General features: G+C 42.2%; 3 protein-coding genes and 3 pseudogenes across 5 annotated transcripts; 2 read left to right on the forward strand and 4 right to left on the reverse strand.

Moving 5' to 3' along the window:
• Positions 1-5212: 5212 nt before the first annotated feature.
• On the reverse strand, positions 5213-5329 carry LOC136650798 (5S ribosomal RNA; annotated as a pseudogene).
• Positions 5330-12740: 7411 nt separating this feature from the next.
• On the reverse strand, positions 12741-12857 carry LOC136650085 (5S ribosomal RNA; annotated as a pseudogene).
• Positions 12858-19898: 7041 nt separating this feature from the next.
• Positions 19899-73584, forward strand: NPC1 (NPC intracellular cholesterol transporter 1). Of its 2 annotated transcripts, XM_066626422.1 has the most exons (25): positions 19899-20089; positions 33386-33508; positions 35060-35166; positions 36147-36322; positions 37264-37431; positions 39155-39404; positions 41867-41943; positions 42338-42708; positions 43777-44003; positions 44574-44674; positions 49075-49177; positions 50190-50379; positions 51774-51956; positions 53157-53271; positions 56037-56164; positions 56261-56401; positions 56845-56934; positions 57102-57289; positions 58456-58571; positions 59870-59999; positions 61605-61805; positions 62574-62805; positions 64732-64845; positions 65077-65239; positions 65748-73584. In XM_066626422.1, the coding sequence occupies exons 1-25, from the start codon at positions 19994-19996 to the stop codon at positions 65825-65827; spliced, it is 3870 nt and encodes a 1289-aa protein (XP_066482519.1). In that variant the 5' UTR covers positions 19899-19993; the 3' UTR covers positions 65828-73584. The 2 variants fall into 2 exon arrangements, with proteins under 2 accessions (XP_066482519.1, XP_066482520.1); XM_066626423.1 differs by lacking the exons at positions 62574-62805; positions 64732-64845; positions 65077-65239; positions 65748-73584 and adding an exon at positions 62399-62566.
• LOC136650752 (5S ribosomal RNA) lies at positions 34286-34405 on the forward strand (annotated as a pseudogene).
• Positions 66245-96919, reverse strand: RMC1 (regulator of MON1-CCZ1). Of its 2 annotated transcripts, XM_066626424.1 has the most exons (21): positions 96689-96919; positions 91992-92068; positions 89926-90010; positions 88317-88373; positions 87139-87225; positions 86200-86292; positions 85968-86108; positions 84177-84280; positions 83122-83211; positions 82908-83013; positions 80409-80520; positions 73924-73968; positions 72442-72495; positions 71945-72073; positions 71566-71672; positions 71102-71221; positions 70454-70531; positions 69180-69284; positions 68953-69021; positions 68351-68576; positions 66245-66454 (listed from the first exon to the last, which is right to left on the reverse strand). In XM_066626424.1, the coding sequence occupies exons 1-21, from the start codon at positions 96797-96799 to the stop codon at positions 66375-66377; spliced, it is 2076 nt and encodes a 691-aa protein (XP_066482521.1). In that variant the 5' UTR covers positions 96800-96919; the 3' UTR covers positions 66245-66374. The 2 variants fall into 2 exon arrangements, with proteins under 2 accessions (XP_066482521.1, XP_066482522.1); XM_066626425.1 differs by lacking the exon at positions 86200-86292.
• Positions 96920-100111: 3192 nt separating this feature from the next.
• RIOK3 (RIO kinase 3) lies at positions 100112-115705 on the reverse strand. The gene is made up of 13 exons (XM_066624164.1): positions 115578-115705; positions 111564-111685; positions 109865-110010; positions 109624-109731; positions 107963-108072; positions 107104-107247; positions 106508-106635; positions 105998-106186; positions 105042-105201; positions 104374-104454; positions 104197-104286; positions 103793-103900; positions 100112-101540 (listed from the first exon to the last, which is right to left on the reverse strand). Exons 1-13 carry the CDS (start codon positions 115650-115652, stop codon positions 101433-101435), a joined length of 1569 nt encoding a protein of 522 aa, XP_066480261.1. The 5' UTR covers positions 115653-115705; the 3' UTR covers positions 100112-101432.
• Between the last annotated feature and the right edge of the window lie 1306 nt (positions 115706-117011).

Here is a 117011-nt window from a genome sequence, read left to right on the forward strand (position 1 = left end):
TGACACACTATCTAGAACAGTAACCATCAATTGTGGGGATAAAGGAACTTGCTGTAGCTGTCTTGAAATCGGTGGGACTTGGACAATACAATGGAGAAAAGTTCAAATCCTTCCACCACCTGGAAGTGCCATGTACTACAGATTCTAATGGAGAACACAACAGCCATGTACTATATAGGCAAATAGGATGACACAACATTGAAAAACTTTTGTTCCTTGGCTTGTATGATTTGAGACTGAGATTGAGATTAAATGCTGTATCATCTCTAGCCGAGGTATCCAACAACTTGGCAGATGCACTCTGCAGAACAGAAGACACAAATGGAACCTCAACATTGAGTTCTTTCATTTTATAGATCATCACTGGGATTGTGAATCTGTTTGCCATGAGTCACAACAGCAAACACTGGGAAATCCGCAGCAGTGCTAGACACAATGCCTGGTCTGTAAGGGATACACTTCTAACCCTATGGGAAGGGACATTTGGTCCAATCTAAGCTTTTGGGCAAACCCTTTTAGAATATGGCTGCAGTGGGCTTATGCTTGCTCACTTTCAGAATGTTATTTTTAGCAACCATTACTGTGGCACAAAGGTTTGGTGAACCATGTGCTGTACTTTCTGATTTTCCCTTCATCAGTTTCTACCCAAAGTGGTGCTGAGACTGGACATTGCCTTTTCACATAAGGTGGTCTCAATATTCCACATCAGTCAAGACTTGATATTGCTTGTGTTCTTTAAAAACCCAGCTTCATAAGGAGAAAGACTTCTGCATATATTGGATGTTAAAAACAAGCCTTTTCCTTCTATGCTTTTTCTTTATCATTCTTTAATCATTCCAGATAGGCAACTGGCTATCTGCAACCAACCGCCCTGCAAGGGCAAAAATGTTTCTATCCAGTGTTTGGCTCACTGGGTGACTATCTTCCTGGCTTCCCAGTTGGCTAAGAACACATCTCAGTTGCGTAGCTAAGGGGGTGCAGGGGGTAAAAGTCACACCAGGCATCAAGCTTTAGGGCGGCAACAAGCTGAGCTTGATACCTGTGGCCAAAATTGTGAAAAAAATTGGTTTGTATGAATAATACCATCACGTTATATATCATTGGAAAGGTAGTTTAAAGCAGAATGCAAGGAAACAAACCCCATTTGAATATCTGTATTCTATCAAAAGTTATGGCCAATTAACCAGAAAACAAAAACGCAACTGCCTTATGGAACAAAAAGTGGATTTTCTTCACTGAAAACTAACCCATGAGACTGATTGTTCTGAGAGCCAATGAGATGATGTTGTGATACAGCATGGAACCACTAAGGTGTTAATACAAGTCAGCTCTCGTTTCCCTGTATCATAACACAGCTACTCATGCTAATTGGTAAAGAGGCACTTTTTCAAGTGGTGCTCCTCTTAAATTTAGCAGGGGAAGAATAACCATCCTTCTTCACCCCAACACAGTGTCTTTAACCAATAAGGGGTACACTTTTTATTTATTTACTTAATCAAATTTGATTTTGTCATGGAGGGGCTACAAAATCTTCTTTGATCCCAGGTAGCATATAGATGTTTTAGCTATGCCACTGGCTGGGGAGAGATGGCAGATCAAGTGTGTGGTGGACTGCTGGGGGAAGGAGGCAGATTTCCTCCCACTTCGCACTTTTTAAAAAGCTCGAGTGTGACGTCACTTCCATGGCATCATTCTGAGCTCTGTAGCGGGCTACATGTTCATTATCTACGCTACTGCCTCAGCTTCATTGAAAGCACCTTCAACCATTGCAGTTTTATCCTATGAAAGCTGCAATCCTATGTACACTTTCCTGGGAGTAAGCCCCACTGAACACAGTGGAACTTACTTCTGAGTAGACATGCCCAGGATTGTGCTGACAGTGAGTCTCAGAGGAGTTTTGCTCCTGGAGTTCTGCAGGGTGGTTTACACCATTGACCTTTATAAAGCACTGTGCCCTAGACACAAGGAGCTTATGTCTCATTTGGACATGTTGAACCTCTTCTCTCAATCTGCCTGCAAACCCTCCAGGTAAGGGGGAAGCTAGTTGGTCTCCAATACATGCAACTGCACAAAGACTGTGAAGCTGACGGAGTTTTCTTACCTATAATTGTAGTTCTTTGAGTAGTCATCTGTGCAAACACCTGACCCTCCTGCCTGCCCCTTCTGCAGGTCTAGCTTCCATTGTTGGATTGCTCTTCAAATGCTATAATTTTAACTTTTGGGATGGTCCTCAAAGGTACAAAGGGTTTGGGTGTTCTTTCTGCACTTGAGGCATATGGTGTGCACAGCAATTCTTCCACTTGGGAGCAGAGGCGGAATGCTCAACAGAACAGAAGCTTCTGTGGCCAGCTCTGTGCATGTGTGACTCTCCACTACATGTGTCCACACAAATGATCACTCAAAGAACTATAGAAAATATCTCTTTAGTCATCACCCTGATGACAGCCACACATGGTTTTACAATTCAATATAACATTCATGCTGCTTCCTTTGAAAGTGTTAAATTGATTGTATCCGTGTGAACAGAGTTTCATTGCCCAGGAAAATAAAATGCCCTTTACAAAGGCTGCAAGCTTGACACTGCGCTGAATTGCACTGTTCTCTTGGTAAATACAATGATCGCAGTCACTATTGTTCAAAAGAATGATTCATTTTGAGGCCTTCTTTTAACTTCAAGAGTCATTGCTACTGCAGTTGCAAAATCAAAGGCATAGTCTATATGAAGAGGAGGAAGAGAAATAGGGCTCTGATGAATTGCAAAAGCAAATGCACCTTTGCAAGTAAGATACTACTGTCTATTATGTTTAAAAATCATTTTAAAAAGAATGTTGGAAGCAGCGTGCTTTGCAGTAAGCACAAGATAAAAGAGCAATCTGACTAGATACTGATTTTGTGACTTCATGTATTTAGTGTTTTGTTTATGCATGTATTTTACAAAGAGTTGTATGGGATTAAATAAATATATGTGGAGACATAAAATGTTACATTTGTGAGATTCAGCAAAAGCACAAGTTTCTAGCTCCTTTCACTTCTTTTTACTCCAGTGTAAATTTGTGATACCAGAGCAAAAGTAAAAATAGATATTAGTGCACTGATCTGAGTAGAGGTAGTCAGGCCTAATTCCCCTGATAAGGGATTTGACCAGGGAAAGTTGGGGTGCATTTGTTGTTGAACATGCCAGATTGCAATACGTTCCCTAGTCCCCATCACTGAATAAGAAATCCATAGCACTGGTACAGAATGGTTATATGTCCCAAATTATGGCAACATGATTCCTTATAGATGACTGTTGCTTATCCAGATGGGCAACTATCCAAATTATTCTTGCTTAGTTTAAGACAGGGGTCTCCAAACTTTTTGGCCAGAGGGCCACATCAAATATCTCGCATGGTTTAGAGGGCTGAAAAAAAAATTTAAATATAAAATTTAAATAAATAAATTAGAGATGGAACTTAAATGAGTGAATGGGCTCATTCATTCATCCTCTCTGACCCTCAGGACACCCTCCAGACACAAACAGAAAGCAATTCTGGTTATGTTCAGTTGAGTGGGCCAGAGGCTTTCAGGGGCCAAGAGGTTGGCTGTGGGCTGGATAGAGGCTTGCCGCAGCTGCATCTGACCCCCAGGCCAGGGTTTGGAGACCCATGGTTTAGGAGATCTGAAGGAAACTAAATAAGAGGTGACACATTGGCAGACTATGCTAAAATAATCTTATCTATTATAACGCTGGGACTTTCTCAACATTTTTACAGTCCTTTTCATATTTAAAATTATAATAAATTTTCAGCAACTAAAATCTGACATACTCAACTGTACCATTCACACCTTTTAAAATGATAATTTTATTCACACATGCAGAGCCAGAGATCCGTTTTCAAATGTTTTTTATTTATCAGTATTACCAGCTTAGGTCTCTGATGAATGCTAGCTCATTTAAATCTAAGCCTGCATAGAGACTGGTGTCTTGTTAATAGGTTTTAAGGATACTTTGTAATTTTTTCCTGATGTGGAGATTAGCCTCTTCTGCCATAGATACATGGATAGGAAAGGTGGTACATACATAGGTTCTCTCAACTGCACACCTTTGGGAGAAAAATCACTCCTTTTAGGCCCCTACCCAAAATGTAACATACTCACTTTGTCCAACAGGAAAAAAAATTGTAGGTAGCCATATTAACAGTATATTATTAACAGTATTTATATACCACTTTTCAACTAAAGGTTCACAAAGCGGTTTACAGAGAAAAATCAAATAACTAAATGGCTCCCTGTCCCAAAAGGGCTCACAATCTAAAAAGATGCAAATGAATACCAGCAGTCAGCCACTAGAACAGACAGTGCTGGGATGAGGTGGGCCAGTTACTCTCCCCCTGCTAAAAAAAAGGAGCACCCACTTGAAAAAGTGCTTCTTACCCAATTAGCAGGGGTAATATTGGTCCCTTATTGAAATAAATCCAAAATTGTAATGCCTTTATTAGAACCAACCAAAAAGTAAAAAGTAGTAAGTATTTTATGGGTGTTCCCCTTGTGTGTCCAGGAGAGGAACCCTGGCACTGAGGAGAATCTTTTATCAACAGACCAAGAGACTCTAATTTTTGACAGGTGAAATGCCCTTCAGTACTAGTATCCTCTTCAGATGTTTGTAAACATGGACATCAACCACATATACAGAGGGCCCCAAACCATAGCAGCAAACCCTGCTCCTTGTCTCTGTTAGGTTATTTGCTGGGATTCCAAAGAACATCTCAATTCTTCATGGTTTAGAACAGTGATTTTCAACCTTTTACATCTCACGGCACACTGACAAGGCACTAAAACGGTCAAGGCCCACCACCAGGTTTTTGACAATTGACAAGGCACACCATGCTGCCAGTGGGGGCTCACATGTCCCATTGGCCCTGTTAATAAATGACCTTCCCCCAAATTCCTGTAGCACACTCGTGGCACACCAGTGTGCCATGGCACAGTGGTTGAAAATGGCTAGTTTAGAATGACAGAAGCACAGTGTTAAATCACAGGGATTTAGAATCAGTTTAGAATGACAGAAGCACAGTGTTAAATCACAGGGATGATCTCCCCATATGGACTGCATATACTGCTTCAGAAAATGAGGCAGAGCTGGTTGACACTACGCTGACAATGTGCTCCTGACATTATGAAATCTTGGAGACTCTCTGGTTGGCAACCTTCAGTCTCGAAAGACTATGGTATAAGCCTACAGCACCCGGTGTTCCCAGGTGGTCTCCCATCCAAGTACTAACCAGGCCTGACCCTGCTTAGCTTCTGAGATCAGACGAGATCAGGCATGTGCAGGGTAACAGTTGGAGACTCTCTAAGGTTTCCTAATATCTGAAGAGGGCTGTGATATGCTCCCAATTCAGTTAGCTTCAATTAACTTTCAGCCTAATTTAACATCTTAAATTTATCTCCAGTTTTGAAAATCTAAAGTCCACCTTTCTCCCCTCCCCCATCATTGCCTTGGAAGGAACCTCTGAGTTTTGCATTTGTATTGGAAACGAGACTGACTCAACCTACGGAAATTCTGTATATTTCCAGAATAAGCAGGAGGAGGGTTTCAACCATTTTTTGCTTCCTTTGTCTAAACAGCCCTCTCTGTGAATTGAAACCATTTTGCAACCTTCAGAGGCTGATTTACATCTGTATAATATCTTCCTAAACTCCATATTTTAATTTATGGCATCTTAAGGAAGACCCTTCGAAATATCTCCACTACTTCCACTATCCCTCATTTTTAACTTGCCGCTAGCCTAAGGAAATATAAAAACTTGCTGTTTATACTTCTGTATTTTTGGTTGTTCCTAATAGGCATAACCCTATTTTGGATTATGGATTTTTTTCTAAAAATGAGATGCCACTTTGTACAGGTATTACTAGGAAAAAAATATAAATATCCTTACATGTTTGTGTTAGAACAAGTACCTTGATTTTAGACATAGATAGTAGGATATTTATGCCTGATATTGGTTTAGTGGCATTTTACAAACAAAAATCTGATATAATGTCATGTTTTGATGCTAAGTAAACTGTTGGTTGCTGTGGTGGTGCAGCTAGACTTACTTAAGATAGGTCTCTGAGGCCTTAAATTACATTATGAAATCCAGAGCTATATTACTTTTGTAAAAGCCTTTAGAATGACTATGAGCAATATTCAGTTCATTCATTTTTTTTATAGCAACTTCCCTCTCATGCTTGATTTAAAAGTAGAAAAAAAAATACCCTGGTGTAACTTCCTACTTCTTGAATTCAAAACGTACTGTACCACTTGAGTACCTTCCAGGTCAGTTGTGTTTATGGTCAGGTCAGCTGTGTTTATGAAGTCACATCTGTTGTGTCATTCTCTTCAGGTATCCAAAGTGTAAAGTGACACAGAGTTGTTGTTTCTTCTTTTAAACACTGCCAAAGGACAGAATACTTTTAAAGTAGTTTGCTATTCATGTGTTTGAAGACTCTATTTATAACAGTCTAACCAAAGACTATGTATGTGTGGTTGTTTCTCAGCAATACCTAAAAGTGTAGATGGAACAGTTCTTTTACAGCAGCTCTGCATTTCCTCAGTGGATTTTTCAGGTTTGCTCTTTCTCTCTTAGCTCTGCGTAGTACAGCATACATTTACCAAAACTTTATGGACATTTTTTTTATTTCCTGAAAAACATCAGTTTCCATGCATTCATTAACATTAAAATATCATTCATCTTGCCTTTGCTTCCTTATATTCAGATGCTGCAAAACATTTTGCTTTCACTGGCAATGTACAATGTACATATGGCTCAAGACCTGATCCTATCTAGGTCTTGTGCTGCTGGCAGCACAAGGTTCTTTTCAGCTGCACAAAATATAGGCCACCCTCCTGCACTTCCAGGTGCACTGCAAATATGCAGTGCACACACCAGCAGCTTCACTGCTCTCAGTAAACTGGTTGCAGGGGTGTGTTAGGGGAGGGTCCTGGAGGCACCAGCGTGTGTCAGGATTCTATTGCTATTTTTTGAACTTGACCCCTTCTCTCCTCAGACTTATCTAGCTATATTACTGGCATAGGTCTGAGGGGACCCAAGGCCACTCAAAGGTAAGTAGAAAGTGTTTTTACTCACCTCTGGCAGGCCTCCTGATTGCCTCCCCCCACCACACACTTCATCTGCACAGCTGCATCATTGTTAATGGTGGGGGGTAGGATTGGGCTATTAGACTCTGTTTTGCAGCACTTGGCCGAAGGAACATGTGTGACTGATGGTTCAAACGGCAGGCTGAGACCCTTACTTGCAAGTACAACTGCTACTTGCAGGTAAACACTCCTACCTTGGAACCACAACCTGGCACTTTGTTCATAAGTGGATTGACCTGCAAGCACCCCGCCTGCCATTTTCTGCAATAGCCTGCCACACCTACCCACAAGTAGATCAACTTAAGCACCACTGCCTGCTTATTTCAAGAAGGAAGCTGAGATCATATCTGCTCCCCCACAGCCTACTGTTTCCGGTGCTTATCAAATAAGCAACATGAATTAATGCTTTGTGTGTGTGTGTGTGTGTGTGTGTGTGTGTGTGTGTGTTCAACAATTTTTCCAAAAGCCATCTGTTGTCTTACTTCTTCAGAGTATCCCCATTGTGGCGGCCCTGCCTTTTCAAGCACATCAAATAAATTGGAGGTGTCAAACAGCCTGAGGGAAGCAAAGCTCATTCAGTAGATGCTAAGGGGCCATCCCATAAATTTGATTTTGACAGGAGGGATATAGTAGGGCAGGTGGTTACTTTATAATAAAAGCAAATTCCAAATGTGGCTTGAATAAGGGCATTGGGTCTACCACTTAGGGTGATGTAACTCATATGGGGCTTTAGCCCCTTTGTTTGTGATTGGGCTTTCTGACCAGGTTCTCATTAAAACCCTTGATTAAGGACTAATACCCATTTTTTCCTTGGTGCTTTTTCATGATGGCCTACTTCAATCCAGCTTATGTGTAGCTATTCCCCTCCCAGTGGAGGGGAAGGATGCAACAATATTATGCCAGAATGACTTCAACTCATGACAGTCACAACTCTTATCATTGTGACCAACTCTGATCATGGAAGTAGTCCACCCAACTGAGGCCAGGTGACCTTTGACCCTAGACTGTAAAGCCACTGGATAGCCCAGTAACACTATAGCATACACACACTGGTAAAGAGCTGCTTGATTTTAAAAGCAATAAGATTAGTCTGACTGATTTTGGGGCCTCAATGTTACCAAAAGGGCTGTTTTGGTTTAGGGGAATTAGTATCCTTTTTGGAACCTCAGGATCGCAGGCTAGATAACAAGACGGCGTAATGCAGAGAAATTCCCTTTTTAGCTTAAAGAGGAGACTGGGAGAAAGATAACTTTTTAATACAAGATTAGATGTTTATTACAAAAGCACAGAGGAAAACATAATACACATTTCTTGGTTCTAGTACTTGAAAAGTGTACTTAGTTTTATGGTGGTTGCATGTGACATGTATTTGGTGCATCTGAGGAAATTAGGAAAAGGGAAATTTGTAGGGAAGGATTTTAGGGGTCCCTGGTCTGTTCTACCCAGTTGCTAACTAAAGATGGGGAGAGAAGGGGAGAAATAGGTAGGAAAGAAAGAAGGAAAGAGTTCCAGACGCATATAGTTACCTATCCTGAAAAGCAGTTGGATGGGGGGTGGAGAGTCCTATGGAGGACCCGCACAACACAGATGTGTTGTGTCCTTGGAGGGGGGAGCCCAGAGAGAGTGAGCACGAGGCGAAGCCCTCTCTTAAAAGGTTTTTTTTTGTGACCAGCCCAGATGGGCTGGACGCTGAGCTGGGGGAAAACTGCCACCCACCAGGGTGTTTGGGGTCAGGTTGTCCCTTATCAGCATATCAGCAAAATTCAGTGGGTCTAATGGCTGGCTTCCCTGGTTGGGGAAACTTACAATACGCAGTGATTGATTTAAACAATACAACCATAGGAGACACTTAAGCAACGATTTACTCTTTAGACTTTGTTGCCGGGAGTCCTCCTCCCATGCTGTGTGCATGGAGAGGTGGAGGTTGTGTAAACTTGTGACTTTACCTGAGTTTGGCCTGTGTGAGAAGTTTAAATGTGTTTGCATAAACAGTGATTGGATTAGGAGACACTTTTGCATAAAGTTCTTAAAACAAAAGGAGACACTTAAACAGTGATTGGGTTAAAACAATACAAGGAATGCAGTGACCACATGGAAGGGGGGTTGTGTAATCCATGAGTTTGTAGCTTGACCAGGTTTTTTGGAAGTTTGGCCTGTGAGAAGTTTTTGGGCCACATGGTATTTTAGTCCATAAGAACATAAAATCACAACTTAAAAGGTAAAAGGGGATTTTCACGTAACATCAAAGGCTGTGTTATACATTTTGGAATTTAGCTTAGATAACAGTATCAGGCAATGACTGGAGATATAAGCCTTGGCAGAAGTTAAACACACCTGTGTCCCCCAGAAAAACTATACTTCCATGCTGTAAGAGCAAAAGCATACATATAGAAACCAAGTGATCCCTTGATGCCAAACTGTACCCAAGGTAAAAGGGTCACAATAGTTATATAGAATTAAGCCACGGAAACAAAAATGCTTGATTTTAGAAACATCTTAAGAGACACTTAATAAAAGTTTAGAAGTTTGAAAACCTTTGCTTTGCAGAAGTTTGGTAGAGGGCCCTGGTGCTTTACTAACACATAGAAAGAGAATGCAGAGGAGATAAGATAGGCTGCTTGTACCAGGCCATCCTAACGAGGGATGAGTAAGTTCTGCCAAGAAAATATCTTATGAAGTTGGCCTTCACACCTCTCTTTGTGTTATACTGCTCTCTTTTAATGAGGTTGGTAAGAGGACATGTCAAAAATACTGTTAATTGAAATGATGGCTGTGAATAAGGTTCAAAACTGAGTAAATAATGTTACAGTGCATCCTGCTGGTTTTTGAAAACTTTTGGAAACAGTGTAAATTTGGCTAAGTTTTAAGGTGAAACCCCACCTGTATGTAGCTCACAGCCAATCAATGGTTTTACCCAGTTATTGCCCGCCAATTTTCTATCTTTCATGTAAATTGTATCTTATCTATATCCTATTAGGAATTAGCCCCATCTATGATGTCAAATTTCAGCCAATGGGAAATCTAGATTTTCAGACAAAGAGCTGTGAAATTTATAAAAAGTTCTGGACACCATCAAACTGGGTCCATGCTTTGGACATGAGTCCTGTGGACCAATTGCATGCAATTCAAATAAAGCTTGTGAACCTTCACTCCTGAAGTACCGAGTTGTTCTTGACGAGTCTTGAGTTGCTCTATCAACCTTGCAACACAAGTATTCCAATCAATACGTTCTGCTTTCTGGTGTTCCTTGAGACATACGCAATCTAAACCAATCACTTTGCTGTTCTCAGTTAAAAATATAAACTTTTCTCAATGGCAATCTAATCCGGAGTTTCCAGTTTCTGGCTGTCCTTGCTAAGCAATGATTCTTTTCTATTAGCCCACCTAGAAGTCCATTTCTCACCAGGGCACATTTCAAAATGCATGCTCATTTATTCTTCCAAAGTTGAATTTGGAACTAGGAGCCCTGTCCAATAAATTGTGAGAAAGATCCAGCCCACATATTTGCAAGATTGCTTCTTTTGTCCTTCATTTGTGGAAATAGCAACCATACCCAGCTTTTTAAAAGTGCTTTCCTTACCAAGGAGCTCTTGGTATATTTCAAACTGATCTGAAATGTGTGCCAACTCAATGTTGCCAGCTAGTCACTAGCCTAATTATAGTACTTCTCTGCAAGTGTCCTCAAAACATTAAATAAAAAAAACAAACAGGTTCATGCCAGATGTTAAATAGGGCACCAATTTCCAGTTCATTCCACCCAGCTGGATGAATAAAGCCCTAGTTGGTTGTTGTCCATAGAAGCCTTCATCAGGGAGGAAAAACACTGTGGTGGCACAATTTTTTATCTCTTAAAAAAAACAAATGGCTGTTAAATTCACCAAATAAAGTTTTCTGTGCAGGGAACAATTTTAAAAGTCTTATTTCAAATATGCATTATTCTATTGCAGTGTTTCTCAAACTGTGGGTTGTGTCCCACTAGGTGGTTTCAAAAGGGAGGGCCCACTAGGTGGGTTGAGAGCCAATTTCAGGTGGGACACCGTTCATTTCAATATTTTATTTTTAATATATTAGACTTGATGCTACCATGGTATACGATTGCATTTGGAGAAATGTTACAGACCTGTACTTTTAACAAGCTACTATGTATATGCTTTTAATAATGACAGTAAATGGGACTTAGTCCTGGATAAGTGTGGGTAGGATTGCAGCCTAGGACTGTGAAAAATGTTCCTGCTTGATGACATCACTTCCAGTCATGACATCAGTTCTGGTGGGTCCTGACAAATTCTCATTCGAAAAAGTGAGTCCCAGTGCTAAATGTGCAAGAACCACTGTTCTATTGCTTAATAATGGGTACAAGATCATCAAGTATTTAGAACAGTTCTGCTAATAGAGAAAAGAAACACAGGTGGGTTGAAAATTATTGGGTATCCTCCTCCCTTTGTGGCCATCAATCCATTCCGAAATCTGGTACAAGTACATTTACCACTGCGTTTCTGTCTTTCATACTTGCAATTCAGCATCAGGAGAGATGTTCAAAAATGCTTTAAGTAGCACACATTAATTTTGCTTTTTACTCCTCTGCTCCATCACTGGGGCAGTGAGTGAGTGGAGTAAGGATAGGTTCTGCCTGCAACTGACTGTTTTAAAAACTTAGGAGAAAAAACAGGGGCACAATCCAGCCAAATGTAAGCACTTTTGGGTCAGCGCTTTTGAGTCAGCATTGATTTCAGTGAGAGACATGGGCTTAATTCTCCCTTTTGAAATGAACATTCGTATCCTAACCAGTGCTGATGCAGCAGGGCCAGTGTGGTCATGCTGCACCCTATGCTGGAAGTGAGTAGGCTGGAGGTTGCCTCAAGATAAGGGAGCATCTGTCTCCTTGCCCCAGGGAAAGCTCCAGCAAGCACAATGGCCGGCAGAAGCCTGCTGCCTGTGCCTGCTAAACAGCTGGTGCAAGTCCAAGTTGAGCCATTTCAGGCCCAGGGAGGGGGATAGGGTATGGCAAGCACAGCTGCCACCAATCCCACCCCTGTCCAGGGATCCGGTTTTTTTATTATTATTAGCAACAACAATGAAAATAGTAACAATAACAGTAAATAAGACAAACTGCTGTTTACAGCAAGAGTACAGAAAACCTCTCTATGGCCCAAGTCAGGAGCAACAGAAAAGCATATTTCCCTGCTTTGAAATAGGGGTAATGTCAGGAGTCAATCAAGCAGTGGCATTGCTAGGGGGCATGTGGGGATGCGGGCCACACAGGGTGACGCAACCAAGGGGCTGACACCACCACTGGCCAAAATTTTTCAAATCTTGGTTTTTTTTTCAAATAATACCATCATGTTATATATCATTTGATACGTAATTTCATGCAGAATGCAATGAAACAAACCAAGTTGAAATAACTCTAGTCTATCAAAAATTATAGCCAAAAAACCAGCAGGGTGGGTCAATGGTGCATCCGTACATCCACTTCCTGGGGCAATGCCATGCCCACTGCATGGGAGGAGGTCCAGCATGGGGGTGTTGTGCTGGTCTTCCACACGGTGTGGTGCAAACCCTGACATCACAATGGTTGGCAAATGGTTGGCATCCTTCAGTCTCGAAAGACTATGGTATAAGCCTACAGCACCCGGTATTCCCAGGCGGTCTCCCATCCAAGTACTAACCAGGCCTGACCCTGCTTAGCTTCTGAGATCAGATGAGATCGGGCATCCACATTGACATCACTGCAATCAAGACAGGTACAAGTTGAGGGCCCATGCTCATCATAGGGTCTGGCCAACCCTTGAACCCTCAGTACCAGTGGCAGAGGACACGCCTAACATACCATCAAGGTGGGCAGAGGGTTTGCCACTGATGGTCTACTGTAGAGCCCAGAGCCTTCAACCAGCTGACACACATTAGCCTTGGGTTCATTCTTTCCTCATCTGTGCGCCTTCCACTTCTGCTTTTCGTTTGGAATAAATATCATGTTGTTATATAACAACATGTTTCCCACTGTAGTTAGGCAACAAATCAGAGTCTGAAATCATTATTTGATCTTGCTTTACTTAATTGTGGTTTGCACAAACCACCATTTCTCACATTTATACATAGGTATATTGGGGAACTCTGATTTTTTGCAAGTGACAAGTCAGTGTTTATAGTTGTCCACAAGGGAAGAGGAAATCCCTTATGCTGGTTTACCTCCTCTGTTGGGTCTTCACAGATCTGCTGGGATGCAGAAGGTTCCGACTTTCCTGCTGGTGCTCTGGCAGCATGCGCTGCTGAAACATTCATTACAGCTGTACAGCAACTGGCACCAGTGAAGTGCATTCTGTGGCATGGCAGCCAAATAGGATTGGGCTGTCAGTCAATAATATGTTATGTTCTCATCAGTTATGAGCCTGCTAACTGGGTTAAGCCATTTCTGTCCAATGTTGCATATATGCAACAGGGATCAAATGTGTATACATGTGTGCTGGGCAGAAATAGGTTTTTAAGCAGCAGTTTTAAGTGGTAGATTGAGTGGGGGAAGAGCAACTGTCCCTCTTCATTCCTGCATAGCATCCTTTGTAGTGGCAGTTTGCTGACAGCTCTTTTTTGTGACATTTTTACATTGTAAGTCCTGTGGGAAAAGGAACCATTTTAAAATGTATTTTGCTATGTAAACTGGTTTGTGAATTTTTTTTAAAGTGGTACTTAAATATTTTATAACAACTGCAAACTTCCCAAGTGGTGAGAAGTCCTGAGGAAGTGTTGCTTGGATTTTACTTCCTTTGGAAGAGAGATCTAAGGAGACATGTAGTGTTTTTGTAATATTTAGCTTATTTACAAATACTTGTAAACCAGTAGAGAATAGGTGGATGTGCAGGCATCATGTGCACAACTACAAGGCTACAGTTCTGTTACCTCACATCAGATCTCCAGAGAGGTGTTCCTCTACCTCAACATGTCTTCAGTTAGCCCTCAGCTATGGCTCTGTTTCTCAATCACTCTGTTCCAAACAGGAAGTTGCTTGATTTCTTTGTTCCTTCTTGCACACATACACAGCCTTAAATCAACTCCTCTCATTAACTTGGGGTAAGCTCTTTTAAGTTCTGATGACTTTCTACATTTCAGATATTCCAGAGAGCAATCTGGATATCTCCCTTTGAGGGCCAAAACAAGCATGCATTAATTGGAAGCATCTCTGTTTTCTTAAAAAGCTGCTGGGGGGGGGGGGAGGAGGAACTGGGTTCATTCCTTCCCTGCACATTCTTTTTATCCTGAAAAATCATCCAGTAATTTGCAGGGATGGGCAAGTCAAGAATGGTGTGACTCAAGTCGAGTCATAAGTCTCCATCCCCTGAGACTTGACTCAAAAACAAGTCACAATGTGGGCACTTTCCAAGTCATCAAGAGCATTTTTGTGACTCAAAATGATTTGAGTCTCGAGTTGTTCCCTTTAAAAACCCAGCCGTGGGAAAAACGGGGCTGCTGCCAGGCTGTGTGTTTGTGTCGGAGTTCTCTTTAAACACTATCCTGCTGTCCCATCCCATCTGTAAACAATATGGGACAGATTGCATGAGAGCTGGAAGAGAAGTGGCAAGAGGGAGGAGCTTCATGCGAAGCAACTGCAGGGCTTACCAGGACAATCTAATTCTTTGCAGCTCTACTCAGAAGTAGGCCCCTTTTGTGCCAGTTGTTCAATGAGGCTCCCTTCTCCCAAGTATCAACAGAGCCATGCGTTTGGAAAGCATGATTGGGAACTGCCTCCTTTCCCTCCCTGGTCTTCTCCAGCCAATCCCAAGGCAAGAACCCCCTTGGGTTCCTCCTTCTGCCCTATCTCAGTCAAAGAAAATACCAGACCATCCATTCTTCATCCAATGATCATTGGTTCATTCAGAGATGAGCAAGAGACCCTGCTCCCGCTTTCTGCCTCCTGTTCATTGCAAAAGCAAACATTAACCTTTCCCTGCCTCCTGGCTGGAACTTCCCTGCTGCTCACCTGGTCTGAATGATGGTACCATGAGGTCTTTCACGCTGCAAAAACAGTAAGGAAGTACACCCAGACAGACTCAAGTTTACGTGCCTGGGGAGGTCCCTTGACTTTAGTGTTTTGCTGAGTATTCCATTCACATGACAAGTATACACAAGTCAGCAAAAAACATGCATTTTGTGACTCATACTTGAGTTCCCATTGCTGCTGAAGCAAAATCACCACTTCAGGGACAAATCATTTCAGGATAAAAGTGCACAGGACAGATTAAGCTCCTCCTTGCCATATGCCCAAATTCCAGCCAGAACTGCCTCCTGATGCCCCTGCTTTTAAGAAAAAAAAAGGTGCTTATGGTTGGAAGCACACATTTATTTTACCATAAGACATATCTACTGACCATTAAGAAATACTAATGTCCTTTTGTCACTCTTACTGTGATCAGACATTGCTTTAAGGCAAATCTACAGTGAAAGCCCTATTCACCATAAACCCATGACAATAATCTCTGAAATCTCATAAGATTTTATGTTAGAAGCTGCCTCTACATCGGAGCTTTGAAGGTGGCATGGTACACATCCAAGCCCAACAGATCTCATATGGCCATGTTTTGAGCCCTGTTACTGTTTAGATTCATACACATCACACTTGGCCTCACCATAACTGTGGTATCAACAAAGGCCATACATTTTGCATAGCAATGGTGTCAAGAGTGATCTGGCTTTTGAACATGTCCTGACAATCTCTTGACTGCTGTCACATGCTCGCTTTGAAGACAAATTGTAAACTTCTGCTGGTCTAGGGAAGCCTAGCTGGTGACTGGTGTTAGCTGTGCTGAACATAAAACTGGAATATTCTGGAGTACTGAGCATAAAACTGAGTTGTGATAAGCATGACACTTCACTAGCTGAACTGGCTACCAGTTAATGCAAGGTGTTGATTTTGACATCAGCTGTGGCTTAACATAAATCAGATTCATAACCTCCTAGCTTGCAATGGGAACTTACTGGAGTCCTCCATGCAGAATTGTTCACACTGATTTTATTTGGATCATTAAAAGCAATAATATTTTTAAAAATTAATATAATTAATATAGAATTATTTAAAATGGGGGATTTTGGCTTTGTGTAATGGGTTGGGCTGTATAGACATTAGATTTCTTCTAGACCTAAAGCTTTTATAAAAATCAAAATGACAATCAAACTTCGTGCTTTAATGTATACAGAATAATTTTCCTTTCCAGCAATTCATATTTTCACCAGCAGATGGCTCAGCAATGAGTCACATTGCAAAACATTTTGTTTGCTATGGGAACTACTGATCGCCACATTCTCTTGTTGATTCATCCCCTTAAGACTGAGTCACATGACAAATAACCAGGTTAACCAATAGATAGAAGCCTTCCTCCTGTAGTGCTAAGAATTACAACACTAGTCAGACCATTTGACGTCAGTGGTATGCAGACAGAAAGGTTACACCCAGCTGACCAATACATTGAGCTGAATTCTAGCTGCAGCTCCAGAAGCTCCCATAACTGAACCAATAGCAGCATCACACATGGAGTTAGGACAATCCAAGTAAAGTCAAATTCCTGTGCACACTTTTCTGCAAGTAAGCCTCACTGAAATTAGTGTGGCTCCTTTGCAAGGAAAGGGAGCCACATTAATTTCACACTAATTTACAGCTTGCACAGGGGCAAGCTGTAGGTATAGTGTTATTGTTAAAAATCGTTTAGAGTTATTAAAAATAATAAAGCATTTTACAAATAATCCCTTTCAAGTTAAATCAGAATGTTTAATTCAGAGAATGCAGTAAAATGAAGTCCTCAATTGATGGAAAATATGTGCAAAACTTGATAATAGATTGCTTATCAAAATAGAACATAAATGAAATCTGCATATGCTCCTTCTTTTTCCTACACAGACTATAAAGCTCATGAAGGGGATCAGCCATGAAATGAATCATAGCAGTGTTTCTCAAACTGTGTGTCTGGACCCACTAGGTGGGCCGCAAGTCAATTTCAGGTGGGTCCCCCTTCATGTCAATATTTTATTTTTAATATATTAGACTTGATGCTACCATGGTATGTGACTGCATTTGGGGAAATGTTACAGACCTATACTTTTAACAAGCTACTATGTATATGCTTTTAACAATGCTAGTAAGTGGGACCACCGGGTAGATGGGACTCGTCAGCCTGGGAAGGCAGCTCATCTGAGAGAAGGAAAACTCTGATCCCAAACCTCCACTGCCTTGTGGCTACATCCAGTTATGGAAAAGGCTTCAGGAGTCAACCTCGAGGCAAAATCCGGAGCCAGAGTCCCTGAGGCAGTTCATGGCTGAACCCAGTCACGTTCTGGCAACTCCTGCGATGCCGCTGGAACCAACCGTATTGGCATCTGCCTTTCCATTGGACCATTTCAGTGACGTGGAGAGGGGGGATTTGCTGCATGGGTAACAGCCTATCCTCCATACCTACTTTACCCAGGCTTCGCGCACTGGAGAGGACACTCTGTTCCAGAACCACCATTCAGAGTGTGACACCATAGTCTTCCGAGACTGAAGGATGCCAACAAGTAAGTGGGACTTACTCCTGGGTATGTGTGGGTAGGATTGCAGCCTAGGATTGTTAAAAATGTTCCTGCTTGATGACATCACTTCCGGTCATGACATCACTTCTGGTGAGTCCTGACAGATTCTCATTCTAAAAAGTGGGTCCCAGTGCTAAATGTGTGAGAACCTCTGCCTCATAGGAACTGCACTTTTTATCAAAGTTTTTTTTTTCCAGGGTGCAATCCTAACCAACTTTCCATCACTGACACAGCTCTACTGCAGCCCTGTGGTAAGAGAACAAATATTCCATTACCTTGAGGAGGTCTGACTGCCAAAGGGCAGGATGCAACACATGCCCTGTTAGTTTGATTGTTTTCAGGGGTCTAGGTCTGATATGAGCTGATACCATATTTGAAACTTGGATTCTAACTCTGTCTTGCTGGATTAAGGGATAACCCCTGCTAACTGGGTAAAAGGCACTGTTTCAAGTGGGTGCTCCTCTTTTTAGCAGGGGGAGAGTAACTAGCCCACCTCACCCCAGCAGTGTCTTTTCTAGTGGCTGTCTGCTGGTGTTCTTTTGCATCTTTTTAGATTGTGAGCCCTTTTGGGACAGGGAGCCATTAGTTATTTTTTTTTCTCTGTAAACCGCTTTGTGAACTTTTAGTTGAAAAGCGGTATACAAATACTGTTAATAATAATAATAATAATAATAATATTCTCCTTTAAAAGGATAAACTAGCAATGCTGTTTCTAGCTGCCACCTTTTGTTTACAAAAAAAGGTATTTCGAAACAAACCTAAGTACAAAGTGCCTTTCCTTTAAGAAAGGATATCATCACTCTCAAGGATTTAGTCAAGGGAAGGGAGGGGGTGGTGGAGCTCTGGGACTTCTTCTCCAGCAGGAGCTATGACATCATCAACAGGAAAGCTCATGTGACATGTTGTTCAAAAGACCTTAAAAAAGCTGGGAAGAAGCAGTTGGTTCAGCAGGAGGCAAACTGCAACATTTGCCAAAGGGCACAAGTGCCAGTCTGCCCTGCCCCAGATAGGAGGGGAAGAGGGTCAAATGGAAGGAAGGAGGGGAGAAGGTATGAATGGCTCATGCTCCCCAGGAAGGGAAATAGGGCTTGTTCACTTCATTGGATGAGGGGCCCTAGGAGATACAGGCAGTGAAACTCCTGAGTAAACACGCATCGAGCTGTAATGTGCCATACATGTTTATCTGGTGTTTTTCCCATCTCACCTCTCAGTGTTGATACATATATTGCATTACATATTTACATTATTGCACTCCAAGAGTCTGGGATGGAACCACATCTTTAAGGGAAGTGTGCTCCAACAGAAAGAAAGGGCTAGAGAAAAAAACACTTCAGTGAAGGTTTTTAAAATTGATTTTTTGCTTCTAGTCACTTAAGGGTAGCAAGATTTTCCCTTGCAAAATTTACCAGGACACAATCCTATGCATGTCTACTCAGAAGTAAGTCCCACTGCGTTCTATAGGGCTTACTCCCAGGAAAGTGTGTCCTACAGGATTCCAGCCTCAGCCTTGCAGTGTGGAGTAGTAGCAACACTGGTCATAAAATTCTCCAGCCTCAGAAGAATTCCCTGGAAGGCAGAAGGGCTGAGCCATGGGAGAGAAGGGCTGGGCCTGCAAACCTCCCCAGGGAGGAAAGGCTGCAAGCCTATCTGCACTTACCTGGGAGTAAGGGCCTACTGGATAGGATTTCTGAGTAGACTTGCATAGGATTGGGCACTCAGGCTGCAAGCCTATCCACGCTTCCCTTGGAGTAAGCCTCATTGACAACAATTGGACTTACTTCTGAGTAGGCATGCATACATTGGGCTCTCAGGCTGCAAGCCTAGCCATGCTTACTTGGGAGTAAGCCCCACTGACTACAATGGGACTTACTTCCGAGTAGACGTGCCTAGGCTTGGGCTCTCACTCAGAAGCAAAAACCCTGCTGGTTTGCATGCAAAAGACTGGGGGGGGGGGAGTGCACGCGCCTGCAACTCCCAAGCGCATTTACTCCGGGAGTAAGTTGCACGGACTGCCGGAGGAGCAAAGCCGGCGGGTCTTGTGATGCAGCCGCGCCCGGGACTGGCACAACCGGTGCCGGAGAAGTCAGGCGACTTTCTGGGCAGGGACAGCGCGGGGCGAGAGAGCCAGCGGCACTGCCCCGCTCCTAGGAAAAGGCGAGCGGCTGCGCCCCGCGGAGGAGGAGCCAGTGCGTGTGGGTGGAGACAGCGGCGCCGGCGAGGAGGGGAAAAGCCAGCCAGCCAGGCAGCCGCGTCCCGGAGGCCTCCCCAGCAGTGCCAGGCCGGGCAGCCTTTGCGAGAGTCCCCTTGCAGCGCACCTCTAGGATGGCTGGGCGGCCTGTGCGGTGGAGCCCGGGCTGGGAGAGGCTCTGCGGCCTGAGCTTGGCCGTCGCCTCCCTGCTGGCGCTTCTTCCTGGCCGGGTGAGTGCGGAGGGGCCAGGCTGGGGCGCAGGGGGGAGCCTGAGCTGCTGCCACCGGTCCCAACCCTGCCCAACTTTCCAGTGCAGCCCCAGGGGTGTGGGCAACCTTGGCTGGAGGAGGGTGCAGTGCACGCCCCACTGGCATCAGTGCTGGAAAGCTGGATGGGATGGGATGGTCCCCATGTGGTCTGCAAGGTCCAAGGAAAGGCTGTGTAAGCCTCGGGGATTGCTGTGTAAGTCCAGGGATTGGTGGGTAGGTGATCTGGTCAGACCCCTAACGTTCAGTGACCCATTCCACCCAGAGCAGGCACAGTGGGTCCTGACTGCGGAAGGAGTCTCATTCATTCATAGCAGTTGAGCTCATTGTGCTGCTCAGAGCTCTCCCATCATCTACTTCTGGGTTAAAAGTGTTGCTTTGGGGCCTTCAGGCTGGGTAGGGGTAACTTATAATTGGGGATTGACACCAGTTGCTCTCTGAAAGGGGGAAAAACACTTGTTCTGAAGTGGATGTTTTTGCTCTTAGAGAGTTCTCCTACTGTTGTTGGAAAGCTCCTAAAATGAACTTGGATTGCTGATATTTTGGGGGCTTGTAGCTGTTCCAGCTGTTTGTGGTTTCCTATATTGCAGAGAAAGCTGATCCGGTGTTGAGATTATCTTTTAAAAATCATCTTAACTTGAATTTGCCTGGCTTAAGGGCAACACAATATGTAGAGCGAATAGCCTTGTTCCTAGTGCAGGTGAGACTGAGAGGACATGGGAGGTTGCAGGAACTTGTGCTGTTCAAGCCACTGTGTAGGTGTATATATGAGTAGATGGTCTGGTGAAACTTCTTTACTCATCTGCAAATCTGATGTTCTTAAGTGTACCGTAAGCTTCTGATGTGTAGACATGCCCCATACGTGTTCAGTTTGTGACATATTTAAATTGGGTCACTTGGATGCTTGTGCTATCTGTAGATTTCTCATAGCAAATGAATGCAGCGTGCTAGTAAACATAGGTACTACTATACTGGGTGGAGTTCCTCAATTATTAGTCTAGGCCGGGGTGTCAAACACATTTCATACTGAGGGTCGAATGGCATTCATGATGCCTGCTGAGGGCCAGAAGTGATGTCATTAGACAGGAAGTGATGTCATTAAAACAACTCATAACCAAAAATAAGCTCTTTTTCTTACTTAGGAATTCATTAACTACAAATGACAGAAAACAGGCAAATCTTTATCATATTTCAAGATATGGGAGAGCCCAATTTTCTTGGGGGCTGTCCTTCTAGCAGTAACACCTCAGCACTGCTCAGCAGCTGAGAGCCTGAGGGCCAGATAAAAAGCTTCTGTGGGCTGCATCCGGCCCCCCCCTTATGTTTGACACCCTTGGTCTAGGCTGTGTCCTTGTCATCTCCCCTTCTAATCGTGATGGTTTTAAAATTGATTCTCTGGAAGACTCATAGCTAGACATGAGTTATGGAAATTGGATGAGATCTTTGTTGACTTAGTTTAATGCTTCCATAAGTTCTTTTGCTGTTCTCTGTGTCTAGAATATTTGAAATAGTGACTTGACTGGGTACTGATGTTGGTTTAATAGTAACTTGTTTTCACATATTCTAGTAACAAGATATTAACTCTTGTTATGCATGTGAAGTCTTGGGCCCTTTTGATCTGTGGTGTATCTGTACCTAAAAGCTTGCAAATCTATAGTGGTTATTTGTTATGCAATAGACAAACTTGGCAACTGCAAATAAGTGTGTTCAGGATACTGAAAGGAAGTTTTATAGTGTGTTATAATCCTGTATAAGGATATACAGGTTCAGCCTATTTATACACAGATTTTTAATACATGAATTTGACTCAACACTAATGGCCACTGCAAATGAGAAGGAATGTGCTGATCCCTGGAGAAGGGGAAAAATGCATCCTTCTAAAATCAGTTTAAAAAACTGAACAGTCCTTTAACAATAGCCTCATAAATGAGAGAGAGAGAGAGAGAGAGAGAGAGAGAGGGCAGCTGGTTGACAATCAATCCTTCTCCCTCCAGTGGACCCCTCCCTTCTGCCCAGCACCCCCCCCCCAAAGAAAGGCGATCATTTTGCATTGGTGAAGGGAGGGGCTGAGTGAAGTGCTGATGGATTGTCTTCTTAATGACTCTTATCTTACATCAGGAAGGTCAGCAAGGCTGTTTTTAAATCACCAGAGCAAACAAACTTTGTTTTTTAAATTGATTTGCTATAGTGCATTTTTTTTGTTATCCTCATGAGTGCTTGGAATGGGACCTACACTAATAATGAGTCTCAACCTGTATTGAGTTGTAGCAGCTTGCAGTTCCATATCTAATACTGGGTACATTTTATAGTTATTTAAAAAAATACTGAGGCTCAAGTAGTACCTTTGCAGTGTTCATTCAGTGGAGGTGTAGAGGCACTATGATATAATTCAGGCCATTTCAACTGCAAAAACATACTTCAGCTCAGTGTCTCTTCTTTCCAAGACTCTCTTAGCCCAACAAGTGAAAAGAGCAGCAACTCATAGTTGCAGCCATATATTTCAGGATTTGGGGAAAGGTTTGGATCTTCTGGTAGCCCAAATACAGTCAGCAAAAACCTTCAGATCAGCTTTTTGGACAAGGGAAATAGTTGAGAGAGTTACATTCTACTTGCCCCCATTCCATAATATAGTGGGTAGGAATCCTGTGTATAAAACTTGTGACATCCCTGCTCCCTCTCCCAAGAATTTGACTTCTTTTAATTTGAAGCACAAAATGCATTTAATAGTACGTGCCATGCTGTACTAGGGATGGCGGAACAAGCATTTTTCAAGGAAAAGAGGTAGGGGGTACACTGAAGAATGTATGTTGCTACAGTAGGCAGTATCATGATGGTAAGTCATTGGGAAAGAGCAGTGTAGTAGGGAAACAAGAAATGCATTCAAATCCTATTGCAGTGGAAGATGTTGATATGATTGTTGGAAGACACAGTTGACCTTGTGGGTGTTCTTCCGGTGATCTTCTATCATTTAAGATAGGCAGCAGGACTTGTATCCAGGTTTCCTCCTCCAAACATCAAAATCTAACCATGCAGCCACTGCTAGGGCAGTGTTTCTCAAACTGTGGTTGGGGACCCATTAGTTGGGTTGCAAGCTAGTTTCGGGTGGGTCCCCATTCATTTCAATATTTCATTTTTAATATATTAGACTTCATACTTCCATGGTATGTGACTGCATTTGGGGAAATGTTACAGACCAGTACTTTTAACAAGCTACTATGTATGTTCTTTTGATAGTAAATGGGAGTGACTCCTGGGTAAATATGGGTAGGATTGCAGCCTAGGATTCCTAAAAATTTTCCTGCTTGATGATGTCACTTCTGGTCATGACATCACTTCTGGTGACCTCTAGGGGCCTAGGTAATTGCACCCTCCCCTTCTTTCAGCCATATAACTCAGTATTGACGGGGGGCCGGGATAGAGTGGAACTGCAGAATCTTGGTATACAAGGTTTTGGGTTTGGTTCCAAGAGAAAAAATGAGCTAAAAAATGAGATGGAGCCTGGCCTATCTGAGGCATATCAGGAACTTAGTCAATTGGTGTGTGTGGAGCACGAACCCCAAGCCTCATTCTCAGAATGCCTTTTCCAGTCTCCTTCATCCCATCTACTTGTGTTCCTCTCCCGTACTTGCTTGATTCATTGCCAGTGTTTGAAATGTGTTGAAACCTGTATGTTTCCAGAGTTCAGGCTAGGTGAGTTGAGAGGTTTGTGAGAGTGCCTTCCCTTGGCATGGTTTTTCCTAGTATGGAAAATGTTTCTAAAATTTGAGGAGTTGTTGAATATGTTGAGTGAAGAAGGGTTGTTGAATAAGTACAGTTTTTCCCCCATATTGTGGGTTGAATAGAAGGTCTTTTGCCATGAGTGTGTTAGAGGCTAGACAGGAGCTTGAGTAATGGAACCTATCTCTGGGGGCTCCTGTCTTGTTGGGGGGGGGGATACATCGTCTTTGCCCCAGGAGTAGAAGCAGAGCTGAGCTGAAGATTTGGTGGCTGGAGTTCTGCAGCCATGTCACCTGTAAAGGCATCTGGGGAAAGGCAACTTGTACTCTCTTCTGTTTGCTGCCCTATTTTAAAATGTCCATAATTCTCAAGATATGTGAGCTGAGTGATGTGGCCCCTTGCTGGAGCTAATTAACTTCTGAGGCTCAGGTTTACACATGTAGCAGATGGCGGCAGAACAGTTACAAGGTGGTAGAACAGACTGTGCCATTTCAGAAAGGGTTTGTGCTTTTTAATATTCTATCCATAGAGGGTGTTATTTTTTTTAAAAAAAAACCTTGCCCTTCTGTGTGAGTAGACAACTAGTGGAGCAGGGAGAGAACTGGGCTACAGTCTTTCTCCCTGTTAATGCAAGTTTTCCCACAGAAGAGCATTCAAAAATGGTTGCTGTATGAAATGGAAAAGTCTATTCACATCAGTGTTTTACCAACTGTCAGAATTCTGCTCTCTAAATTAGTGTGTTTATGGAGCTGCCCGGGGTGAGCTGGCTGAGTGGACAGGGAGGGTGGTCAACTGATGGAGTGGTTGCTACTGCTTGCTTTGAAGCGAGCAGTGATTCGACCCCTCCTGAAAAAGCCCTCCCTGGTCTCCACTGTACGGGACAATTACTGGCCAGTCTGCAACTTCCTGTTTCTGGGCAATGTAATTGAGTGGGTGGTGGTGTCTCAACTCCAGAGCGTCTTGGGTGAGGCAGATTATCTGGATCCTTTACAATCTGGTTTCATGCTGGGCTTTGGGATGGAAACTGCCTTGGTGGATGACCTATGCTGAGGACTGGGCAGGGGGTGTGTGTCTTTGTTGGTCCCACTGGGCCTCTCAGGGACTTTCAATACCATCGACCATGGTGTCCTTCTGGGCTATTTTGCGGTGGTTCTGCTCCTACTTTGAGAATTGGTTGAAAAGCAGTATATAAATACTGTTAATAATGGTAATAATAATAGTAATAATAATAGTTACTATTTTTATTATTAGTCCCAGATGGTGGTGCTGGGGGATGCCTGTTCGACACCCTGGTGTGGGGTGCCACAGGGTTCAGTTCTGTCTCCCATGCTATTTAACATCTACATGAAACCACTGGGAGCGGTCATCCGGGGATTTGGAGTGGGGTGTCATTAATATGCTGATGACACCTACCTCTATCTGTCCTTTCCTCCAGATTCCAGGGTGGCAGTTGCAGTCCTGGAGTGCTGTTTGGAGGTGATGAGGATCTGGATGAGGGCTAACAAGTTGAAATTAAATCTGGATAAGACAGAGGTTGTCTTGGTTCAGAAATCCTTGATGCACGTGCTGGAGTATTGGCCTGCACTGAATAGGGTTGCACTCCACCCTGAAGGAGCAGGTCCACAACTTGGGGGTCTGCCTGAACTCACAGCTGCTTCTGGATTTACAGATGGTGGCTGTGGCGGGGGGGGGGGGGCCTTTGCTCAACTTCAGCTGGTGCGCCAGCTGCAGCCATACTTGGATCTTGCAAACCTGGCCATGGTTATCCATTCCACGGTGACATTGTGGTTAGATTACTTTAATGCATGCTTTGTCATAATTCAAAAAGTGATCATTTAGGTGACTTTTGTTGGAGTTCTCAATGGATTAAACAAAGTGTTGGATTAAACACAGTATCACATAGGCACGCATTTCATTTTGGTAACCTCACTGTATGATTTATTTCATGGCTCCCAAATGCAGTGGGCCAAAAGTAATTTTGTATCAGTTTCAGTTAACCATTTCTGCCCAACGTTGCATATATGCAACAGGGATCAAATGTGTTTACCTGTGGGCCAGGTAAAAATGGGTTAAGAACATAAGAACATAAGAACAGCCCCACTGGATCAGGCCATAGGCCCATCTAGTCCAGCTTCCTGTATCTCACAGCAGCCCACCAAATGCCCCAGGGAGCACACCAGATAACAAGAGACCTCATCCTGGTGCTCTCCCCTACATCTGGCATTCTGACTTAACCCATTCCTAAAATCAGGAGGTTGCGCATACACATCATGGCTTGTACCCCATAATGGATTTTTCCTCCAGAAACTCGTCCAATCCCCTTTTAAAGGCATCTAGGCTAGACGCCAGCACCACATCCTGTGGCAAGGAGTTCCACAGACCGACCACTCGCTGAGTAAAGAAATATTTTCTTTTGTCTGTCCTAACCCGCCCAACACTCAATTTTAGTGGATGTCCCCTGGTTCTGGTATTATGTGAGAGTGTAAAGAGCATCTCCCTATCCACTCTGTCCATCCCCTGCATAATTTTATGGGTTAATGGAAAGGTTTGAGTACATGTATGTGAAATGAATGGCACATTGGAAAAGAGGTCCCTATAGTCTCCCTTACCCTCTAGTTTTGCTGCAGGGCTAGTTGTAGTACTGTGTAATAGTAATCAGTTGGTAGCTGCATCCCTGAAACAAACTTGGTGTACACTTGCCTGTTGTTTTTGTAGGCCAGTCTTGTAGGATAGTAGTTAAAATACGTATGAGATAAGAAAACACCAGCGTTGGAAAACTTTCAGACCCCTCCTACGTAAATATGGCTAAGAGACAGCATTGTTGAGCCCTTGCAAAAAGAAGCATTGTAACTCTGTAACAATAGCACCTCAGTTCTTGTCCAAAAGGCAAATGATTTCTAAAAGCATGCTGGTGTCTTCCTGGTGCTTATACTTGTTGACACATGTGCTGCTGAGAAGGGAAAAGAGACCAGATTACCACTGAGATGATCATAAAGCGTGTAAACCTTTTGTAAGCTTTAATCTTTTTAAACAAATAAACTCATAATTACCCTTCAAGAATGACTAGTGTAAATCTGATACATGATCCTACCTTTTCTATAGATATATACAGAAATATTGGGGAAATCTGGAAACAAAACAAATTACTTATCACATGGACAGTTGAGCTTGAGCCCCTCTAATCCTCTGGAAACAATGGCAGCTGTGCTTCTGTTACCTCCAGAGGATATTCTGAGGCTATGCTGGCCTTTGGAAGGCCTCTTGCCCAATCTCGTCTGATATTGGAAGCTAAGCAGGGTCAGGCCTGGTTAGTACTTGTATGGGAGACCACCTGGGAATACCGGGTGCTGTAGGCTTATACCATAGTCTTTCGAGACTGAAGGTTGCCAACCATGCCTTTGGGAGGCTTTAGAAGGTAACTTCTGGTTTATTGTAAAAACTGGAATGATGTTTAAAGGCCTTCTGAGGGTCAAAGAGGCTGTGCATGGCCTCATCAGGCCTCAGAACATCCTCTGGAGGCACCCAGAGTGCAGTTCCGGCTGCCTCTGGAAGGTCTGTGTCAGGCCGACACCATGATTTTGGGTCCAGTGGATAGTGAAATCTTCAAGTCCCAAATACAGTGGGCTGACCTGTATTAACTTGACCTGAATTAATATGATAGATGACTGCATTTGGGGGAATATTACAGATCTGTAGTAAGGGGCTACTGTGTACATGCTTTCAACTATGGATAGAATTGCAGCATTTGGGATGTTTGGGGATTTTTTTTTAAAGGGATCAGCCACTGCTTAGGAGGGTTCTTTATTTAAATAAAATTTATAATAAGTTTAAAAATTTAAATTTACTTTCTTGATTGATAAATTTTGTTTTGTTATGTGGGGGTGGTGTTGGAAATTCTCCTGCTTGATGATGTCAGTTCTGGCCATGACATCATATCCAGGTTAATGACATCACTTTTGGTGGGTCCTGACAAATTGTTGCTCCAGAAGGTAGATCCCAGTGCTAAAAGGTTTGAGAACCTCTGTACAGTACTAAAAATAGTATGCTGCATTTAGTGAATCCATAAATCTCTCCAAATGCTCTTGGGCATTATAATAGGAAGACCACAAAGCTGCTTGAAGAATATGCAAGCTTGAGTGCCTTTGTCAGCTACCTGCATAGATGAATTCCTTCTCTTTTCCCCTTTAATAGTGCATGGTTAAAAATCAGTTGCTCCAAGTGGCCAGCATGTGCTCTGTGTTTTCATATTGCTCTTTCAAAAGTGGTCCAGCAACCAGCTGCCCAGTACCTAGCTCCTGAGGCAACTGCTCAAAGCTGCAGCATAAATCCTTTTTGTATCAACCCAGGAGTAATTTCCCTTGCAGTGTTCAGATTTGGAAAAGCAAGCATCTCTTACACAAAGTTGGTAGGACACTTAGTAGAAAAAGTAGTGTCAAGTGCAAGAATGATCACTAGTTAAAGTGAGCAGCCAAGATATAAGAGGCCTCTGCAAGACCAGAAAGACTAGCAACCTAAGGGTACAATCCTAACCCAAATTTCCAGCACTGAGATAAAGGCAGTGCAGCTCCCAGGTAAGGGAGCAAACATTCCCACACTTGAAGAGGCCTCCGTGACTGCAACCCAACTGCAGGATGCAGCGCACACCCCACTGGTGCAGCTATGCCTATGCTGGAAAGTTGGTTAGGATTTGGGACAAAATCGGATGTTATCATTTGGGCATCTCTACTGCAACATACTATATATTAACTTGCTTTGGCTAGTCCGGCAGCACTTGGAAACCACATGTCTTGCACCAATTATGTTCATAATAAACATTATAGTAATAAAAATTATTGAGGAAGGATAACAGGGAAATATCTATTCTGGGTATGGCCTTGGGAGTAAGACGGTAACTACCATATACAGCCACAGAAAAAAAACCCAGGCAGGTAACAATACATGCAGCTATTATATGGTCACACTGCTCACTGATGGTCAAGAAGGAAATAAAGATACAGGTGGTGCCTTAGCATCTGTGGGGTTTCTGTTCTCCTGATGTATAGAAGTAAAGAGGGGGTATAATGGAATTGTGGTAGAACTTAGTCTCCTTTTCAACAAGAGAACAAAGTCAAGGTAAAACATATATAATCAGAATCTGTCCCTATAAACTCAGTATCTGACATGCTGTAATCCATTGAAAGTAAGTCTGAAGATAAGTTTGAGATTCCCTATGCATTCAAATTCCTATAAATAGAAAAAAACACTTCTAGAGTGTGGCTGGTCTTATGACCGTAATAAAGATTTACTACTACTACACTTCTAGAGTTAGGTTTTGTTAAGTTTATATTATCCCACATGACTTCTTAAACAGAAGTTTAATGACAAAACATCTTTCAGTTTTATATTAGGTTAAGGTTCCTACTGGTATTGTTTTCCAAAACTCAAGAACAGAAAACTTTGGAAACTCTTGAACATAGCCAGTAAACATGACTGGTACAATTGTCATTATGCATGACAGGTATAATAGTGGTTTAGAATGCCATAGGTAAGGAAACTGGCAGCTCAGCCCAATAGTTGGTGTTTATGTAACCTTCAGGGACTAAGTACTCTTTGTATATGATACTTGTAAGGATTACTGATTACTGATCAAAGACCAGTATTTAAAGTTGTATTGCAGGTGTGTGTGGGGGGAGAGGGACTGAAAGGGGAGAGCACTTGGCAGAAAGGTCAGCTAGTATGTTTGTGACTGAGACAAGATTTGAACTGTGAACTTGGCTGTTACATCAGCTCCCCAAACTTGAGACAGTGTTGCCTGACCATTCTGGTTGTGGCTTCTAGTTAAAATGTGCTGGGAGGGGAAAACAACTCTGTACTGTTGAAACAAGTATGAGGGGTGTTGATGATACTACTTCTTCTTCTGTTCCCTGAGAGAATGTGCTGACAGTCATCCAATACCCCCGGCCACATGATGCATGTGAGTGAGACAGCTTGAATTGAGAAATCTTAGCTTTGCAGAATTCTACTCCCCCCTCCACATCTTGTGCTTTAAATTAATGACTTGTTTGTTCTGTTTTCTCTCAAGTACTTGTAAACCTTTGCTTTATTTTAGTATTGGCTTTATCAGAATAAATAACGTGCTTGGCAATTATACACTGCTGCAACTGTTACCCTGCACATGCCCGATCTTGTCTGATCTCGGAAGCTAAGCTGGGTCAGGCCTGGTTAGTACTTGAATGGGAGACCGCCTGGGAATACTGGGTGCTGTAGGCTTATACCATAGTCTTTCGAGACTGAAGGTTTCCAACCAATTGTACAAGTTGTCCTAATATTCTGGAATGAAAGGTACAGAGGTGATAACTGAAGTAGTTGGCCAAACTTGTATTACCTTGTCATTTTTCTTGACTTGAGTTTGAAATATGCACTTATAGCAACTTGGTCCAAAGCCAAACAAGTTAATGTTTCTGTGTAATCAGCCATGGAGGGTAATGGCACTTGCATCCATGTAATAACCATTCTGGAAGCTTTTTTAAAAATACAGTTTTCTACTTTTGTCCCAGGGCATTTGTATTAAACAGACTTTCTAGAATCCCAGAATTAAATTGTGATAGCTTAGAGAATTACCAGAAAAAGTGTGAGACATACATGCTTATCAAATACGTGTGTTTTGTGTAATACAAGCTGAGTTAAAACTTAATTCTTTTTGCAGTCTTAAACTTTTGCACTTTGTTCTGTATGTATGTATTCCCTAAAATATTTTGTGTGTGTTGGATATTTGGCAGACGTATTATGGGGATTCAATTATATTATGAGATTCAATTTTTTGTCTGCCAAATTTAAGACTGAGATGCTAAGACCTTAAGAACAAAAATTTCACATTTTTAAAAAACTAAACTTGATTTTAAACTTGGACAGCAGAATTGGTGAACTTCAAACGTTTGGGAATATTGGTTTCAGTTCTAGCCTACTTGATTTTCATCTGATTTGTAATCTGACAGCAACATTTTGTGTACTGTACATAGTAGAAATGTGAAGGGTAGCAATTCTCCAGATATGTATATTTAACAACTCAGCAGTGCTGAATTTAATGTAGGTTAAATTTTTGCCCAGACCACAGGTATACATATTTGATCCCTGTTGCATATATGCAACATTGGGTAGAAATGGCTTGTATTGAAGGATATTTTTTTTCATTTGAGCCCTGTCAATTTAAAAATTTTCCCTAAGTCTCTCTGCTTTAGGTACTTCCTTACTTTAATGAAGAACTGGAAGGCATGCTGGGAGGGGAAGACACATGATCTAAACTCTGTATCAGTAGTGCAGCAGGGTGGAAAAAATATTTAATGCTGGAATTGAGTGGGCAACAAATTCCATGGTTTCAGTATTTTCAGATTACCCAGATCATAAAGACTTGAACCCATTTCTGCCCAGCCCACAGGTGTATACATTTGATCCCTGTTGGTATATGCAACATTGGACAGAAATGGCTTAATCAGGAAGCATGGCATAGAGACAAGTTTAAGGGGGGAAAAAATGGATCTGTATATAAAAAGGTACAAGGATACACAAATTGCATTGCACAATGATGCAATTGGATATTTCCATAAACGCATATTATCTAAAGTAGGCACCCTTCCAACAGTTTTTGTATGCAACAAGTTTTGAATTGTATTCTGACAAGTTTTGTATTGAAGTCCAACATAATGTACAGCCTCTCATTTTGTTTGGAACAATTTAATGCAGCCATTTTCAACCTTTTTCAGATCACAGCACACTGTCAAGATACTAAAATTGTCAAGGCACACTCCCAGTTTTTTATTTACATTAAATTACTACATTACAATTAAATCATTACATGTCAAAGGGCACTAACCAGGTCTACTCAGAAGTAAGTCCTATTTTGTTCAATGGGGCTTACTCTCAGGAAAGTGTGGTTAGGATTGCAGCCAAAGACTTTGGGACTTTGTGCCTGTGGGACTTACTTCTGAGTAGACATGCCTAGGATTGGGCTTGTGCTTGCACTCTTTTTTCTCAAATACATGAGCAATTGGCAGTGGCAATTGGCACTTCTCTCTCCTCCTCTCCGCCACCCACCCCCTCCCACAGGGACATTCCCCCATCTCATAATTGCCTTTAGCACTTCTCCTACTATCCCTCCCCTCACTCATCTGCACCTTCCAAAGGTCCAGAATCACTTGCCTCACATCCCCCGAATTGCCTGTTCCTGTATTTCTGAAAAAGTGTCACTAAAAGCCCAATCCTAGGCATGTCTACTCAGAAGTAAGTCCCATTATAGTCAATGGGGCTTACTCCCAGGAAAGTGTGGATAGGATTGTGGCCCAACACCCCTCTAAAAGGCAAAGGCAAGTCAGGAGGGTCCCTTTGGAAAGCTGCAGGCAACTGTGCCAAAGAAAAGGGCTTTTGTGGCTGCTGGCCTCAGCAGATTCGCTGGCTTCCTACCTGCTTGCCTGCCCCCAGCTCCCCCAGTTCTCACTCACTCGGCCCAGACCTCCTCCAGGCTCCTCTGGCTGCTCAATCAGCATGCAGGGCAGGTGACAAGGGACTTCATACCCAATCCTAGGCGTGTCTACTCAGAAGTAAGCCCCATAATAGTCTACAGGGCTTACTTCCAGGTAAATGAGTATCGCCTTGTGCCCACCTGCTGCCTACATCCTCTGGCCCCAGCACAGATTTAATGTATCTGTAAATTACTGTACCCATTTACAAAGACCCTGGTTTTGTATTATGTTTCTGGTAATTGCTTGGCTAAGAATTCTGAAGAAATTTTCTTCCTTGTCTCTTCCTTGTACGTGTATAGTATTAATATGCTGTTTCAAACTCTTGACTGATGACCTAATGGATTTGATATAGTACGTATTTGTTTACCATTAAATATCTGATTGTGTACATGACATATATATTGCAGCATTGAGGCATTAGATAATATTTTAAAATCCAGCAGTGGTGTCATGGGTTCTTGTTGGAGAATAATTTGTGTGTTTCTCTCTAATCTTTAACACTCAAGATGACAAAAAACCTGCACAACTGATTTTGCATATTCAAAGAGGATTTGAGTTTGTGTTGCTCAGTGCAGTCTCCCTTGTTGGTTTAGTAGTGAATAGAATCTTCTCTTCTTCCCTTGTCCCATACAGAAGACCAGGGTTGGATTTCCCTAATGGGGAGCTATGCGTCTGAAAATAAAATAACCAACTAGTCTGTATTTGGTAAATTCCCTTAAAATTTTCAACAAATATGAGTTGACGTTCATTGTAACAAGGTTTTGAGCTGGGGAATCCAAACTTCCCCAGTTTGACTGTTCCTTATGAGTGTGCTATGAATTCATTAGGCGGTCTGTGACAAATGACTTCCTCTCAGCCTCAGCTTCCCAGGTGCACTGGGGGGAGGGGTAATATGTGTCTTTCAGGGTTGTTTCGAGGATTCTGTCAAGGTAGTGCATGTGAAATGTTTTGCACAATTTATCTATTATATGAATGCCAAGCATTATTACAACTGAGATCTAATGACACTAGCAATTTCTTAACTGGGTTCCTAACTTCTGTTACACAGGTATTTTCTGATTCGTGTGTCTGGTATGGCCAGTGTGGAACTGCTTCTGGAGATAAAAGGTACAATTGTGAATATAATGGGACAGCACTTCCACTACCAAAGGATGGCTATGATTTGGTCCAGGTATGTCTCTTGTGAATTACAGTATTGCTGTGTGATTCTTAAGAATAGGAACTGGAGTGGAAATGAGGTAGACATCCTAAGCATACTTAAAACTTGCCTGGCATTTCACACTTTACATTTCAAAGTACTTCATGACAAGGAGGCCATAGAAGCAAACTTTTCCCTTTGCCTCCTTCCATTTCAGTTCCCCCCAAACATTGCTCCAGAAACACTGGAGAACCTTAGGGGGCTGTGGGGAAAAGAGGGAAATCCTGGAAACAGGCTGCAGACCTCTTGTGTGAGCAGAGCCTCTGCTTCTCTGCTCTGACCCCCATACTGTGTTCCAAATTGTGGCTGACTCCATTAAGCTGCCCTTTCCCTGGTGCTTCCCCCTTCTGCTCTGGAGCAGGAGGGCATGGGTTTGACTATACCTGACAAAGATGTCCAAGGTGCATCTGCTGAGTGCAGCTGAAGCTTGCTAACCAATATTGCCAAGGGTACCAGCCCATTTGTCATGGTGAGTGTGGTGACTTACAACGTGGGGCAGACTTCCACAGTTCATAAAAAACAGCTTTGAGAAGGTCACTTTGGTTTCAAAAACAGTCTGCCATGTAGGTGTCGGGGTTACAGTGGGGAGGAGATGAAGAGGGCATCTGTCTCTGTGAGCTTGCTTGCATTTTTGCTAAGCTTTGGATGCAACTGCAAAGTTTATTTCTGATTATATATAATTCAATCCTCATCGCTAGCATTTATGTGAATAGTACAACACGTTAACTCTATGCTAGTAGACTGAGCTCTGCTTGCAGCAACTGTTACCCTGCATATGCCCAATCTCGTCTGATCTTGGCAGCTAAGCAGGGTCAGGCCTGGTTAGTACTTGGATGGGAGACCGCCTGGGAATACTGGGTGCTGTAGGCTTATATCATAGTCTTTCGAGACTGAAGGTTGTCAACCCAGTGAGCTCTGCTTTTTGAACTTGGTGTGAAGTTGATACACAGCTCTTTATTTCAAGGCTTATAACATTTAAGATACAGAAGTGATTTGACTAGTATCTTGTATTTTGCATTATGTTTCAAGGAAGTATGACATGCTAACTTTATTACTCTGATTTACAGCCACTTACTTGGGAATGAGGTTATTAAAACTGGTGGAATATATTTCTAAGTCCAGGTGTTTAGAATTGTTGCACCTCAATACTTACCCAAGCCTGTGGAGCCTCACATGACGTTCCTTGGCACTCTGAAAGCCTTGTGAGGCCTCCTTTAAGCAGTACTTCCAGTATCCATCGGCAAATCAGTAGTACTGTTTAAGGGCTCTCTGGAGGCCTCAGAAGGCTTTTGGAGTGCCTGGGAAGCAGTGTGGGACTTCACCAGCCTGCAGAAAGCTCAGGAGGGCAGGCAGGGGCACAATGGTGCTGTCCCCACAGGTGTGGCGCCTGGGGCTTTTGCCCCCCAACCTTCCCCACCGAACTGTCGCTGGTTTAGAATTGTGCATGTGATTCTTGTAGCATAAAGTCTAAATTATTTTGAGTAAATTTTTCAGAAGTGATAAAATATTCAATTTTCTCTTAAGGAACTTTGCCCAAGTTTGTTTTTTGGGAATGTGAGCCTTTGTTGTGATGTTTCGCAACTTCAGACTTTGAAAGAGAACTTGGAACTTCCTCGGCAGTTTCTTTCCAGGTACATGGAGACAATGTATTGCGTTATTACTTGCAACACCTTTTGTGTACATCGTTATCTGGAGGAATCCTAAGGAAAATATACACAAGCTCCTTAAAATGGGGTCTGTCTTTGCTCAGCTACTATCTTGGGTATCATATCTAATTGATCATTTTCACTAATTATTTGATGCCTGAAATGCTGAGTAGTACTGGTATATAAATGTTAAAATATACCTGTTTCCAAACTGAATGACATTCAAGTAGATGTGTGTAAATCTGCTGTAGTGGTTTTATTCAGCTTGACCTATGGAAACACTTTCCAGTACACATAAATTATTTATATTTCTGTAGTAGAAATATGACCTACATCTGTCTTCAAAACCTGTAAGTTCATAACTCAAATTGCTTTGGTTTGGGGGGAGACACAAAAATACTAAAGTGTCTTCTGAATTTTAAGTTGCAATCCTGTGGACCCTTGGTTGGGTTCAAGCACCACTTAAACATAATATTTATATACTGCTTTTCAAAAAAAGTTCACAAAGCAGTTTATAGAGCAAAAGAATTTTTTAACGGTTCCTTGTCCCAGAAGACTTGCAAGCTTAAAGTTGCAAAAGACCACTGAAAAAGATGCTAAGCTAGAATGAGACAGTTGCTTTCCTCCTGCTAAATTTAAAAGAACCAGCACATTAAATGTTCCCGCTAGCTGGGCTTTTGACAGTCTTCTGAGTAAACATAGAATTGGGCTTTAGTTTTGTTTGATTTCCATATTGTATAGTTGGATTTCTTTTCTTCAAAATGAAAAGTTCTTGATTATGTTACTTCATGCAGTATAGCTGAACTTGCAGTTCTTAATCTGTACATTTCAGAAACATGCTACTCATTTAAGTTTGCTGCTTGAGTTAAACTGTTTCTCAAGCATATTCCCTTTTGCGATAAATGTCCTGAATATTATGCACACATGCTAGATAGAGGTGCTTGATATTGGCTGTCTCTCCTCAGGTGCCCATCATGTTCTTATAATTTAATAAACCTGTTTTGCGAGCTAACCTGCAGTCCTCGTCAGTCTGAGTTTCTGAATGTGACGCAAACACTTCCATATTATGATGTGGTTAAAAAAGAGAACAAAACCAGCATCACAGAGCTCCAGTACTACATTGGAGAAACATTCGCTAATGGTAAGCTACCCAAATAGCTGTGTAATTGCTTCATATCTCTTGTTTGCTATCTAGATCCTGTAAGAGCAGTTTTGCTTGTAAGAGCAGTGTACTGTCAATCTAAAACTGTTGAGCGGCATAGCAAAAGATGGAAGATGCGCTGAGACAATACTTATCCTTAAAAGGGAGAGAATACAGTATCCTTATTGGATAAATAAGCTCTACTATTAATCCTACTTGCAAGACTTTCTAAGAAACCCAGCTTGGTGTATTGTAGTTCATTTTTCAAAGCATGTTCTGTCTGACAACCATCTTTCCTCTCCAGTGCTGACAGGGAAATTTTTCTGCAGCCTTTTAAAAAGTCTTCCTGCTGAACCATGTATGGTCTCTTACTTGTCTCAAGCTCTAGTGAGGTCAGAGGAGTGTGCCTTGATCAGTGAGGCAATTGAACAGATACCTGCTTGATGCAGCAACTCAGTTAACAGTGTCAGTCTGCCTTGACCGTTGAGCTATTGCATCCGTCCTTGCCCAAGACAGTGGCCTCACTGTAATGTGTCTGCAGCCATAGCAAGCAGATCGCTCGTCCTGCTGTAATCCATCTGAGTGTCTTCCCCCACAGCCTTGGGGTGAATGATCTTGCCCTCCTCTCCTGCCTTTCAAGATGTGCAAAGGAGGCAGACCTCATTCAGGCAGCACAGAAATGGCATATTCCTCCTTCTGCAAAAGCCAGAGCAAAAGGTGATGGGTCCCTCCCAACATTCTCTGCAATTCAGAAAACTCTGGGGGGAGGCAGTTGCCAGTGGCAAGGTGGTGCACAGATTTGTAGAGCCCAGGTTAACCATGGACTGTGTTGTCTTTAGATATCTTGTGATAAACTCAGAATTGTTTTCCAGTGGCTGGAAAGCCTTGAGCGTGGCATTTGTGTTCTTCAGAATAATCATCTGTTTTATTCTGACTTCTAGCTATGTATAATGCCTGTAAAGATGTTGAGGCTCCATCAAGCAATGTTAAAGCTCTGGGACTGTTATGTGGAAAGGATGCTAAACAATGCAATGCAACCAACTGGATTCAGTATATGTTTAGCAAGGATAACGGTCAGACTCCTTTCAATATGATTCCAGTATTTTCAGGTAAGGAATGCCAGTAAAAATACAGGTTAAGCCTCATTATTCGCATGGGTTCAGTTCCCAGAAGTCACCTGGATGGCAAAAATCGCACTATAGCAAATCAATTTTAAAAACAAAGTGCCTTTGCTCTGGTGGTTTAAAAACAGCCTTGCTGACCTTTGTGATGTTAAGAAAGACTCATTAAGAGGACAATCCAACAATCAGTCTCTCTCCAGGCCTTTAGAAAGGATTACAAAGGTCTACAAAATTGAGGGTCAGAAAAGTTTTTCCCATACTTTATGGTGGTTTGGTATGAATTTGGGGTGCCATGGTGTAGGCTTCCTCATGAGGAAGCTGCTTGAACCATTCACTAATGAGGCTATACTATATCTCCAAAACTAGACGTGATAGGGCAAAACGGATACCATTTGTTGAATCAGCACCTCAAATATACCCAGGAATTGGTGTAACGTTTAAGGAAGCAAAATGTGTGTTGGCCTGTGTTACCTTTCTTTCAGGTGTTCAGGGAGAAGAGAGGGGGTGGCTTGGAGAGAGAATGATTGAGAGATTGTCTGCTGGCTGCCCTCTCTCTAACTATTGTAAAGGACTGTTGTCCTTTAATTTAAAGGGCCCTTCTCATCATGTTGAGATAAAAATCTCTACAACAGTAAGGAAAGCCTTGTAAAGGGGTGCATTTTTCCCCTTCTCCAGGGATAAGCATATTCCTTCTCATCTGCAGTGGTCTTTCATGTTGAGTCAAATCTGTGTATAAAAAATCAGTGTATAACAAGGTTGGACCTGTACACTTAGTTGTGAGAGCTGCTCTATAATACTGCCTGTTTGACAAAACATTGTCTCATTGACATATTTCTACTCATGTAGGAGTACTTGCATCCGTGCATTGTATGTGTGAATCTTGTATTGTAACTTTTTGGCCCTAACAATGAACTTATATTAATGATGAAGTTGCATAGGATTGTACTGTTTAACATGTTTTCTCAGAAGTAAGTCCTACTATGTTCAGTGGCTTACGCACACTTAATGGGAGAATAAGACTGCAGCCTGAGGGCCCAATCCTGAACAGTGCATGCCAGCTTACTACTGGCATGCATTGCAAACGTGCCATAAGGCATGTTTGCGGGCCCTACCACCGGGCGTGCACTGGTGGTAGCCCAGCGCTGACTGGCTCTGGGCTACTGCCGGGCAGCTACCAGAGCTCTGCCACTCAGCAGTCGCGTGGACTGCTGAGCAGTGGAGAGGTAAGTGGTGGCAGGGAGAAGGTGTTCTGGGGAGGGGGGACGCAAGGAGAGGGCAGGGGAGGAGGTGTTCCGGGTAAGGGGGAGGCGGGGAGAGCGGGGAGGAGCCGTGCAGGGGAAAGGAGCAGGAAGGGAGGGAGGGGTGAACTTTGCTCCACCAGATCCAGAGCCTCCGTGTTGGGCCTACCGCTTTTGACTTGGAGGTTCTTGATTCGCCACTGACCTTTGGGTTGGAGGTGAATCGAATAGCCCCATTGCGGGGCTACTCTCTTTACCTGGGGGAAGAGGATAAAAGTTCACTTCTCCCAAGGAGTTGCCAGTGGCTGCCTGGAGCATGCAGGATGCAGCGGCAGCCATTTTTGGCGCCGCTGCAGCCCCGTGCCCTGGGCAGCACAGGATTGGGCTGTTAGACGAGTTTGATCAGGTTGTGTTACTTCTTAAAATGTGGAGGCTAAATCTATAAACATTATTTTGTATACTTGTCTTGTTAGATGTTCCTATCCATGGAATGACTCCTATGAACAATGCTACAAAAGGCTGCAATGAATCTGTGGATGATGTCACAGGACCCTGCAGTTGTCAAGACTGCTCTATTGTCTGTGGCCCAAAACCACAACCCCCTCCACCTCCTGTACCTTGGCTTTTATTTGGTTTGGATGCTATGTATGTCATCGTGTGGATTTCCTACATGGGATTTTTGCTTCTGTTTTTTGCAGTGATTTTTGGAGTTTGGTGTTACAGGTAAATTTTTTAAAAATGTGCTTTACATGGAATATTGTGTGTTTGAACTTGTTTGCCTGCTTGTTCAGTTTACCAAATTTAAAAAAAAAAATTACTATACTGCTGACTGGAGTCATTCTTTGTTTTCACTTAACCCAGGGGTTGTTAATATGGCCCCTGAATGTGGGCCCCAGAAGCAATTTATCCAGAGCCTGTTATAATTGGGCTCTCCCAACCTGATGATTGGGTTCTGTCATATCTTGAAAATATGGATTTGCACATTTTCTCTTCTGCCATTTGCAGCTAGTGAGCTTCTACGTGAGAGCAAAGTGCTTATTTCTTGCCATCATCTGCTTAATGATGTCACTTCTGGCCAGGGTGACCAAATACAGAGGAGGACAGAGTGCCTATACCTTTAACCATTGTATAGAGAATTTTGGCAGGTGCAGCTGAACATGGAAGTGTTTCAAAAACTGCACCTGCCAAATTCCCTCTTCCATACAATGGTTAAAGGTGTAGACACAGTGTCCTCCATTGTATGTGGTCACCCTGCTTCTGGCCTTCTGCAGGCACCATGAATGCTAACTTTGGCCCTCTGTATGAAATGAGTTTGACATCCCTGACAGGCAGCTGAATCCTATAATGTCCGGAGTGCTGGGACTGTCGCAGCACCAAAATGGCTGCTGAGCTATCCTAAGTGCACTGGCTATCTGCAGGTGGCTTCTTGGGAGAAGGGGACATTCATTCCCTTCCCCCAGGTAAGGAAAGTAGCCCAGCAATGGGGCTAATTGATTCTGCAGCAGCCCTTGGAAAATGGAGTCTCCGTGTGGGGCCGTGAGACTTGACACTGGGCTCTGGATCCAGTGGAGCTGAGCTGAGCTCTGCTGATCTCCCTCCCCTGCCACGCCTCCTCCCTGCCTTCTGCCTGCCCTCCCTCCACCTCTCCCCACCCCAGAATGCTGCCTCCCCCCACATCCCCACTCACGTCTCTGCCACCTGGTGGTCTGGGTGACACAGCTTCCTATTGGCGCTAGCCCAAAGCTGGCTGGTGCTAAGGTAAGCTGGTGCACTGAGCCCAGGATTGGGCTCTTAACCTGATCCCTAGAGCATTCTGTTGTTGAAGTATTTATTCTAAAATGTAGAAGTAAATCTTCAGGGCATTGGTCATTGTAAACATATTCTGTGTATATAAAATGTATTGGACTTTGTGGTATGAGGCAAGTTCTTGCAGTGTGAGTTGGTTTCTTTTGAGATTCCCTTGTTCAGGTGTGAAGTTCAGCAAAACCCTTGCATGGATACTGCATTCTTACTTCGTCTGTACTATAACTTTATCTGTATTACTTGCTGGAGTTCTGAAACTGCAAAGGGAGCAGAAAATATGACCAAGTAAACAGCTGTTCATAGGACATCAGAAGTAGTCATGGGATTTGTCATTCTCTTAAGACGGGGGAACAGAAAACCCTCCATTATGTGTTGAACTCTCATATGATTGTAAATTTGCTTACAAATTGACTCATAGAAACCCTGCCTGCTACACAATTGCATCACCATAGTATTGTATAATGAAGCTATTGTTTGAAATGGTGCTGCATGGAAGCTGCTGGCCAGTCTGGTCTGTGTAAAAAGAATTGATATATCTGGCAGTACCCATTTTGCTGACAAGGTGGAATGAATTTTGTTGGTCAGGCTTGCAATAGAGGTTTTTATCATTGATGGGCAGGAGTATGTTGTATAACAAACTAAAATAGTTACAGTCGCTGTTCTAAGCTTGAAGGCAGTATAAATTTGGAGTCTGTGTTCACTAAAAGAGTAATGGGAGGTCCCAGTTAGACTTGCTAGTGGTACAGAATTGTCGAAACTCTGCATCTACAATAGGACTGAGTGTCTGTGGGTCTGAGATGTATTCAATGACTAACTCTTTTGTGTAAAATGAAGAATTGCAATTTTATAAAATGTCTGTGTCTTGTGTTAAACTGTCAGGTGAAGCACAATATGCCTATGTGGACTGCCTTTAGGTTTGTACTGGGCTCAAACCTCGAGTTTATAAGTGTTGTCCATAGGAGGGATTGGGGGCAGTTTATATACTCAACAGAACAAAGTGGTGGTGCATCTTCCCCAGACTGAGTCATCTTCCTTGTAGTGACAAATATGCAACACTCACTCCCTTTCCTGGAAAGATACAATCTCCAGGGAGGAGATTATAGACAGACAGCTAGTAATTCACAAAAAGTAATTCACAAAAAATAGACAGTCAAAAATAGACAGACAGCTAGTTGTAATTTGGTATTAAAACCCATTTCTGCCCAGCCCACAGGTGTACACATTTGGTGCTTGTTGCGTATATGCAGCATTGGGCAGAAATGGCTTAACCTATATAGGGCAGAGTTAACTTCTTTGTGAACTATAACTGGTTTGTCTTGAATTGCAGTACTAAAAAAAGCTAAGGATTTCTGAAGTTTTGCTGTCTTTTTTTTTTTAAACAGGAAGACGTATATTACTTCAGAGTACACAGCAATTTACAGCAATGTTACCTATTCTGTTAGTTCACGTTGGCATCCTGGTAAGTTCTAGAAAGTAATGGTAAGGTTTGACTAGTATATCTTCTCTTCCTTTATGAACAGTGATCATGAGATCTTAATTTAAATGTTTAGTGTAAAGTTAGTTACTTGAGTATGTTTTCCACATGCCCTAAAATCTTCACATAACTTTTTAGTATATCTTGAGCTGCAGATGCTTCCTTGTATGTGGGGGGCCTGTGCTGCTTGGTTACTTCATGTATGGGCTTCTTTGCATTCTGGTGTACATATAGTGAAATGTAAAACTGTCTACTATATTAACATTTTGAATCTACACTTGAGAATTTGGGAAGAACCCTACTTGATAAAGGAATTGTTGGTTTGGGAAATAAGTGACCATGAGACTGGAATATTTCACATCCTCTGTGTGTCTTTCAGGAGAAGCTTCCTGGATTGAAAGACTTGGTGAGAGGTTTGAGAATGCATTAAGAGTCACATTCGCATCATGGGGAGCATTTTGTGTTCGAAACCCAAGGCCTGTTGTTGTCTTTTCCTTGGTTTTTATTGCTATGTGCTCCTCGGGCCTTATGTATGCTAAACTAACCACAAATCCTGTAGACCTCTGGTCATCACCGAACAGCCAAGCTCGGAAAGAGAAGGAGTACTTTGACACTCGTTTTGGCCCTTTTTTCCGTACTGAACAACTTATTATTCAAGCCCCACATGCCAAACCAGATATCTACTCGCCGTACCCATCAGGAGCAGATGTTCCTTTTGGACCTCCACTTAACAAGGATATCTTGCATCAGGTAACTGACCATGTGTTTGTCTGTGTGCATGTGCCTGAAGTGGATGTAGGGGGTGCAAGATGTGTTATGGGCTTCAACTCTCATTATATCCTGCCTTTATGTTGCAATTCAAAGTGATGTACTCAAAGGCAGTCTCCTGGCCAAACCTGATTAGTGTCTGTATCATGTATCTTTAGACCAGACTTCAGGACTTTTGATTGGTGATTTATCAAATTTTTGAAGAGCCTCTGGAAAGATGTTTCAGCCAGGGCTCTTTTTCCCTGCCTCTTGCAGATTCCATCTTTGGGGGCTCTTGCAAGGTGGTATTTGAGCACAGGGGTGGACAGCTTGCCTCACAGTTGTCCCTGCAGGAAGTGAGAATTTGCTTTAATTGCTGCTGTTTCCTTGTCCTGCCTCTTTGCACCACATCCTCCCTTTCCCAAACTGTGCTTCTTCTGAAGGGCCAGACAGGTGCACAGCTATATCTTGCCCACAAGTGCATCTTGGCCCTAGCCTTTTCCACTTCTGGTAGGTCAGGCCAGAAGGAGCAGTATCATGTGGTCACCATGGCAGTGGAGCCCAGTGCTACATATCATACTGTGAAGTACCACTGGTTGAAAATTTTATTTTAAATACAAAATGCCTTCTGTCAAAGTGTGGTCTGTTTTGCGTACCTTCAAGGAGTGGCTCTCCTACTGCCAACTGCAACTCTGTCTCGGGCAGTCTTGAGGTATCACTGAAATTGCTGTGTCCAGTTAACTAAGCTGTAGGATGTTGAGGCACATCATGTAGAACTAATATACCTTTCATAATAAACTGTTCACATCTACTAAAAATACCTGACCCTGACTTCTGATGTTGGCTAAGATTATGAATGAGCTTCATGTTCATTTAATTTGGTAAAGAAAACATTTATTTGCATTTTCTTTCTGACTTCTTAAATAATTAATAGTACACATTTTTGTATCTTTAACCTGGTTTGGGCTCTGTGTCTAAATGTAAATGTTACAGGTTACATGAGCACAAGAGAAATTTCATTCTCTTTCCATGTCAAATGACATTTGGATTCTTATTTTCTCATTTTTTCAGGTGTTAGACTTGCAGAATGCTATTGAAAACATAACTGCTTTTTATCAGAATGATACTGTAACGCTGAAGGACATCTGCCTGGCTCCTCTTGCTCCCTACAATAACAATTGTACTATTTTGAGCGTGCTCAACTACTACCAGAACAGCCACTCTGTCCTAGATCATAGTGTTGGTGATGAATTTTATGTCTATGCTGACTACCACTCTCACTTCTTGTATTGCACAAGGTAAGCATTGTGGCAGTACAAATCGCGTTTGTATATGTATTTTGACAGGCTAATGTTTCACTACTTTTATTTGGGCACTAGCTGGTTTAGATGGCTTGGTTGATACAGGACTGCTTTACAGTGTTAAAGCAAAATTCACAAGGAGACTGTCTTGAAGTTGAGTTTAGCAATGCAATGTTATTTGCTTTGAAGGAAGACTTATTGGCTTTAAGTAGTAATGACTTTCAAATTTAATTGTGCTTAGGACTAAGTTATTAAGTAGCAAAAATGCAGAATCAAGGAGAGGTCCTTCCAAAAGTTTTCATGGAAAAGGGACTTCTTATAGCCTTCACCTGAGCAATATTACTAACAACTTAAATTGACAAAACTTAAAGAAAGCATTTATAGGCTTGACTATTTTGGTAGAATATTGCACTCCATGCTGTCAACAGATTCTTGTACTGCGTTTTAAAAATGGTAATTTAATGCAAAATTGTCTGACATAACATGCTGCAGGTTATATGTATAAACTCCCCCCCCCCCATATTGCCCTTGTATTTGGATAATTGGAAACGTTTCTGAATCTTGCAGGGCTCCAGCATCTCTGAATGACACAACCCAGCTTCATGACCCATGTTTGGGGACATTTGGTGGACCTGTATTTCCGTGGCTGGTGATGGGAGGATACGATGGTAGGCACAACTTATTGAAACAGGCCTAGAAGTCTTGTTCGTTCTTGGGCAGGAAAAACAAATGTTTGGAAGTTACATACATAATTCAGTTGCCTTGATAGTTGGCCTTATTGTCTGCATTAAATGGGTTAGAATTAACTGAACAAAGGGACACTCTTTCAAGTGATGCTCCTCATATATTTAGCAGGGGCAAAGAAATTGTCCCCAGCACAATGCATTTTTTAGTATCTGTTCACTGGTAGTGTTCTGCATCTGTTTAGACTGAACACTTTTTGAACTGGTAAACCTCTTTGAAATTTTTTGTTGAACTGTTGTATATAAATACCTATCATAATGTTGAAGAGAAGAGGGAGACTTGCAGTTAAGAGAAACTGCATTTTTGTGTGTGTACAACTTAGCAAGTCTTGGCAGTAATAGTAGACATGGATGGAAAATGTAACAATACTCCTTTTCTTGATCTAGACCAGGGGTCTCAAAGGTAAGGCCCGTGGCTGGATCCGGCCAGCAGAGCCATTTTGGACAGCCCCCCGGGCTTTGGGGCAGTTTGGGGCTGCCGCACCCCTGCTCTCTCCAGCTGCAGAGCTCCACTCATGGTTGGAGCGAGTTCCAAGGGCTGGAGCAGCCGCATGCAGAGTCCCCGGCCCTCGGTCCTCCCTCCGGGCACGAGCAGGGCCTGCCCGCAGCTGGAGAGAGTTCCGAGGGCTGGAGTAGCCGTGCGCGGCATCCCCGGTCGTCCCTCCAGGCGCGGGCAGGGCTCGCCCACAGCCAGAAGGGCGACTGATGGCTGGAGCATCTGCGCGCGGCGTCCTCAGCCTTCGGTCCTCTCTCCAGCCGCGGCCAGAGCTCTCCCGGGCTTCGATCGCGGCCAGAGGGGGCCTGGGAGCCGGAGCCGCTGTGCATGGCTTCCTTGGCCCTGACTAGTGGCAGGTAGGTGGACGTGGCGACTGGGAGGCTTGGCTGGCTGGTGGGCAGGGGATGCTTGGTGGTGGAATGGGGTCTGGGGTGGGGTGAGGCAGGGGATGCTTGGTGGCAGAATGGGGTCTGGGGTGGACTGAGGCAGGGGATGCTTGGTGGTAGAATGGGGTCTGGGGTGTGGTGTTGCAGAGCGAGGGGGAAGCCCTAGCTTTTTAAAAAAACAGGAAGTGATGTCACTTGTGACATCACTTCCTGTGTTCAGGTCACTTCCGGGTGCCACATTTGGAGTTCGGGCCTCAGCAGGTGCCCTGAATCCAATGTGGCCCCCAGGATGAAATGAGTTTGACACCCCTGACACCCCGTTATGAATGCTCTGTCTTTCCCCATTTTTTCCTGATTTGTCTTTTTTTTTTTTTGGACACTTGACCCCCAGTAACCCTTGTATAAGTTTAGCAGCTAAAGCTGCTGGGGCATCTTCTGGAAGCAGCCTTTGTTTAAAACTCCCTACTCTAACCCATGTGTGTTTGTAGACTGGAGAAATTCTTCCATGTCTGAAGTACTCAGCCTGCATGTACTTAGCCATTGGGTAGCCAGATCTATCCATCTAGGGGTCATTGGGTGGGATGGAATGACCCCCTTGGGTTCCAGTCTGGTAATCTGATAACATTGGATGAAAGTTATATAAAAGTGCCAGCACATAGGAAGTCTCTGGAAGTTCTCTGCCACTTCCCAAGTGACTCAATATTTGCGAGCTAGAAGAGGAGCACTCACTTGCTCACCCACAAGTGCAAGGACTGGGAATAGTTTGTGCAATATAAGTAGCTTAAGCTAGGGACCATTTAGCTAACTTGTGTTAAACCCCCCCCCCCCCCCCGTTAACTGAAGTGCATACTTCCCTGGGCTTAGAGGCTGGGGGGAGGGGAGGAAAATTGGTGGTTGATAATTTTGAGTAGCATTCCAGCGCAATCCGCTGGGTGTTGGTTACCCTATCAATTTGATGAAACCTTGTGTATTCTAGACACAGTCAGGCACGTTTCCATTGTTCTCCCTGTAGCTTTACTAACCCCCCTCCTTGTTCAATTCCTTGTTTTTGTTTAGACTTTTAACAATTCATTACATGTTGACCCTTTGTCTTCCTAGCCCATGTTCATGGGTGATTCAGTGGATTGATGCATCACTTTAATCTGTAGATGCTACTGTGGGTTTGATTTTTAATAAGACCCCCTGGAGTTTAGTGTCCTCCTCAGAGGGGTTCTCCCTGATAGCTCTTTGCCTGGCTTCTATAGGTGGCAACAGATACAAACTACCAAGGTTTTTCTCCTATTGAGCTGCTGGTCAGTAAAAGGGAAGCTGGGAGCAGGAAGAAGAATGGTCATACTAACCACTAGGTGCTACTCCCTTTGCTAAGCTAGCCTTCTCCCAAGACTTACTCTCCATTTAATATGGACACCTTTTTCTCATGAACAGAATCTGTATGATGCACATTAATGCAGAGGTCTCTATTCCAATTTTTATAAATGACTAAGATTCAGGTAGGCCTTTGCCCAGCTTCAGCTGGTATGAAAGCTGAAACCATATCTGAGTTGTTTGGTTCTGGGTTACAGTTGTCCAGTTCCCAAACTGAAATGTCCTCAGAACCCAGAAGTAAGCGGTGATGACATGAAACACATTGCACGATTATGTCACTGCCACTCCCGGCTTCGGAGGCCAAATGCAAAGTCTCAAAATAGTGGTAAGAGGGTCAGGGAGTGTGGGCTTTTCCCAGTGCGTGGTTTTCACATGCTGCAACCCTGCCTGCCGCACTGAGCATCCTGCTGCTGTTTGGAGGCTCATGCCATGGTCTCACTGCTGGATGGTGGGGGTCCCACTCTACTGAATGCCTCGCATAACCCCTGGGCATCATGATGCACACTTTGGGAACTGCTACCCTAGTGTCATCTCTTAGTGTCATCACTCTTAGACTACTTTCATGCCATCTTCACAGGGCTACCTTTGAAAGCAGTTCAGAAGTTCCTGCTAGTGCAGAATGCACCGGCCTAGTTGATCACTGGGGATTGGTGGGCCAAGCCTGCCATGTGGGTGACTTTTTAAAGCCTTATATGGCATTGGATCAAGATACCTTGAGACTTGCCTTTCCCATATAATACAGGTGCAGCCTATTTATTCACAGTTTTTTTTATCCAGGATTTGTCTTTGCACGAATGGGGTGGGGGTGGGGGAACTGAAAGTCACACACACCTTTGCCTCCTTTGCCCTGCACTGGCGTCCCGCTTCATTTTCAGGCAGCCCAAAACACTGCAAAAAGGCTCTGCCTCGCCCAGGCAGGGAAATAACCCTGGAGCCCTGGAAGAGGTTCCCCTTGCAAAGGAACAGTATTACTCCCCTGAGCCAGCAAAGAGGCTGAAGAGGGGAAGGGGGGCCCGAAAATCTCTGTAGCCAGAACACGTGCAGCAAGGTGGAGCGTGTGCGCTCTCTCTCTCTCTCACTCACACTCACACACAGGGGCAGGTGTGGTAGCAGCAGAGGGGATTGCTTTAAAAAAATCCAGGGAGTGTTTGCCAAATTCCCCCCCCCCCTTGAGATGGTGCAAAGCATGAGATATAGCCTGTATATATATCAATATAGGGATTGATAACAGCTGCCTTAGTTTCCTTCCATCCGGAAGTGTCAGGCTGCAGTGTATTTGCGTAACTCTATGGAATTTAGCACAACGTGTTTTTTGTTAATCGCACTGAGTCACTGAATGGAACTAACACACATAAATAGGCTCCACCTGTACTGCTCGTCCCCTGTAATAATTGGATAGGATACTGCCACCATCTGAAGCCAAGGGATGACAGCAAGGTGCAGGCTTTCTCTGTTGTGGCACCACATACGTGGAACCAGCTACCAGAACAACCAAGAACAGCCTCCTCTTTATATGGTTTCTGGTGAGGTTTAAAAACTTAGTTATTTTGCTTGGTATTCGAGGAAGGAGGAGGAACCTCCTAGGGACCCTTTTAATCTTCTGTTCACGTCATTGTTTTTATGTTGCTATTTTCTTACTTTTTTAATCTACTCCTGTATTTTTATCTGTGCTGTACTCTGCCTTGAGTATAGGAAAGCTGGTATAGAAATCTAAGAAAATAGCCCCTAAATTTAGGTAGTTTTATTTAATCTAATATAAGGTAGAAGGGAGTTCCTTTTCCTGACTGGTGGCAGTCTCTCTGGGTGGAGGAGGTGGACTTGGATAAGATAAGTAAGGCTGAAGTTGCCCAAACCTTGTGCCTGGAGGTAAGTTTAATTAAAATCGGTAGTGCTTGCATCTGTGTAAATTGACTTTATCACTCACAGTGCTTCTTTTGTAGTAAATTGTTGCATTCTGTGAGACAGAACTATCTGCATAGGAGAAACACTAATTTCCTATGAAGTGACTTCTTGAGGCACAGACAAGTGTCTTCTCTTCTTTAAAATAGTTTCATGTATTTTCTCTTTCTTATGCATAGATGAAAATTATAATAATGCTACCGCCCTTGTGATTACATTTCCTGTCACAAATTACCACAATGACACTGAAAAGCTGATGAAAGTTCTTGCCTGGGAATCAGAGTAAGTTCTTCTAATTGAGGCTAAATAAAAATGCCTTTTTGGGAATGAGTAGATCTCCTGTCCAAGAAAATCTTTGTTTGTTGGCATCCTTCAGTCTCGGAAGGCTATGGTATCGCGCTCTGAATTGTGTTCTGGAACAGTGTCCTCTCCAGTGCGCAAAGCCTGGGTAAAGTAGATATGGAGGATAGACTGTTACCCATGCAGCAAATCCCCCCTCTCCACGTCGCTGAAATGGTCCAATGGAAAGGCAGAAGCCAATACGGTTGGTTCCAGCGGCGTCGCAGGAGTTGCCAGAATGTGACTGTGTTCAGCCATGAACTGCTTCAGGAACTCTGGCTCCGGATTTTGCCTTGAGGTTGACTCCTGAAGCCTTTTCCATAACTGGATGTAGCCACATGGCAGTGGAGGTTTTGGATGAGAGCTTTCCTTCTCTCAGATGAGCTGCCTTCCCAGGCTAACGAGTCCCATCTACCCCTGTTTAGCTGTTGGCTGTTTAGTCATCTCTTATGACAAGTACAGCCAAACTGAGGGCCTATTCTAATCCCCAGCCCCCAGGGGGTAAGGAAAATATTTATATTGCAACTAAAGTCTATTTTTATACTGAACTTAACTCTGTTTATGAAGTGACTTCATTGTATAGTTTATGTGGGGAGCCATTCATTTAACTAGAAAATTACCAGTACTTTGTCTGACGTAACTTCTCAAGATTTTTTCCCCAACATGGAAGCTATTCCACGCATGCATGTGCCCATTCTAAAATTGCCAGCAAGAGGATTTATCTATACTTCTAAATATAGATATAGATCAAGTCTAAGAGGGTAGAAGTCTCATTTTTAAGGTGGAACACTTTAAAAATCATGTTAACTTTTAAATAATATAGTATCAGATTTCAGCCAGTGTCAGTTTTCATGAAAAATGCAATGCATAGTATAAGTACCGAAATAATTTTTTGAGAGGCTTTTTAACCTGGCAGTACCTGTGCTCTGTTGTCTTTTCCCCTGTTCCCCTTTAGGTTTATCAATTTTGTGAAAAAGTATGACAATCCGAATTTAACAATTGCCTTCTCTGCTGAACGAAGTATTGAAGATGAAATAAACCGGGAAAGCCGTGGTGATGTCAGCACTGTTTTAATTAGCTATATTGTCATGTTTGTGTACATTTCCATAGCTCTGGGACACATCAAGAGTGCAGCAAGGTTTTTGGTATGTATCTCTACAGTTTGTTGAAAGTAATTCCATAGCAAGTGAGATGTTTTAAATGGGCTGAAATATTTAACAGATACAACTGCAAAATAGCATTTTTTTTCCCGTGTGTGTGTGTGTGTGTGTGTGTGTGTGTGTGTGTGTGTGTGTGCATGTTACCTGTGGTTTTTAAGAGGCACTGTAGGTAACTACTTCTTCAATAAGAGAGAGCTTCTGACAATGACCAAGCTCTTTTCTGAAGTAAGTCAGGAGATAATCTAGTGCAGTTTCAGAAAAATGAATACTTGACTGATCTAGCAAAAGAGACCCATACACCAGTCACTTAACACATTTTATAGCAAATTTGTGTATGCTGATTGAATATAACAGCACCTCACAAATGGTGGTCACACTCTTGCTCTTTCTGGATACGCGAATTTGCAGATAGCAGATTTGCAGATAGCAAATTCGCGTATCCATGAAGAGCAAGAGTGTGACCACCATTTGTGAGGTGGGTCTCCCTGTCTGTGATCCCTGATACCTCTAGAAAGTCTCTGCTTACCAGCAAAATCCTCCCAGAGACATTGGCGCCCCAATTGGTGTGGAATGTTTGAAGGAGCTGGGCACTGTTTAGAATGACCCTGCTGCATTGAGGAGGTTCCTGTGTGTGGCAGGGACATTCATAATGGCTCCTGCGACCAGCACAGAGTGCTTTCAATGCCGGCAGCATGTAAGTCACCCCCAATCCCCTAAACCCTAGTATGGAACCTCAATGATCCATACTCATTGATTGAACCATAGGAAAATGGTTCCATATCGGCAAATCCACAACCTGGTGGGGGCTTTCAGGAACCTAACCATCACAGGTAGTGGGGGTTGACTGTACATTATACACACTGGGATGTAGGGTTTGGTTTGTATCTACATTCCAATGTGCAGCAAGTCCTCAAAGTTGTCAGTGGGTTCTTGGAAACTGCAACTTTAAGTGGAACAACTTACATCAAAACCAACTTTAGCATAGGCTAATTGATATATGTAAACAAGAGAGAAGTTCCTGTCTGGTCACAAAAAGTCAGGTAATAAAGACCGAAAACACTTATAATATTAAACACTGAAATGAATGTGAGCTTTCTGGCCCAAAGAAAACAAACAGATGTGGGGAGAATAAACAAATTCCACCCGGGCAGTTGCCCTGGCCACTGTAAAGAAAAGTGGTTTCTTTAACTTTAAAATGAAACTACTTACAACAAAACAACTTTTAAGTGAGTAGTGAAGCTTTTTCTACACCAGACTACAGCTGGATTGGGGAAACTAGTTAATAGTTTTAAGCCAGGATTACACTTGCAAAATGTATGTTTATGAATTACACTGAGAAGAATTTTAAAGTTAATGTTAAAATTTGTATCTTTTGCTAGGTGGATTCAAAAATTTCCTTAGGCATTGCGGGTATTCTAATTGTGCTGAGTTCTGTTGCATGTTCTCTGGGCATCTTCAGCTATTTTGGAGTACCCTTAACACTGATTGTGGTTGAAGTTATTCCATTTTTGGTACTGGCTGTTGGAGTAGACAACATTTTCATTATCGTTCAGACATTTCAGGTATTTTTGTGCTTTGAGTATATAAATAACTCTATTCTAATAACTAGCATGTGAACTAGCATTTTTTTCAGACTTGTGTTCAGATCTTGATGTATACAGAATGTTGACTTCATTTGGCTATACTCGATTCTAGTACTGTCTGAAACTAGGCTTTAGCAATTAAGATGCAAAAGGATTTTATTTTAAGTAATTTTGTGAGGTTCAAAGTTTCTTCTATTTGAGGTTGGTGAAAACTAAGAATGCTGTCCTTATAGAATCCTATTTAGAGAAGCAAAGTCTAAATTTAAGGCTTGCCATGTAGGGTTATGCTAGAAAATAAACTGTCTTTGTGGAAGAACATATTGATACATCTCTTAGGAATAACCTTAAATACTTGGGCATTTGACAAATACAATTTGTTGCATCTAATCAAAGTGTGGGTGAGGAAATAACAGCCACTTCAGAATTTTATTTCTCAACCTTTCAAATAAGCTCATGTGTTAGGCCGCACATTTGTTTGCCTTTTGCAGCACAATGATGGTGGGCAACTCCCTCCCACCCTTTCTAATTTACAAAAGCTTCTATGTCAGAATGGAATAGCTTGATACAGCTCTTTAATTCGAATTAATCTCTGTAAAAAAGTTCACAAAGCAGTTTATATAGCTAAATAAATAGTTCCTGGTCACAAAAAGGCACTCAATCTAAACAAGATGCATTTATTAATACAGTATTAAGAATTCTTAGTACTCTGGAAAAGAGTTCACAGGTAATCTTGTAATAATGGTTTATAGTCAAATGCATCAGCAAAGGGACTAGGAAAAGGGACAAATGAGAATCATGGTACAATCATATTCCATAATAATGCTAATAACTGTTAGCTTAGACTGAGTAGTCCTTGAGCCTCTGTAGTGTAGACAGTACTGAACAGGATGACTGTAATTTCAGTGATTTTACTTATTTTTTATTTTATCTTTCTCTGGGAAATCTCAAAACTTGTGAGAGAGAACGGAAAGTTGCTTCTTCAAGATTAGAGTAGAAAAGTATTTCTCCAAGCTGCACTTGTGATGCAGGTATATAGAATTAATGGCAGCAGTGTTTTAGAGGGGGCTTAACACCCTTGACTTCTTTTCTGCTTTTAAATGCCCTGAATAAAGATTTTTGCATCAAATTGAGGAGATCCTCATCTAGATCAGATTCCTAACCCATGAACTGCACTTTCAGAGAGATGAACGACTTCAAGGTGAAACTCTAGATAAGCAGATGGGTCGAATCCTTGGAGATGTGGCTCCTAGCATGTTCCTCTCATCGTTCTCTGAAACAGTGGCTTTTTTCTTGGGTAAGCATTCTTGCTTATGCATTTGAGGTTTTGTGTTCTTTGCCACTTCTTTGTTTGCAGTGTTCAGATTGAGAATGTCATTGTGATACAAATGCATGTTTTGCTTAAATAAAATATTGGTTCATTTTACCAAGGGATTATTTCTAACCATTTGAAGATGGTATTCCAGTGGGGAGATCTTCCACAGAATTGAAATATAATGTATTGCCATGTTCCCTAATACAATTTTGGATAGGATGCTCAATTCTGAGAACATCATATTTATTTTAAACAATTTTTGTCCCAGTTTTTTCTACAATATTCAAGGTGGCTTATAGCATTGAGGGTGCAATCCTAACCAACTTTCCAGCACTGGCATAGCTGTGCCAGTGGGGCATGTGCTGCATCTTGCAGTTGGGGGGCAGTTACGGAGGCCTCCTCAGGGTAAGGCAACATTTGTTCCCTTACCTCAGAGTTGCATTGCCCTTATGTCGGCGCTGGAAAGTTGGTTAGGCTTGTGCCCAAAAAGTGTTAATGTGATAACAAAACAGAAAATACAAAAACTAGCTTCACTTCAAGGGTCTCCAGACCATAGGAGAGAGGGCCATAGGAGAGAAGGGGCCCAGCCACCCAAAAGGTTCTGAACAAGACCATATTCATAAGGGAGAAGCAGTCAGTTGGATAATGTGATCCCAAGCTATTTAGGACTTTAAAGGTAATGGTCAGCACACTGAATCATGCCTGGAAGCAAACTGGAACCAGTGCAGCCCAAATAGCAAGCAAGATATAACTGGAATATCCTGCCCTGGTTAAAACTCTCATGGCTGCATTTTCATGAGTTAAAGGTTCTGAAGGCCTTCAAGAGCAGTCCCATATAGAGTGTATTGCTGTAATCCAGACGAGAGGTAATCAAGGAATGGGAAATAAAACCTAATCTGAGAAAGAAATGAGTATAGCTGGTGCATCAGAAAGCACCCTCAGCTGCAGTCACTGCCTGGGCATCCAGGAGCAGTCCCAAGCTAGGCACATTCTTCAAGGGGAGTGCTATTCCACCTAGAACAGATGGGGAGGCTGTTGCCAAATCAGCAGGTCTCCTGGCCAGGAATCCTTTCTTTTCCAGATTTAATTTTAGTTTGTTTGCTCACATCCAGCCACTCACTGGTTCAGGACCTCCACAGCTTACTCCTGCAGAGTATGGTAGTGAGAGACACAATCAGGTGCCATCAGTATAGTGATGATATTTTACACCAGATCCAAGTTCTGCTCCAGCAGTTCCGTGCAGTTGTTAGGAGCATGGAGGATAGGACAGAACCTTGCAAAAGGCCACAGCATAGAGCAGAAGTTTTCTAGTATCAGGTTTTGGGATCTTTCCTGGATGGATTCCAGGAAAGAGTAGTTGTTGTAAAGCAGTGAACCAATACCCATCTTAGCAAGAGGACCCCAAAGAATATCATGGTAGATGATATTGAATGCCTCTTTAGAAGTTCCAGCAGAACTGAAGAAGTGTACTTCTCCAGTTTTATTCCTGGTATAGATGATCACCCAGTGTAGCGAAAGCTGTTTGTGTCCCAAAACCAAATTGGAAAAGGGACAAGAGAACCATCTTTGTCTGGAACTCCTGGAGCCAAGCTGACACATGACTCAATTACTTTGCCCAGAAATGAAAGTTTGGAGACCAGCTGGTACAGGGTGCAATCCTAACAAACTTTCCAGCACTGGCATAGCTGTGCCAGTGGGTTATCCTGCAGTTGGGGGCGTAGTCATGGAGGTCTCTTCAAGATAAGGCAATGTTTGTTCTCTTACCTCGGAGTTGCATTGTTCTTATGTCAGTGCTGGAAACTTGGTTAGGATTGTGGCCACAGTTAGTTACCGGAGGGTTTTTTCAGCAGATAGTGCATCATTGCTGACTTCAGACTTGTTGTTTAGCTCACTCTGCAACAGATGAATTCATTACTCTCCCTGCCCACTCAAACATTACCCTTCTGGCAGATCTTATAAGCTAGGTTGGGCAAAGGTTGAACATGCAAGTGGACAGCTTGTGCTGCCAAGGATGAGATCCATATTACTGGGCTGTTCAAGCTGAAAAGAATCCAAGAGTATGGAACAAGCAGACTCCAAGAGCACCTCAGCTGGAACAATCTGAGGCATCCAAGTCACGCAGATGCAAGCACTTTTATCTGCAGAGTGCCCTGTAGATTGATCATACCATGTCTTTGAGAGATTCTCCATTGCTCCACTTGGCTTTGGATGCACTGAGCACCTCACTACTCAAAAGAGCTCTGCTGGCCTGCTCTCTACAAATGCAGCGTTGGCACAGAAATACACCTTGCTGCCATTGTTGCCACAAAGTAGTCCCTAAAATAGGTTTTAGCTCAGCTGTATTCATTGCGAGTCTTTGCCAACTTCGCTCCAGTCCTCCCACCCACTTCATAGCGAGCTTCTTACTGGGAAACTGGAGAGCTATGTTGGCTCTGGCCTGGGAAGAAAATGCTCAGGAGTGATTGTATCTGATGCTGTAGCCATTTCCTTATTTCAGAAGTCTAAAAAAGGCTACTGTAGTGATTGAAGGGTATGTTTGAAGCTATGGCTTTAGTTTAAACTTGAAATATTTTTTTTCTAGAAGATACAAATTTCTCGATTTGTATACAAGCTTCCTGCAATACTAGGGCATCCTTCTGCCATCCCTATATTTTATATTAGCTGATATTCAGAGTTTGGTGCAAATTGTCCTTAGCTTGCTGTGCAATGAGAGTTGTTGTGATGATACTTCTTTCTTACTCCTTTAGGGACTCTATCTACTATGCCTGCTGTTCGTACGTTCTCCCTCTTTGCTGCTGTAGCGGTATTAATTGACTTTCTTCTTCAAATTACCTGCTTTGTCAGTCTCTTAGGTCTAGATACTAAACGTCAAGAGGTAAGGTTACTATAATACACTTCTTTATTATTTTGCATTATAACTACTTTTGGTACCATATTGACTTTGGCATTTTGGCTGGATTTTGTTTTCCAGAAAAATCGATATGATATCTTGTGTTGTATCAAAGGGGGTGAAGAAATTAGTAGTGTTCAGCACTCTGAAAGTATCTTATTTCTGTTCTTCAAAAATATATATTCTCCATTTCTTCTTAAGGATTGGATGAGAGCAATTGTGGTATGTACACTCTTATGTTTTGAGATGGATTTAAAATATTTTCTTGTGTATAGGAAAAAAGCCGACACACATACTAACAATACTTTGTTTAAAGGCAACAATTTGCCCTGATCACTAATCTTCAGTGAATTTTCAATTTTAGGCAAACTCCCTTCTTCCTAGATTAGATTTTTCAGAATGGCAGTTACTCTGTAGCCTGAGTCAGTGCTGCTCAGTAAACTTGTTATGCTTAAATTTCATTGAGATATTTAACTGCATATGAAAACTTCATTGTTGGTTCCACCACAGGCCAATACAGAAGGATGTTACTCATATTCTAGAATTTAATACTTAATATGTTGGAGGCTCAACTTTATTTTCCTTATTATTGGTTCATAGTCCTTTTGAAGGTTTAAATAAAAACAGTTTCTGTGAATTAATTCAGTATTTTCTTTCCTATTCAGATTTCTCTATTTGTGGGTGTGCTGTCATTCAATATAGCAGTTGTCAATAAAGTTGAAATTGGCCTGGACCAGAGACTATCAATGCCAGATGTAAGTGACAGCATTACTCCCTTGCTTTTCAGACAGAAATGGATTAGTACTAGAACTATAATTCTGTCATGACTAAAAAATGGTGTATGTGTGTATGGGGTAGAGATGGCAGTACTTACAGAGATCAAGAAGTTGTAGAGGTGATTAAGACTTTTTTTTTACCCAAGGACTCCTATGTGATGGATTACTTCGACTCTCTCAGTAAATATCTGCATGCAGGTCCTCCAGTATACTTTGTGTTAAAAGATCACAACTATACGACTTTGGATGGGCAGAACTCAGTGTGTGGTGGAATGGGGTGTGACAACAACTCCCTAGTGCAGCAAGTTTTTGAAGCAGCACAGATCAGCAGCTAGTAAGTAGTTTCAGTTTTTCTACATTCAGTCTTTCTAGCAAGCAACAAATTTCTGCAAGGATAGAAAGATGTTCTTGTTTAGAAATCTAGCTTCCAGATTTTGAGTTACAGTTCATGAAGCGATTTTGGGGTACAATTCCTATTCATTCTGAATGGGTGCATTTTTCTGTTTTAGAAGTATCTGGGGTTAAACATGTACAGTGTCTGCTAAATTAGCATTATAAAAGACAAGTTAGATTAGATGTTGCTTCTACACATTGGGCTTGGTATGGTTTTTAGGGAACTGCAACCTTTCTGAAACTCAGCATGTCTGGCTCTGGTCAGTGCCCATATTAAGTATGCTGCCAAGAATTCGTGATGGAAGAAAGGCAGGATATAAGTGTAAAAACACTATAAGTCGAATTAGAGGACAGAATAATTATAAGATGTCACTGTAAGTTAATTATTTCTAAAATGCACCCCACATGGCAGAATAAAAATACAGCTCCATGGAAGGTACTTTCTTCTGTGTAAGAACCTGTGGTTACATCTCATTAAATATGCCTCCATCCATAATAATCAAAGGCCTGTTAAATGCTCATGAAGTACAAATATTTCACATTATGGTTGCACATTGCTATACAGGTTAAGCCAACTTATCTGTGAATTTTCTGTTCACGGATCTGGCTCAACGTGGGTCCCCTGGATCCACATTGAGTCAGACTTGGCCAATCTGAACCCTCCGAAGGCAACTGGAGGCCTTTCTGAAGCCTGCAGAGGCCACGGGTGGACGCATGGGGCCTCTGCGGACTTCAGAAAGCCCTCTGGAGGCGACCAGAGCATAGCTCTGGTCACCTTTGGAGGGTTTGAGGGGCCAAAAACAGTGGATTTGAGTATTTGCAATCTGTGGGGGGGGGGTGGTGGTGGTGGTCTGAGAACAACTCCCCCGTGGGTACAGAGGCCCCACATGTAAAAAGATTCATTGTGTTGTATGTGTACACCTGGGGGCCAGGCAAAAATGTGCTAATGAGACTAAATATAGAATATGGTACTTCTATTTCCAGACTAGAAAAAAAACAGTTGCTCCTTCAGGAAAACGAGATAATGCTCCTTACATAACATTTATGGAGAAAATAGCTTTTTGAATGTGTGATGTTTGTTAAAAGATGCCCCATCTCTTATTCTAGCACAAGAATTGGTTATGCTCCTTCTTCTTGGATTGATGACTACTTCGACTGGGTTAAACCACAGTCATCCTGTTGCAGAATCTATAACACAACTGGACAGTTCTGCAATGCTTCAGGTACTGCAGACTGGCTTGTATGCTCCCAGAAAATACTGTGTGAACTTGCTTTGTTGCCAGAGTCTTGTCCCAGCTTGTATTTCCTGCTTATGAGACAGGCAGGGAGTGGAACTGGAAATTCCTGGTTTTGAATTCAGTAACTGGCAGTATTGCTGCAGTTAGAGACAACTTTCTTCCAAGGATAGGGCTCCACATTCCCCCCAAGTCAGAAGAGAGAACCAGAAATTCCTCACTGTATGATCAGCTTATGTGTCAAAGGAGTATCTGGCTGAGAGGTTTCTGAAAGAGACTTGGTTGTATACTAATGTGTCTGTGTATTTCAGATATGGCTATGTAACAATTTTAAATCTGCCTTTGAGCATTGGGATGCTTGCTGTTCCAGTAATAACAATTTGATAATAAAACATAAATTAAGCTAGCTAGTTTTATTTTAGGAATACTGTGCAGTTGAGTGAATTCTGGATTGTCCTCTTATTCCTGCATTAAACACAGAAGGTGCAGTTACTTGGAACATGATAAAGGGAAGAGACCATACCTTGTACAGGATTGATTCTCAAGCAGGCGGAGACTTGGCTAGCTTTAACAAGAACACAATGTGACTGTAACCTTTCTAGATCAGCGGTTTTTAGTCTTTGGCCTTCTGTGATGTGCCTTGTTTTAGAATGCCATTCAACAACTATGTGCTACAGATTAATCTTGCATTTCTGAAAAACTAACCCTTTCCCTTTCCTCTAAGCTAAGGAAACCTCTTTTATAGTATTCCTCTTTCCTCAGGACACTTGCCCCATTTCTCTTATTTGTATGTAGCTCCTCTGCTTTGAATGCCATCTAAATGAATACTGCAGTGTTAGCTACCCCTCATCTTGGGTAGAATTTTGCCTGTTTTTCAGGAATGTGGTGGTGGTTGGTTTTTAAAGGGGTGAGGTGGGAAGGCAGCAAATGGTTCAGAACAGCCTGTTCATAATGGGGAAAAGTTTCAATTTCAAGTGGTTTGGGCAGACTGTCTTGTACAGCATTTGTTTTCTAACTTTGGACCATGCTTATTTCTATTGCAGATTGTTTATGGATTTAGTGTATAAACTCTTAAAACTCTGTAACTGTTGCTTTGGAGATGAAATGGCTTTGTAAGCATGCTACATGTTTGTAGGTGCATGGTTTTTTGGGCATAGAACTCTGGGGCTCTTTGGGAAGCATCTTGGCCATCTCTTGGGTATTGGACTATGAGTATTGTAACTGAAACAAGCAGCTTTTTTACAATGCAGAAAAAGGTTTTAACTATACATAAAATGTTGACTCAGTTGTAGACCCATCCTGCGTGCGTTGCCGGCCACTGACTCAGGAAGGAAAGCGGAGACCACAGGGTGAAGACTTCATGAAATTTCTCCCAATGTTCCTCTCTGACAATCCTAATCCAAAATGTGGCAAAGGGTATGTATTTCTCGACTAGATCTGTTAAATTTGATACATTTTCCTTAAAAGTAAACGTCTTTGTACTGACAAATATTGCAGGCATTCTAACATGGATTGTGGTGGTCTGGGCATTTTGCAGAACCTCTGGGGGCTGGGGATAAGAATAGGCCCTCAGTTTGGCTGTACTTGTTGTAAGAGGCGACTAAACAGCCACCGGGTAGGTGGGACTCTGAGAGAAGGAAAACTCTGATCCAAAACCTCCACTGTCTTGTGGCTACATCCAGTTATGGAAAAGGTTTCAGGAGCCAACCTCTAGGCAAAATCTGGAGCCGGAGTCCCTGAGGTAGTTCATGGCTGAACACAGTCACATTCTGGCAACTCCTGCGACACCGCTGGAACCAACCGTATTGGCTTCTGCCTTTCCATTGGAACATTTCAGTGACGTGGAGAGGGGGGATTTGCTGCATGGGTAACAGTCTGTCCTCCATATCTACTTTACCCAGGCTTCGTGCACTGGAGAGGACACTCTGTTCCAGAACCACCATTCAGAGCGCAATACCATAGTCTTCCGAGACTGAAGGGTGCCAACTCTCAAGAACATCTTCCAACCTTTTACATTTCCGTTGTCCCTGTTGTTCCATTTTATCTTTCATCTCTAAAAATTAAACAAGAACTTGAATGGCAGAATGCCAGCTTCCCTTCATATAGCTGGAACAGTAAATTTATAAAAGCTTTTTCATTGAAACATACTTGGTGTATTCAGTCTAGGAAATGGTCTTGAGGCATTTTCTGGCAATATTGTAGCATCAACAAAGATTTGTAGGGACTAGTTCAGGTCTTCAGTATTACTTTTTTTTTTGTATTGAAAGAACCTGGTATCCAATCCAGTTATCAGGGATGGACAAATTCAGTGCAGCTTGACTCGAGTCGAGCCACGTGTCTACCCCCATGACTCAACTTAAATGAGTCCTAACAGACAGTCTTTCTGAGTCACCCAGAGCATTTTGGCAGTGCAAAAAGATTTGAGTCCCAGAAGCGGCAAGAGGAAGGAGGGTCATGTGCAGCAACTGGGAGGCTTACTGGTATGACCCAATCCTTTGCAGCTCCACTCAGAAGTCCCATTTGTGCCAGTTCAGTGAGGCTTCCTCCTCCCAAGTCACAATGGAGCGAGCTCACAGGAACTATGCGGTTGGAAAGCATGATCGCTACAAACTGCCTCTCCCCCCCCCGGCTTCCCCCCTCCTTTCTCCCCCTCCCTGGGCTTCTTTGGCCAATTCTAAGGCAAGAACCCCCTTGGGCTCCTCTTTCTGCCTTACCTCATCCAAATAAAAAAATCAGAGTTTCTTCAGAGTTTCTTCAGAGATGGACAAGAGAGCCTGCTCTCACCTCCCCTCCCACTGGATGCAAAAGCAAAACATTAACCCTTCCCTGCCTCCTGGCCAGAACTTGTAATTTCAGTCTGCATATGTGGAGACTGAGTGTCGAGTCATCCATATAGGTGACTTGAGTCTGCACAAGTCAGCAGAAAAACATGTTTTTGCGACTCATACTTGAGTCACCTGAGTCAAGTTCCCCTCCCTTTCAGTTACTATATCTGAATGCTTATTTTGCTTTTCTTTACAGGGGGCATGCAGCATACAGCTCTGCAGTTAATTTTATAAACAACAACTCTGACATTGGAGCTACTTATTTCATGACTTACCACACAGTATTAAAAAACTCGACAGATTTCATAGATGCAATGAAGAAAGCACGGATGATAGCAGACAACATTACTGAAACCATAGGGGCCAAAGAAAAGAACTACTATGTGTTTCCTTACAGGTATATGAACTACAGATTGCATCTTTTATCCCCTTCCCTATGAGTGTTTAGAATTCCTAACACTGTGGATTTCTTCCTTTCCAGTATTTAAATATCACCTTTTAAACAAAGAATGTTCCCAAGGAAGTTCAGACTGAAAATAGTTTAAAAGAGGGACATAAATAATTTTCAAGGGAAGGGCATTCTGCAGCTCCAAAGCCACAGCTGAGAAGTTTTTGCTTCTTGTAGAAACCAGTATCTACCCTCATAGTTACCCTTAACCTAATCATCTTAAACAAAGCTGCACATCTGAGTATGACATGGGTAACTAAACCATGCTACTGCATTACAACAGTTCTGGACATTCATATGATGAAGGTCTCCAAAGCATGCTAAATCAGGGGAGTTGAAATACGGCTAATGATACTGATGCACATGAAGAGAGAGACTGGTGTATGTGAGGCATAAGTTTGTTCAGAATTTTGCTTCCCCAACTGCTTCTAGATGAGCACATGCAAATTAAGTGGGTAAAAGCACCCAGAAATACCTAGTAACTGTTGTTTTCCTCTGGATCATGGCTGCTGTCTTATTCCTACTGCTGGTGACTGTAAAAGTTTTTGAAGACTTCTTGCCCACCTCCTTGGAAAAACCTGGAACTGGTATTGGAGGCTATCCAACTAATGGAAGGAATGAAGGCATCCTTTATGAATATAAAAAAGAGCCAGGTACTCAAAATGCTGAATATTTTCATTTGTTAGCAATACTAATTCTTTTGTATTCTCTTATTAGTATATTCTACGTCTTTTACGAACAATATCTGACAATTGTCCATGACGCCATCCTTAACCTTGGAGTTTCACTTGGAGCGATCTTCCTAGTAACAATGGTGCTGCTTGGCTTTGAACTGTGGGCTGCCATTCTTGTTTCCCTCACCATTGCTATGATTCTAGTAAATATGTTTGGAGTGATGTGGCTTTGGGGGATCAGCTTGAATGCCGTTTCATTGGTCAACCTTGTCATGGTAAGCTGTCTGTACCTTCAATTTTATCTACACTCCAACTCTTTGAAACAAATAGGATGTACAGGTCCAACCTTGTTATACATGGATTTGACTCAACACGAATGGCCGCTGCAAATGAGAAGGAATGTGCTGATCCCTAGAGAAGGGGAAAATGCATCCCTTTAAAATCACTGTTTTAAAAACTGCTTTTTACTATTGTAGGGAGACAGTCATGCAAGGGATTACCGGTCTAATCTAATTATCCTAATTATTATATTTTTCAGGGAGGGGGAATCCACAGATTTTTCTATCTCAGTACCCTTTAAAGGAAAACAGTTGTTAAACAATAGCCTCTTTAAGGCTATTGGAGGGCAGCAGGCTGACAATCCATCAATCATTCTCTCACTCCTCCCTTCGAGGAGTATGTGAAAGAAGGCTAAATGGCAGTGATTATTACTCATTCTTTCCCCCTTGCTGGGGTGAAAGGAGGGATTGCTGCCTCCTAGTAAAGTCTAAGTGCCTGGAGAGAGACTGATTGCCTCTATGTGCATTTTAAAAGGTCAGCAAAGCTGTTTGTAAATCACAGGAGCAAAAAGACTTTGTTTAAATTGATTTGCTTTAGTGCGTTTTTTGCCAGCCAAGTGAGTCTTGGGAACGGAACCCTCGAGAATAATGATACTCAACCTGTATAGCTAGATGACAGTATTTTCAGGAAATGCTAGAGCAGGGGTGCTCACACTTTTTTGGCTCGAGAGCTACTTTGAAACCCAGCAAGGCCCGGAGATCTACCAGAGTTTTTTTTACAATGTTCGCGCCATCATAACATATAACATTTATGTGTACAATGTATGTTGGTGTACCTTGAGCCCCACTGAGTATAACAGGACTTACTCCTGAGTAGACATGCCTAGGATTAGGCTGTGAGGCTGCAATCCTAGCCACACTTACCTGGGAGTAAGCCCCATTGAGTACAATGGGCCTTACTCCCGGCGTTTCCTTCCAGAGGCACCTGAAAGGGGGGGTCGGCACTCTGCGATCTACTCATTTTGCCTCACAATCTACTGGTAGATCGCGATCCACCTATTGAGCACCCCTGTGCTAGAGTCAGTAAGAACATTGCAATTGATGCTGAAGGTCTGGAGACCTAGTAGACTGTTGAAAAAAGTTTTGCAGAAACTTTAGTATTGCACTGTAACTGCAACACAGTATTATGTAGCAATCTTAAGATTAGTAGGCCTCTTAAACTTGTTATTTATATTTTATTCATATTGTTTAACCCAGAATTGTTTTTAAAATTTTTATTCTTCATAATGTACAATGTTTTTAAATGTACAACGCCTTGAGCATAGGAAAGGCAATACAGTGGGCCCTTGGTATTCATGGGGGTCTGTTCCAGCCCCCCCACAGATACTAATTTCTGCTGATACAGGGGTATGTGAAAAGCCCTTAAATGTGTCCTCTGATATATGTGGATACATCCCTGCTCCCCCATGGATACTGGACACCACAGATAAGGGGGAACCCTCTCTATGCCTCACTGTGGCCCCATTACCTTTTGTTTATGTTCATAACAGTTGTGTGAAATGGCTTTTGCTATAATAGACAAGCAAGCAGGCTGGTGAGAAGAGATAGTGAACTTCATGTTAATGTTCACTCTCTCTTCTAGCCTGCCTGCTTGCTTGTCAAAGTGTACTTTCCTGGTCATGGAAGAGAGCCTCTTCTCCAGCTTGTGGCCTCTCCTGTCCTCAAGGGGAAAATATATTTAAGATGAAGGAGTTAGATTTATGTTCCTTGACAGTATTTTATCTGTGGTTCATAAAGTAATCTATGACAATGTTGGTAGACTGTGCTTCCAAGTATGCACAGTTTTGCAATATATTTGCTTTATACCTATATGAATGCTGTAATAATCTGTGGCAATGAATTATTGCCTGTGCTATCTTGCAGAGCTGTGGCATCTCTGTTGAGTTCTGTAGCCATGTCACAAGAGCATTCACAGTTAGTACAAAAGCGACAAGAAGAGAAAGAGCAGAAGAAGCACTGTCTCACATGGGAAGTTCTGTAAGTAAGCCTATTTTGACAATGTAGACTTTCTGGTGTGTTGCCCCTGTTAGCCCCCCACTTCTTTCTTGTATGTACTTAAAACCATGTATGAAGTGATCTAATTGAATAGAATAAAAGCTAAATATTTTAGAATAAAAGGACAGTACCAATTTCCAGAGTGAATACGTGATAAATGTCTCTTGCTACATGTTTTGGTTTTGTATAAACACGTGTTTAATTTTTTACCAGGTTTTCAGTGGCATTACACTCACAAAATTTGGAGGAATAGTGGTGCTTGCCTTTTCCAAATCCCAGATCTTCCAGATTTTCTACTTCAGGATGTATCTAGCCATGGTGCTACTTGGAGCAACTCATGGATTAATATTTCTTCCTGTTCTACTTAGTTACATAGGTAAGATCCTACTTTCTATGGATGGGGGGAAAAATGACTTTCAAAAGGATTTGTTCCCAGCTACATGTGCATAGAGTTGTAGCCTTATCAAGTTGTTTACCATAATGATGCAAAATTGCTTTGAACATTGGTAAGATGCACAAGCAAGTTGTATTTGTTGTAGCTGAAACTGAACCTCTTCCATAGCTATGCCTAGACTGTGGAACTCCTTTTCCCATTAGGTCTGTTGCTCACTGCTCTGATTGCCTGAAAAGAAGGTATACAAATTTTAAACAGTGATGCAGCAGTCTACTTTGTTTGCGCTTTCATTCATTATCCTGTGAAGTTAAAAGATTTATGTTCAAATTTGAACACAAATTTTACTTGCCCGTACCCTCCAGTTTGAACAAACATACTGGAAGCAAACTGCTTTTTAGAGACTATTTGTACTTTGCTATGTTTTCTTAAGCTAATATCATACAGGTAAATAACTGAAATAAACTTCTTATACTTTTTTTCCCCTCCACAGGGCCCTCAGTAAATAAAGCCAAAGCACACGCAGCACAAGAAAGAAGCAAAGGTACAGAAAGAGAGAAACTCCTGTTCTAGCCGTTTTAGACTAAGTGGTCAGTGGACTTCTTGAATTCTGGCTGAAGCCCCGCCTACTCAAACAGATGGTAGCAAATTTCTATGACTACTGTTGCTGAAGAATACTACTGGATTGATCTGCTGCCTGCCTAAACACAAGGACATAAGTAGTTCTGGACAGTATGGATGCAAGACGTACTAAACTACTTCACATTTATCAGTATTGCTAAAACATCTAACAATCCTAAAATTACTGTTTGCTTCTTGTGTTCACACCTGAGAGAGGCGTCCTCTTCCACAAGACAAATAGCATTCCTGATGAGATGAAGTGACATGTATGAGAACAGATTGCAAACCACTGACACTTTTTAAAATGCAAGTCAATGCAATTTTGGCTCTATTTTTAGGAAAAGAACAAGCCACTAGTCAAAATGTTGTATTTTTAATATTTGCCAAAGGATCTGTACAAGACTTTATTATAAAATAGGATTTTTTCAGTCAAAAGTATCAGTACATAAATGCAATAAATTAAGTTTATACATTTTTGTATTGAAACTGCTTTCCTACTTCAGAAAGTGGTAGGTTTCATCAGTGCTTGGTCTCCAAAAACCTGCTTAAAAAACATGACATGTTCTTCACAGTGTTCTCCTATAAGATAAGAACAACAGGACATTATTACATGATTTCTAAAAACTGGTTGTCTTATGTGCTACTTGTGGAATCAAATTTGCCTGTTCTTCCTACAGTTTGATTTTGGGAATATCCACCACACGCATCTTTTTCTGACTTTCAGTTTGGATACCTACTCCTCCTGCCACACAAAGCACAAGTAGTTGTCCTAAATATTGATGCTGATAGGTTTTCTGTTCCAACTTTTGATTAACTAGGGAAAAATGTTAAGGGACTGTGGACACATGTAATGCATGCTGAGAGTTCTAAGCACTACTAGGCTAAGATAGCTTATATGCACAAATATTTAAAGAAAGGGAAACCAACACCTATTCTTAGGGTGCCTTACTGGAGCACCCGGGGTTCCACTAAAATACCAAAGTACATGTTCCAGTCCATTCAGGGTGATGAGTAGAGACTGCCATTGTCATTTATAGTGTAAGTGGTAGAAAAGTGCATCCCTAAAGTTCAGCTGACAAGATAGCAACTGACAGATCTCATCCAAGATTACTCTGTCCCTTTCCAATTAATCTAATTGCCACTCCTTTGCTGTGAGTGGTTTATATACAGTGATAAGCAAGAAAAACTTAATTTTTGCATCTGCATGTTGCTCACTTTCTCACTATGGCATGTCAGTTGTTTCACCCTTTTAATTACTGTTCCTCAGGCTTTACCAGAATTTGTGTCAAAATGGGACTGTTCTTAGTATACAAGATGTAGACATAGTGCCTTTACTTTTGAATTTGCTAACACAGGGCGATCTCCTTTGTTTTAAGATCAAATACTAATTTATACAAAATATTCTCATTCAGCAGTATTTTAAGTAGAGAGAGAAACATGTCTGGGTTAGTGAATGGTTTATAGGAGAACATCCTATGGCAGGTTGTATGAATACCTCAACTGCTGTTATAATAAACTTGTTCTGAGCTCTGGTTAGTCTTGTAGGTCCACATAATCGATCTGTTTAAACATCTTTACTTTGAGTGTGTGATATACAGGTGTGTGCCGCTTAACAGATGTGGTCAAAGCACAATAAAGATGCTCTTAATGAGGCAATTGCGTCTCCCATATCCTGCAGGAGATTGTACACAATAGAGAGGCTCTTAATGCAAAGAAGAGACAGTCTATCTCCAGTAGCCTGCGCAGCCAGCTAGTGTCGGGCAGGAGTGTCTGTTTAAACAACAAAGGCAACACATCGGACTGATTGATCACTTTAATGACTTTTTGCATAACAAGGGGATAGGAGAATGTATCCCTGTCATTAAGTGGCACACACCTGTATTTCAAAGTGAACATGGCCATACTACAGAACAGTGTTCCTTTCTGTGGGATAGTTCTAATGCTTAGGACACATTTGTTTTCCATTGTTGTTCTAGGGCAGGGGTGTCCAAACTTTTTGGCAGGAGGCCCACATCTCTCTGATACTGCGTCTGGGGCCAGGGAAAAAATTTACATTTTAAATTTACACAAATATCTTACAGAACTTATATGAACAAATGGAGGTCTTGCAATAGCTCAAGGCCTATAAAACACCTTGCACAAAGCAAGGTCAGCCTTTCCTTCGCTGCTGCTGCAGCACCACAGACATGAAACAATAAGCAGAGGAAGAGTCCTCTAGCTCCTGTGAGAGGTCCAGCGCAGGCTCCAGCAGGTCTCTGGAGGGCCAGAGTCTCATTGGAGATTGAGGGCTCCCTGCAGGCCAGACTGGGAATCCTCAAGGGCTGCAAGTGGCCCCCGGGCCGGGGTTTAGGCACCCCTGTTCAAAATGACAGAACATTGGATTTATAGTCTTATAAAAGCTACCAGTCCTATTTTGTTAGCCTTCTACCCATTTTAAAGAATATCTGCTTGCTCCCTTTTTGAACTGCTGTTTACCTGGAGTAAAGCTAGGGTTTCCACGTAATCGCTGATTTCTTTGCTCAAAGAACCTGAATATAGTATAGAACAGCATCTCATCTTCAGTCTGCTTTGCTGCATCAAGGAATTTGCGAGCAGAAATGCTATCATGTCCTCCAATGCCCCTGATGAATCTCAAGGCAGCCAGTACCTGATGCTTAGACAACAAAACTTCCACTATTTCATCATTTGCCGTAGAAAGTCTCTGGAACAACAAAAGAGCACAATTACCCATTGCTGCAGTAACGACTATTACCTTGAGCAATGGAGTTCATACCTTAAAGCCAACAAACTAAGGATCATCATTTTAATTTGCAAACTATTAAGAAAGAAGTCATAAATAAAATTCTGCTTTTCAACTGTTTAATACAGTTCAGGCTAGTGTTCATGGGTCCTTCCTACCTTTTGTCATCATATCAACTCTGAGGCAGGTTAGGCTGAGAGATAGTGACTGACCCAAGGTCACCCAGGAAGCTTCATGTGTGTGGGAGATTTGAACCTGAATCTTAAAGGTCTAAATCTTACTCCACAACCACTGTACCCATCAAGTAAAAATAGAAGCAGTATAGGTGTACACCTACCTTTAACATATCCAGGGAAAGTTGATGTGCAGGAGGATAAATACTTTCTAGTGACAACAACAAGCAAGCCTGAAATGAGAAGTTTGGCAAGCTATTAAAAACAAATGCACATTGGTGGGTGGGCTTGGGTACAACCTACCTTACAGTGGTTGGGAGAATAAAAAAAAACAGTCCTAAGTTTGAAACAAATAGCAGTGAAAACGGATTAAATTTAGGCAGTACTTTACCAGTGGCTTTGAATCGCTGAGAACGTGGTACTGTAGGAACTGGTGAAGCATGTAGAATAGGTTGTGCTGAACAAGGGTTTTGATGACCAACTCATATAGATAATGCTACAGAAAAGTAAACATGTTTCTATAATTAGACTGTGTATAGCTATGCAGGGTTTTAGTTACTCCTGATTACCTTACAAGAAAAAGGTACCTGAAATCCTGCATAAAGCTATTTTTTAAAAATGGCAGAATCTTCCATTTAGTGAATTGTTCAAAGTGATTTTTAAAACTGAAGAGGTTCTGAAACCTGAAACTAACCTTAAACTAATGATTTTAAGTTCAACACCAAATGCAAATCATTCAACAGCAGCTAAATGCTTGTGAAGTTTGATGTAACTATGTTTAAAGCAACTTAAAGCTCCATATTGCCTGCAGGGCCAAATCCAACTCCTTCCCTACCCAAAAGCACATGCAGGAAGGTAATGGCTGGGGCTTCCGATGCATGAAGAAATGCACATAAGGAGGAGTGGGGAGTCAGAAGGGTCTAGATGTCTTCCCTACAATTTATGTAAGAACTAGAACTACTTGCTTTCCAGAGGACATCTATAAGTATTGGAAGGCTCTTCAGCTACACAACAGCAGGATTCAGTGTTATACTTGCTTAGGCATGTTTCAACCTTAGATAAGTGTCTTAATTTCACTGGATTCAATTGTTTCAGAAATTAACTTGCTGCTTTGCATCTCTCAGTACATCTGACCTAGTGATAGCCAACTCTCTTCACAACAGTCTTACTGTTGTGTCTTACTTACCTGTTTTAAAGAGGAGAAAAACCATCATCCCTGTCTAAACAGTGCTCTTAAAAAATCCCTCTAGTACATGTATAAGGAACTTAGGGTCCAATCCTATCCAACTTTCTAGCACCAGTGCAGCTGCAATGTAGTCCTGAGGTAAGGAAACAAATGTTGTTTGTTATCTCTGTGACTGCCTCCCCACCACAGAATGCAGTGCATGCCCCATTGGCACAGCTGCACTGATACTGCAAAACTGGATAGGATTGGGCTCTCAGAGACCAATCCTATGCATGTCTACTCAGAAGTAAGTCACATTAGAGTCAATGGACCTTACTCCCAGGTAAGTGTGGATAGGATTGCAGCCTCCAATTTTTATAGCTGGTAGATAAGTTATTGAGATGAATTCATAAAAAACAAAACCCATCCAGTGCTTTATAACAGGTGAGGGTGACAAGTACGAATATATTATTTTTGTAAATGAGATATTTAGTTCTTACCTGAACAGCTATCTGGAATTGATTGAGTGAGCGAATGTATTCCATTAAGACAGAGATGATGAATTTGTGAGGTGCTTCCTAAAAGGAAAAGATGATACAGGAGGAAATAAATGAATTTCTGAGATCTAAACCAGGGGTCTCCAAACTTTTTGGCCAGAGGGCCGCATCAAATGTCTGGCACGGTGTTGAGGGCCGGAAACAAAATTTAAATATAAAATTTATATAAATAAATTAGAGATGGAACTTAGATGTGTGAATAAATGAATGAATGGGCTCATTCATTCAACCTCTCTGGCCCTTAGAATACCCTTCAGATGCAAGCAGAGCATAGTTCCAGTCGTGTTTGGCAAAGTGGGCCAGGGGCGTTCAGGGGACAAGAGGCTGGCCACGGGCCGGATAGAGGCTCGCTGTGGGCCGCATTTGGCCCCCGGGCCAGGGTTTGGAGACCCCTGATCTAAACTAAGTAACGAATTTGAAGAATCTATTTAAATATTCCAACTCTTTCAAACTGTAATAAACAGACTTTTCTGCAAAAACAAGCTTATCCACTAGAAGTCTTGGATAACATCAGCAGTGAGACTAATTCTAACTCTCTCCCTTTTGAGTTTGCATATTAACATCTTCTGCTTTGTCTCTAAAATAACCAACCTTTTTTTCAGTGAAGACTGACAAGACATGTGTATACATATCTGACTGGTCAATAACTGCCTGGGTACGGATAGGTCGTTTGGGGGGTGGATTGCTTCTGCTCTGCCCAGTTTCCAGTGCCTGCAAAGAACCAGAGAACTTGACTAAACACAGCATTATAGATTTTGAAAAAGGGCATTAGGGTTAAAAAAGAGATATCAGAAGCAGGCTATTAAAAACCAGAACTGTGCCTTTACAAAAAGATAAAAGCTAAAAATACTGTTGAATACTTTCAATTAAATATGGACTGGAGTGGGTGACTGTTGTAATCAAGATATGATGGCAGTTGAAACCATTATTATTTTAAATGTTAGAAGCTATATTTTCTTGTAAATAACAAATTTCAATTCATATGCAATCTGATGACCAAGAGAAAGTTAATCAGTACACGTAAGACACATGGCTTTAAAAAGTTAATAACTTGCCATATTATAATTCTGCTCTGCTTCCAGGTATTTCTTATACTCGTGATTGAGTTTGTCAAACACAGTGGCAATTACACCCAGTGATCCTCTGTCTGGCTCACTTAACACTGTAATAGAAAACACAAGACAAAAGGTATAGAAAGTCACATGACCACTGAATTCTGTAACTAGGTTTCTAGAATTTAACAATGCTTTGCCAAGTCATGATCTGCTTCAACAGCTAATGCTACAATAAACCAATTAGTACTTTAAGATACTGTACTACAGCTACTCTAACTTTATAATGCTAAAAAGGAGTTACCAGTTAAACAACCCCTTTCTATGGTTAATAGAAGAATGTGAGAATATGAAAGTTATTCCACAAAAATAACAAACTTACTCTGAGAACACACAGAGAGAATAACCATTTTGCAGTCTTTTCTCTGAAGAAGAAAATCCATTAGCTTCCCTTTATCTGATAAGAGATTTACTATAGGTTCAAGTTTCACCTGAAGGTTCCAAAGATACCCTAGATTAAGAAGAAGAAGAAAAACCATAATCCTTATTAATTTTGAAAACTAGACTTACTTCTAAAAAGATGCTAGTAAGGTTTGTCTATCTTAAAGTATCTTTACCGTTTTAAGAAACATGATAAGCCACACTATCGGAACAAGAACTGAAGACCAGTAGTAATAATTCTATTTATTAGTTGTAATAGCCACTTGTTTATAACTAGTTCTCCAAATAGTTGGCTATTCTAGTAAGCCACATGGGAACACTTTTTTAAAGGTAAGCAGGAGGGTAAGCATTCATTATTTTAGAATACAAATAAATACCACCTATACAAACCAATGAAAGTCACTAGAAAAAGAAAAACGTTGGCAGCTTCAAATTTACCTTCACTTGCACTGATGATGATATCAGGCTGAAAGACAATCCAGGATGAAGAATCTAAATGTTAAGCAAAACAACTCAAATCCAGTAGTCTTGCCTCCTTTAAAATCTCTGTCAATAAAGGTAATTATAGCCTGGATCCAAACAAATGCACAGGGCCAGTCCATCTGTGAGGACAAATGAAGTGGTTGCCTCAGGCAGCAGGATGGTGGACAGGGACTAATCTGTGTCTGCCTACTTCTCTCCACTGCTGCTGCTCCTCCTCCTCCCACTGCCTGAATTGGAAAAGGAAGAGGCGAACAGAAAGGAAATGAGTAAGGGAGGAGAGTGAGCTAGAACAGGGGTGGGCAATCATTTTGGCAGGAGGGCCACATCATCTCTCCGACACTGTGTCGGGAGCTGGGGAAAAAAGAATCAGTATTTCAAACTATACATAAATGAATTCATTAGAGAATTAACCAACCTTGTATGAATGAATGAATTTTACTGAGCTTATTTATAATACACGAGAGCTCTCATACAGGCATGTAGAACACCATGAGAACTATGAACTGTTTACCACACACCTCTTGCACAGTGAAAACATACAGACCAATTTCAGAGGCAATTCGGAGGGGTGTGTGTAAAATAATGCCCAGGGAAAAGCAGAAAACACATGGAGACTATAAATCGTCTTGCTCTAACTTGGGCCACAGCTTGCATCTGGTGGTTGTGACCGGCAATAGCGGACCAGCATGGGCCCCAACAGTCTCCAACAGGCCAGAAGCTCACTGGAGACTAGGGGCACCCTGTGGGTCAGACTGGGGGGTCCCCAATGGCCCCCAGGGTCTTCCCACCCCTGAGTTAGAGCATTGGGAAGTGGGAAGAACAGAGAATGGCATGTTATCAGGTAAGAAAGGGCAGTACTTGGCATGTCACCTCTGATGTCAGGAGTTCTTAGGCCAGCCCTACTAATACCCCCACTGAAGAGAGGTTTAGATTTGGGTTTCTTGAACAGCATACGCCTCCCATTATTGGTTTTAATGTTATTTTAGTTTTATGAAATATTACATTAACTATTACATTTGAGTTTTTTACTCATTAATTGTTTGTAAATTGCTCACATCTGGAAAAGTGATTTAAAAATAAATAAAAATTTACAAACGCCTTCTGAAATTGAGAGGCTTCATAAGTAATTTGTTCTGACATGAAGGTTCACCCTTCAAAGAAAAAAAAGGCTATAATTCCAGTGGAGACAAAGGCTGTGCGCGCATCTCAAGTAGCTCTTGGGATCCCTGCCCTTATTAATCACTGGCTGGAAACAAATTACCAAGTGCTGAACAATACCTACCAGACCCTCAGACAACCCGTACTTTCTTAAAATACCTTAACTGAATACACTGGAAGGCTGCTCCGTTTTTAGTAATGAGAAAATACATTTTTCTATAGATGAGATTATGATCCGTTGTTTTACTTCAGAACACAGCAAAAACTGTTCAAGGATACAGAGTTTACAGGGAACCGGAAGCTGACTGGTTACAGAAGCTGGACCTGCACATTGGGACATAAGAAACGTTAAGAGACATAAGAACAGCCCCACTGGATCAGGCCATAGGCCCATCTAGACCAGCTTCCTATATCTCACAGCGGCCCACCAAATGCACCAGGGAGCACACCAGATAGCAAGAGACCTGCATTATGGTGCCCTCCTTTGCATCTGGCATTCTGACATAGCCCATTTCTAAAATGAGGAGGTTGCACATACACATCATGGCTTGTAACCCATAATGGATTTTTCCTCCAGAAATTTGTCCAATCCCCTTTCAAAGGCATCCAGGCCAGATGCCATCACCACATCCTGCAGCAAGGAGTTCCACAGACAATCACCCGCTGAGTAAAGAAATATTTTCTTTTGGCTGTCGTAACCCTCCCAACACTCAATTTTAGTGGATGTCCCCTGGTTCTGGTGTTATGTGACAGTGTAAAGAGCATCTCTCTATCCACTTTATCCTTCCCATGCATAATTTTGTATGTCTCAATCATGTCCCCCCTCAGGCGTCTCTTTTCTAGGCTGAAGAGGCCCAAACGCCGTAGCCTTTCCTCATAAGGAAGGTGCCCCAGCCCAGTAATCATCTTAGTCGCTCTCTTTTGCACCTTTTCCATTTCCACTATGTCTTTTTTGAGATGCGGCGACCAGAACTGGACACAATACTCCAGGTGTGGCCTTACCATAGATTTGTACAACGGCATTATAATATTAGCCATTTTGTTCTCAATACCTTTTTTAATGATCCCAAGCATAGAACTGGCCTTCTTCACTGCCGCCGCACATTGGGTCGACACCTTCATCGACCTGTCCACCACCACCCCAAGATCTCTCTCCTGATCTGTCACAGACAGCTCAGAACCCATCAGCCTATATCTAAAGTTTTGATTTTTTGCCCCAATGTGCATGACTTTACACTTACTGACATTGAAGTGTATCTGCCATTTTGCTGCCCATTCTGCCAGTCTGGAGAGATCCTTCTGGAGCTCCTCACAATCACTTCTGGTCTTCACCATTCCGAAAAGTTTGATGTCATCTGCAAAGTTAGCCACCTCACTGCTCACCCCTGTCTCCAGGTTCTTTTATGAAGAGGTTGAAAAACACCAGTCCCAGGACAGATCCTTGGGGCATACCGCTTTTCACCTCTCTCCATTGTGAAAATTGCCCATTGACACCCACTCTCTATTTCCTGGTCTTCAACCAGTTCTCAATTCATGAGAGGACCTGTCCTCTAATTCCCTGACTGTGGAGTTTTTTTAGTAGCCTTTGGTGAGGGACTGTGTCGAACGCCTTCTGAAAGTCCAGATATATAATGTCCACGGGTTCTCCTGCATCCACATGCCTGTTGACCTTTTCAAAGAATTCTAAAAGGTTCATGAGGCAAGACTTACCCTTACAGAAGCTATGCTGATTCTCTCTCAGCAAGGCTTGTTTGTCTATGTGTTTTGATGTGTTTTGTGTCTATCTTTGATGAGGCATTCCACCATCTTACCTGGTATAGATTTTAGGCTGACCGGCCTATAGTTTCCCGGGTCCCCGCTCTTTCCCTTTTTAAAGATTGGTATGACATTTGCTATCCTCTAATCCTCTGGCACCGTGGCCATTTTGAGGGACAAGTTGCATATTTTAGTCAAGAGATCTGCAACTTCATTCTTCAATTCCTTAATAACCCTTGGGTGGATGCCATCAGGGCCCAGTGACTTACTGATCTTTAATTTATCAATGAGGTCTGAAACATCTTCTTTTTCAATGTCTATCTGACTTAATTCCTTGGTTAGGAGGGGCCGTTCAGGCAGCGGTATCTGCCCGAGGTCTTCTGCCGTGAAGACAGATGCAAAGAACTCATTTAATTTCTCTACCATCTCCAAGTCTCCTTTGATCTCCCCTTTCCCTCCCTCACCATCCAGAGGGCCAACTGCTTCTCTGGCATGTTCACTGTTCCCCAATGGCTCAGTAACATTTACAACTCTAACCAGGTCCTGAGTACCGCACAATATTAAATCCAGAGTCACCTGTCCTCTGGTGGGCTCCATGACTAGCTGCTCTAAGGCACAGTCATTTAGCATGTCAAGGAAACCATTCTCCTTTTCGTGACCAGAACACAAATTGACCCAGTCTATATGAGGATAATTGAAGTCCCCTATGATTACAATCCTTCCCCTCCTTGTCACCTCCCTGATCTGTTTCCTCATTTCAAGGTCCCCTTCCGGTTTCTGGTCTGGAGGACGATAGTACGCCCCCAGTATTACATCACTCCTCAGGCCTGGTAATTTAACTTATAGAGATTCTATGGTGGAGTTGGACCCGCTCTACTTTGCTGGATTCTATCCCTTCCTTAATGTAAATGGCCACCCCACCTCCAACACGCCCCTCCCTGTCCCTCCTGTAGAATTTATAGCCCGGGATTGTGGTATCCCACTGATTTTCCACATTCCACCAGGTTTCCGTTATGCCCACTATGTCAATGTTTTCCCTTGTCACCAGACATTCTAGTTTTCTTTGCTTGGAGACTTCGGGTATTTGCATAAAAGCATTTGTACATGGAATGCCCCAGGATGGGCTGCTTATTAGCTCCTTTGTCCCCGCATCCTCTCACTGTGCCAAACCGTCTATCACATTCCATCACGCTACCATTCCCAATTTTTTCTTCCACTCTGCCTTTACCCTGTTGTTCTCTAACCTCCCCATCCTCTTCCCATAGGGATGAGGAGTCCCAAACCGGATGCCCCTCGGCTCCTGTTGGCCTTCCCCCAGGGATCAGTTTAAAAGCTGCTCTGCCACGTTTTTAATGTTATGTGCCAGCAGTCTGGTTCCATTCTGGTTTAAGTGAAGCCCATCCCTCTTGAACAGGCTCTGATTGTCCCAAAACGTTCCCCAGTGCCTAACAAATCTAAACCCCTCCTCCCTATACCACCGTTTCATCCATGCATTGAGATCCCTGATGTCTGCCTGCCTAGCTGGCCCTGTGTGTGGCCCTACCTCCTCCCCAGCACTATCTACCAGCCTGTCTAGACAAGAAGTGATGTCCGCAACCTTCGCACTAGGCAGACAAGTCGCCATGCGGTCCTCACATCCGTCACAAACCCCCCCCCTGTTTCTAATAAATCCCCCACTACAAGAAGCCCCCGACCCTCCTCCTGCCGAGGAGTATCCTGAGTGCATTTGGATACGGGCCCGTCCCCTGGAGAAGGGGTCCCCCCTAGGGGATTGTTTCCCTCCTCTCCAGGATGACGTCCTCCAGCCCCAAGACTTCCCACCCGGGCAGCTGAGGAGCTGCACGCCTGAGGTTGGGACGAAGCCTGATCGTCCCCAGAAGTCTCCCTACGGTCCTTCGCTGCCTGCCTCTGCTTCTCCAGGTCGGCCACCAAGGCTTAAAGGCAGCGAATGCGTTCCCTGAGTCCCTGGAGCTCCTTGCACCGAAGACACACCCATGACTTATGCCCCAGAGGCATATAGTTATACATGTTGCACTCGATGCAAAACACTGGATAGCCCCCACCCTGCTGCTGGCTGTTTGACTGCATAGTTTTGTTTGTTTGTTTAGGGGTACTTAAAAACCCTTCACTGGTTTGCTGCCCCCTTCTCAAGGGAAGAGAAGGGCGGTGTCTGGGGCCCTGGCTTCCTCCCCCTGCTGCTGAACTTGCACCAAGGCTAAACTTGCGGTGCCTTATCTGGCACTTTGTTCCCGAGGCACTGGGTTCCCAGAGGCCATGCGCGCTTCTGCAGAGAGGCTCACGTGGTGGCAGGCACTAGCTATATACCCCTAGCTGGCTCCTCCTCCCTCCCTCCTTGCTGACTGAAAGGGGGCTGGTCTTCCCAGGTGAGATTACAAAAGCTCAGGAAGACAAAAGGCTGCTGATGGGCTTAATCTATTCTGCAGGCTCCTGAATGGGGTGCTTGGAATGGGGCTCTTATCACCTCCTAAAGTACAATGACTATGCTAAATTGCTAAGTTTATGACTATGCTAAGCTAAATCACCCTGGCTGGCTGGCAAAGGGCCCTTCCTAGGTTCTTACCCTCCTAATTCAGCTATCTTAGGCTGGACTGTTTTTTAACCTCAAGCTGCTTTTTATCTGAGTTTAAACTGCACTGGTTTAAGAGTTTTTTGGGCTTGGCAGAACTTACACACTAAAGGTTTAAATCCTGTTTTGCCTTGTTTATAAACTAGACACCAACTGTACTTTCTCCCCCAATTACCCTCTACTTTGTTTAGTTTGGGCTCTAGTTTCCTATCTAAATTATAGCTCCTGCTTTTATTAAGTGTGCATCTTTATTTAAATTATTTATTTATTGCTCTCACCTAGATCCTGTGTCCCAATTTACTGAACTTTTAGATTATGTTCTAACTTGGATTACGTTTAACTTGGGTTAAGTACAGCGTTAATTTAAACAAAGTAGAAAAACTTGCTTTCTACTTTATCCTCCTACGTTTTATTTACTTTTCCAAGTGCCTGTACCTTGGGCCCTTACTCACAAGTAGGACTCTGCTCCTGCTCAGAGTAGACCTATGTACACATTCACGTATATATTTTTATTGCCCTCACCTAGCTCCTGTGCCCCAACTTGCTGGACAAGATATTAAGTGCTCAGAAAGCAGAAAAGACTAGATAGTCAAAGTTTAGCAGAAGAAATTACTTACATCGTATTACATTAGAATAGTTCAAATATATTATAAACGTTGCAGAACTAAGAAACCAATCCTGGGCTCGGCATGCTGGCTCACCGCCAGCGTGCACTGTCGCATACATGCCATAAGGCACGTTTGCGGGCCCTAACACCAGGCAGGCGCCTGTGGTAGCCCAGTGCTGGCCAGCATCAGGTGGATGCCCAACCTCCACCGCTCGATAGTCATGCAGACCACCGAGCAGCAGAGAAGTAAGTGGGGGCGTGGGGAGAGGCAGGAAGGAGGTGGGGAGGGGAAAGGTGGGTGGAGGGCGGGGAAGCGTTCCAGGGAGGCAGGAGGCAGACAGAAGCATGCTGGGGAGAGGGAGCAGCGAGGGAGGCGGCACCAGTGGAACAATGCTCCACTGGGTCCAAAGCCTCTGCGTTGGGCTCAGCCCCTGACACGGAGGCACTTGATTCACCGCCGACCTTTCTGTTGGCAGTGAATCGAGTAGCCCCATTGTGGCTACTGCGTTTACCTGGGGGAAGGGGATGAAAATGTTCTTCTTCCAAGGTGCCGCCTGCGGCTGTTCAAAGTATATATGATGCAGTGGCAGCCATTTTCGGCGCCACCACACTCACACGCCCCGGGCAGCTCACGATTGGGCTGTGGGGCTACAGTCTAAAGTCCAGTTAATTCTAAAACAAAATATTCACCAAGGAGTGAGAAAACTGTAGCCTTGGTAGGCTTAAGATTTCAGTCATTATTTTAATGTGTGTTATGCATTTTAGACATTTACTGATTCCACTGCACAGTAGACAATCCTTTCCAGTTAGGTAATTTTTAATAAACAAATACAGAAGTTGCTCACTTTTGTACTGAGCCCTTCTATTTTAGGGCTACAGCCATTTTTGTTAAAAAATGACAATATAGTATTGACAAAACAATTTGTTTCTTCTTATTAAGAATATCTTCAACAATAGTGGGGCCATTGTAATACAGAAGACTGATTAGAATCTGGCTCCACAAGTATTGTGCTTCTCAACAAAATTACTTCTAATAAGCCTCTCCTGCATGAGCCAAATACCAGAACGCAGACTGCAGAGATGCGACTTGCACAGATGAAGAAATGGACTGGAAAAAGCCTTTGTCAGACATTCAGCAATCAACCTTCAGACTTCACCTTGAGATTTCAGCTCCACTTGCTATTGCAGGGGGATGAAAAAGAACTGACAAGGGATTTACCTGTACAATTGCACATGACTAGCTCAAAGCGCTACATAATTTTGCACAATGGCAAAGAAGGAAAGAGAATTGCCAGCATTTTCCGATGCCTTTCCAATACACTGTCAATATTAAACTGCCCACAACTGAGCTGAAGCCTATTCCAGCGCAGAGGAAGAATCACAGGCTACTTTGAAATGGTAAGAAAAATACTGAAGCAAACTTATTTGAAAAGAAAAGACACAGAAAGGGTGGGAAGCATCTGGCCCATCTTGGTCAGGGCACCTATTATTCTATTTCTGCTCATGATTCAGATAACTATCTGCTCTCTGGTTGGTATGGCTCTACAAGGTACTGCTTAGGTAGGTCAGCATTAAGGGTTATCCAGCAAGACCTAAGGATGCTATTTCAAAGAATAACAAAATGTAAGCAACCTCGTAATAAATAAGGAACAAAATAAATAGAAAGTGATAAAACAAGTGCACAGACAAGTCATATCATCCAGTATTTTAATTTTTTATAATCAAAAAACAAATTGTATCTATGTTCATCACTGCAAATACGAGTGTTTGTATATGTGCCAACTGGATTTTCAAGTTCATGAGTAAGAATCCTACCTGCTGCAGGGATCTGATAAGGTTGTATGGATCGAGCTGGAAGTACAAGCTGATGAAGGGTAACTGTACCATCAAATTCTCCTTTTAGCCTAACATCAAATATGATAGAGGTCTAAAATTGAGAAACAAACAACATCAAAACTATGCCATGGCTTTCATTTGTAATCATACTCAAATCAAGACTGAATCAAGTTTTTTCTTTAGTAACACATTTTTAAAAATCCACACGCATAGATTGTCAATTCTAGGTGTTCTCCCTATGTAACAAGTACTCCAAAAATTACATTCTTTAGGTGCTAATTGTATCAAGGCATACATCAACTTGCAGGAGGTCTGGTCTAGAGGGTAGAGCCTCCATTTGTCTGAAGATAACATCCACAAGGTCGCCAGTTCAAGGCCACCGGCACCGTGCGACCTTGAAGCAGCTGACAAGCTAAGCCAAGTTATTCCATCTGCTCTGAGCGTGGGAGGATGGAGGCCAGAATGTGAAACCAGATCAGAGTGAAACATCTGGACTGTTGTGGTTCTTGAAAGATAGAACCTTCTTTCAATTGTAAAAATCCCTACGGGGATTTAAATAGCCTGCCTATGTAAACCATCTTGAATAAAGACCAAGAAAGGTGGTATATAAATACCTGTATTATTTATTATCATCATCAACTTAAAAATACTTACGTGCTTATTTAAATACAGGTGCACCCCCATATTCACAGTTTCAAGTATCTGTTGTTCTCCACAGCCCCCACCCCCATTACCTTCCATTTTCTTCTTTAACAATCATGCACATTTCTTGCTTTCACAGATGCTATAAGAGCAAAGCAACAAGCAGGCAGGCACTGTGTTACCACCATGTGCACCTAGTGTGTAGGCTGATGCCTGCTTGGCACTTTGCTCTTATAGTGCCTGTAAAGCAAGAAACATGTGTAATTGTTAAAAGAAGAAAAAAGAAGGTAATGGGCATGGGGGGACAGAACACTGTACTCATAAGATTCCCTTTTATCTGTGGTTTCTGTATCCACGGGGGGGGGGGGTCTGGAAGAGAGCCCCCGCAGATATGGGGTGACACCTGCATTAGACTAGCATTTCATAAAAATGATGTTGTTCGTTGATTTAAACATACCATGCGCATTACTTTAGGATCTGGACTCCAACATAAGATCTTTCACACAACTACACTGAGGCCTTCTTTGGGGCCATTCTGTTGTTGCAATCTAGGAATGGAGAGGAGTAGTCTACTTCCAACCAAGTCCTCTACTGTAACTAGGCCTACTACATTCTGTCATGTTCGCCAAGACATGTTACACTGCTGGCAGTTCCTTCCTCAGAAACCTGCCCCTTCTTGGGGAAAAGGAACTGAACTTACCGAAATTCAAAAAAATACCTAAAGAAAATGTAGCTGACTCCTGCAAAAATAAAACATCTCACTAACTATTCTCATGAAAAATAAAACACCATTATAATTATAATAAGAGATTGTTACATTCTTGATTCCATTCCATTTCATGTTGAATAATGCAGAATTTCAGATGCAGGGTTCTTCCATAGTTGTATGGTTCTACTTTCCTTTTCCTTGTCTTTCATAGTGTGAACTGATGCATTACTTTCTTTTGATTCAGCAACTTCTAGTGTGCGAAGTTAGCTCTACATCAATCAAAGGAGTCTCCCATTTATTTCCGTGGAGTGGGTAGAATCAACTATACTTCTTTTTGTATACATTGAGTCACCCCTTCTACTGAACCGAAGTTTTGCATGGAAATAGAAGCGGTTGTGGAGCTATCAAATGAGGACAGTAGTTCCAAAAGGCTACTTTTTAATATACTGTCTATACAGTCCATCTTAACATCTTTTTAAAAAACATCTATTTATACATTTTCAGGTAATATTCCATTATTATAGTAAATGGCTACACTCCTTTTCACATCAAGTCAAACAGAAAGAAGCTACAATGTTAATAAAACTTAGAATTTAATGAAAAAGCTCATTCCCCATATCTTCCTATGTACCAGCTATGTATATATAAGCAACTGAACATGGTCATTATCTTTTAACTAGTACAATCAAGCATGGTCTATTCAACGACTATAAATGTCACAATTTCAGTCCTACAAATGCTAAATGATGTAAACCAGGGGTGTCATAACCCTTATCCAGCCCTCAGGCTCTCAGCTGCTGAGCAGTGCTGAGGTGCTACCACTGAAACAGCGGTCCACACGAAAATTGGGCTTTCCCATATTTTGAAATATGATCAAGATTTGCATATTTTCTCCTGTCATTTGCAGTTAATGAACTTCTATAAGAGCACAAGGTGCTGATTTCTGGTCATCAGCTGCTTAATGATGTCACTTTCTGCTTAATGACATCACTTCCGGTCCTCAACAGGCACCCTGAATGCTACCTTCGGCCCTCTGTATGAAACGAGTTTGACACCCCTCCAAACAGACAAAGGAAAACAAGTTGAATTACAAACCAGAAATGTACTTCAGAGAGAATAAGCAATACCTCAGTATCTTGATGGTGAACTACAACCAAGTTATCCACAACATTCAGTGCAAATTTGCCAGTTCTGTATAACTTCAGTATATGCAACTTCTTACATGAGCCTTCCCTATCGTAGCATCAGACAGAAAGAGCAAATATACTCATCAGCAACATGAATCTTATTCTTTACACTTCATTATGAAAAATCAAAATTATTAGAAAGACACAAACTTACCTTGGTAAGTGATAAAGGACCACTTCAGCTCCTGTACTATTGGATGTCCTTGAGTGATGTCTCAAGTACAGAATATAAGGCTGCCCATATCTAACGAGACCAAGTAATTAAAATTGAAGTTATTATGTGGATTTATGTTTGCTTTGTTCTATGATTGTCTTGAATAAGAAGGATTCTACTATCACTTTTGGGAACTATTCACTTTTGAAGAAAATTCCTTTACATTCATCTTATTGTCTCTCATTTTCTCTCTCTTTTTGCTTTTGAGTGCATATGTCTGACTGTACTGCTTACACAGAATGGGCATGTCTTGAAGTTTTGGTGACTGAACTATGTTGACAAAATATTGACTTCTGTTCTTTCAGACCACCACGCTTGGGCATGATAACAGTAATCATTAAGCATTTCTAACGTTCATTGATTTCAATGGAAGAGAGTTAAACACTTGCTTAACTTTTGTTGCCAAAATCAGTGAAGAAACAAAAAAAGAAGCATCAATCCAAGGAACTAAGAAGAGAAGATACTTCAAATATGCATAAGAAACAAAAACATTCTGCCTTGGAGGAAGACTCTTCCTCGGGGGCAACTGAAACTCTTTGCTAAAATGAACCGTATGAGATAGTTGTACATGTTTACTTTCTGAATTATCTTTGCAAACAAACCAGAAGAACTGATAGTGCAAACCTAGCCTAAGTCCCACTAAATTCAAGGGGACTTGCTTCCAGGTAACTCCCAGGTGCATAGGATTGCAACCTTAGTGCCTCTGGGAAGAAAACGTGAATTTCTTACTTGATAATTTCCGTTCTGGGGAGAAGAAGGCAAGCATTCCTGACCCTTTGTTAATCTCCTTTACTGTGATTAATTTAAAATCAGTAGAATTAACAACGGTATACCCATAGCTACATCATAGGAAACAGAATGTCCAATTGCATCTTTTGGACCAGTACAAAGCAAACTGTCTCTGATTGGTACAAAGTACAAAAGCAGAAGTGCAAGCTATCCTGATCCTACAAGTCACCTTAACAGAGGAGAAAATCATTCAAAGCAATACTTACATTGTAGACATAGCAATATCTCTTTCAGAAAGGCTAAGTTTGGATGACTTTGGGGCTGCAGGCAATTCAATTTCAAACTTGGATAACTTCGACATAGCTCCACCCTATAGGAAGACACATTTAAAATAAAATATTGCATCTATAACCTGATAATGTTTATAACTGTTTTTATCAATGTATACCACTTTCTAATACCAAAGAGAAGATTTATCAAGACCCCCAGTCTAAAACAACCTATTTGTTTACAATGTGAAAAAGGCAACTAGCAACATGGAACATGCAACCAACATTGCAATAAACAGTCCATTGCAATGAACAGTCCCTATAAATGAGTTTACATACACAACTATTAACTTTTAATGACCAATAAAAGGCAGCCATTCCACTGCATCATATATTCAGCATACATAAATAAACTAGGACAACAGAGACTGGAAAAAATTCTTAGGTACACAGTTACTTGATATTCTGATGCTAACTAAGAGACTTGAAATTTTCTTTCATCCCAATGGGGAATCTTTTCTCAGGTTAATTTACAACTTTTCATAGCAATCAGTAAATTGATGTTAAAAATAATCTTTGGGAGAAATAAGTGTTGATAGGCGTTGAATTTCCATCTATAATGAGGTGATCTCTGTGTGGAAAAAAAATCTGAGGTGTAAGGCCCTACAAGTTGTGTAGATCTGCATAAAAATTTCTATAGTTCAAAGAATCAAATTAACATGTTCGGGTGACCAACATGAGGCCATACTTTACATGGAAGTTGATGACTGATACATTATCACTAGCTGTGGCAACAGTGACAAACATTTCCAACCACATTGGGACAAGAGATGGATTCATAATAGGGAATAGAAATCAACTGCATTACCCTGGCAGGTATCCTATGTGTTCATAAACACAAATCTTCCCTTACTAAGGGCCAGGAATTGCTAGGCCCTAGGCAAAATCCAGCCCTCTGTTGTGTGGCGTTCCAATTGTCATCTTCAGAGAAAAACAGTGACAGAGCTCAGCAGCATCCAGTGAAAAAAGGATGGGAGGAGGCCATTTTTATTTTCTCCATCTCCAAAATGTCATACTTGTACTGTCCCATCGCATACACTTACAGTTAGTTCTCATTATCCACCAGCATCAGATTCCTGGAAACCCTAGTGGATAGTGAATTCGCAGATATAGAATTTGAACTATTGATCCTATGGGATCAATGGGGTTAGGTACAAGGTGTACCCTGGGAGGGGAAGGGGTACCTTCCCTGCCATCAGAAGAAGCCAGTAGAGACCCTCAGCCATCAGAAGAAAGCCAGTAAAGTTCAGCAGGAAGTTCCAAAATATCCCTGAATGCTGCAGAGACCTTCAGAATGGCACCTGCAGCCAGCACAGACCCCTTTAAAATGACCTGTGGAAGCCAGGTCCGCGGGGACACCATTCTGAAGGTCCCTGCATAACAGATAATAAGAACAGAGAAGGTAGTAATTCTGCCACAGATAAGTGAATTTGCAGATAGCAAATATGCATATAAAGAGGACTGTATCTACTTTTCAGTTAAGCTAGTTGTTGATTGGATAACAGTAAGCACAAGTAGCATGTAAAGTTCGTGAATCAACCCCAATGCAATAGAAAGGAACACATATCTGACATATGAAGTATGGAAAAGAAAGGCAAATAGGAATGGAAAAATACATTGCTTAGCTTGATGTATACCACACCAACATAACTTTGTAAAACTTTCAGGAAAGTTAAGAGGATAGGCTGGAGAATACAGCAGGGCACTTAAGTGCTTCTCTTCTCTTACCTTGAAATAGAATGGCTGTAAAACATTTCCAAGAACTGTGGTTGACAACAGAATGACGGAGCTTTCAGGACAGTATATATACCAGTTTACATTGATATTCTGACTCTTCACAAGTTTTAGTATTCGTTTCTCTGGTAATACCTGAAGATCAAGGTAAAGTTTTACAATAACTGCAATGTGGAAATAATTCCAATAGATGTTAATGGCCAAAAAATTCATAATAAGAGCTTACAGTTCTGAAACTTGCTCTAGGTGGGCAGGTTCTACTTAGCTGAAGACAAAGTAAACTATCAGATCTTTCTTGTCTCTTAGCTTCTGCATGAGGCTACTTGAAACAAGGTATAATAAATGATAGTAAATGTTTAATGAAAGAAATTCAACTGAAAAGAAGTACACCAAAAATTACTACTTTTAAGCTGCTACTGTGTCATTAGTCCTCCAGTAGCAGCTGGAATTTTTATGCTGTAGATCACATTGTAGATATGAATGAGTGAGAAGTAAATTAGAAGAGAATTCAAACGTATTTGGAGCAAGAGCAACTGCTAAATAAATGTGAGTGCTGGGGCCTCTGAAAATGAATTTGAGTGATGACATGTTTATTGCAAAGAACTATCAATGAATAGAACTTAAAACACACTTTGGTACATGGTGCTTTAATGGTCCAAAGTGCATTCCACAGCAATGAAATTTTACATTTTACATACATAAATTTGAGCTCTAGACAATGAAATCTAGATATTTCTCACAATATTAAATTCAAATATTCTTTAGGCAACAACATTCATTTCTAAGTTTTTAAGGCAGCCAGTTTCTTTTATGTACCAAACTAACCAAAGTAAGACTTTGACTTGCAGCTCAATCTTATACATGTTTACTGAGAAGTAAATCTTTTTTCAGTTTAATACAACTTACTACCACATAAATGCAAACAGGATTGCAGCCTTAGGTTTCAAAATGGGATCAAATACAAACAGATACAAAACAGAGAGTTGTATCCAGAGTTTCATGAGTGCACCTTGCACAATGGGCTTTCTTACGCCCTTCTCTTCAAAAAGCCTCTCCTGAAGGTTGGGGACTTTATCGGTGAGATGGGAGAGCAGAGACAGCAGAATTGCATAGAAAGTAGTTTTCATGAGTTTAGGCTTTAAAAAAAAGACATCATTGCACTTACCTGATAAAATTCAATTCCTTGATCGGTTATGAAGACAATTTCTGCAGAGCTTGTCCAGCAGAATCCTAGAATGTTGGCATTCTTGGTCTTTAACAGCAAGCAATATTCAGTTGAAACACACAAATAGGCACACAATTTCATATAATACATAATATCATGGCTTGTGTCTCACAATCTCACACTAGAATTAGTTACCTAATTGGGAGCTTTACAAGGGCTTTGAAGAGTACATGAAGCTCCCACGTAACTAAGATTCTTCTTTCACTTCAACAGAGGGGGAAACTGGGCACCCTTTTAGTGGGGGAATGGTGGGGTAAAAATGGCCTAAATAAATAAACTTCCATGTTGGTGAAGAAATTCTTCTATTTCAGAGCACCCAAATGGGGGTCCTGGAATGGGGGTTAATACATACTTCTGACCACTAAATGATTAGCACTAGGCTGGTTCTAGTGCTAGGCAAGAATTATATTATACAAAATTTACTCTATCATCTTCTGCTTCTTTGTCATAAACTATTACGAACAATGTTTGGCAAGAATACTTATTAATGCGCTTATTAAACTACTATTCTTTCTCCATGATTCCAAATACTACTTTGCACAATTTCTCACACAGTTACAACATTACATGAGACACCTTTTCTACTGGATAAAATTTTCAGACAGGAATATTTCCATTGCAATTTCACAGGGTAGCTAGGTACTTTCCATGATTTGTTATCAGCAGATGTAGTATCTGGAAAAGCAAATAGAGACTGTGCTTCTTGAAAAATGGGGGCCTTGTTTAAACAAAATATGTACCAGGCATGATTAGAGCTTTAGTGCACCCTGGTGGTGGGTCTACGTTGGATTTAGGGACTTTAATGTATCCAGCTAAGGGACATGATCCAATTATTGAATTACCCACTTGGATGACCAAGGATTTTCTCTCCTCATCTCTTTAGCTTTATGTTCAGTCTTGTAGAATTAAAGCTATAACTTTCAAGATGACAAAAAATAATCATCTAAAACTGTAAGTATATTGAAGATTACAATGGAAGATTTTTCTGGAGCACAGTGCAGTCTTCTCATGGTCCATGCATATTTTGAACAAATTTCCTGAACTACTAGAGTAAACTAGTTTATAATATACTGAAAGATCACTTTAGTGTAGCTAACTGGATATTTATTTTCATGTACCTTGCATTCTTGAGTATATTCCAGTTGTGGGCTATCTGGAATGAAGTTCAGAAAGTCCTGGAACGACATCATTATTAACAGTAGCTAACAACCATTTGTAGCATCATCCAATGCAGAATAAGCCACTACTATGCGGAGTAAGCCACAACTGAGAGCCCAATCCTGGGCTCGGCACACCAGCTAACTGCTGGGGCGTGGGGGGAGGCAGGTGGCATGGAGAGGGTGCGGGGAGGTGTGCCAGGGGAGGGAGCAGGGAGGGATGGAGGTGGTGACACTCCACAGGAGCGATGCTCCACCAAATCCAAAGCCTCCGTGTTGGGCTCACCGCCTGACACGGAGGCACTTGATTCACTGCCGACCTTTTCGTTGGCGGTGAATCAAGTAGCCCCATTGCAGGGCTACTGCGTTTACCTGGGGAAGAGGATGAAAGTCCCCTTCTCCTGAGGCACCGCCTGCAGCTGCTCGAAGTGCGCGGGATGTGGCGACAGTCATTTTTGGCGCAGCCACAGCCCCAGACCCCAGACAGCTCAGGATTGGGCTGTAAGCTCATTGGCTTAAGTTTCCTAACTTTGATTATGATCTGAAAATTAAGAATGTAATTGTATGCATGTCTACTCAGAAGTAAATCCCATTGTGTTCTTTGGGACTTACTCCTAGGTAAGTATGATTAGGATTGTAGCCTTTCAGCCCAATTATATCCATTCCTCCGCCCCTGCCAATGCAGTGGTGCCAAAATGGTAAAGTGGCAGTCCAGGAGGTCAATTATGGCTGAGGGAACATTTGATCCCTTTATGTAGCTGAATAGCTTGCACAGGTCCACATGGACCTGAACCACGGAAGCAGGTCCATGAAAGGAGACAGGATATCAGTGGTGCTGGTTGCAGCTGATCCTGCTCCCCCTCCTGGAACCAACCCCTCCCCCTATTTTGCCTGCTCCCCAACCCGTTACACCCTCCTACCATCCTTTCCACCTCTCCCACTGACTTACCTTTATTGGCAAGCAATGGGAGAAGCACTGGAGCAGATGGGAAGGTGCAGGCCTTCCCACCAGCACCGCCAGCAGCGTGCCAAGTGGCGCACTGTTGTACTGCCTTTTGCAACTTGTGCTGACTGCTTTATGGCAGTCAGCGCCAGTGCAGGTGGTGTGTCACCATCTGGCAGCACACATAGGACTGGGATTTTAATCTACTAGAATGAGAGATTCAAATATATCAAAAAGACACTTATAGATGTCTTTTCTACTTTAATACCTCAGCTTTCACCTGAGTGCTCCCCAATTTTTCCTGACCCTGGAATACAATAGAGCAAAACTGTATGGGGAGAAAATTATGAACAGGTAGAAATAATCAAGTATATAAACCAATACTGAACATTTGTAATGGAAATCTTTTAAAAAGCACAAGTTCCATGGTAATTACAAAACATTCAAAATATTTTTTTTAGTTTTGATTTCTTTTCTCCAGCTGCTTAAGATACAGTGGATAACTTCAGTTGACACTAAATTGACACTATCAGCTACTACTGTGTATCCAAATACCACATCAAACTGATTCAAGTTTTTTGAATTTGAACGTTTGTTTACTACCTTTTACATTCAGAAATTGCTTACCACATTCTTTGATGTTCTCTGGACAGCCAATATCTTATTTCCCAAAGAAAACTTGATGCATTTCACCTCTCCTTTGTCTTCCATTCTACAAACAGATAATTTCTCTAGATCTTAATTTCTGTACTTCAATCAATTATTTCAGAAGCCACCCAAATAAAACAGACAGAATAAAAACAGAAAGTAAATGCTCATCATTAAGAGGGGTTGGAAAAAGCAGAAATGTACAGGTAAGGAAGGTCAAACATACTGCAAAGACCCCTGGGTGACCTACTGTGTGCCTTTGTGGGCACTCATGTTGTGTTCTCCTTTGGGGTCCTTGCTAGTAAAGTCTCAGAGTACAATCTATCCTACGCTGGAACAGGCAAGTCAAGAGGCTTGCATTGTATCCAGCACAGGATTGTGGCCAGAAGCAGCTTAGCCAAAGGCAAGGGGAAACTTTTCTCCTTACCCCTGGGTAAGGGCTGCTGGCCCCAATGGGTGTCCTCAACTTGCGCCACCTCTGGAGGTGGTACAAGTCCGAGGAGAGCGGAGCGGCTTGAAGACGCTCTGTTCTCCCCCGGAATGGGGGTTGGAATCTGGCATAACTGCCAGATCCCAGTCCCACCTCCGGCTCCCTGCCTGCCCGCCCCTGGGGCCACCCACCGCCCACCTCCCCCCCACCCAGGAATGCCTCCTTCCCTCCTCCTCCCCACTTCCCCCATGCCTATCTTTCATCCTTGCGGAGCTGGGGTTAAGACGGCGCGGGGGTTATGTCAGCCTCTGCAGGCTGGTGCTTCTCGGAGCACTGGCCCAGCTTCCCCTCAAGGAGGCAAAAACGTGCTTTATGGCACGTTTGCAACCCTCCCAGGCTGGCCCAAGGGAGGGGCCAGCATAGGGCACAGTTAGGATTGTGCCCTCAGCTGCACAATGATGGATGTATTGGTACTACACCCAATATGATGGCATCCTTAGCTGTAGCAAGTCACTTTTTTCTATAGTGAATGACAACTATTTACATAATTGGGAAAAAGTAAAAAGGCATAATACAGGGACCATTGCAGTTCAAAACAAAATTAAGCCTTGGTCACCCTAGTGTCTGTGGGAACCGCAGATTCAAAACTATTTAAAAAACCAAGAAGTCAGCTGTATAGAACAACATGCACTGGACTCTACAATTGTAATTTCCAACACACAAAAAGTCAGGCATAAATGATCTTGCACCCTCACCCTGTGTAGATGCTCCCCAATTGCAATGTTGTTTGAGGCTCATATGAGCAAGTGACAACAGTGTACAGCAAGACAAAAAGGTCACAGAGTACAGACCGAGGGCCCAATCCTATCCAGCTTTCCAGGTCCGGTGTAGTCACAATGCAGTTCCATGATAAGGGAACACATGTTCCCATACCTTGAGAAGGCCCCAGTGACTGCCCCTCCAGCACAGGATGCAGCGCACACCCCACTGGCACAACTACACCAGCACTGGAAAATTGGATAGGATTGGGCCGACATAGCAATCCTCAACCACTACTATTCTGGTTACAATCGAATTTTACTCCATTCATGCATGCCTACTCAGAAGTAAGTATGCATGGCTACTATGCATGTCTACTCAGAAGTAAGTCCCATTATAGTCAATGAGGCTTACGCCCATGTAAGCATGGATAGGATTAGTCTGATTTGTATTTATATATACTGTACACACATTCTCAGAATGAAACAACAGTGGAAAGAGAAAAATAAATGAAATTATTTTTTAGGTAAATTCCTCTTATTTTTTTGCAGGAAAACTGTATCCCTCACAAACCAAAAACATAGACATCTAGAGGAGTTACTCCATTCAGAGAAGGGGCCTTTGCAAGTTCCAGGGATTCCCCTCTTTTATATCCCTTCCCACTGTTCAGCATCCCTGATCCTGAAGCTGGCTTTTCTGAGGGTGCAAGGAGGCTGCTATACAGAGATGAGAAAGATAGCCTGTGTTCATGCTTTCACACATGTTGCTCTAGAAGCCAGCATCTTTTGAAACAGCATGCCCCACACAAGCTGCAACAGGAAAGAATATACTATTGCGAAAGCAACACATATGTCACCTGAATGAGATGGGATTGCGGTCCTCCAAGCCTTTAACTACCACCCCAGTAGCCCCACCAGATCGAACAGCAAAAACCTAAATAGTTAAGAAGATAAAATATCTGGATTCAGCAGTGGTCTCATTATACCTTGAAAATTAGCATCCAAATAAACAATGTTTACTTTCAGGAAGATTCCGTAGTTAAATTTGATGCATTACTAACAATAGAAATGATAAAACTATTTTATTCCTAATTAAAGGTCAAATCATACAGTCCCCCCTAAACACAAACAGTACACAGTTCCTCTTTGGCCACATATATGCTTATAGTTCTTTTCTCAGGATGGGCAATGTGGGCTCTCTCTTGAACTTGCTGCTGGTAAATGCCAAATCAGCAAGAAACCTCAAATACTAACTATAGTATTGTACTACGTTTGATGTAAGGCTGCCCTTGCCAGAAACTGCAGCCCAAGTGGGCAAAGGCCAAGGTGGGCAACGGTGGGCAAAGGCCAGCAGGAGCATATCCAACTGGTTCTGCATTGCCACCAGCTGCCAGCAAACTTGCAAGCCCAAGGTCCTGGAATTGACCTTTAAAGCCTTCTCACTGCTGGAGACATCCATATGTCAGAGCATGTCTCTCTGCATTTAAGCTAATCTGTTTGCTAAAATTAATGAAGGCTCCAGGTTCCTCCCATTTAGGAGGTGAACTTGACTGGGATATGGAGCAGAGCAATTTCAGTGGCTGTCTTCCATTCAAGAGGCTTATCTTTGGTCTTCTCAGGTGTGGTTTAGGATGTTACCTAAGGACTTTGAATGGCAGAGGAAAGAACAGAAGTGCTCTGAGTAAAAGGAGGCTGATTTTGTGCTGCTGTATTACTGTTGGTTTGTTTTATTACATTTTTATGCTTTTGTTAGTTGCTAGGTTCACCTGGCAAGGCAGGAAACAAATAGCTGAAACAATTACCTTGTGAAAAACTTCAGTAGACTGGGGCCTCACACTGAAACAGCCACAACAAGTTCTATGACCATGAACAACTAGAAAGAACAGTGCTGAGGTCATGGAAATTTCTGTCCAGTATTTTCAGTTTACATTAACATTTTTTCACACAACTGCAAATGCATGCATGACCAAAGGTGATTGTGACCACTCGCATGTAGATAAAATTGTACCATTTTGTAATTTAGATAACCAGCCTGTAGAGACTACAATACAAAACTTCTACTTTAAATGGACCAAAAGCACAGTATGGATCAATTAGCAAAAAGTGAAGAAATTACAGTCATTGGTCAAATACAGTCATACAGTCAAATTGGTCAAATTGAATAAAGTCTTGAATAAAGACCAAGAAAGGCGGTATACAAATACCTGTATAATAATAATAATAATAATAATAATAATAATAATAAATTTAGTTACCAGGTGCTCAGTTGTCTTTCAGGACCAAAAAGTTATTTCAAAAACACCAAAGCAATCACATAATAAAGAAAACATTGATTAATCTCTAAATACAAACATACAATTGGAACTTTAAAAAAGAGGAAAACCCTTGTAATATGCACTTAGGTGTGTGATTTTTCATGCAAAGAATAAAGTTTTGCATATGATGTATCAATTTTGGCTCCAATACTAAGAAAAAGAACAGAAAACCTGTAACTCCCTGGTGCCTCAAGAAGAACATCGTAAAGGTATGCTCATACTCAGGTTATGCATACTTTGTTTAGAGACTATGCCTCTCAGCTCATAACATGGTTTAGTAATGAAAGGAAGCATAACCATACTAATGAGAGTCATGTTCTGCAAATAAACTCAGCTGATCATCTGACATGCACAGAGGCTAGTAAGTAGGGTGACCACTTTTTTCCTGGCAGGTCGAATTTTTAACAGATATGTGACAAACAGAAGTATGCAGATACAGCCCTTATCAATAAGGACATGTTATGGAGTATACACCTGTTGAATCTCTATTTGTTGCAGCTGCACCTGTTGAATCTCTACCTGCCATACAATTATAAAAAGTTACAGGAACCTTGTGGGGGGAAAAGTTACAATCCTAGTAAGTTGTAGAGTTTTGTCTCACTTTCTAAACCTACAGGACAAAGTTCTTCTGGCAAAAGGCTCAATAGAAAAGAAAACTCATCTACTGAGCCAACTGTGGATCACACTAAAGTATACAAAATGCTCTTCATTCAGATTTATTAAATACAACCAAAACCAAAGTGATAGAATTCTGGACTATTCCACTTCAGTTTGCAGGCAGGGTAGCCACATTTTTCTGAATCTACCCCTGTACAAAAAAATCCTGCATGAAGTAAACCAAAGGATCAGAGAGAGGTATGTGCTTGTGCTAAGCTTTTTATTCAGTGTACTCTTTTACTACATCCAGTGACAGGTCTTTCTTGATTGGGGAAGCATTCTAAAATACAACTGCTCACCTGCTATCTGAAGTGGAGCAGCTCAGAATTCTACCACCTTAGCTGACACTGTGTAGTGTGCACATTGGCTCTGGTGTTATTAGGAAGAATATTTATATATTGCACTCAACAAAAAAATGTTCACAAAGCCTTTGTACACAGCCCAAAGGGGTCCAAAGGGGCCCTATTGTCCCCTGCCCAAAGGGGCTCACAATCATAGTCTTCAACTAGTGAATCAGGGCTGATTCATAAGAAGGGAGCATCCTTAGCAAATATGGGTTGCATTATTATTATTATTATTATCAGTGGTGTCACAGCACACCAGAAGTTTGCCATAGGATTTTTGGGTGCTCAAACTCAAAGTTCAAACTCTGCTCAAGAATATAAAGCAGGGGTTAGCACCTGGACCTAGTTTTTTAAACGACACTCTATCAGAACCCACCTAGGTTTACCAGACTTTTAAAAAAGCAGATCTACAAAGTAACAGCATTTATTTTAAAGTAAAAATAACCAGAAAAAACTCCTCAAATGTTTATCTCCCTATATTTACACATGCTTGCAAACTGCAGGAGCTGAGCTCCTTGCATGGTAATTAGCATCTACAGTATCTGATTTTTGAATAGCCTCAGGGCTTGAAGCAATTCGTTATCTGATCTATCCATCACCTTATGGCGACCCATCAAAAATCAGGCCATGACCCACCAGTGAGTCCCAAGCTATAGTCTGGGAACTACTGGTTTAAAGAACTTGCGAGATATCGCTATATAATGTTTGGTTTTCCTAGTAGTGCGGCTCTTGCAGTTGTTCAGCTGTTATCTTGTCAATGCCTGTATTGGCCAGTTATTTCTCATGCCTTGGGGACTGCACTTAGTGCACAAATAACAATAGGTGTGGTTGATGTTGGCATCATTCTTTGAAGTTCTGCAAGGTCATAAGAGGTAAAGGAGGCACAAACTGCCCATACTTTATTGTTGTTGTTTTGGATAGCTGTGTAGGATAGAGTTTCTCAACGTTTGTCCTCCACCACACCACTTCATGTGGTCCACCTTTTCTAAGCACCACAGAAGTAACTGGTGATGACATCATTGCCAATTACTTCTGTGTGCGGAGGCCAGATGCAATGCAATAAACACCAGTAAGAGGCTTGGGGTGGACGGGAGAGCTTTTATTGAGCATGGAGCAGCATAATTTGGAGCCTCCTACCACTGTTTGTTGTGGCACATTCCTGGTCTCATTGCCAAGCAGCAAGTATCCAGGGATCCCATGAGTACCACCAGACACCACCTCAAGTACCACTGGTTGAGAAACACTGGGGTAGTTATTGTCACACCACTTTACTCATCTCGCTGCCAAGTGGCAGGTGTCCAGGGGTCCCATGAGTATAACCACACACCACCTCAAGTACCAAAGGCAGTACCCGTACCACTGGTTGAGAAATAATGATGTAGTTATTGTCACATCACTTCATCTTGCTGCCAAGCGGCAGTTGTCCCATGAATACTACCAGATGCCACCTTATGTACCACTGGTGGTACCCGTACCAACGGTTGAGAAACACTGGCGTAGTTATTGTCACATCACTTCATTCATCTCACTGCCAAGCAACAGATGTCCACGGGTCCCATGAGTACCACCATACACCACCTCAAGTCTCATTGGTGGTCTCCATACCACCGGTGGAGAAACACTGGTGTATATCAGTGTTTCTCAACATTGTCACATCACTTTATTCATCTCGCTGCCAAGCGGCAGTTGTCCAGGGGTCCCATGAGTACCGCCAGACGCCACCTCAAGTCCCATTGGTGGTACCCGTACACTGGCTGTGAACCACTGGTGTAGGAAATGAGTTTTAGCAGGCAATGCATTTCTTACTCCCCAAAGCCTGGTGTGGTAGTTTAGAGGGGGGGGGGGAGAAGAGCCATGCTGGGCACGTGTGGGTCAGTCACATGCCTCTCAGCTCAGTCTCCCCCACATGGTGGTTGCGACAGGACCCACAACCACCTTGCGCACCCCCACCCCTTTCAGCCCCCTGAAGGAGGACAAGGGTGGCATCAGGGGCAGCTCCTAAAATGGCCCCCACTGGGCCACTTTCAGGCTACCAGAGCCCCCCACCCCCTTTGCAGGGACATCATCAGCAACGTTGACATGGAGAACCGGGTCCCTCACAGAGGCGGGGGGGGGGCACCAGGGCTGGCTTCTCTCCTGGCGTCCAGCAACTGGCAAGCGGGGGGCGGAGGAGTGAGCGCGTGACTGAGCGGAAGAAGGGGGGCCTGCTGGCTGAAGGGCTCCGCCCCTTCGCCTCACCTGCTTATTGGCCTCGTCGAAAAAGACGCAGTTGACGGGGCTCGCCTTCTCGAACTGCACGGGCCGCGCGCACAGCGCCAGGTAGTGGTCCAGGCCGGCGGCGGTCGCCATGGCAACGGGAGGGGCCCAGAACGCCGGTGGCCCTCAGCCTCTGCGGGCCTCCTGCTCGCGCTCCCCCGCCACACAAGCCGGGGTGTGTGTGTGTGTGTGTGTGTGGTGTGTGTGTCTTCCTCCTCCAGCACCACACAAGCCGCTTCCTGATTACGCTCCCCTTGCACATGACCGAGGAGTTGCCAGCCCTTAAAGGCGCAGGTCGCAGCACCGCCCATGACGGGCGAGGGCACCAAGCAGCATAAGCCCCAGTGGGACTGGCACACTGGCAGGGAACCTTCAGTTTCCGGACCAGTCACAAGACACACCATACTGCGGTGTGCTGATAAATAAACGGACCTACTGATAAATGACCTGTGGCACACCTGTGGACCTCCTGTGGCACACCCAGTGGCCCTACTAAGAAATGAAACCTCTCCCGCATTCCCACAGCGCGCATGGGGGAGCACTGGCGCACACCAGTGTGCCACGGGGCAGTGGTTTAAAATGGCTGCTGCTTAGCACCTGGCTTTCAAGGTCTGACACTGGCTGCTCCATTTAGCCAGCCATTTTACAACCGCTGTGCCTTGGTGCTTTCATGTGCCGTGAGTGGTCCACAGGTGTGCCACAGGAATTTGGAAGAGCATCACTAGTAGGACCAATGGGGGGTGTGAACCTTCCTTCCCCCCCACCCCCGCACTAGCAGCATGGTGTGCCTTGTCAATACTCAAAAACCTGATAGTGGGTCTTAACAATTTTAGTGCCTTTTCAGTGTACCAAAAATCACTGCTTAACGATCACTTCAGGGTGCAATCCTAACCCCTTATGTCAGTGCGTTCCAACACTGACTTAAGGGCAATGCAGCTCTGAGGTAAGGAACATACATTCCCTTACTTTGAGGAGGCCTCTGTGAGTGACACCCAACAGAAGGATGCAGCACATCCCGTTGGCACTGCTATACTGACAAAAGGGGTTAGGCTTGCACCCTCAAAGAGGTGGGGATGATACCTAACCTCCATGAATTTGCCCAACTTGTAAAAATCATCTTAAATGGTAGTAGCTGTCACCACATTTTGTTGAACTGAACTACATCATGGTATTGAGGCAAGTAGTACATGTGAGTGTTCCTACTGTCAATTGGTTTCAACTTCTAGTAGTATGAGGAAGAACTTCTCCCTATCTACTTTCTTCACCCCATGCATAATTTTATAGCCTCTATCCCTCTCTGCACTTCAAAGCATAAAGCTTCAACCACTTCAGCTTTTCCTCACAAGAAAGGTACTGCTGCTTCTCAGTACCTTTCAGGCTCAGCAAAAGGCAACCAACATATTTTAGCTCCATGTTATTTTTAAAGTGTAATGACCAGAACCACAGTATGCCAAAAGCAATCACTAAATAACTAGACACATTCCAAATCTGATAGTGTAATTTTCATTCCCTTTCAAAGTAGTTCTTACCTTTCTCAGTGGCCAGACACAGAAGATGCCCTTTTCAGTGCCACAGCATTTCCAGTTTCCATTGAGGTATGTACCATAACTGGAGCATCTTTCCTAAGTAACCTGTTCCATTTTAGGTCCTATCACTCTATATTACATCTCCTTTCTGTAGAGAAGTGGTTCTCAAGCGTTTAGCACTGGGACCCACTTTTTAGAATGAGAATCTGTCAGGGCCCACCGGAAGTAATGTCATGACTGGAAGTGACATCATCAAGCAGGAAAATTTTTAACAATTCTAGACTGGAATCCTACCCACACTTACCCAGGAGTGACTATCATTATTAAAAAGCATATACAAAGTAGCCTGTTATAAGTACAGATCTGTGACATTTCCCCAAATGCAGTTACATACCAGTCTAATATCTTAAAAATAAAATATTGAAATGAAATATTTCAATTTCACATGAAATTGGCTCATGACCCACCTAGTGGGTCCTGACCCACAGTTTGAGAAACACTGCTGTAGAGGGTGTCTATTTTGTTTTCCCTGACAGGGGTCCTCTGCCTTTCACCAATAAATGTTGACATAACAACAAGTGAATCTTTTCCTTATCTCTGTGTAATGCATATCATGACACTTTGCTAAAATTTTGCCTACCTGGCTGCTGTTAGAGACCCAGGAACCTTTCTCAAACAACTTGGTGACCCTAAAAATTTTCTACATTAGTGGGTTCAATGATTGATTATGCCAATAAATGGCAAAATGCCACTCTAAAATTAACAACTATTATATACACTGAAAAAGCAAATTTAAAATGTTAAATATTTTAGATAGCAGAATGAATTAAGAGCTGATAGCTTTAGAATGTGAGAGATTAGTTGCATGAATAAATTTACTTCTCCCATCAGAGTAGATGTGGCTGCCTCTTCATATAATAGTACTGTGCAATATTAACATGACAACTCTAGTTTTTAGTTTCTTACCTCACATTTTGCTGGCTCTGAGAACAACCCTCTGGGTCAAGCTTTTTCTTGCTTCTTCCCCACCCCAAGAAAAGTGTTAAAGAACATACAGAATTTTTTTGATTAACCCTAGGCACAATGCTGTCCATCCTCCTTCCCAACTAAACTCATCCCTATTATTGTTGTTAGAGCCTTGGATAGAGGAATTTTTCACAGCTTTCTGGATTGTCTTCCTATAGGGATGGGGACACACAACAAAAGTTTCATTACTGGGGTGATGGTGTTACAATGAAAGTGTTTTCAAATGGCTATTACCAGCTAGTTATATTGACCAAACATCTAGCCGGTAATAGCCATTTGAAAACACTTAAGTAAAGCAATTTAGTAAAGCCTTAAAGTAAAGCCTTAAAAGGTTGAATTATCACCTCAGAGGCCAAATCAAAGGAATTGCATTGTAATTCAGGTTCTCAACATGTTCTTTGGAAACTAGACATTTACACTGCTGCTTTGACACTGTGCTTTACAAATCTTGTCAGCAGTCTGGACATTCCTTTGGTGACTACAGTGCACTGTGCACCAATCTTCTCCCCTACCCCCTGTACATCTGATAAAAGGGATTGTTCTGCATATGTTCAATGGTTTCAGCAGATCTTCACAGAACCCTCATGTGTGCCCAGAACACTTCTTTGTTCCCTAGTGACAGCCTATTCAACTTCATTGCTGGCAGTACCATGGATATGTTTTATTTGGTTGGATATGGTTTACTTGGATATGTTTACTTGGTTGTTTTACTTAGTTCAATACCATTACAGAAAATCAGCAATTGCTCTTTGGGAGCTGTGAGTATGCTACAAGCTGTCAAGTCTGAACCAGAATTTGGCTTAATAAACCTGTACAGGTGCTTGAGGAACAAAAAGCCACACAAAAAACAGCATAATATCTTGTGTGTTTATTTCTTCTCCATTTTTGCACAGAAAGGTCATTTTCATAAACCCTTTGTGGGTGTCACACAGCAAGTCTTATGACAATATTACGAAGAAATTTGAAAAAGGAACATTTTACTATCCAACAAAGTCTGTTCATCTCCCAAACCTGTTTCACTGCTATGAACTTTTCTTACGCTGGCTGTTTGTTAACATACATAGTTTCTAATTGTAGAGGGTTCACTTTGCAAAAAGTGCCCGTGAAGAAGGCCATTTGCCACACAGGATGTATAGACATGTTCATTATATGCCTCTGGATTTCTTCATTTATCTGTGAATATGGCCTTTGTTCTGTTAATATATATTTTTATGCTTAAATGAGCCATATGAATTGTAGCATCTGGTATAACTCTGGAGACCATGCTACATGCACACTCAAGCCATAAGGAACACTTTCTGATTCACACCAAAAATAATCTACTCTACCAACATAGAAATCTGTCACCACCTCATGGTTTATGACATTAACAACTGAGGAAGCTCCTCTTGACAAATATTCCTCACTTATTTTACATAATTTAGATCTCACATATTGTTCATTTAACCTACTATTATCTTGGAATCATACTAAGCTGTTTTTTCATTTTTAACTAGTTTTCATAGCAAAACATATTTGCTATTGATGATTCAAATTATAGGTTAATAATTGTACAGGTGAGATATTCTATATTTAATCTGTGTAAAAATCATAGAAAACATTTTTGACTATTCTTAGTGATTAATACAAATTGTTTCATTTACCAAATCTTAGGATTTCTCTCCTATTGAGCATTTGTAAAAATAGTACATTTGTTACTAAACCACTCTTGAATAGTTCTGAAATATGAAGTGCATCATCAACCTTTCCTTAAGAACACACCCAAATTCTAAAGAAACAAAAGCCAAACTTTTCTTTACGGGGTATATTCATTACTTAATGAAAAGAGGGAAAGAGTATCGTTCTTGCTCAGTTAGGTGTACTTCAGATTTTAATCTGAAATCACCACATCATTTTGGAACATTTAAACGACACATTGAATTCAGTTACAATATAACTGAAAAATTCATTTGTCAAGCTCAAAAAGGAGCAATATTCAATTCTCACAGGGCTATGTGATAAGTCCCAGTGGACTGTGGACTTTTCGAAAAAAGACCAAAGCACCAATGCATATTCCCTGAAGTTTCTTTTATGGCATTCTAATGGACCATCATTTCTGTTGCCTTTGGCAGCTGACATTTAATCACTGCACTAAAATTTAGATGCAAGAAACATATTTCAGTTTACTCAAGGGGCTATTTGTTGCAAATTGTTGGTGGTCCTTCATCATCATTTGGAAATGATGAAACCTTTTTCCCGTGATTCTGCACGTGATCTTCATTCATCTTCTCCAGAGCTTCAATCTGCAAAATAGGAAGACATACAGAAGTTTTAAGCATTGCTTGTCAGAAGTTACTGCAGCTCCTTTGTTGATAAGGTGCAGATTTGCAAAACTCATCCTGCCTTTGCAACGTATAAGTTTTCATCTTGTTGTGTTGCCAAATTACAAGCTAAAACATTTACACCTCAGAAAGTTAATTCCAAGCAAAACAACCCTGTTCCTGATATGCTGGAGCTTTTCTTCCTTCATTTCACTGGTACTGCTTTGCCACCATCTTACACCAAGTTTCTCACACAAGTGATTTGCACAATTATGCAAAGCACAACAAAAACCTGCGTACCACTTGAAAGTTAGGCTTATTTGGGTAACTGATCACATTTTGTACTAAGGGAAGGCATAATGGAAAACAAAGATGGACAATAGCATTACCAGCTCAAGACAGGCACAGTATCCACAATGATTCAGATACAGGGGGGCTTGGGACTTCCAATACACATTTTTGTGTGGTTGTATTTTTGCAGAAGCATGATCTCAAAAATGGATTCTGCAGACTCATGATGCTAGGAATACTTCTGAAAATTCTACATTCCGTTAACTATAAATGGGCAGGTTAACACTTTGCCTCTTGCTGTATCCAAAGACTGTCATTAAAAGTGTGTAGGGAGAAGTTTAAGCAGCCTTTAGTAAATATGGGTATTAGGAAAAAAAAAGACTCCATTTCAGATGACTGCATCTAATAAAGTGGACTGTAGTCAACAAAAGCCTATGCTGCAATAAATGTGTTTAACATGCCACAAGACTCTTCATTATTCTTGCTGCAACTGACATATGTTTAAATGGCACCATCAATGCTCATGTTATTGTTCAACAAATGAGGGCAAATGCCTGCTTCAAGGAGCTTACTAAGTGGTCACCAAGGAAGGCACTGTGACAGAAAAGTGAATATCAATGACCAGGTAACATCTGAACAAGGAAAGTTCCTGCTTGTAGCCATTTCGTTAGGCTCAAGTACAAGGCCCCAGCTGTAACCAACTTCTAATTAGTGCATACCAGGTCTGGGAGGACTGTGGAGGAGGCCGCTTCACAGGGCCCTCAGATACAGTACCAAACTACCAAGTGGGCTCCAAGGCCAACTTGATTAACAACAGGGTACAGCTGTGAACTCCTCAGTTTGGGAGGGGGGATTCCACCATGAGTAAGAAGGCTTGCGGCACGTCCACCCTTAGAATGTTCGGTTGGAACCGAGTTCTGATTGGTGGATGGGTCAGGAGGCCTATAAAGGTGAGGGAAAAGAGTTTTCTTTGTTCTAGCTTTGCCTCTAGCTAAGGGGGCCTGAGCTTTGACCATTCTGGCAAGAGTGACCCAGCTTGACTGCAGCAAGATGGGTTAGACTGGACTTTTGGAATCTAAGACTTTGGTGAGTGATGGTTAGAGTTAGGAGTTATTGCTTTATTGTTTCATTAGTGCTGAGTGTTGTATTGGTGTGCTCTATCCTAAATTTCTAAAATCTTGACTGATGCAGTGCTGTCTGTATAACTATTCTTTAAACCTATATTCACTAAATCCTATCTATTACAACTGACTGGATTATTGGGACTGGTGAAGCTGAGGGGACTGGTTGTGGCAGTCAATTCAGTGTGTGTGGGGTGGACCCTGGAGACCCAGTATTGGGAGCCTGCTTCAAGGTTCAAGCCTAAACCCAAGGGGGGGCTCAGACTGGAGCACGGCTCAGGGGAGGGTTCCCCAAATTTGGCCTGGCTACCAGGATTGAAAGCTCTATGGTTAAAGAGCCATTGGTAACTGGAGTTGGAAAGACCTGAGGGGTGTCAGGTGGTTATATGGGCTTATGGCCACTTGATTACCCTAAGGGCAATAAACAGATTACACGGCCTGTAAGAGAGGGTCGGTCTTGATTGTCACAGGCACCATTCTGAAAGAGGTGATTCTCGCATAACAGTAAAAAACCAGCCACCCATAAACTGCTAGTTATATAGAGTTGTATTCAAAGCTACATCAGGGAAGATAGTACACAGATTGAGACTCTCTCTGAAGCTTCTCCCACAACAGTTCCAAAAACTAAGGAGACATGCTGCTTTCTACTTATAAAAGTGGCTTATCTCCAACTGCTGAGTACTGTACCAAAAACATGAAATAAAACACTGACTATGTTAGCATGGTTCTCCCAGCATATGCCCTCATAGGTCATTTGGACATGCAATCTACTGAGTAAGACCCAATATATTCCTCCTCTTTTCCATGCACTCTCCACCTTACCTCAGCCAGAAAGTCCACCTCATTATCGGCAGCAAAATTTAAACCTGAGACAGCATTGAAGAGTTCTCGTTCACCGAGGGCTTCTGTTACACCACTCTTCTGAAAGAACTTTTATAAAAAGCAAAGAAAATGTTACCTTTCATTTATAAAAGCATTTCTAACCTACACTGTTTTATAATTTTGACTTTTTTCTTACAATCCAAATTCTTGGGAGGGAGCTCTTATTGTGTGCTTATAGACTTGCAATGATACATTTTCCGCACCAAGTTTTCTCATTTGCCACTGCCTTTTGGCACCTCTCCTCTCAAATACAGGCAGATTTTACAAGATGTGTTTTTTGAAGGGGGAAGGAGTGGTTTGCTACCAATTCAGTTATGGAAAATTAAGATTATTAGATTTCTTACCTGTGAAACATTCCTGCAATCTCTGAACAAAAATTCAAGTCCATGTGGATGGGTTGGCTCAACAGACTGGCTGACATCAATTAACCAGACCTGAAGTAAATATGAAAATTGTCTGTTTAGATACATGCAAATGAGACAGTGTGGAAATACATTTTCCTCCATTCAATATTTGTTCACCTGTCTCCCATGCCACAGCATATTGTACTCGCTCAGATCAGCATGAACTAAATTGCACTCTTTATACAACTGTTGCATCATCTAGAAGAAATTAGAAAGTGATTTATTTGAAGATTCTCCATTCAGCTAAAGAGATTAAAAATAATCAATATCTGGATAAATGGAAATATAACTATGCGAAAGAATCTTTCTATATTTTTCAGAAACAGGTTATTACCAAATTCAAAGTATAATGGATACATAAGATGTTTCCTCTAGCTATCTGAACTGTCAGCTAGCAAAACTGCATATAACTGATAAGCATATTTGGATGAATCCCTAGTTTTTCCTGCTTCTACTAGAATTAACATAGTACAACAAATTCTAAGTAAGGATTACAACCCAGCTGTAATTCAAGTATTATAAGATTATAATTTCAGGGAAAGAATTACTGACTCCACAGAACCTATTGAATGGCTCTGACACCACCCTCCATTTTATTTTTCATTCTTCCTACTGTTTCTAAAAAACTGTCCCCAGAGCAGACATTCTAATCTTTTCATGGCTTGAGAAGATCAAAGTTGGAGCACTTTTAAGAGCCAACTCTACATTCACAGTCAGTCAGTTAGTTTGAGAGAAAGTAACTGTTGCCAGTAAGTTTTGAGAAAGGAAAATAGCATTTGTCTTACTTGGAGAACTTGATAATAGGCCTTCTTCATATCTTCATTACTGAGTTTTACTTCTTTCAGTTTAGGAGCTGGAACTTGATCCTGACCAATGAAAGACATAACCAAGATGTGTTTCTTAAGGGTAACCACTTGCGGACAACGGATGCCTGCCTTCTGCATTCTATAAGAGAACAGAGAAAAGCATTATTCAGAAGTTTCTAAATGGATGGCAACCTTCAGTCTTGAATGACTATGGTATAAGCCTACAGCACCCGGTATTCCCAGGCTGTTTCCCATCCAAGTACTAACTGGGCCTGACCCTGCTTAGCTTCTGAGATCAGCCGAGATCGGGCATGTACAGGGTAACAGTAAGTTTCTAGAAAGTCCAATATTACAAAGCCTACCCTCAGACTGAAGAATCAATGCAGATACACAAGCACTTTATAGCATTTACTATTTCGAGAACCAATGGTTTGGATTCCAAGATGCATGACCAAATTCTATGCATACAACAGCCCCCACCCACTCTTGAGAATTGACCCTCTGGATCAGCATGAGTTGGGGCACAGGGGCTACAAGGGCGAGGGGGATTGATGAAAATTAGTGAAGTACCTTCCATAAAAAAAAGTGCCTTCTTTTTGTGCAAAGGCACTTTTGGATCCGAACCAATATTTTGAAATCAATTAATTGATGGGCAGTGATCAATTATGCTGCCAGAGCTAGAGAACAAAAGCTTTTGTCTTGAGTTCAAAACGTAATAGTATCAAAGTAAAGAAAATAGTCATTGCCTGAAGTAGTGTGACACTATATGGATTCCGAGAGAGGTGATTTTATACAAAATATAACATAGTTCGGCATGTACTAAGCAGTCAAAAATTTGTTTTAAATCCATCCACAAACATTTTAACCTGAAATAATGCTACAATGCTTGCAGAAAGATTCTACAGTATGTTCATACCATCTCAAAATTTATGTACCTTGTTAAGTTGTGCATTTCTTTCTCTGCCCACATGCGAATTATCTTGCGTGGATTCAGGTGGCTGAAGCGGTCTCTAAATCTATAGTCATCCTTGATGTATTTGTCACGATTCTTAAATTCATTAAGAGTAGTTTTAAATACTTTTATAGCACATTCTGAAGGTACTGATTTGGCATCTTCACCCATGCTTTAGAAAAAATAAAAACTGTTTAGAGTGGCAACTAGTAAGACAAGTGTAAACACTAAAGAGAACTAATTTGCAGTGTTAAACACTTAAAAATATTTGCTATATAACTCAATTGTAGTTGAAGATATGCTATTTTTAAATAGATGCTGTACATTTCACGTTTCTAAATTCAGAGAATGAATTAATCCCAAGGTTTAATGTCAGTTTGTTCGTATGTAACAAGATCTATTAGAAAGGGAAAAAACCCCAAAGGAGGCACATTCACTCTCTCAGGTTACTCCATTTCACACAATAAAAGCACTATAAACACAAGACACATACCTTCCTCCATATGCATGAAATACAACAGATTCCTTCCCTGTGCTTATGCAGCCAGTGATCGTTTCCAGCATTCCAGAATTGACCATCTTGTACAAAAGTAAACGTGTTTTTGGATCTACTGCTTTCTCCTGTATAAGAAGAGTGGGAAAGAGACCAAGTTTGTCACTATAAACAGAATACAATATTTCTGAATGTAAATAACTTCATTATGTTTGCTAATCAGGTTGGCTCAAGAGAAACTGTTCTTTTGATCGTCTACAAATATGACAGGACAAAGCCTGGTAGATCAAGACCTTCACTTTAAGATGATCCCTATTATACTCTTCTCTAAATTCCATTAGCAATTAGCCATGATGCAGCACTCCAATTCTGCCAATACATAGTTGCCTTGCCTAGAAAAAAAGTGACACAAAGCAGCTTAAAAATGAGTCTGCCAAACAAGTTCTGTTACTCAGTTTTCTGCAAAGGCCAACAAGTATCAACCCATTTCTAGAAAGCAGTTCAATTACTGGATTATCAACAAGGTAGTACTTTGTGCTTAATGCCACTATATAGTTTTCATTTTGTTTAAGTGTAAATGAGTCACCAAGACATACAGCAGTAGAATGCTCCTTCTTCTCATGGAGCCTGGCACTTCGACGTTCCTCAGAGTATGCATGCTGCTTTAAGGCATTGAAGACGTGATTGGACAGTTTTAGGTCCATACCAATTCCATCGCCCACCTGAAATTCAGGTGCAAACTGCAAATGGATGACATTCAACACATTAGGTGAAGTTTTCAACGTGTACCTTTTAGTTTATTTAGGGATTTTTGTCCCTCCTTTTCTGCCCACAAAGAGGCCCCCAAGGCAACATACATAATAATAAGTGTGCCTGAATAAGATGCAGGGGAAACTCTACACTAACAGTGCTCTGCTTGTGTATCCTGCCCTTCCTAAATTGAACTCAGGAAAGCAAACAGTTTTTTTGTTTCAAATTATCACCACCCAGAAAGGAAGATTACATTGCTAGTAATTTGCACCAGGTCACTCTGGGGCTTCTTAGCTGACCAGAGACTTGAATGCACATCTCCACAAATTAACACTTTATCCACTAAATCACACTGGACCACTTGATGATAGTAAAAGGGGAGTGGGGACAACTGCATTATGGAACTGTTAGCAAACAAATGTCAAAACTATAGCAGTGTCAAAATTATTCATGGGACATTTTCCAAGGTTACTGCCTGCTGCTCTTCATCTCTGCCCTACTTCCTAAGAGAAAGTGGTTTTAAAACAAAAATACAGGGCAAGTTAACACGTTAGAACATACACTAGTATAATATTTGAAATGGTTATTGGGTAAGTGTGCAAAGCCAAAACAGAGTACAGCAAGGACCAGAACCAATTTAACAGGTTCACTTCTGCATGTTCACCTACATCTTAGAATGTTTGACTATCTTGGTAGAGAACTTACATTTTCCATTCGAGCAGTATTCTTTCTTCCACATACTACCTCATCATGCTTGGTAGTAATATCTTTTCCTTTTCCTATAAAACCTTTTTTTGGTGTAGTAGTAGGTTTGTCTATGAAAAATCAGAGTGAAACAATCAAACACACCTCCAAGTCTAGTAACTGGATGTTAACATTGATTTAACCAAGTCCTGGAGAGCATTCTGGAACATGAATCACACTGACACTATAAAGCATTCCCCAAGGATTCAGTAGCTAACAAGTTTGAACAGTTTGTATACCATTCAACAATTTCATAACACAAAAGGGGTCTCATTTGGTGAATGACTCCAATATAAAACATGTTACTATATTCTGTCAAGTATATTAAGTCCAACTGCACAAGTCTTTGCATATTGAATAAGTACAACCAAAGACCAAATGAATACCAAGAGCTACTAGAAAGCTGCCCCTTCTTCCTGGAACTTCTTCCCAGAACACCTATGTGCAATCCCTCTCCAAATTATGGGTCAACCCAAATCCTGGCTAAGGGAAAAAGGTATATGAAGAATCTCCACCCCCCACCTCATTTCAGTTTAGTGGTAATGGCAATACTGTCTCTCCCCTCAGTAGCAGTGGCAATGAGACAGGTGGTGGTACTATCTCCTTCAGTCCCCCTGTGATACCAAAGATAGGGGCACTATCCCCTTCACCCCTCAAGGGTGCCACTGCTACTACCTCTACCTCATTCCCCCTTGCCACATAATCTCATCCAGCTCACCTGTATCTTCTCACTTTGCTGCTCTGTTTTAAAATAGCACAGTAAAGCAGGGTCAGAACAAGGAATCCAGAAAAAGAGGAAGTTGGGCTGTACTTCTCTGGGCTTCCCTATACGGCCTGCTCTGCTGTTCTATTTCAAACCAAAGAATGGCAAAGTGACACACAGACAATGAGGCTAGATCATGGGTCTCCAGCTCACGGACCAGATCTCGTGCAGCAGAATCTTCTGTCCGGGCACTGCACAGCGATGGTGAAGCCTTTCCATTCCGGGGGCAGAACCCGGTTTTCATACCGTGTAATGGCAGAGCCTCACACTAGAAAGTCGCTTCCCCAGGAAATCAGGGCATAGAGCCATCCGGGAAATTGGCAGTGGAAGTGGCTCCCTGGTGTGAAGCTCTGCCATTACATGAAAAACCAGATGCTGCACGCCAGAATGGAAAGGCTACACCACAACTGCACAGCACCCAGACAAAGATTCCACCATATCACGAGCCAGAGTTTCGACACCCCTGGACTAGATGAAGCAGCTGTGGTCAGTGGGTGCAAGATGGCACCTGTACCCATCTACTGCCCAAGGTAGGCCATGCCTCACTACTGGGCTAGCTCAAACTGTCCTACTTTGCAAAGTCTTAGTCTTCATACCCAACTGAAGTTTGTATTTAGACTATCAGCTCCATGGGGCAGGGACTTGCCTTTTGCTTAAGTTACTATGTTAAAGCACCAATATTGTATGATGGCTCAAATTATATTAATAAAAATTATAAATACACTTCACGGTTTGATCATTAGGAAGCTATCAAGCAGACACCACTGACCTCACAAAAATCTTACCTCAGGATCAAATAGCCTGAAAAACATAGTTCATTCTGATACAATTCATATGATTTTTGTAGTCCAAAAGTTACCTGCTCTGTATGGATCATGACGAGTATCCTGCCAATCAACCTCATCTTCAGAGCTATCGCTGTCTTCAAATGGATGCACCTTCCGGTAGTTCTCAAAGGATATGGACACTGGAGAAACAAAAATACAGAGCTAGTGACTAATGGATATTTCCTACCAGCTCATACCTCTGCAGACTGCAATACCAGGGTAATTGAGAAACAGACAGATTTATCCCAACAAAAAGTGACCAATGATAGTAACCTTTGCTATCCCCATTGAATTTTTTCTCTTCACGACGAAGTTGTGCATCATACTCTCTATCAAATTCCATCTGCAACATCTGGGCCAACATCAGGTCACTGGAAGTGTCAGCATTCTCCCCAGTAATAAAGGGTCCATCAACAGCCCTGGATACAATAGACAAGACTAAAGCTGTATAAATGTGACAAAGAAACTAATTCAGCCTCAGTATTGCTACTAAAGAGACTGTCTAGAACAGGGATGTCAAACTCATTTCATAGAGAGGACCGAATAGCATTCATGATGCCTGCTAAGGGCCAGAAGTGATGTCATTAGGCAGAGAGTGATGTCATTAAACAGTTCATGACCAAAACATAAGCACTTTTTCTTACTTAGGAACTCATTCACTACAAATGACAGAAGAGAAAATATGCAAAACTTGATCATATTTCAAGATACAGGAGAGTCCAAGTTTTATGTGGGCTGCCCTTTCAGCAGTAACTCCTTATCACTGCTCAGCAGCTGAGAGCCTGAGGGCCGGATAAAAAGCTTATGTGGGCCACATCCGGCCCCCGGGCCTTATGTTTGACACCCCTGGTCTAGAAGGACACGAGGATATGAACAAAAATCAAAGCATAGCACAAGTATTGTTGTTGCTAAAATTTTAGAATACAGGTTCAGCCTTATTATAAACTGATTTTTTTACACACGGATTTAACTCAACACGAATGGCCCCCTGCAAATGAGAAGGAATGTGCTGATCCCTGGAGAAGGGGGAAAATGCACCCCTTTAAAATAACAGTTTAAAAAATTGCTTTTTACTGTTGCAAAGGGACAGTCACACCAGTGATTACAGGTATAACCTCAATATTCACAGATTTTTCTTTTTCAAAGCTGATGAGAAGGGCCCTTTAAATGAAAGGAAAACAGTTCTTTAATAAAGTTAGAGAGGGCAGCCTGACAATTCATCAAACATTCTCTTTGCACATTTCACTCCTACCTTCCCCCTGAGCAAGTGAAAGAAGGCTAAATGGCAGCATTTAACACTTTCTCCATTCTTTCCCCCTTGCTGGGGCTCCATGTGAAAGAAGGGATTGCTACCTCCTAGAGAAGCCCAAGCACCTGGAGAGACTGATGGCCTCTGTGTGTATTACAAAGGTCATCAAGGCTGTTTTTAAATCACCAGAGCAAAGAAACTTTGTTTTTTAAATTGATTTGCTAGAGTGCCATCCACTGAGTACTTGGAAGGGAACCCTCTGGAATAATGAGTCCCTGTATTGTTGCTTGCTGCCAACTAGAGGGGCTAGCACTTAATCATTTTTACTTTATTTACCCACAAGCTTATATCCCCCCTTTTAACCCTAAAAAGGGTCCTCAAGGCAACAAAGAACAACAATACACCAGAACAAATTCACAAATCAAGCAATAAATGCTATATACAAAAACAAAACATTTTACCTCCACAGCAAAACTTTTATGGAACAGTGGAAGAGTGATCTGAGGGGGAAAAATCCATCACTCTAAACGCATTGTCCAGCAAAATTTATATCAGGCAACAAAAATCAGTGGCAGTTGGGCCAGACAGACTTCCTAAGGCAAGGAGTTGTATGTCAAGGGTTCCATAGCTGAGCAAGCCTTGTGATGTGTTTCCACCAAATGGACTTCTGACTGCAGGGTAAGTGTATAAACAAGAATTTAACTATAAGAATGTTCAACTTACGATACCACATCAGGAAATGCAGCATTTTCTTCTTTCAACTGCAGCTCTTTAGCTAGTTGTTCACTCATTACATCAGCTAGGGAACATGATATTGTTGTATTGTTAGGAGTTCCCCATGGACACTGTAACAAATAAATATTTTATGTTGGAGTAAGAATGATAGATGATGGATGATAGATGATAAAATACTGTTAGACCTGCGTTACAGAAACATGCAATTATGTATTTTTCAGTACTGAAAACTATACAATTGCTATTACTACTAAAATACAGATTTCTAAAGAACCAAATATAGCATACCATTTGCCTGGTAACAAGGAACCAGAAACTTAGCAAGTCTTAAAATGAGGATTTTTTGTTTCAGCTGAGCCTTGCCATATCTTTGCACAGTGAACAATCTGCTCCACCCAGCTTAGACAAAACCTATTCAAGAACAAAAATGCTGGAAGAGTTCTCTTTGAGCAGTTCACGTGGGATGAACTCCATCTCCCTAAAGTTCATATGATGCTGCAGAACAAAGCGTACAGAACACTGCGTAATGCACAGCTTACAGAACTCACTACGTTACAGAATATTCCAAGTCAATGTACACTGTTGTCAAGTGCCACTGCTTAGCTTTCATGTCTAACATAGCTGAACAACCTGTGTGTCAGAGTAATTCTTGTGTTGGTAGAAGACACTGTGCAATACATTACATCACCTCTTGCACAAATGGACACATATCTTTTCTGCAAGTGCATCTGCAATGAACAGTCGCTAAAATTCCTTCCACAATAACTGCTATGAATGCTACCCTAGACATTTTGCATAATATCAGAAATTATGGCCCAGTTGTGAAATGAATGGATGAAAGAAATTCTAGAATTCTATTTACAAGTTAAGTCATGTAAATTACTGTGATTGTTAGCAATCAGATATTGTCAATGTTGCGTTTCTAATTTTGTCATTAGGTGAAAGTTGGCTACCACAAAACTATTTCACTCAGAATAATATATGAACAAGTATCACCACTATTATCACTTCATGCATCTGATGATACAGATGCATGCCTGTGGAAGTTCATGCTAAAATACAATTAAAGTAACAAACACAAAGCCATTTCTTTGGGTCAAATTTTAGTCTCTTTCAGAAGGAAACATAGAAAAAGTATTTCAAGTTAGAGGAACAACTCTATTCAAACAGAGTTATTTACTCAGTCACAGAACACACTGAATTGTCAATGGCAAAAGATGACACATTATGGGCGAGGTCCATGATGCAGGTTCATTATATAAAATGACTCATGTTTGGTCAAATATCACTAGTAATAACACTTTTGATTGGCTAATGTCTCGACTACTTTTGAATAGATATGGAAAAATGCATTCTAAATGTGTGATGGCTGAATAAATATCTGCACGTGTGTTTAGTTCTATTCCTGAAAAAGAGTTGAAAATTTTTTTATTTTAGGTATGTAAAGTAACAGTTGACATGACTGAAACCAGGATTCATGTATAGGTTTATCACAACAATTAAGACCAACTGAGACAATAGCCTACATAATATTTTATAATGGATCCAAGGGACTACAATAAGTATTTATTTAAACCTAACGGCTACAACAGGACCAGGAGCTATATAGAAACCAAAAAACAAACAGGATTGAGCCAACCTCAATGATAAGGGAGCAAAGGTCTGAGTTGCATAAAACATGTACATGTAAATAAATTGCTTGCATCCAACCTGTTGCTGACTCATACAAGAGAAAGGTCAGTAGAAATATGCAACACATGAAAACTTTTTTTAGTAAACAGATTTGAAAAATATCTTTAAAATTAAGCATACATTACCTCTGTAGATCTTAGCACTACCACACCCATAAAGCTTATTTATAAGTTGTGTGGTACAGTTTCCCACAGGAATAGCAGGTTTCAGAGCCCCACTGATAATGCAAGTGAGCTTATTTCCCCTTGGCTTTCAGCCCAGAATCATCTCAATCTGCAGTCTGATTAACAAATGAGCAGCAAATGAGGAAGCTAACTTGGGTACCAACTCAGTAGTTACTTACCCTTTAAAACTATTTAATCAGGTTACAAAAGTAATTCAAACTTTACTTTTTGAAACTTTACTTTTTGAAAGGGTGGAGGCCCTTTTTCTCATGTTTTAGCATGGAGAAAGATTTCACATGTTGCTGCTGGTGAAAAATAAATAGCACCCAGAGTGGCAGCTTGTCTAGGCTAGTTAGTTAAGAATCAAAGGGACAACTGTCCTAGCATTTCATTAATGCATGATTTGTTCTCCTCAAATGTTTAATGCTGAAGGAAGGAGAGCAGGCATCTCTTTTCCCCTAACATGTTCTTGGACATTTAACAAAATGTATGAGGTTGAAATCTAGCAAAGAAGACATTACTCATCATCACTACACTGTCATGACAGGATAAGTCCCACCTGCTTGAATTTCTGTCCTTCACATAAGGACTATAAGAAAAGCCCTGCTGGATCAGGCCCAAGGCCCATCTAGTCCAGTTTCCTGTATCTCACAGCAGCCCACCAGATGCCTCAGGGAGCCCACAAGATGCTTTCATCTCGCTGCCACTCCCTTGCATCTGTCATTCTATTTACCCTCACACTCCCCAAAGAAGACACCAGCCTGCAGCTTGGGTTTAACTTGAGCCACTTTGTTAAACACAACTGACCAATTTTCAGTCCATGAAACCTTCCCTCCCAATCAGCCTGGGGTAGGCGAAAAAACTGCCATCCATGCCGAATTCGGATGACATAAAAAAAAATTTCCTACCCTGTCCTCATAATGAGCGATCAGTTAATCTCAGACTGGAGATAACCATCATGGCTTTGTCATGTCATGACCCATAAGAACATAAGAGCCTCGCTGGATCAGGCCAAAGGCCCATCTAGCCCAGCTTCCTGTGTCTCACAGTGGCCCACCAGATGCCTCAAGGAGGACACAAGACAACAGAAGACCTGCATCCTGGTGCCTCCCTTCCAACCTGAATATAAGAAGAGCCCCACTGGATCAGGCAAAAAGCCCATCTAGTCCAGCTTCCTATATCTCACAGCAGCCCACCAGATGCCTCAAGGAGCACACAACGTAATAGGAGACCAACATCCTGGTGCCACTCCCTTGCACCTGGCATGCTGAGGTCACCTACTTCTAAAACCAAGAAGTTGAACATCATGGCTTGTAACCTGTGATGGACTTTTCCTCCAGAAATCTGTCCTCTTAAAGGCATCCAGGCCAGATGGCATCACCACATCCTACTGTGGCAAGGAATTCCACAGGCCAATTACACACTGGGTAAAGAAACATTCTCTTTTGTCTGTCCTAACTCAATTTTAACTGCTGTCCCCCAATTCTGGCATTGTGAGAAGGAAAAGAACATCCCCCTAGCCACTTTACCCAATAATTTTGTATGTCTCCATTATGCCCCCCCCTCAGGTTTGGGGTACGTCATGAACCATCAGGGTCACAAGCAGATACTGTCAGAAAGAAATGGCAAACCTGTGAGGACGAGCCCACAAAGAAGTAGGGCAAGGCTCCCACCCCCTGACTCCTTTCAGACCTGAGGGCCAAAGTGTGGGGAGGGGTCCACAAAGAAGTAGGGCAAGGCAACCACCCCTAGCCCCTTTCAGCCATGGGGGCCAAAGTCAGTGCCACCCAAGCAGCAGAGTCAGAGGACTGGTTGACACAAGCAAAGGTATATGGGGGGGGGGGTAGGAAGACCCTTGAGAGGGCAGCTTGGACTGTACCACTGCAGGGCGCGGGGATGGCCAGAGCCGTTTTTAACGTCCGTCCGTCCGTCCCCCGTTACTCTTCGCCAGCGAAAGACCAGCGCATCACAGAGAAAGGCCCGAGCCCAGCCTGGCCCGCTAAGGAGCGCTTTGCTCACACAGGCAGCATAAGACGTCACCACCACCACCCCCGCAGCCCGAGATGGCACAGTCCACCGCACAGGGCTCCTCTGTCACGGAGGCCAGGCCTGAGGACACTCCTAGCGCGGCCCCAGCCGCGCTCACCTTGCTTTGTGGCCAGGCGGGCCTCGGGCCCGAGTCGGCGGAGGGAGCCACGGCGGCGATTCCAACCGGATCCATACTGGGTGGGCGAGGAGCAGCGACAGCGAGGTCCAGAGGAGACGACAGAGTTGCAGCGGCAGGCGGAATGAGACAACTTCCGGCTAGCTTGGGACTTACCTCCACTGTTCCCGCCCCCAGCCGGCCAGCCGTCCTCCTATTGGCCGCCAGGGCGCACAGCTGTAAGTGCGTCACGGCTACTTCCGGTAGAATCCCCCTTCCTGCTAAAAATTCCACCCTCTTTCCCTGCCCCAACCTTCCCTGGGGCAGCAGCATATCAGGGCTGGCCAGACTTCAGCCACACATGATGCACCTCACATTTGGGAGCCACAATATTTAAGAAGCATCTGAAGTCCTAAAAGGATTTACTTACTTTCACATACTGAAAATATTTACTTATAAATAGATTTACTTTCTTACTTAAAGCCCAATCCTATGCCTATCTACTCAGAAGTAAGTCCCCTTAGAGTCAATGGGCTTACTTCCAGGAAAGTGTGGCTAGAATTGTAGCCTCAGAGCCCAATCCTATGCCTGTCTACTCAGAAGTAAGTCCCCTTAGAGTCAGTGGGGCTTACTCCCAGGAAAGTGTGGATAGGATTGGGCCCTTATTTATTTTATTCCTAAATATATTTTCCATGAATATTAAACTTGTGTTTTAATCCAGTGGACTCTCAGTTTATACCTGGTAAATAATGATAGAATTTGAAATCTTTTTTAAAAAATTTACCATTTATTAACTGTGATGCCAAAAGGAGCTCAGCCAACAGATTCACAAGAGCCACGCATCTTATGTCAAAGAGCCACAGGTGGCTCACACAACCCACAGTTTGTCTACTATCTGCCTGAAGACCTAAATCAACTCCCCCCTTTTCAGAATGCAGTCTTGTACTATTTCAGAATAGAAGGACACCGAAGAGCCCAATGGCCCAATCTATCCAACTTTCCAGCTCAGAGCAGCTGCAATGCAACCCCAAGGTAAAGGAACAAATGTTCCCATACCTTGAGGAGGCCTCTGTGACTGCCTCCCTAAGACAAGATGCAGTGCACCCCCCCTCCCATTGGCACGGTTGCACCAGCATTGGAAAATTGGATAGGATTGGACTCTGTGGCACTTTAAAGCAGCAATTTTCAACCAGTGTGCCATGAATGGTCCGCAGGTGTACCGTGGGAGTTTGGAAATGGGTCATTTATTAGTAGGGCCGTTGGGGGATGTGAGCCACCCACAGGCAGTACAGTGTACCTTCTCCATTGTTAAAGGAGACCCTCAGTTTGCCTTGACAATTGTGTGCCTTGTTTTTTTTAAAAAAAACATATGAACTGGATTATGTACCTGCCTTGTCATAGGAATCTGCTAGGTCATGTGCTAATAAATGTTCCTTG

The sequence above is a fragment of the Tiliqua scincoides genome, chromosome 4, assembly GCF_035046505.1.
Source record: "Tiliqua scincoides isolate rTilSci1 chromosome 4, rTilSci1.hap2, whole genome shotgun sequence".
NCBI classification, from domain to species: Eukaryota; Metazoa; Chordata; class Lepidosauria; order Squamata; family Scincidae; genus Tiliqua; species Tiliqua scincoides.

Excerpts from the sequence above, each read along its gene's own strand:
- NPC1 (XM_066626422.1), top strand. The coding sequence starts at position 19,994 with ATGGCTGGGCGGCCTGTGCGGTGGAGCCCGGGCTGGGAGAGGCTCTGC. Across the intron at positions 36,323-37,263 it reads TGGAGAAACATTCGCTAATG|CTATGTATAATGCCTGTAAA; the intron begins GTAAGCTACCCA and ends TCTGACTTCTAG. Across the intron at positions 39,405-41,866 it reads TTTGGAGTTTGGTGTTACAG|GAAGACGTATATTACTTCAG; the intron begins GTAAATTTTTTA and ends TTTTTTAAACAG.
- RMC1 (XM_066626424.1), bottom strand. The coding sequence starts at position 96,799 with ATGGCGACCGCCGCCGGCCTGGACCACTACCTGGCGCTGTGCGCGCGG. Across the intron at positions 86,293-87,138 it reads AAGGAATTGAATTTTATCAG|CCTCATGCAGAAGCTAAGAG; the intron begins GTAAGTGCAATG and ends TGTTTCAAGTAG. Across the intron at positions 71,673-71,944 it reads TCTCTCTGTGTGTTCTCAGA|TGTTAAGTGAGCCAGACAGA; the intron begins GTAAGTTTGTTA and ends TTTCTATTACAG.
- RIOK3 (XM_066624164.1), bottom strand. The coding sequence starts at position 115,652 with ATGGATCCGGTTGGAATCGCCGCCGTGGCTCCCTCCGCCGACTCGGGC. Across the intron at positions 107,248-107,962 it reads ATACTGCTCGAATGGAAAAT|TTTGCACCTGAATTTCAGGT; the intron begins GTAAGTTCTCTA and ends ATCCATTTGCAG. Across the intron at positions 104,455-105,041 it reads CCTATTATCAAGTTCTCCAA|ATGATGCAACAGTTGTATAA; the intron begins GTAAGACAAATG and ends AATTTCTTCTAG.